The sequence below is a fragment of the Grampus griseus genome (genome assembly GCF_964374135.1).
Source record: "Grampus griseus genome assembly, chromosome: 20".
NCBI classification, from domain to species: Eukaryota; Metazoa; Chordata; class Mammalia; order Artiodactyla; family Delphinidae; genus Grampus; species Grampus griseus.
Genome location: NC_139014.1, coordinates 39,113,270 through 39,251,787, shown reverse-complemented (window position 1 = coordinate 39,251,787; position 138,518 = coordinate 39,113,270). Strand labels below are relative to the sequence as shown.

The 138,518-nt window shown below is 58.2% G+C and overlaps 5 protein-coding genes and 1 pseudogene across 8 annotated transcripts; 3 read left to right on the top strand and 3 right to left on the bottom strand.

Moving 5' to 3' along the window:
• Window positions 1-11,869: 11,869 nt before the first annotated feature.
• Window positions 11,870-17,319, bottom strand: RNF112 (ring finger protein 112). Its single transcript, XM_082678962.1, has 14 exons — window positions 17,143-17,319; window positions 16,953-16,993; window positions 16,167-16,449; window positions 15,839-16,045; window positions 15,599-15,727; window positions 15,339-15,443; window positions 14,865-14,915; window positions 14,542-14,598; window positions 14,389-14,463; window positions 14,181-14,298; window positions 13,681-13,847; window positions 13,552-13,605; window positions 13,357-13,431; window positions 11,870-13,228 (listed from the first exon to the last, which is right to left on the bottom strand). The coding sequence occupies exons 1-14, from the start codon at window positions 17,194-17,196 to the stop codon at window positions 12,758-12,760; spliced, it is 1,887 nt and encodes a 628-aa protein (XP_082535088.1). The 5' UTR covers window positions 17,197-17,319; the 3' UTR covers window positions 11,870-12,757.
• A 15,790-nt stretch (window positions 17,320-33,109) lies between these two features.
• On the top strand, window positions 33,110-35,745 carry MFAP4 (microfibril associated protein 4). 2 transcript variants are annotated; one of them, XM_082678504.1, is made up of 6 exons: window positions 33,110-33,194; window positions 33,423-33,501; window positions 33,714-33,868; window positions 34,288-34,384; window positions 34,462-34,644; window positions 34,812-35,745. In XM_082678504.1, exons 1-6 carry the CDS (start codon window positions 33,189-33,191, stop codon window positions 35,018-35,020), a joined length of 729 nt encoding a protein of 242 aa, XP_082534630.1. In that variant the 5' UTR covers window positions 33,110-33,188; the 3' UTR covers window positions 35,021-35,745. The 2 variants fall into 2 exon arrangements, with proteins under 2 accessions (XP_082534630.1, XP_082534629.1); XM_082678503.1 differs by having other exon boundaries at window positions 34,790-35,745.
• Window positions 35,746-36,097: 352 nt separating this feature from the next.
• On the bottom strand, window positions 36,098-40,385 carry MAPK7 (mitogen-activated protein kinase 7). The gene is made up of 6 exons (XM_082678499.1): window positions 40,086-40,385; window positions 39,277-39,442; window positions 37,555-38,633; window positions 36,899-37,458; window positions 36,420-36,553; window positions 36,098-36,324 (listed from the first exon to the last, which is right to left on the bottom strand). Exons 1-6 carry the CDS (start codon window positions 40,315-40,317, stop codon window positions 36,171-36,173), a joined length of 2,325 nt encoding a protein of 774 aa, XP_082534625.1. The 5' UTR covers window positions 40,318-40,385; the 3' UTR covers window positions 36,098-36,170.
• A 17,720-nt stretch (window positions 40,386-58,105) lies between these two features.
• Window positions 58,106-68,130, top strand: B9D1 (B9 domain containing 1). 2 transcript variants are annotated; one of them, XM_082678909.1, is made up of 7 exons: window positions 58,106-58,193; window positions 59,636-59,704; window positions 61,073-61,184; window positions 64,968-65,064; window positions 65,845-65,907; window positions 67,613-67,680; window positions 67,892-68,130. In XM_082678909.1, the coding sequence occupies exons 1-7, from the start codon at window positions 58,131-58,133 to the stop codon at window positions 68,032-68,034; spliced, it is 615 nt and encodes a 204-aa protein (XP_082535035.1). In that variant the 5' UTR covers window positions 58,106-58,130; the 3' UTR covers window positions 68,035-68,130. The 2 variants fall into 2 exon arrangements, with proteins under 2 accessions (XP_082535035.1, XP_082535036.1); XM_082678910.1 differs by having other exon boundaries at window positions 58,112-58,193; window positions 64,976-65,064.
• A 570-nt stretch (window positions 68,131-68,700) lies between these two features.
• Window positions 68,701-138,077, bottom strand: EPN2 (epsin 2). The gene is made up of 9 exons (XM_082679534.1): window positions 137,953-138,077; window positions 104,539-105,302; window positions 88,575-88,687; window positions 87,079-87,171; window positions 86,127-86,301; window positions 76,287-76,460; window positions 75,933-76,019; window positions 73,729-73,941; window positions 68,701-71,764 (listed from the first exon to the last, which is right to left on the bottom strand). The coding sequence occupies exons 2-9, from the start codon at window positions 105,131-105,133 to the stop codon at window positions 71,466-71,468; spliced, it is 1,749 nt and encodes a 582-aa protein (XP_082535660.1). The 5' UTR covers window positions 105,134-105,302; window positions 137,953-138,077; the 3' UTR covers window positions 68,701-71,465.
• Window positions 108,529-111,485, top strand: LOC309838374 (peroxiredoxin-1-like; annotated as a pseudogene). The gene is made up of 2 exons: window positions 108,529-108,699; window positions 110,272-111,485. The product of its transcript is annotated as a peroxiredoxin-1-like (transcript).
• Window positions 138,078-138,518: the final 441 nt, after the last annotated feature.

The window sequence follows — 138,518 nt, the reverse complement described above, 5'->3', positions numbered from 1 at the left end:
TATATATACATACATACATACACACACACACACATACACAATGGAATACTACTCATAAAAAAGAATGAAATATTTTCATTTGCAGCAACATGGATGGACCTAGAGAATATTATACTTAGTGAAGTCAGAGAAAGACAAAAGCTATTTGATATCACTTACATATGGAATCTAAAAAATAATACAAATGAATCTATATACAAAACAGAAACTGACTCACAGACGTAGAAAACAAACTTACGATTACCCAAGGTGGGGGGAGGGATAAATTAGGATTATGAGAATAACAAACTACTATACATAAAATCAATAAGCAACAGGGATTTACTGTATAGCACAGGGAACTCTATTTAATATCTTGTAATAACCTATAATTGAAAATAATCTGAAAAAAATATACTTAACTGAATCACTTTGCTATAAACCTGAAACTAACACAATATTATAAATCAACTATACTTCAGTTGAAAACAGATCTCTGGACATGTAAACCAACAGTAAAATAGGCAATTAACACAAACAATATGACTTTTAATGCTTCCTATAGGTCTCAAAGCCAAAAGGGCCCAGAATTTAGCTGGGTCTGCTTTAGACAGTCAGGTCCATTTCCTTCCAGGTTCGTCACACACCGTTCTGTCTGCCCTGTTGTACTTATGTAGGCATCACAAGCAGTATTTGCTACAGCAGGCTAAGGGCAAATCAAACGCTATCCCATCATCCGTGACTGCTTTAGCGAAAGCATTTAGATTAGTCTGTTGGTTCTTCAGAACACATGTGGCATCATTTATGACTTTCGGGAAGGCTAGAGAAAAGTCTGAACCACTTTTTTCTAGTTGTTTTATTCCCTTGTGGGAATTGGATTCTGTGGAGTATGCAGGAAAAGGGAATCAATTAGCCCTTCTGGAAGTTTTTAAAAAATGACTTGTATAAATTTTGTTTTAGAAGCTTCCAGATATTCTTTTTAGGACATATTATTGACTGGAGGGGTGGTTGTTTTAAGGGTCTGGATACCTCTAACAATTACTCAGAATACACAGGATAAGTTAGAACATCCACGTGAGACATGACATCCCAGCAGAGCCTGGATTATATTGGGAGTATAAACAGCATTTATTATAATAGGAGTGAGTCCATTGGACTTGCGTGTTTTTAGATTTACGGTTTTCAGGCTTCACTGATACCAATATGGTAGTTCAAATTGATCTTTTGCTTAGTGCCTCTGAGATTTTTCACCCAGCAATCTGATCTGGAACTCGTAGACTAAACAGTTATTGGCACTCACACAGGGTGAGAAGAATTCCAGCACGGAAAATCCTTGTAATATAGGAGGCTGAGTACTGTCTTTCCTGAAAGACTGTTGCATTTTTTCTGGAACACAGTTAAGCTACTAGGGATCAGTTTGATCCTTTTAAACTATTTGTTCCCAGAAAACTCCACACTCTTTAAAGGAATTAAACAACATCTTGGACCCAAAGACATAAAAGTTACAGTGTCAGGCGTCCAGCTAAAAATCAATAGGCATGACTAAAAAAGGAAGGGAATTCGGAAATGTGCTACAACATGGATGAACCTTGAAAACATGATGCCCCATGAAATAAGCCAGTCACAAAAGGACAAGGCCTGGGCTTCCCTGGTGGCGCAGTGGTTAAGAATCCACCTGCCAATGCAGGGGACATGGGTTTGAGCCCCGCTCCGGGAAGATCCCACATGCCGCGGAGCAACTAAGCCAGTGAGTCACAACTACTGAGCCTGCGCTCTAGAGCCCGGGAACCACAACTACTGAGCCCACGTGCTGCAACTGCTGGGCCCGCGCGCCTAGAGCCCGTGCTCCACAACAAGAGAAGCCACCGCAATGAGAAGTCTGCGCACCACAACAAAGAGTAGCCCCTGGTAAATAAATAAATAAAATTTAAAAATAAAAAATTGTCCCTTGTTTCTCTGAACTTTTTTTTTTATAATTTCATTTATTTATTTTTGGCTGCATCGGGTCTTCATTGCCGTGCGCAGGCTTTCTCTAGCTGTGGCGAGCAGGGGCTACTCTTTGTTGCGGAGCACGGGCTTCTCATCGTGGTGGCTTCTCTTGTTGCGGAGCATGGGCTCTAGGCGCGCGGGCCCAGCAGTTGTAGCCCATAGGCTCTAGAGCGCAGGCTCAGTAGTTGTGGCACATGGGCTTAGTTGCTCCGCGGCATGTGGGAATCTTCCCGGACCAGGGCTCGAACCCGTGTCCCCTGCATTAGCAGGCGGACTCTTAACCACTGTGCCACCAGGGAAGTCCCAAGGGACAATTTTTAAAAGGATCCTCATGCTGTCACACTCCCACACTTCCATAGTCAGCAGGGGAGGTAAATTTGAGAGCGAGGTTTGGCTCTCCCGGTGGAGATTTGCACCAGGCCTTAGCGAGGCAAGTGAATTCGCTATACTGCTCACCCCTGTTGCCCATCCCTAACTCTGCAATATTTATTTATTTATTCATTCATGCATGCATGCATGTGTACATACATGCATGCTGGGTCTTAGTTGTGGCACGCGGGATTGAGTTCCCCAACAAGGGATCGAACCTGGGCCCCCTGCATTGGGAGCACAGAGTCTTAACCACTGGACCACCAGGGAAGTCCCTCTGCAACTTTTCTGACTTGATTCTGTCGTCTGCAAACTTTTTCTTTGCTGCAGTGGACCTGTGTTTTTCTTTTTTCTTTTTTTCCTGTCCCTCTGAGTCCAAATTTTCATTTGCTTTTACCTGTGAAGGAGTCCCGTGTTTATAGCAAAACACTGGACTCAAGAGTTTTTCAGGACTCCTACTATTTTGTCTCACCTTTTACAACAAATCTTAGGGAAATCTGTCCTGCCGGAGGGATCTAAAATTATTCAAGTGTAGATTATTTGCTGGCAGCCTCAGAAGCTAAAGAGTAATGAAAATACTTTGGTTTGCTACATTCCCTCCCCCGGCAGAGAGAGAAGGATTCTCAGACTGAGATCAAATACTCAGGGCAGTCACCGTGGAAGGCCACAGAGGGTTAGCATCTAGGAGTTGGCCAACTTTGCAGATGAAATGACCTATGACAGAAAACGCAACTTAGATAATTTGGGGACTAGTAGGACATTTTCCATGGTGGATTCCAGCTTTTACAAGAATAGGTGAAAAGCTCGGATGGAGCACCTGACCGATAACAGTCTAGACCCTCTGATTCCATTCCTAGAATCTGAAGAAGCTTCTGAACGACTGAGGGTGGCTGGAGTCTCTCGCCAGCTGTGAGTGTTCCCAATTTTGAAAAAATACTCTGCGTGATCTGCCATGAAGACGAACGCAGCACTCTAGCAGAATTTGACTCCGAAATCGGCATCAGACTCCAGGCCCTCAGCCTGCTTCCCGGTGCTTCTGGGTTTATCCTCAGAGCTGTGGTGGCAGGAGACACATGGGTTGAAAGGGCTCAAGCCCTCTTTGGGTCGTTGGACTTGTCTGCATGTCCCACGTGCCCCGACAGCCCTCTTTCAAGTGCATGACACCCAGCACTGCAGGCGTGCCATCCACTAGCTGTGGACGAGTATCGTTATCCAGCCCCGATGCTCTCTAACCAGACCCTGGTCAGCAGCCCGGCAGGCAACACAGCGGCAACCGAGGAAGACGATAGGCCTCGTCTGACTCACCTGACGATGCTGTTCCAAGTTCACACTTGATCACGTCCCCAGCTGGGTCAGGTATCGGGGTGAAAATGGCTGAGTTAAGAATTCTGTGAGGTGGTGGGTGGCCAGGAACTCTCAGAAGCTTATGTTTTGCCTGGAATTAAATCAGCAGAAGCCGAGTTAACTATTAGCAGTCACTGGGGCCACCATTCTCAATTCAAGACTTAAAGCAGGGGGGCTTCCCTGGTGGCACAGTGGGTAAGACTCTGTGCTCCCAATGCAGGGGACCCGGGTTCGATCCCTGGTCAGGGAACTAGATCCCACCTGCATGCCGCAACTAAGAGTTCTCATGCCACAACTAAGGAGCCCTGGAGCCGCAACTAAGGAGGCCACGTGCTGCAACTAAGGAGCAGGCAAGCCACAACTAAGGAGCCAGCCTGCTGCAACTAAGACCCGGTGCAACCAAATAAATAAATAAATAATAAAGATAAATATTAAAAAAAAGACTTAAAGCAAATCTACGGACAGTAAATATCTGTAAACATCTGTTTAGGGCCTGTTTTGCAACAGGGAAAATTTGGGAAAACAGGGCATTCTCGACCGTGGTGGAAACTAAAATATCTCACAGGAAACTAAGCACTGAGTTGTTTGGGGCTTCACAGCTCATGTATCAGCAGGTGTGGCAGCATCCACGTGAGGCTGACGATGGTTTCTAGGGGAAGCTGTTCTGCTGACGCAGTTGCAGAAGCCCCTGCTGAATCGTGGACATTCCCCCTTGTAATTCAAGAGGTAACTGCTGTTCGTTTTCAAAAATACGCTTCACGAAAGGGAATGGACGAATGCGTTGAGAAAGGGGCCAAAATAAAAGTGACCAAACTCTGGTTATCAGCCAACAAAACAACTGCTGTGCCACACCTCCCATCTGCCTGGTGAGATGTGTCATAACACAGTCACGTGAGTCCATCGTCCGAGAGGGACTTGACAGTCCCCACGCTCTTACCAAACAGATGACAGTGTCCGCCACGTACCAGAGACGTGCTGCTTGCCAGGCTGCTACCGGGAAAGCACAGGACGTTTCCTGGACCGGCTTCGTCAGGCAGTGGATTCCGCAGAGTCAAGGCCTGTGGAAGGTGAGAGGTTTCATCGCGCGGTTTGCAGGAGGTCCAGCTGGCTTGATGTCCGCCGTTGCTCATGAATCATGCTGCATACGCCCTGTCCCCTTGGCCCTCCAAGGTGGAGCAGATGAGCCCAACTCTGGAAGCTTCGTCCTGCCATCTCCCGGGTGGGACCGGCCTGGAGCGTCCTTCCCAGCAGCACCACTGCCCCCTCTGAACGTACAAACTGGAGTTTGGCGGGCCTGTGACCTTGGATCTGAGACCATATCCCGTGGGCACAGGACGCTTGTGCCGGCTCCTCTCATAACCAGGTCCAATGCCAAAAAGGGCTGCTCTCCCTGAAAACCCTGAGACCTCAGGTCGCAGGACCTGGAGGGACCGTCCAGAGGAAGTTTCACATGCACTCGGGCGCTGTCATCCCTGGGAGGGACCCTTTCACGTGCCCTGACCTGGCTCCCCACAGGAGAGGAAAACCCAGCTGGATCCGTGCTTCCGAGGCGAAGGAGGTTCCCACAAGGACTGGACTCAAGTTTCCTCCAACGACTGACATTGTTCTGAACTCAACAGAGAAGAGCTTTTCCAGGGGACTTCTCACTGCAGGGAGCCCCACCGTCCTGTTCACAGCAGCGCTGCCTCAGCTGCTCCAAGACTCTCAATTCACTGGCCACAAACGTGTTGTCACACTGCCGTTTCTCTCGGTCCCAGTGATGGTCTCCTCAGTTTTCCCAAATAGACATGGTCTGGGCGCAGAAGTCCAACAATCCAATTATCCACAAAGCTGGAGGACATCGAGGTAGGGCTAGGAAGCTTGCAGTGGAGGTGAGGTTGGGCTCAACCCCAAACACAGCAAGGAAAAGTGGGAGCAGGGTGGAGGCGGTCAGTGGACAGAAAATGATTAAGAGGAAACACCAGGGAACAGGGGGGATCCTGGCTGAACCAAGCTCACTGGGTTCTTGCTGAAGGTTGGCCGGGGTGATGGGACATCGCCTGGGGGGTGGGGGGAGGAACATCCCCCCAGACATCCGGGGTGATCAGATACCAACAGAGGGGCTAAACTGACTTATGCTAAAACTGGACAACGCAGAGAGGAACACGGAAGCCGAAAAGTCGGGGCCTGGCTGAGAAGAGTTCAGAAGATGCTGGGTGTGGTCAAGGAGAGGATCCTTGTCAACACTCAAACCCCAAATGTGATGCCCAATGTCTGAGGCTAAGAGCCTTTATAAGTGGAATCGTGTCCCCCCTGGGCCTGCCCTCTATGGAATCTGTTTATTAAGGGGTCTGTTTGGGGCCGATCCTTGGAGGAATAGGACAGGCAAGTTCTAGCTGATGCTTTTTGTTCTTTTTTTTTTTTTTGGCCACACCATGCTGACCAGGGATTGAACCTGCACCCTCGGCAGTGAGAGCACCAGGTCCTAACCACTGGACCGCCAGGGAATTCCCTAGTTGATGCTTTTTTTGTGTTTTTTTTTGCGGTACGCGGGCCTCTCACTGCTGTGGCCTCTCCTGTTGCAGAGCACAGGCTCCGGACACGCAGGCTCAGTGGCCATGGCTCATGGGCCCAGCTGCTCCGCGCCACGTGGGATCTTCCCAGACCGGGGCACGAACCCGTGTCCCCTGCATCGGCAGGCGGACTCCCAACCACTGCGCCACCAGGGAAACCCTCACAAGGTGCTTTGATACTAGACAACAGCCATGGGTGCCTTTGCGTTTGGGGTCTGGGAAATATTATGTAGGATGGTAGAACAATTACTGAAGGGCCTAAGTTATCACATGTGAGGCTACTCGTGTGAGTGGAGGGAACTCAGGACCGATGCGTTGGGTCTTACAAGAAAAACTCTTAGAACATTTGATTATTGGGCCCTGGAGATACTCTATCCGTTGGGCTAAGACGGGGTGAGTCTTTCTGGGCAACAAAATGATACTCCAATAGTTCACCATGTGAAAGTGCAAGCGACAAAGTGAACACAGTTTGTAAAATTAATGTGTGGCAGAAGGGGAATTTTTGCACGTTGCTTGTCAGTGGGGTTTGGGACACACTGCCCCAAAATCTGATCCCTTGGCATGCTAATTTTTTTTTTTTTTTTTGGCTGTGCTGTGTGGCTTATGGGAACTTAGTTCCCCAGCCGAGGATCGAACCTGCTCCCCCTGCAGTGGCAGCTCGGAGTCCTAACCACTGGACCACCAGGGAAGTCCCTGAATATTTTAAGCTGAAGGAATTTGAGACATGGGAGGTTCAGGAAGAACTTTCTGACCTTCCCCTGAAACCAGTCATAAGACTGTCATGTGAGAGGTGACCCCCTCCCATACCCGGAGGAAAGAAGCATCTCTATCTCCAAGGATGGAGGGAAGAGGGGAGAAAACTGCATGGACAGGCCTTGCCAAGTTTCCCCGTTCACTCCACGTAGCTCATACGCTTCCTGTTCTAGAACATTTCCCCACGACTTCCCACTTGTTATCAAGCCCAGCATGAAAACGCGCAGGTGAGACCACCTCTGCAGGCCTTCATTTCCTTACCAAAGCTCCCATGTCACAGACAACTTACATTAAATAAATCTGTGTGCTTTTCTCTTGTTAATCTGGCTTTTGTTACATGGGCCCCAGCTGAGAATTTAGAAGAGCACGTTAAAAAACAAAATTCAGCTGAGTAAATTTCAAAGATCTTATTGGCTCTGTTCAGTGATTCATGGATCGGACAGCATCCCATCTAGCACACAGAGAGGAGCTCCGAGGAACTGGACAAAGCCAAAGACTTTTACAGGCAGAAGGAGCGGGAACACGAAGTTATACTCGGCCAAAAAAGTGGGTTGATTACTGCAAGGTCACTTCCCTTTAGGGGATGCAGGGGTCCACCCGGCAGGTGACCTCACTGGTGCTGACCAGGGGATCCTGATTCCCTGGTTTAAGATCCTGTTTCTGGGAGAGGCTGAAACTGTAATTAAGTGAAGTTTGGTGACGTGGAGCTCAGCGTCAGTGACTCCATTTTGGGGACCGCTGTCTTTGACATTGGTATGCATTTAAAGATTTCTCCCCACATCACGACTGTACTGAATTTTCTAATTCATCCCATCGTATTCTGATAATTCTTTACTATAGAATCACTGAATATTTCAATGGCTGCAAAATACTAAGAGAAAGGTAGAAACAGCAATGGAGATCATTAGAAATTGTAGTGTTACTGTTACCGACCCAGGTCCTTGGACTCTTTTTAATCAGTAGGTTAATTTTTTAAAGTCCTACTAAGTGTCCCAAGGCTGGAGTCTCAGGCAACGTGGACTGTGTTTGTATTTCAAGGCTTAAGTGCTTGACCTGTGCCCGGCAGAGATTCGCAGAAGCGGCTGCACAGACAAAACCACATAAAACATAGAGCCTTTAAAACTCACTTTAAAGTTCAGCATGTACCAACGACAGAAACTTAAAAGACTCAGACAAGAAACAAAGAAATGGTGTCACCACGAGGTGGCCTCCTGCCAGCTGGAGTTGGGAACAGAGAACAGAAAAGTACTGGGGGGAGGGGGGAGCTGTGGAAAAGGTGACCTAACAGGAAGTCTCCAAGATGAAACGGACGGGAGTGTAGGTATGAGGACCAAGGGAGAGGGAAAGAGAGGAGGGACAGAAAACGCTGAAAAAGAGAAAGAGAGACAGACAGAGGTTGCCTTTTCAACTCGCCCCTGCGGGTGTCTATTCAGGCACCAGTCAACCTGCACCCAGAAACCACCAAGCACCCTGTCCACGGCCCCCTGGGGTGCCCCAGCCCCGAAACCAGCCAGTTGTACATCTCCCACCTGTGTGTCACCCGTCAAGGTGACTGCTGCCAGCCAGAGGGAGCAGGTCTCACAGCTGAGAGGAGGGATGCTGGAGCTGCCCAACATCCACTCCCTCGGAAGGAGAGGACAGAAGTAGGAGACGGCAGAGAGAAGTAGAGAGCTCAGGAGAGGGAAAGGACCAAGGGGAGGGGGAAGCGATGCCTGAGTGAGGGCGCCGAGACCCTCGGGGTGACAACGGCAGACTTACCAGACGCGGAGAAGCTGAAGAGGTCTAGGCCGCTGCATCGCCCGCAGGGAAGCTGCGTTTGGTGGTCCCAGAGGGGCCTACATCCTCTCCTGGGGGTGCTGTAAAAGGCCCCAAGGACTTCCCGCCAGAGTCATCACAAAGTGTAATACTGACCCGGGTCCTTGGACTCTTTAATCAGTAGAAATTGATAAGCGGCCAGACGGGGAACTCAGACAAGGCTTTACCGAGTCTTGTGCTGCAGCAGGAGGGACCGAGAACAAGTAACAGGTGCTGCTCCCTAGGTGGGCGGGCGGGTCCCTTAAATGGGGTGGGGGCGGGGGCGGGCTGGTGGGAGGGGCTGAGAGGCGGCTCAGGTGGTCTGCCCACCCCCTCGCTGGTGCCGTGCGCAGGGGGCAGGCGCAGTTCCCTGCTTTTGCTCCCGGCGCCTCAGCCCTGGCAGTCGGTTTGTGGCCTTTTTGTATCTTATTGCTCAGAATTGCCCCCAGCTGAGCATGCACACGGTTATTTTTAGTCAGGCGTAGATCCTCTGTATCTGCTGCTCGAGGAGCCGTTATCCAGGTGCAAGCTCTCCAGTAGAGTCCCAGGTCTCAGCCTATCACACTACTATAAAACAGCAACGAGGGCTTCCCTGGTGGCGCAGTGGTCAGGAATCAACCTGCCAATGCAGGGGACACGGGTTCAAGTCCTGGTCCAGGAAGACCCCACATGCTGCGGAGCAACTAAGCCCGTGCGTCACAACTACTGAGCCTGCACTCTAGAGCCCATGAGCCACAACTACTGAGCCTGCACTCTAGAGCCCGTGAGCCACAACTACTGAGCCTGCGCTCTAGAGCCCGTGAGCCACAACTACTGAAGCCCGTGCGCCTAGAGCCCGTGCTCCACAAGAGAAGCCACCACAATGAGAAGCCCGTGCACCGCAAGGAAGAGTAGCCGCTGCTCGATGCAACTAGAGAAAGCCTGCATGCAGCAACGAAGACCCAACACAGCCCAAAACAAACAAACAAATAAATAAGTAAATAAATAAATTTATAAAATAAAATAGCAACAAAAGGGAAAATTGTGAGGGTAAATAAAAATAAGATTGAATTTTCCCTTGTTATTAAAAGGAAAGAGGTCTTTTCTCCCCCCTCCTTTTTCTTAGGACTTTTCCTAGAGAAAACTATTTGTAAATTCTCCCTCTGTCAGGGGCTGTTGTAACAAAATCCACAGATGGGGCAGCTTGTAAACAACAACATTTATTTCTCATGGTTCAAGAGGTTGGACGTCCAAGATTATGGGGCCAGCAGATGCGTTGTAGTGGCTGGTGAGGGCCCACTTTCTGGTGCATAGCCGGCTGGGTCCTCACATGTGGAAGAGGGTAGTGGGCTCTGCGGGGGTCTCTAATCTCTAACAAGGGCACTAATCCCATACACAAGGGCTGCACCCTCAAGACCTAATTACCTCCCAAAGGTCCCACCCCCTAGTCCCATCACATTGGGCACTAGGATTTCGACATATGAACTGGGGCATGGGGTGCAGGGGGAAGGGGGCAGGGGTGATACGCTTCAGCCCACGGCGGGGCTAAGGATGCAGCTTCCCGTGCATCGTGTCACTGCCATTTTCAGTGTCACGGAGGCCTCAGAAGTAGGAACCGCAGGCTAAGTCACCAGATCTCTAACCCGGACCTTGGAGTTGGTGACCTTCGCCAGAGAGGAGAGCCACCAGCCGGGCTGCAAGGCCTCGGCACAGTCACCTGGGCTCTTGTGAACTACAGAACCAGTGTTGGAAGCATCAGGTTTGGGACCCAGAGGCCTGTTCTCGGGATCTGGGAGGCTGTGGGGTGAAGGCTCACCTGAGCAAGGAATTTGGCATCAGAGACCGTATGTTCGAGTCCTGGCTCACCCCTGACTAGTTTTTTCCAACAGAGACACATCATTTCTCTGAGCTTCTGTTAAAAACAGACACTCGATGTACTGCACGGGGTGGTTTCCAGGCTTCAGGGAGATGCTGTTTGGGAAGATGCTTTGAGAGCTATAAGGCACAAGACAAGTGCTACTTAGTATGACTCATCTGGCCTCTGCGGCGCACTCGCCCGCCGGGCCAGTCTCCCCTTCTGCCCAAAGAGCGGGGGAAGCAGCGCACTGCGGTCCCTCCCAGTGCTGGCAGTGGGGCGGGCTGCGGGCTCTAGCTAGACAGCACCCTCCCTCCCTGACTCCGCTGAGCCTCCGCCACATTCCTGAGCCTGCCAGCCCCAAAGTCTGGGAGCTTCTATAGCTCATGTGTCTGCCAGATGGCAAGGGAACAACGCAGAGAGATGCTTCCAGAAAACCTTTCTTGACAAACGCACAAAGTCTGGGCCCTGTCCCCACCTCTAGCCCCAACCCCAGAAGTTCAACAGTCGCCCTCAGTCCTCCGTCTCTGCCCCACCTGTCCCCAGCCTGGCTCCGGGGTTTCTCTGCATCGTTATTTTGTCCCCAGCTTGCGGGCTGCAGCCTCTACTGTTGACCCGTGTGTCCCAGACCACGTCCTTCTGCCTCTGTCTCCCAACACTGCTTCCCAGAGCTGGACCTGGAGGGGAGCGTCTCGATTTCAGCACAACTGACCCTGCGGGGGACACCACCTGGGGGATCAGGAGTTCGAGGCTCCCCTTCTGCCATCGGCCAGCTGGGGAACATCAGCTGAGACTTCCCCTCCCTGGGTTTGCATCTGTAACGCTGAGACGGCGACCTGGGGTGCTTGCCCGCTGCTAGCCCGTGGGAGTGATCCGGGCTCCTCCTGCTTTCAGCTCCCCAGCCACTCCCCATCAACCTCCACCCTCTCCTTCTGCTGGGACAGATGCCAGGTGGCAACCTCTCACAGGGTCAGCTGAGGCAGGAGAGACCAGGGGAGCAGGACCCCAACTCCTAGTGGACAAGCCTGAGCAGATGGCCATGCCCTCAGCCTCTGGCCTGAGCCCTCCTGCCCTCGGATCCCACATCTCTGGAATTTCGGTCTCTCCTCCCATCCACAGGCCCCCGTCATGGAGCACCTTGGCTCCCCGCCCCTGTCCCCAAAGCCCCACGTAGGCTGATTCAGGAGATGTTTCAATAATTTACTGGGAAGCTGACACTCAAGCACACACATTTTATTTTGCGTATGACGCGCCCATTAATCCTTTGCAGTTGAATAGCCTAGAAGCCCTCCTTGTGGGGCTTTGCTGTCCTCCTGGGGGCTGCATCCAGGTCTCCTGCTAACATGGACGGAGGTGTCTCCCCTAGGCTGAGGGGGGCAGGCATGTTCCATGGATGTGTCCCCCCAGGACTTTCATAGAATCTGCTATGAGGGCTGTCGATGGAGCTCAGAATGCAACTACAGGTGTTTTCTTTGGCTTTTGACCCGTTGCTGGGATGGCATTCCACAAAGAACATGGGCACTGACCAGGCTGGACAAAGGGCATGACCACGAGGGACACGTAAGGGAACCCCATTCCCGGTGCACATGTGGGCTCCCCGGGGCTGCGGGAGAAGGGGGTGGCCCCCGTTCTGCTGGGGTAGCTTTGGAAAGAGTCTCCACTCAGGGGGGCAGGCCACCGTGCACCACCCGGACTCTTTGGCTTTGCCCGGGGGCCCCTCCTGCTCCTTCCCCAGCCTCTTATCAGGGCTCCCAATCTTGAACACCTAGGTCACCCATCCTGGGGCTGCTCCCGCCTCTGAAGGGGAGACTTCCAGAATGGCGCCCGCTTAGCCCCCCTACCATCTCGGGAAATAAGCCAGGGCGGGGAGGGTGGGCCACGATCTTGGCGGGAGACCCTGGGGTCCAGTCTATCTGGGAAGAGAGACAGGTTAGCAGTCGTCTGCAATGGAAACAGCCCCAGACTCTGTCCAGGCTCACACTCTGCCGCCGGCCCTGAGGTCTCCTCGATTCTCGGTCACCAGTCACCACCCAGATGGGGCGTTCAACCAGGGTGGTGTGGCACACAGGGGCCCTTGGAACAGCGGCCCCCATCCCTCCCCTCCCCCCGGCAGCTCTCCTTCCCTGGAGCATCTGGCGGGCGGTCACTCCTCCTGCAGCAGGGGCGCCCGGTCCCCCTCCTGCACTCTCTCGTCCTCCTCCCTCTCCATGCAGCCCACCGTGGCCGCCAACCCGGCACCCACGCCTCCCCCGACCACGGCTGCCCCCGTGGCCCCCACTGCAGCTCCCGCGGCCACCATCCCAGCTTCTGCGGCCAGCGCCGCGGCGGCCATGCCGGCACCCACCACGCCCCCCGCCAGGCCCATGAGCCCCGCGCCCACGGCGCCGCCCACAGCGGCCAGGTGGCCGCAGAAACGCACGGTGTAGGAGTCCATGAAGGCCTTGGCCTCGGCCTGCAGCTCGGCCTCCAGGGCCTCTAAGGTCTGCTCCCTCCCCGTGCATAGCAAGGCCGCCCCGTGCCGAGCCAGGAGCGCGTCCTTCTGGGTCGACAGGAGGTTCCGCATGGTGTCTGGCAGCACCCGGAGCGCAGAGAATATGCGCTTGGTGGCCACGTCCTGTGATGGACGAGAAAGAAGGGGCCCTGACCTGGAGCCCCGGTGCCTCCCAGCGGACGCCGGCCCCCCCGCCCAAAGACTGGTCCCTCTCCCACAGGACGCCTGGCCTCCCGGGGCCCGAGGCTCACCTGTTGCCGCAAGTACTCCTCAAACTCCTTCTTGGCAGCCTCCACCGTCCGAAGGTCGTGCAGCTGGGCAGCCATCTGTCCACGGCAAAACCCGGCTGCCTCCCTCCTTTCCCCCGCTGGGCGCTGCCGGGCCCCCCGCTCCATCTCGGGGAGCCCGGCTCGCCTCCCACCCGCGTCCTCCCTGTAGCCCCATACCTCATCCGGAGAGGCGCACCCAGGCCCCGTCCTGCCCATCCAGCCCGAGAGGTTCTGCGGAGACAGCGTCGGGAGGTCAGGGGGGGCGGGGGCCAGCGGGTCTCCTGGGGCTCTGGGGAGCTTTCACACCTTGATTTCCTGAGCCAGCTGCTGCCCCGTGAGCAGGCGTCTGTCCCCCCGGGCCGCGGGGCGCCCCTCGCTCCAGTAGCCCTGGCAGCGGCTCTTGGCATGCAGGGGGGCCGCGCTCAGCACATCGGCCACGTAGGCGCGGAGGTGGCCAGCATCATCATCTGTGTCTGAGGAAGAGAGTCCTCATGCAGAGGTGCCTGGTAAGCAGGACCGGCTTCAGGAAGAGAAAGGGGTGTCGGGAGAGGAGGAGGAGGAGGAGGGGAAGGAGGAGGGGGAGGAGAGGAATAGGGGGAGGAGGAAGGGGAGGGGGAGGAGGAGGGGGAGGGGAGGAGAGGAATAGGGGGAGGAGGAGGGGAGGGGAGGAGGAGGAGAAGGGGGAGGGGAGGAGGAGGGGAGGGGAGGGGGAGGGGAGGAGGAGGGGGGAGGGGAGGAGGAGAGGAGGAGGGGAGGGGGAGGAGAAGGAGGGCAGGCCGGGGAGGCTTTGCTCCTGGGACACTCACCTCCCGGGCTTCCGTGGCCTTTGCTCGCCCACCGCCTCCTGGGAGCCGGCAGGAGGCAGCAGCGGGCTCGCCTTCCTTGAAGCAGCCCCTGAACCTTGGGGTATTTGCCGGACGACTTCTAGAGAGGAGTGGGGATGCGCTCTGAGCGCGCTCCCCGGCTAACTGACCTTCTGCCCCGTCTACACCTCCGCCCCATCCCCTCCCTCACCTTGATGATGTCGCCTACATGCCCCTGCCCCGCCTTGCTGGGGTGGGATGAGTCACGAACTAAGAGGTCCAGGTGCTGGAAGAGAAGGGGTGCTGATAGCAGCAGCCGGGGTGTCGGAGTCTGGGGTGACAAGTCCAGAAACGGGTATCTCACCTGGATTGGCACCATCCCATAATGCCTGCCCATCACCTCGGCCACGTGGACAAACATCTGGGGATGGGGCACAGGGGTCATGGCTGGGCCACTCCAAGGGCTGTGCCTCCCCTCCCCCTGGGCCACTGGAGGACATCCTCCCGGCTCCTGGCCCCAGGACCCTCCTACCTCTCCCCAACCAGGCACCTCCTGGTTTACCCTCTGCCCCCAACCCCGCAATCCTGCTCCAGGTCACAAAATCCTGGGCCAGAGCTGAAAGGCACCCCTGGCCTCACGGGCAGGGCAGGGACAGGGTTCAGCCCCAAGAGCAGCTGTGTCCTCACCTCCAGATACTCCAGGTCTGTATCCTTCAGCTCCTGGAAGGCCGTGAGGATCTGGAACCAAGGAGAACAAGGTGGAAGGGGGTCTGTGAAGGCAAAGAGACACTGGGAAGACCCCGGTGAGGCAGGACCCCCAAGCAGACCGTGGGGCTCAGGAGGTGCGAGGGACCAGCCCCGGGGACCCCCGCAGCCTGCAGGGCAGGGCTGGCCCGGCCCGAGGGGTGGAGGGCAGGCAGGGGGACGGTCCACAGACCTTCAGCTGCCCCAGGGGCCTCCGACCCGCCTTTAGGACCTTCACACTGACTCGAGGCGCCCCCTCGCAGGGGCGCCCCAAGAACCTGCGGGGATCCCAGACACAGGGGCCTCCGGGGTAAAGGTCCCGGTCCCCGGGGCTTGGAGGGCCAGACCTGGCTGGGATGGCCCTAGTGTGGGTGGCGAGAGCGGAGCAGGGCAGGCAGAGGGGCTGGGGGGCCTCACCTGGTAGGAGCTCAGCATGGAGGTGAGGGCGCAGAGCCGGGTCCTCGTTTCCCTGCTCAGTTCAGGGCTCATGGCGTCCCCCGTGTCCACCAGGAACACGGCCACCTGTGTGGAGGCAGGGGTGCACACTGAGGGGTCAGCCTGCCGCGCCCCCCAGGTGCCTCTGCCCGCCCCATCTTCTCATCCCAGCCCCCAGAGATTTCCTGCCCGATTCCCCTCTCCATGAGCCGGTCTGGACTCCTCTGCCCCTCCCCGCTCACCTTCCTCCCCTCCTTCCCCAGCAGGAAGGGATGACTCCACATCCAGAGGCCCCTGGTGAGGCTGTTGGCTCCCCACCGGAAGCCCTGCCCGGAGCACCCTTCCCTCGGCCAGCCGCCCTCGCCGGGCTCCTGTGGGGCAGAGAAGCAGAGCATCCGTTGGCCCATCTGGCCCCCTCCCCTCCCCAAGCCAGGCTGGGTCCCTGCCCCTGCCCCCAGCCCCCGGCCCAGCCCCGCCCTCACCAGGCCGGGCAGGCCCTGAAGCAGGTGGTTTAGGAGGAAGGTCTTCCCTGAGTGCCGCTCTCCCAGGACGGCAAGGAGGCAGACGGGGGTGTCCCTGGCCAGCGGGTGCTTCAGGCAGCGGTTGACGGCCCCCATCCTCAGGATGAGGCCACCGGAGGCGTTGACACGCACCAGCAGCAGCGGCTGGGCCCTCACCGCGCAGGTCTCCTGGGCCCGGAGACAGGGCTCCCTGAGCTCCCAGGCTGGGGAGCGTCCCCCCGAACTCCACCTCCCTCCGTGACATCCCAGTGTGAGGTCAAAGCCCCCGGCCGGGAGGAGGCCTGCGCACCTGCAGCGCGGTGGGCAGCGGCCTCCGTGGCAGGAGCCTCATCCTCTCCCCCAGGCCCCGGAGGCCCTTCTGCTTGCAGGTCTTGCGGCACTCGGGGCAGCAGGGCGGCCCGCAGCCGGGGACACGGTGGGTGCTGAAGCACCGCGGGCAGAAGTCGTGGCCACAGTCCAGAGAGATGGGCTCGCGCGGCCTCTCCAGGCAGATGGAGCAGGCGGGCGGCTCCCGGGGCGCCACAGGTCGGGACCCCAGCCCCAGGTCCAACTTGGGGAATGGTGCGTGGGACCTGGGGGTGGTGTGCAGGGCGCGGGGACCCCAGGGCAGCAGTCAGAGGGAGCCTGAGATGGGGAAGCCTGGAGGGAGCCGTCTTGGGCAAGTTCCCGCCCAGGTCTGCCCCATTTCTAACGGTCCAGGAGGGAAGGATGGGGTGAAGAGACAAGATGGTGCACCCTGCCCGGAGCCTGGCACAGACGCCCACGGAAATCCTCCCCCATGGCCTCCTGCTGCGAGGGGAGGGGGGGGGTCCCTCCAGGGGTCAATGACCTCTACATACCCCAAGAGGATCCTTTCTACTACCTCCCTCGGGCAGCGGGGACCATAAGGAGAGGCCTCCCGGGGGGCAGCAGGCGGCTCTTGGAAGATTCCAGCTCTGAGCTGGCATCTGCCTCGCTGCAGCACCCACCTGGTTTTCCCATCCCTCCCTCCACAGCCTGGCGGACCCAGCCTCGTGCTCCCTCCCCTGGGACAGGCATCCAGGCCCCAGTCCTGCCGCCAGGCCCTGCCACTTACCAACTGTTGCTGCTGTTGCCCATGAAGCTCTGTTTTCTCTCCTTGGAGAGAAAATTGGGGAGAAAAACAATCCCAAAAATGTTATTTAGAAGGGAATCCAGACTTCTATCTTCATCCTGGATTCCAGGTGCCCCCATCCTCCCTCTGCAGACCCAGTCCCCACCCCCAGGTCTCAGGACCAAAGACTCGCCTGTTTGCCAAGCCGGTGACAAAAGGAAATGACTGACAAGGCAGACCTCGGCATGGGAGGCTGGCGTGGGGAGAGGGTCCGGGAGAGGGTCCGAGAGAGGGTCCGGGAGCAGGCAGGACACCCAGGAGACCTTTGGCGGCGCTGAGGCTGGCTTCCCTCCCGGAAGGGCTGGCGGAGCTGTGGCCAGTGGAGGCTGGGGGGGTCTCCCCAGAGGACACAAGTCGGCAGGGCTGGAAAATGGATGTGACAGTCGGGAAAGAGGAGGCTGCCTCTGGACTCACCCCAGGGGGAGGAGACAGGACTGCAGGAACCAGGGCTCCGGAGGGAGGGACAGAGCCGGGCCCAGAATCCCTGGCAGAGGCTGGGATGCAGGCAAGCCGGGGTGGTGAGTCGCCATGGAGACGGGAGGGAAAGATAAGGACAGGGAGGGGGAGGGTGGATGGAGAGGAAGCCATATGGGTGCGCGGTAGACACGGGACTAGGCTGGCACTGCCCCTGCTGGCCCAGCGGGGTTCTTCCGGGGCCACCGGGCAGGGGGTGTAGAAGGCAGAGCTGGGGGAACGGGGAGAAAGCATGACCTATGCTGACCTAGAGCCACGATGGCCTCCTTCCTCCCATGGATGGTCTCTGTACTGGGCGCCTGCCAGGTGCGGGGCCCGTGATGCCACCCCACGGCCTGTGCGTGATGCCACCCCGCTGCCTGCGCGCCCCTCCCTCCAGGCTGTCCCAGCTGCAGCTCTCCTCAGCGCCCTGGGCTGTTCTGACGTCGGCTGCGTGTCCCCTGGTGTCTTCCGCCTCCAGTGACTTTCACCCTCATTCAAGCTTGTGACAGTTACCCCTGGCCCTTCTAACTGCCTCTCCCCTGGGCTCCTCCCATCCACCCCCCAGTTCGCGGCCAGCCCAGAGCCCTGAGCACAGCCGACCCCTCGCTGCGCAAACACCTGCCACGGCTCCCTAGTCCCATCGGATCGAAAGCCAAAGTTCCTGGTCTGCCTGAGCCTTCCTCGGCAGCCCCCTCCCCCGCCTCCACACCTTTGCCCAGTGTTCCCTGTGCCTGCGGTGGGGCCCCCATCCCTCCTGAGACCCTCGCAGGCCCAGCTCAGGGGCCGCCCCTCCCGCCTGGACGTGATCTTGCCCTCAGGTGGCCTGTGGCTTGTGGACCTGACCCGTGATGGGCTCTGGAGCCGGGCTGATCCGGCTCAACTCCCAGCTGACCCCTGCGAGCCGGGCCCCAGGTGCTGCCTTTCACTTCTCTGAGCTCTGGGGTGTCACGATTACATACGGAAAGCCACTTGCCCGGGGCTAAGAGTTATTCTTAAACCAGGATGCAGGGGGGTGGGATGGGACTCCTACCCTGCAGGCGGTCAGGTGAGACCACCGTCAGCAGGCAGGGATGCCCCTGCAGCCCGGGCTGGGTCTTGCTTCCGGGGACGGAGGGCCTCTTAATCAAAGCAGAGACTCGAGCCCTCAAGGGGTTGAGAGCAAAGCCTCACTGGGCGGGGGCGGGGGGCGGGGTTCAGGGCCGTGTCCACTGCTCTCCTTCGAGGCCAAGTAGGTTTTCTCGGTCACGCGGCCTCACATCCCTGGCAGACAGATGCGGGGAGAGAGCCTGGGCGCCTGACTCACGTGCACTCCAACCCCTGCCCTGTCCCAGCGTGAGACCCGGGAAGGGACTGACCTCTGGGAGCCTCCGTTTTCTCATCGCCAGGCAGAGATGTGGTAAAGCAGATGGGCACCCAGCCTTCCCCCAGCAACACTCCCTGGGCACCCGGGCTTCAGGGCACGTGTCCCACTGTGGGACAGGCCCCTGGTGGCCTGGCTCCAGCCCCTGACCTCCTGACCTCTGTTCCAGCTTCTGGGCTGGGAGGAGGGGGCTGGGGTGGGGCCAAAAATCCAGTCTCCAGACGGGGACCCTGTTTGGGGTGACTCTGGTTCCCCGGATGCAGGCAGGAGCTGCTTCACCAACCCCGGTGCACACGCACGCACACATATACGTGCACGCACACACACATGTGCACACACACACACACACGTGCCCTTTACATCAATTCACACACACGCACACGGTCGGCACACTCCTCCTCACCCGCACTGTGCACACGTGCCTTCACTGCCCTCCCTCGCCTGTGGACCCCAAACAATCATGCACACACGTGAACACGCCACACTTAGACTCACAACTGCACACGAACCTCCGCACACACGCATATGCTCACTCATGAATGCTCACGCAAACACATTCACGTGTGCACCAAGGCCTTCACGCCCGTGCACACTTACACTCGAGCTCACAGTCCCACAGGGACACACACACGCTCGTACCCACAGGCACACGAGCTCACCCTCAACCTCACAACCTATGAGGAGGTACTGTTTCACTCTCATTTCACAGATGACAAAACTGAGGCCAGAGAGGTTAAGTCTCTCTCCAAGGTCACACAGCTGTGAGTGACGGTGCTGGAATCCCGACCCAGGCCGTCAGTCCGCCCACCTAGCCACCCAGCCACCCCTGTATCCGTCCATCTTCTCATCCATCAGCCTCCAGCGTGTCTGCCCATCCAGTCATCCGTCCTTACACTTCTCCGTCCAGAGGACAGGTATTTACTGAGCACATCACACCCGGCAGGACGCAGGCCCTGAGTACAGGCTGGTGGACACTTGGGGTGCCTCCAGTCGAGCAGGGGAGGAAGAAGGGTCCCTAGACGAGTCCTGAGGGACACGCTCTCTGCCGAGGGCTGTGGGGAGAGGCGGCTGTGAGCACGGAGCGAAGGCAGGGCACTGGGGTCTGGACACGTGGGGAGGTCGGGCCTGAAGGATGAACAGCAGTGGCAGGCAAAGGTGCGGCGGGTGGGAGGGCAACGGCACGGAGACGGAGACGGAGAGGCGAAGGAGGGGAGGCTTGGGGGCGGGGCACGCGTGCCCCGCCCTGTGGAGCCACAGGCCTCTGGGTGCTGTCAGGTGTGCTGAGCCCCGGACTTGGCTGCCTTCACGCCCAGGACTCTCCGCCCCTGCCCTCACCCAGGCCTCACCCAGGCGCGTCCGTGCCAGGCCGCCTCGTGTGAGCACCGGAGACCCGGTCGGGCCACTGTCGGGGGAGGAGGACAGGGTCCTGGAGCCGTGGGATGACAGAGCTGGAGGGAGGTGCCCTGTTCGGCTGCCACCTTCTAGCTTCGAATAAAGACCAAGGTGAAGCCAAGCATGGTGTGGAATTCCTGCTTTTGTGGAGAGAAAACAAGGTTTCTACTTCCTGGATGGTCCCTCCCAGGGCCACCAGTCCCCTCCCATCAAGGTGGCCCCCGCCCTGCCCTGAGACAGCCTCTGGTATTGAAAGGCCCCCTCCACGCCCCCCCACCATCACCGCTGGCCATCGTTACACGTGGTGTGTAGTTTCCACCTCTGTGTTCGGAGCTGGTGGGGGGCAGTCAGCAGAGGGGCGCCCAGGCCAGCCCTGAACCCTATGCTGGGCAGGACACAGTCCAGGCGCTGGCGAGGCCAGGCCCACTGTGGCTGCCCAGGACCCTGACCCTGACCCTGGCTCCGCTCCCTCTCCTGCCAGCTGCCAGGGACTTCCCATCGCAGCAGGAAAGTCCCGAGTCCCTAGCCTCCCGTTCGGAGCCCCCCGCACCAGCTCATCCCCGGCTTCCTGAAATAATTTTCAGGATAGAACCACCATCGGACACCTGCTTAGCAATTTAGGGTCACGATGTCTTGCCAAGAGCTGCCTTCACTGATTCCCACAGCACAGAGACAGCCCGGCGTCTCGAGCTGGGAAACAGGCTTGAGCGCGGGGCGACCGTCCAACTGGGTGAGGCCCCAAGTCTGGGCTTCACTCAGACTTGGGGCCGCTGAGGCTCAGTCTTGCAGGATGGGTGGGAGTTAACCCCCCTTCGTGAAAGGTGCTGGGTGAGGATGGGTGTTCCAGGCATGGGGAGCAGCCTGTGCAGAGGCCAGGCTGGGGTCAGTGCTGGGGAGTAGGGCAGGGTCCGGGGACCGAGGTGGCGGTCCGCAGAGCACAGACATCGGAGGGACATGGGGCAGATTTCAGACTTTCCTCGCATGACAATGGGACCCGTAAACGATTCTAAGCAGGAGGTGTGTTCTGGAACCATCGCTTTGCCCACACAGACACACTGCAGGAGACCTGGCTGCTCTGGGTGGCATCTAACTGGGCCTGAAACCCATCCCCGAGGCACAGCCGTCCAGAGCATCGCTAAGTTTCGCTGTAACAGACAGCAGTCAGAGTCACACAGAAGCTTCCACGGCCTGGGGCGGCCCAGTGACATGTGCTGAATGTCAGGAAAGGAGTAGAGAAGCCACAGTTCCAACACGGGGGACAGGAAGGTGGGCTGCAGGGGCAGCACACACAAGACGGGGGCACTCATTGATGTGGTGACAGCAAGCGACAGCAGTGAAGCTGGAAGCCCCCCCAGCGCCTTTCTGAGGTTCGCACCAGTGGGTGGGCGGTCCTTGGCGGCTGGCGGCCAACCAGCCCTCACACACCATCTCCCCCCGAACCCGAGCCCAGACCTGGCTCCCGGCCCCTCCCCCCGCGCCACCCCATTCAGACTCCCAGCCGCCCACCAGGTCTGGAACATCCAGGCAGTGGGCCAGGACGCTGAGGGACAAGGCCGCCTGGGCCCTGAGGAGCAGACTCCCCAGCAGACTCCGCCCAGCTGGACCCAGGCCCCCAGACCCCTCCAAGGTGAGAGGCAGCGCCTTGCAGCTGGACAGCCAGCCAGACTGAACGGGGCCGGGGGCCCCTGCGGTCCAGGCCTCTATATCCAGACCTCTACTGGCCAGGTGGCCTAGACGAAGGCCACCCCCCAGATGGGCCGGACCAGCTGGAGGGCCCTGGACAGCACCCAGGCCTTGGCTCAAACACCAACCCTGCCCAGCTCACCGGGCCCGGTCACTCCCCTCACTCAAGCTCAGTGTCCCAGCAGTAAAACTAAAGATAATCACTGCCGTGCGGGGTTATTGCGGAGAGCCCAGCATGCAGCTGCTGCTTAATACACGTCAGCTGCTCATGAGCCGTGGCGGCGAGCCTGGGCTCACCTCACTGTGCCCGCGTCTCCCCAGGCGCCTGCCCCCTGCCTGGGCTCTCAGGCCTCCCTCCTGGGGCCTGTGAAATTCCTACAGAGGCAGAACCTTCCGAGGTACTTAGGTCATGAGGACGAGGCCCCACAGATAAAGTACTGTTTCAGCAGTTTACTGCTGCTAAGAATGGTCGCACATATTCACTGGGCTCCTAAAATACGCTGAGTCCTTTAAACAACAGGCTCTCCAGTTCTCCCCGATTTCCTCTAAAGGTGGAGACGTTGCTCCACTTTACAGATGAGGAAACTGAGGCTACCCAGGTGCTCATAGCCACGCCCGCCTTCCGCTGGCCTCCCTCCCTGACTCTTTCTCTCTCACACACACAACGTTCCCCCTTCCTCTCTCAACCCCTCCCTGGGCAGAAGCTGCAGCCAGGAGCTCAGCTAGCCACCACGTAGCCTGTCTGCTGACAAAAGGAGTGTGGAGTGAGATTAGGTTAACAGGAAATGACCAGCTGACCCTGAGGTCAGGAAGGAGGGTGTCCAAAGGCTGGAGTTTGCTTCTGCTTTCCGACACTGAGTCTGGCAGCAGAAAGAGCAGGAGTCCCCACCCAGATCGGAGCAGCCGGTCCAGACTGCTCGGTCCCAGTGGCCCTCCTGCTGCCAGAGGCGCGGAGGTGGGCAGCTGAGAGGCCTGAGCAGGCTTGGGAGCTGCCCACGGGGCTCGGGCCAGCCCTGCCCATCCACAGTGGCCACCAGGGACAGACCAGGGCCTGAGAGCCTCAGCCACCCCTCCCTCCGCCACCTCTCACACACCTACCCTCCACCCCCAGCCAGGCCGGTTTTGGGGTTTTTTTAATCTATCTATCTATTTATTTATTTTTGGCTGCGTTGGGTCTTCGTTGCTGCACGTGGGCTTTAGCTGGGGGGAACATAAAACGGTGTAGCCACTCTGAAGAACACTCCGGCAGAGTGGTCAGAACCACCTTACGACCCAGCCATTGCACTCCTGGGCCTTTTCCCCAGAGAAATGCTCCCACAGAATGTTCGCACAAAAACGTGTACGTGAATGTTTACAACAGCTTTATAAACAAAGCTTATGGCAAAACACTGGAAACCACCCAGCTATCCTTCAACAGGTAAATGATTAAACAAAGCAGCAGGTCCAAATGGAGAGCACAGCTCGGCAATAAAGGGGAAGGAACTAGTGACACACACAGTGACCTGGACGCATCTCCAGAGAATTATGTTGGATGAAAAAAGCCAAGCCCGACAGGTTAGATGTTGTATGATTCCATTCATATGACATTCTTGAAGTGACAAATTACAGAAATGGAGACCAACTGGTGGTTGCTGGGAGGGCCAAGGAGCGGGTCGGGGTGCAGGGAAGTGAGCGTGCGCATCGTGGGGCCGCAGGACGGACCCTGCTGTCCTGGAAACGTCCTGCATCTGACTGAATCCATGTCGTTATCCGGGTTGTGATACTGAAGGACAGTTTTACAAGATGTTCCCATTGGAGGAAACTGGGTACAAGATACCTGGGCTCTCTCTGTATCAGTTTGTACAACTGTGTGCAAATCTACCATTATCTCAGAATTAAAAGTCTAAGTTAAAAACAAAAGTAAATAACAATCTAAAGGAAGGGTGTCCCTTCCTGCTTAAAATTGGACACCGCCTTTCTGTGGCCGGTAGGGTAGTCTAATGCTCCCTCCCCACGTGGCCTGCTCACCACCTCGAGTCCCCCCCCCACAGCCCTCCCCTCCTCCAGCCCCTCGCTCACTCCTCCCAAGCTCAGAGCCACCTTGCCCGAATCTCAACCACCGCGAGCGGCCCAGAGAGGCCCCTCAGCTGACCACGCTCCCTCCGCCGTCCAGCCACTCCTTCTCATCCTCAGGACTCTGCTGAGACTCCCAGCCCCCTGCGTGGCCCTCCCGGGGCAGCGGTCCCCTTGCTTGCCCAGCACACAGCCCCTCAGGGGCCACACGCTGGGCCTGCACGGAAGGCTGCCGCTGCATGTGTTGGTGGGACCCCAGGACGATCCCGCGAAAGAGCCCCTGTCTGCTGAGGTGCCCTGACTCAGTGCGGTCAACAAGCCCAGAGGGCCACCAGCCCAGCCCCCGGGCAGAAGCACAAAGCTAGGGGGAGTGGGGCTTTGTCCATGAGCGTCCACAATGAGCCAGGCTGGAAATGACGCAAATGCCCACCACGGGACGGTGGTAAGCAAAGGCGGGGGGGTGGGGGGAGGCCTGCATGCAGTGAGGCCCCAGGGAGCATAGCTCAGACGTGAGGGTCCCCATGGTCTCCAAGGAGCACATGGAGCTTCACCTCTGCGGTCACATCCACTGACTCTGACCAAGTGAGAAAGGAAAACTGACATCCAAAAATGTGTATCTGGGGGCTTTCCTGGTGGCGCAGTGCTTGGGAGTCCGCCTGCCGATGCAGGGGACGCGGGTTCGTGCCCCGGTCCAGGAGGGTCCCGCGTGCCGTGGAGCGGCTGGGCCCGTGGGCCATGGCCGCTGGGCCTGTGCGTCTGGAGCCTGTGCTCCGCGGCGGGGAGGCCACAGCAGTGAGAGGCCCGTGTACCGCAAAAAAAAAAAAAGTGTGTTTGGGACTTCCCTGGTGGCGTAGTGGTTAAGACTCCGCACTCCCAACACAAGGGGCCCGGGTTCAATCCCTGGTCCGAGAACTAGATCCCACACGCATGCCACAACTAAGGAGCCCGCCTGCCGCAACTAAGATTCGACACAACCAAATAAATAAAATAAATAAATAAATAAAATAAAATAGTATCCCTACTACAAGACAAAAATTTTTAAAAAAACACAAAAACGTGTATTCATCAATTCGCTTAAAATAACAATAATAAATCATCATGTGCTTACATAAATAACATATTTCCATAAAAATAACCATATTTCCCGACACAGAAAAACAGTGAGAAGGACGGTGCCAGCTCGCCTGACCGTGAGTCTCTGTGCCCTGGCTGCATGGGAGCAGCCGGGCTCTCGCGTCTTGTTCTTCGTTCAGTCTCGAGAAGCCTCATGTCGCAGGCTCTGCAAACTCTACCCCACTCCCCGGAAAACCAGGGCAGAGAGTGCAGACAACACACTGGCATTTTCACTGCAAAACTCCTTCCGATCTCTCAGACACCCTGAAGGGGCCTGGGAGACCCTCAGGGACCCCAGATGACACTCTTGAGAACCACGACATAGAACTAGAAAACAACAACACGCTATTGTGTTGAGCGAAAAACCAGACGCCCGAAGAATATGTGCTGAATGATGCCATTCATAGGAGGTTTGGGAACAAGCAAAACCACTGCAAGATGAGAGCAGTCAGAAGAGTGTCTCCCTCGGGCTGGGGAGGGGGACGCACACACGGGACCTTCTGGGGGCTGGAAACCTTCTGCCTCCCGACCTAGGGGCGGTGACACAGCAGTTCACCCAGGTAAGGCTTGGTGGAGCTGCACCCCTGCCCACGTGGTCACTAACCTCAATGAAAAGGAAAACTGTGACAGCAGGCTGATACACCTTGGACTCGGCTTCAGCTTCGTCAGAAATGCCAGGACGTGCCCACCCTTCAGTTTGTAAGGATTAGAGGCCATGTGGGGGTCCCAGCCCCCAAGGGCATGCCCGCTCCCCATTAGAGCCAAGATCACCCTGGTGCAGCCAGGGCAGACCTGGGAGGTCACGGGACACCCACTGGCAAGGCCACCGCTGGACCAGGGAGACCGGGGGCCCTTCCCCACCCCTCCTGGTCCCGCTCTGCTGGGTGCTGGGCAGGGCACCTGCCCTGCGCTCTCACCGGGTCTGCATCAGGCAGGGGCATGACAACCAGCTGGGGATTTTCTTACCCCAGTGAGTCTGTCTCTTGACTCAAGACCAGCTCTCTTTGTAGGAAAAGAGAAGAATGGGCTCTTATTTCTGCCTCAGGCAAGAAGCAGACTTGGTGTAACCACAGAAAGACAATTAGGAACTGGGCCTTGGAATTCTCCACAGCCCTCCCTTCCCAATGTTTACTATTACACAAGCCAAAGTCTGTCCTGCATCAACACTCCTCTGACCCTCTCCTGCGTCCCCACTTGTCCTCTCTGCCCGGCCAGCCAGCTGGCGCCCGTCCCTCAAATGCAGCTGCACACTCCCACCCCAGGGCCTTTGCACGTGCTGCCTCTTTAACTCAGACTGCTCTTCACTCGAATATCCTCACAGTTCCCTCCCTCTGCCCCCCGCCCCCACCCCGCGGGTCTTCATTCCAGGGGTCGGCGCTCCAGTTGGCCCCTCTCCCCAGCATCTGTCAGTGAGTCTCTATCAGGGCCCACCCATCTCGTGTCTATAGACAGCCTCGGGGGCAGAGGTGAAGACTCACGTCTGAGCCCACATGGTTCCCAAAGCCTGAAATGTTTCGTGTCTGGTCGTTTACAGCACAAAGCTGCTGACCCTGCCTTAGTTCCTCCTGGCCTCTCACTGAGCCTTCCCGGTCCCAACTTCCCTAACTTCAATCACCTTCAATCACCAGCTCAAGCGTGTCTTGTTTTCCCTCATTACGTTCGTCCCCACCCAGCAGGCTGCCAGCCGACCCCTGCGTCCTGCTTGTCATCTTGTGCGTCCCCTCCCCGACGTGGGCAGGTGGTCCACCGGGTCTACTCCTGCGTGCATCCCGGTCACCCCGGGGCAGAAGCGCGCCAGGCCCTGGAGACGGATGCTGAGAGTGCGGGTGTCCATTTCCCTCCCCCTAAACTTCCCACATCGTGAGCGCCGGGAAGGGGCACACTGTTCCACGTGGTGACTGGCGTGGAGCAGGCGCCCCATAAACACTGAGGGATGCAGGGGTGCACATGCGTGAGGACGTGCGTGTGCGTGTGTGTGTGTCTGTGCTTGGTCAGAACCGACAGTGGTGACGAAGACCCTTGCTAGACAGAATTCTGTGCCCGTCGGTCCTTCCCATCGGGAGGAATGACACATGGGACGAGAGTCCGGGATTCCAACCCCACGCTCCTCCACTCTGTGGTTTTTACTAAATCACCTCCAGGAAGGAGTGTGAAGTGCAGGGTGCTTCCAGAAAGCAACACCACCCTTGTTCCAGCCTGCCGGCCTCCCCGTGCTGTGTGCAGACCCCCTGCACCTGCCCTGCCTCTCCCCTCGCCATCGCCCCCCAGCGGCACCCTCTCCGGGGTGCTGGGCCCCAGAACCCAGGCTTCTTCTCTCCAGCGGGGGCCGGCGCCTGGGCAGACAGCTGCTCCCGCCCCAGCAACGGCACCTCAAGGTGGGGGCGGGGGACGAATCAGTGGAGCGTGGAGGAACTCTAGGGCAGGAAAACTATTCTAGACGATGCTTCGATGGTGGATACGTGTCATTATACGTTCATCTAAGCCCACAGAGTGTACAGCACCAGGAGTGAACCCTCACGTCAACTATGGACTCTGGGTGAGGATGACGAGGTGTGGGTGCAGGTCCCGTCTGGTGGGATCGTTGCTGGGGAGCCGTGTGCGCGTCGGGGCGGGGGGTACACGGGAAACCCCTGTGCCTTCCTCTTGGTTTTGCTGTGACCCTAAAAGTACTCTAAAAAACAAAGTCTGGTATTTTTAAAGGAGCAACTGTTGAACTGTGTGGTTACAGCGCATGGATTTTACGACCTGTAAGTTATACTCCTGCAACCGAGCAGCAAGGACCCTATGGGGCCTTCCCAGGAAAGGCCGTCCGAGACCATGACCTCTGCCTGCCTCTTGTTGGTAGAAAAACTTCAGCCTCCTGGGCTTTCCCTGAATTCCAAAGAATAAATTTAATCAGAGAAATGAGAAAATGCAGAAACAAAGGAAAAAAGTCAAGTAAGACGAAATAATAATAGTTTAGCCATAAAACAAGTCAAGGACCTTTAGTTCCTCCTCAAGGGCTGTAGATAACATCCTGAGCCGTATCCTTGAGCTGTTTTGCAGATACCGAAACCCCCCCACCAGGTGGAAGAAGTTAACTGCATGCTGACCACCAGCACGTAGACCCCAGACAGGTTGGAACCAGAAGGTTGACTGAGATTCCGGAAACATCACCCTTTTATCTCACCACCAACCAATCAGAATAATGTCCAAGAGCTGGTCACACACCCCTCGACCCCCTCCTTCACTCTGTCTTTATAACCCCCCCCTGAAAGCCCTGAGGGAGTTCGGGTTCTCCTTGTGGCCCTGAAGTTAACGCTGCACTTTCCTTCACCGCAACCTGGTGTCAGCAGGTCGGCTTTAACACTCGTGGGCGAGCACACCTGAGTTTGGTTCAGTACCACCCCCATAAATCATTTTTAGAATTAAAAACGGAGATGGAAAATGCCAGAGAAAAGATAAGAACAAGTAAGGATCCATTCGGGAGGCCCAGTATCAACTAATAAAGTAATTGGGAAGAGAACAGAGAAAACGGAGGGGAAGGAAACAGGAATGAAAAGGTGACAGAGAAAAACTTACCCAGGAGGAGGACACAAGCCTCCCCGTGTGGAAGGGCCACCAAGTGGCCACACGGCGAAACAGGAGGAGCCACCGGACTCCTCTGACACCAGGGTGGACGCTGCTGCTCTCCAAAAAGGGCCTTCAAGCACCCTTTTACCCCGAAGATGTGCACCCATTCATTGATTACATTAAAACCAAATCCCCAAACCTCCATCTGTGTTTCCTTCCCAGCACACAGCATCCACACAATTCACACATCGAAATGAAGCCACGCTCCTAAGTTACATGAGCCCCAGACACCCCAACCCCAAAGGCCTCCGGGTCCACCTCGAAGGTCTGAGCCCAGCACCAATCCACCCCCCCCCCGTCCCCCATGCGTCTTCTCTCGGCCACATTCTGAGCTCCGCCACTGAACTTGCCCCAAACCAGAACAAGGTGGGGGAGGGATGACACCAAATCCCTCCTAATTTCCTCCCTTTCAAGAAGGAAAACACGGGAGGGAAGGAGCCCACACCCCGGACGGCCCCCATCAGTCGGGACCCATGCTGGTGACACCTCTCCCGCGTGGCCCCCTTCCCGCCCCCCTGCCCACCACACACCTGTCATCACGGCACCTTCTCAAGTTCTCCCCTCTGGCTCCAGGACGGCTGAGGTTGTGTCTGTTCACGGCTGCCTGCACGGGGGTTATGGGCTGGCCTGTGTCCCCCGAAAGCCACCTGCTAAAGCCGACCCCAGGGCAGGCCTGACGCAGTCTGACTTCACACCCCAAGGGACACCACACCCTCGTCCTGCGGTAAACCACCAGGGCCCTGCCCCTTCCCGCGGCCTCTGGGGAGGGGCCCGGGCCGGCAGCTCGGCCAGACCCCTCCTTCCTTCCGACAGGCAGCCCAGTCTCCCTCGGAGCTGCTCATTCCGCCTGGGTTGGAGGACGTACCCTCTGCTGCAGGAGACGTGGGGGTCTCGTCCTTAGCTGTGGTCTGAGACACTCCACAGGCTGCTGGGCTTTCAGGACAAAACCAAAGACCTTTGTCAATCAGAGTCCTGGCTGGAAACTAAGGCAGACTCAGCTGTTTTATAGAGCATTCCATGAAGGGATGGTCACCTGGATGTGGGCCTTAAGGAAACCAGCATGGGGGGCGTCAAGGCACCCGGGGCCCTCCTGGGCTGCAGGGATAAGGGGAGGAGATGGGTTGTCAGGGCCAGTGAAGGGGTTATGGGGGGAGCCGTCCCTGGGGGTGCGGAGGGAGCACAGCCATGAGCAGACTGCGGTCCTGGGCGGGACAGGGCCTGGGGGGAACACCCGAACCTCTCTCCCCACTTGTCCTGCCAGTGCCTCCCACTGGCCGAATCCTGCTGGAAGCTGGGGCCACAGGAACAGTGATGCCCTGGGGACAGAGCAGGACAGAGAAAGGTGGAGTGGAGAGGCGAACGCCAAGGAGGTGGGCAAGAGACCCATGCAAGGCCCATGGGATGGGAGCCCTCACCTCCTTGAACCAGCTCTGCAGCCGACAGGCCTGCCCAGCGGGCAGCAGCGTCCTGACAGACCGTCCCCTCCATGCCCACCACTCTGCAGCCTCGGAGCCCCTCACTGCCACCCACCCCCACTCAGGCAGCCACCTGCCCTGACAACGCCGGTCAGAGAAGCCCCTCACCTACCGCAGGGGCGTCTTCCTCAGACCCCTAACAATGGGCAGAGCGAACCAGGCGCCAGGAGGGCCGAGACCCAAGCTCAGGGCTTGCGGCCCAAGCGGAGCCAACGTGACTCAGCACCTCGCCTGCAAGGTCACCACCGCCAACCAGCCTGGGACCCGGGACCAGACTCCTCCAGGTGACCAGCACCCCAAGAACGGAATGCCCCTGCCCCTGCTCGAGTTAGCCCCTCCCTAAGTGGAGCCCAGGGCCGTGCATTACGTTAGCTAAACCAACCAACTGCACCCTCATTCCAGGCAGGGGGACCCCCAGACACGGGAAGAAATTTCCATGCTGGGCAGCCAATAAACGTGCCCACTGATACGGGTCCCTTTCAGTGCGTCCAAGGGTTTCCCTCAGACACTGTCTTCAGAGGGAGGACTGACTCACGGTACCTGTGGCCAAATTTCTTTCCCTGAAGAGTTAAACCAAGCCTCAACCACACCCAGCAAGCACAGTGCCTGCTTTGCACACCCACATATATTAAGTTTTTAAGAAAAAACTAATAGGCAAACTATGGCTGATACGACATCATTGCTTAATTCTTTCTCTTGCCTTTTTGTTTTTGGTTTGTGTTCTTTTGGTTTTGGCGGGGGAGGGGTTCCTATGTTTATTAGTTGTACTCAGCAGAAGTCTTTGATACTTGACTTAGGACATGTTTTATTATTTGTTTTGATGACTGATTTTTCATTATTTTCTTTTCTGTAGCCTGTGCTAAAATTAGCTGGCATTTGCTGAAAAGAGAGATGTTTTGGAATTAGATTCAGCTGTGTGTAACAGGAAACAACCAAAGAGGCTTAAACTAGATAGAAGTTTCTTTCTCTGCCATGTAAAAGAGGGCTGGAGAAGGGCAGTCCAGAGCTGGCTTTGGACCTGCTCCACGATCCCCCCTGATCACCTCCCACCACCCCCTGAAGGGGCCTCCTCCTCACTGTCCAAGGTGGCAGCCAGAGCGCCAGCCATCATGCCCAGGAACAGGACAGAGGACCGGAAGAAGAGGGAATAGCTGCTGCCTTTGCACCACATCTGTTTGCATTTTCTTGGCCAAAATTCAGACATGTGGCTTCACCAAGGGAAGCTGGACAATCAGGCCAGCTAAGAATCAGGACCTCACTACTCAGGACTAAGGGAAGAATGGCTATCGAGAGGAAGGCTACCATCTCCTCCACAGACAAGGATAAAAATCACATTTAAGGCAATCCGTTCACGGAAGAACAACTACTACATTTATGATGACGACAGCACATATTTACTGAATAGTTAGCAATTGTGGGCCCTGTGCTAGGCGCCTCATATCTGTTACCCAATCCTCACACAGGCCTCTGAAGGACAGACCATGACCACACTTGCTCTACAGACGAGCAGACCGAGGCACAGAGAGGCTAGGTGACTTGTCCAAGGTCACCCAGCTAACAGGTGGCACAACGTGGATCTGAATGCAGGCAGCTGGCTCCAGGTCCCCCAGGACAACTCTCACCAGCACTTACAGAACCGGGGCCAGCTGGGCGCACCCAAGGGGCCACAGACTCAGGAGTGAGGAGGGGGCCCGGGGCCAGAGCTGCTCTCTTACTCTGAGCCTCTGCACATCTCACCCACTCTACAAATGCTCGTCCCCGACACGCGTGACGTGTGCAATGAACTGCCTGGTGCCTGTGTTTGTGGCTCCGTGGGCAGCCAGTACACGGCAGGTGCTCCGAGGACACCTGACCTGAGTGGACGCAGGCTCCACGCGGGGTCGAGACGCAGCCCCTGCCCTCCAGCGCTCAAGGCCAAGTAAGGAGATGGGCGGCCGCGGGGAAACAGAGCCGGCTCAGGCGGGGCCTCCATGCGACAAGCCTGGTGAGGCCGAGCTGTGCTTTGTGAGTCACAAGCGGCCAGGCTGTCAGGCCCTCGAGGCAGGCCTCAGCCACACTTCGCATTCCTCTCAAATCCAAGGTGAGAAGTGTAGGCTCCGCCCTGAGGCCACAGGGAGGCTCGAAGCAGGGGGTGGCAGGGCGGCCCCCAGGGGGGACCATCCTGGCAGCCTGTGCCGAGGACTCTGCCGGACTCTGCCGGACTGGGGCAGGGAAAGGGTGGCTGGAGGCTGAGGGGCCCGGACAGGAGGAGGCGGCCTTTCAGGGCTGAGGAAACTGGCGGAGAGGGGCCGAGGGGAGTCTGAGGTGGGACGGGAGCCGAGTGAAGGCATTTGGAAGAAGGGGCTGCGGCTAGGGGAAGAAAAGCACAGGAGGCCTCTGGGGGAGGGGGAAGGAGGGGGCCTGAGGGGTGCTGGAAGGGGCTGGAAGGGGCCCCGGCTCAAGCTGGCCGAGAGCACTTGGATGCCTACAGGCTGTGCTCACGGCTCAGCAATGTCCCGGGCCTGCCAGGATACGCCTGGCTGCTGCCCCTGCCCCCCAGCCCCAGCCCCCGGTCCCACATCAGGAGCTCTGGAGCTGCCCCCCACCCCACCTTCCGCTCCCCAGAACCCAGACATACCCCCCCAACCTCAGCCTTTCCCCAGCAACGACGGCTAATGAAACCCAGGCCAGGGAAGGAGAGGGAGAAAACAAACAGACGTGGGCAGGGGGGCCGTCAGGAGGCGGGGCAGGGGCTGGGGGTGCCAGTCGGGGGGAGTCCGGGCCGGTCTGAGCCCTGGGGCGTGGACTTCCGCCCACTCTGCCCCGCAGGGCTAATGAGGCCCAGGTGGTCCCTTGGCTGGGGCCCACTTCCCGGCGCCACTGACAGTGTAAGTGGATGCCGGTTCCGTGCCGGGGGAGGGGGAGAGGGGGCTCTGCAGCCACAGGGGCGGGGCTGGAGCGGCTGGCCGGGGGCCCAGCACATAACTCTGGGCCGGCTCAGTCTGGGGCGCAGTCTGGGGCAGCAGACACCCAGCCGCTTGGAGCCCAGCTGGCAGCATGAAGGTACCGGGCTGGGGCGGGGGCCTCAGGGCCACAGGGGACTGAACCCACCCTGCAGAGAGGACCCTTGCCAGGCAGGGGGCTGTGAAGGGACGGGGCTCAGTCCAGGGGAGGTGTGGAGGCAGAAGCGCAGACCAGGGGCTCCTGGCAGGGCTGGTTCGTCTGAGGGGCAAATGCAGAGGGGGCGGGGGCTCTGGGGCTGGGCGGGTGACCCTGTTCTCCTGTCGTCAGGCCCTTCTGGCTCTGCCGCTGCTGCTGCTTCTCTGCACTGGCCCCTGCGTCCCCCAACTCTTGGGGATCCGGGGAGATGGTAAGCTGCCACACTCGCACAGCCCACAGGCTGGGCGAGGGGGCTGTCCTGAGCATCGCAGCTGGGAGTCGGGCCCCAGGGCTGAGCCTGTAAGAGGGAGCAAGTGGGCCAGACAGTACGCACCCCCAGCTCGGGGAGGGAGGTGAAGGGGGGGCCGGGGGGGCGGAGGTGGCTGGTGTGCCTCAGGCCCCTTCTCCTCACCCCACCCCCAGCTCTGGAGAGGTCATGCCTACAGCAGCCCCTGGACTGCGACGACATCTACGCCCAGGGCTACCAGGCGGACGGCGTGTACCTCATCTACCCCTCGGGCCCCAGCGTGCCTGTGCCCGTCTTCTGTGACATGACCACCGAGGGTGGAAAGTGGACGGTGAGTGGAGGGGGTGGGCACGGAGGCCAAGCCGCACGGCTGTGAGCCTGCGACTTCGTCTCTAAAGCAGGGACGATACAGCACAGTTTGTGCGCCTCTGCCACCACAGACTCCTAGATGCTTAAGGTAGGTTAGTGCCTGTAATCCTCACAATAATCCCGGGAGCAAGGTTACAAATGAGGAACCAAAACCCAGAGAGGTGCAGTAACTTGCCCAAGGGCACACAGCCGGCGCCGGACTCAACCCCAGGCGCCTCAATTCTAGAACGCCCCCTTCACCGCTTCCTGCTCTCGGCAGCCGCTCCCCGAGGGGCCTGGTGCCGGCACGCGCCTCACCTCGGCCCCCAGCGTGGTCCTCGCCCGGGTGAGGCCCCAGCCCCCCGGCCCCTCGAGCGTCCAGGCCCATCCTCTCTGCTCCAGGTTTTCCAGAAGAGATTCAACGGCTCAGTGAGCTTCTTCCGGGGCTGGAACGACTACAAGCTGGGCTTTGGCCGCGCCGATGGGGAGTACTGGCTGGGTAAGGCGGGGCCCGGCAGGCTGGGGGCCCCCAGAGCCAGGTCCCCGCTGACCGGCACGCCCCCCGCCCCCTCCCAGGGCTGCAGAACCTGCACCTCCTGACACTGAAGCAGAAGTATGAGCTGCGGGTGGACCTGGAGGACTTCGAGAACAACACGGCCTTCGCCAAGTACGGCGAATTCTCCATCTCGCCCAACGCAGTCAGCGCCGAGGAGGACGGCTACAGCCTCCACGTGGCGGGCTTCGAGGACGGCGGGGCAGGTACCCACTCTCGCCAGCCGCGGAGGGGCTGGGGGGAGGCCGGGCTGCCCCGCGCCCAGGCGGCCCCGCGGGCTGCGGACGCACAGCTGCCCAGCGTCTGGCTCGGGAGAGGCCCCGTCCCCAGGCTGCCCCTCCCCTCCGCCAGGCGACTCCCTGTCCTACCACAGCGGCCAGAAGTTCTCCACCTTCGACCGGGACCAGGACCTCTTCGTGCAGAACTGCGCGGCCCTCTCGTCGGGCGCCTTCTGGTTCCGCAGCTGCCACTTCGCCAACCTCAACGGGTTCTACCTCGGCGGCTCCCACCTCTCCTACGCCAACGGCATCAACTGGGCCCAGTGGAAGGGCTTCTACTACTCCCTCAAGCGCACCGAGATGAAGATCCGCCGGGCCTGAGGCGCCGGCCCCGCCTCGCGGCCCCGCCCCCGCCCTGCCGCCCCGCCCCAGCCCCGCCCCGCTGCCCTCAGCGCCCGCGTCTCCCGGGGGCCCTGTGGCTCCAGCCCAACCGCTCCCCTCACACCCACGACGCCCAGCTCTCGCCCGGGCCTCCGCTCCCCTCCACCCGGCTACACGTCGGCGGCCTCCCAGACCTCCGGAAGGCACCGCCACCCGGCCTGGACTCGGACACCGTCCGGAAGGCTGCGGGCCGGTGTCCCACCTTAGCCGGCGTCCCGACTGCGGCCTCCACCAGGGCCCCGCGCCGGGAGACCGGAGGCGCAGTCCGACCCACTCCCGGCACACGCCAGGCCACCTGCGTGTGGCCGCCACCGCCACGCCCTAGCAGTCCCGCCAGCCAGCAGAGAACCTCCCATCCTTCACCTCCCTCCCAGCGGCGAGCACCACGGGCCCCCAGCCCCGTCTCACTCTCACGCTCAGCTTCCCCCGCCTGCCCGTCCCAGGCACCCAAAGCTCGACACCCAAACCGTATCTCACCCCAGCTACCGCAAGCCACACTAGAACAGCCACAGCCAAGGTAGGCACAGATTGTGAGGTCCCCCCACCCGCCCCGGGGGGGAGTCTGACCATGCGAGGTGGCAGAGGGCAACCTCTGTGGGGCTGGGAGCAAGTGGGGAGTGGAGGTCTTAATAAACCTCAGGACCTGAATGAACTGGCCTTGGCTGTTGTGCACGCAGATGCGTTTGCTTGGCCCCCAAGCTCTGGTTCCCCCACTGACGGCACCCTGCCCTTAACTCCAGAAACACGCCCTGGAGACAGGCACTAAAGGGAACCTTATATTTCACAGGCTTCGTTTTGATGGCAAAAAAAATTGTGTAATAATAATAATGTAATAATAATAAAAAAAATACAATACTGAAAAGTATCGCTCGGGGGGGTAGGGGTTGCCCCTCCTGCCGTGGCTCGTGCTGGCTCAGGTGGCCGCTTAAGGCCGCAGGGTGGGTCTGAGATGAACCTGCAGAATAATCCGAGCTGAGCTTCCCCTGTCAGGCCCGGGGCTCCAGCCCTCGGGAATGGTCCTGCGGATCTTGGAGCTGGGTCTGCCCCTGGCAGCAAGGCACAGACTGCGGGCCTCAGGGCTCCTGGAGGTCAGGCAGGTCAGCCAGCAGCATGGGGGAGTCCATCTGGATCTCACGCTGCAGGGACTCGATGTCAGCAGGGTTTATGCCGTGGCCCTCGAGCCAGTCGGCGAGCAGGGAGGCTGAGAGCGAGGCTGAGTCGGCCTGGCTGAGGGCGGCAAGGGGGAGAGTGGGGTGAGGGGCTCCTCCTGTGCTGGGAGCCCCTAGCCATAGCCCATTCTGGAGTCCCGGCCCAGCTCTTACCCGTCCTGTGGCCCGTCAGCCACGCCCATGTCGAAAGACTGGTTTAGGAATTCCTCCAGGTCAAAGCCAACGCCATAGCCCGCTCCACTGCCCTTTGGGGTGCCGGAGAACACGGGGGGCAAGGGGTCCTCCACCTGCAGGGGATGATGGCAGCTTACAACGCGGGAACCACCCAGCGCCAACTGAGGTCTGCAGGGCGCCCCACCCTGACACTGCCCTCAAGTGGGCCTGGACACCTGTGGTGACAGCCCCAGCCTCAACAAACACTGAGTGCGGGCTGGGGTCTCCAACGACCGGCTCATCAGCGCTACGCTCCTTCTGCGAGCGAGCAGGCAGGCTAGGAGAGCTCGAGCCCGGTCTGCCGCTCCGCTCCACGGGACCAGGACACACAACAGCCTCTCCTGCACCCAGCGACCTCCCAAGCCCACCTCCCCTGGATTCAGATCCAGGCATCCCCACGGCCAGGCCTCTCCCCTCACCTGCGACTTGGACAGCTGCTGGGTCACCAGGGTGACGTCGGGTGATTCGGAGGTGGAGGGCTGAGGGGCCCCCCCGGGGTCTGGAGGGGGTGGGCCAGAGGGGAAGTAAGGCAGAACGCTCTGGGCGCTGGCGCCAGGCAGCCCAGGGGGGGCCCCCAGCGGCCGGGGGGCCAGGAGGCCGGAGGAGGCGGTGGTCTGGGGTGGAGCGGCCGCAGGCCCAGCGGGCGGGCAGGCAGGCTGTGGCGGGGGTGCCGCAGGCGGGCTGCGGGGCCGGGCGGGGGGCGGCGTGGGAGCGGGGGCCGGGGGCCGGGCCATGCGAGTCCAGCGCTCCAGCAGGCTGCGGTCGTTGTCGCTGAGCACCAGGCCGGCCAGGGGGTCGGCGGAGGGGCCCCCGGAGGCCCCAGCGCCCCGCTCCTTGCGCTCCCGCTCCTGCCGCCGCTTCTCCCGCTCCTTGGCCCGCTCCTGCCGTCGCCGCCGCTTCTCCTCCCGCTCCCGCTGGCGCTCCTGGGCTGTCACCGGCTTCCGAGGCTCGGGAGCTTCCAGGGGGGCGCTGGGGCCATCTGCGGAGAAGACGGGAGGGTGACGATAAGAGCCTGTCCAGGCCTGGGGCCCCTCTGCCTCTCGCTCCCCAGCCAGCCGCGGCCTCTGCCAGGCACCTCGGAGCCGGCTCCGCAAGGACTTGAGCAGGGCGGCCTTGAGGGCAGCCTTGGTGTTGTCTGAGATGGCTCCCTCCCTCTTTGGAGGGGCTGGTTCACTGGCCGGCGGGGGCGGCTGCAGGGTCAGATCGATGGTGTCGGGCGCAGGGCCAGGGCATGGCAGTGGGGCCGGCGGAGGGGACTCCATGGCACAGTCCCCACTGGGAGCCCAGGGACTGGGCATCTCAACATCGGGGCAGCCGGGCTCACTGGCCACAGGCTGTAGGGAAGGCTGGAAGCGGATCTGCTGGCGGATGCCCTCGCGCCGTGCGTGGAAGTCTTCGATCTCGGCCACGATAGCCTCCTTAATGCGTTCCCGTGTGAGGGCTTCGCGGTCAAAGGCAAAGTCAAAGGGCGGGGCGCAGTCAGGCTCGTCATCGGGGTCGTGGTACTTGGCCAGGAAGGGGTGGCGAAGGGCGGCAGCTGCTGAGATGCGGGCACTGGGCTCAAAACGCAGCATGCGCCCCAGCAGGGAGAGGGCCTGGCGGTCGGCACCCGGGTACACCGTCTCCCAGGGCACAGGCTGGCGTGGCGGCAGGCTCTGGATGTAGGCCCGCACCCTCTCAGCCCCAACGGCCTGAATCACGGCCGGCGACGGGGTACCCAGCACCATCATGATCAGCTGCAGCTGGTGCACATAGTTTTTGCCTGGGAAGAGCTGGCGGCGGGCCAGCATCTCCCCAAAGATGCAGCCCACGGACCACAGGTCGATAGCCTGCGTGTACTCGTGCAGCGAGAGCATGAGTTCGGGGGCACGGTACCAGCGCGTGGCCACATACTCAGTCATGAAGTACTGGTGCTCGGCGGGCGAGGTGCACAAGCCTCGGGCCATGCCAAAGTCCCCGATCTTGAGCTCGCAGTTCTCGTTCACCAGCAGGTTGGAGGGCTTGAGGTCGCGATGGATGACCTGAGCCGAGTGCATGTACTTGAGGCCCCGCAGCAGCTGGTACAGGAAGTAGCGCACATGCTCCAGTGTCAATGGCTGCGAGGAGTGGATGATCTGGTGCAGGTCACTCTCCATCAGGTCCAGAACCACATAGCTGAGGGGCAGGGGAGACAGGCAGGGGCTGTCTTGCCCACCCTCCAGCCCCAGCCTCACCACGCCCTCCCGCTCCAGACAGCTCATGGCCTTACTCTCAGACTCTGCAGGGGCCACCCACTGGGTATGAAAATTCTAGATTCTCTACAACTCTTCCATTAACTTAAGTGAAATGAAATTGCTTTTCTCTCCAGATCTAGTTTCACCATCAGAGTAAAGGTCGGGTTGGACTAAACCAGGCTGGCCAACATGTTCTGTTCGGGAGCCCTCTCCATTGTTTGGTAGTGGCTGCTTGAAAGACTACGATGAAAACTGTAAAGTCGTCTCCATTTTCTGTAGGACAGTGTTCTGTGATTGACTAGTGATGTCTGCTACGGGAATAAAAAGGTACAGATATAGAATGAACGTCCTACGTTTGCCAAGCTACATACTGAGGTCCTATAAAACTGTTACTTCTGCATTCTTCTTGAGGAATCACATGTATCCCTGGCAAAGCCCTAAGGGAGCACTGATCCTAGAATCGCAGGAATTTTCCCAGCCTGCCCTACATTAGGTTCAGCTACCCTTCTAGAACTTCAGCAATATGGCCCCAGCGTTCAGAAAAGGTCCCTGCTCGGTCTCCCTCTTCCATCCCCGCTCCTTACACAGATTTGAACTCGCCATAGGGCACAGTGGGCCTCAGGATGTCCTTGATGGCAATGATGTTGTCGTGCTTGAAGTGTTTGAGGATCTTCAGCTCCCTGAGGGTCCGCTTGGCATTGGTCACCACGTCAAAAGCGTTAGGGATCTTCTTAATGGCCACCTGCTGACCTGGGGAACAGGGGAAAAGCAGATGCCACAAGGTACCCTGGTTAGCTGCAGAGTAGCACAAGGCCCCTTTCAATACCTCCCTTTGCGGACGCAAGTGACAACAGCTACCACTTACAGGGTACCTACTTTGTGCCAGGCTCTGTGCTAAGCATAGTACATACGTTATCAGATTTTCCCTTCACCTCCTTCCTGAGGCGGGTACTCATAGCTGAAAGTTAGAGATATGGAGACCTGGGCTCAGTAGCTTGCTGGGCATTGCACAGCTAGTTAGTGGTAGACTCTAGACTCTCACACCTGTGCTCACTCTACCTCCCTACACTCTGCATCTCAGACCTCATCCATCCCACCACCAACCCCGAGCGCCAGTCTCTGGCTCCAGAACACACTCTGGAGAACCTCCATTCGGGTCTAACGCCGACTGTCACCTAAGGAGGAAGTAGGCTGATGCGCTGGCAAAGCCACCAGAGTTTCAGAGACCCGAGCCCAATACAGAGGCCGGCCCCCAGACGCACCCAACCCATGCTTGCTGACTTGACCCAGAATTCACATCCCAGCGTCCCCTATGGCTGCTTGGGACGGGGCGGGTCTCAGCCCCCGGGAACCGGTTTCCACACGTGCGAGCAAGGCCGGGCGGGTCGCTCACCGGTGAGGCGGCGGCGCGCGGAGGACACCACCCCATAGGCCCCGTTGCCGATGGTCTCGATGATCTCGTACTCGTCCCCCACGTCGAAGGTCACGTCGAAGGAGCGCGCCTTCAGCAGGGCCAGGTTCTTGGCCGCCACGGAGGCGGCGGGGCCGGTGGGTTCCGCCTTCCCCGGCCCGGGGGGCTCTCCGGAGCCATCCTCGCCGTCGTCCTCCTTCAGGGGCTCAGCCATGGCGTCTGCGTGGGGACGCGGGCGAGCAGGGGCCCGGCCCCGGACTCAGGGGGCCCCCCGGAGCCTCCAGGCCCGCAGGCCGAGCGGCGCACGCACCCCGTGTCCCGCACCCGCGGGAGCCCGGAGCTCAGGCCCGCGCGGGACGCGGGGTCGGCGGTGGGGGAGGCGCAGCGAGGCGCGGTCCAGGAAGAAAGCGAGGGGCGGGGCGCCCGCTCTCCTCGGTCAGCACTCGGCGGATGGCGCTTCACCCCGATGCCGCCCAGGCCCTCGGAGGTCCCGGCTCCCCGGCTCCCCGGCGTCGCCGGCTTTCAGTCCCCGGGTCGGGGTGATGGGTGGGACCCGAAGACCCACTCGCTCACTGGGTCGGGCCGCCGCCACCACCACCACCACCTCAGCAGCGCGCGGTCTCCCGTCCCGCCCCCCAAGACCACGCCTCCGCAGGCTCTGGCCAATCCGTGGACGGTCTCCGCGGAGGTGCCCACCCCTTCCACTTGCTGCGTCCAATCAGCCCCCACCGGCCAAGGAAGCCGCGCCTCCACCCGCGCCCGCGCCGCTGTCCAGTCCCCCGGCGGGAGCCGCCCAACCCGCGCTCGGCTTTCGCAGCGGCTCTGCGGCCTGGTGCCCTCCTCGGACGCATGCGCGCTGGCAGCCCCGGGCGCCGCGAGACTGGAAAGCACCGCCCCCGCGTGCGCGGGCACGCGCATCCACTCCGATCCGCCAGGTGTCGTCTGGTCAGTTGCTGCTGGTCCTGGGAGCTTGGAGGGTTGAGGTGACTAGATGTTACCTTGGCGGCCGCATCACTCAGTCCCCCTTCTTCAGCCCCCTCTTCCCTTATCAATCCCTATCGCCCCGGGGATTGCGCCCCCCATTTTCCCGATGGGCCCCGGGAGCCCGGTGCTGGGAAAGCGTCGTCCCAGGTAGAAGGTGATCCGTCACATCCAACCACGGAGATCCCGGTCCTCCGGGTTATAGAGCGTCGGCCCGAAGCCTCCACTGACTTCCGGTGGCTGGTCCTCTCCTCTCAGCTTCCGGCGTCGCCGGGCCTCGGCTCGCGGTTTCCCGGTCTCGGGCGTGACGCCTCCGTGGGGCGGCTCCGTCTAGCGACTCCCGCGCCTTGCCTGCGGGGCAGCGGGCGGGGCCGCGGGGTCAACTACGCCCGCTCGCTGGAGGCCGCGTGTCCACCAGTGTCTCGGGAGGAAGCGTCCGGGCTCGGGAGCCCAGGAGTTAGGCCTGAGCGCCTCGGCGAGGGTCCATCCCTTCCGCCCCAACTGGTGGCTGAAGAGTAGATCCAGACCAGAAAGGAATTTTGTTTACATTCCCCACTGTTGTGGTTGTTTTATTTTTTACTAAAACATACATAAAGTTCCACATAAGTGTATCAATCAGTTTTCACAAACCTAACACCTCAGCGTATAGAATTCGAATGGAGAAAACCAAAAATACAGAACGTTGCCAGCCCTTCAGAAGCCCCTTCTCTTTTCTTGTGGTGACAGTTTCTTTCTGTTAACTCTTCCATACTTTGTGGGGGGTTTTGCACTGAAATTTAAGAGGTTCACTAGGACCCATACATTAGGATGGAAAAGTAGAGACTGCGTTCTTAAAAACACGACATAAGGAAACACGTCTAGGAGTATAAGGTCAGCCCCAGAACAAATAGATACCTCGTATTTCGACATGGAAAAATCACATGGGCCTCCTGAGTTAGCTGAACTATACATTTGTTTCTGATTTTCCTGACAGCACAGCAAAAAGCCAAATTCTCTCTTACGTGATTAGCCTTGAACATTAATAAACCACATTCATGGGAAGTGGACCTTTTCTGCCCTGATTTCTGAAAATATTTCCGTGATGGCCTTTCCTTAGGTGACAGTAGACAGCCTTCCCTAACTCTGAAATATGTGCGGGATAAGTTCTGCGGTGCCCGTCAGTGAAAAGAGAGGGCGTAAAGCAGCAGGGCCCATAAACGTGTCTTCTCAGGGAACCTGGTGGCCAGCTCTGTGATGGTCCCGTCTGCTGTGGGAATAAAGCATAAAGTAGCAGAAGAGACCCATAAATTGCGAATCCTTTAAATACTTCTCTATAAATATTCCAGCTAGGATCGGTATACAAGTTACAGACATTTCAACTTCCTTGGCAAAAACTCCCTGATTCTCATTGACTTTTGAGATTGATACACAATGAGCTGCTTTACTCCTGCCCCTACCAGGCCCTGACTCCGTCCTGGAATAGTCATCAATTATCTAACATTCTCAGCCTTGCCTTAAGACCTTCCTGCATTTGACACAACTGACTACTTCAAGAAAAAGTTGTTTCATATGGCTCAAAACTCAAATCTTAATTAAAAAGTTCAAGTGAAAAATCTTGGTCTCACGCCAGGTGGCCGATTTTATAGTTTTCTACTCAAGGTAAGAAGAAACAATATAAATTCAACACAAGCAAATACTAATACACACTCTTACCCACCTCCCCTTTACTCTACAAAAAGGTAACAAATTCTTTACAATTTTCCTGCAGATCATGCAGTATCAAAAACCAGACGGATCTCCCATTCTTTTTTTGTTATAACAGCGTTTTTGAGATATAATTTACATACCATAAAACATTTACAGTGTACAATTCAGTACATGAATTTAGTTCGTTCACAGAGTTGTGCAACCATCACCACTGCCTAACTTTGGAACATTTTCATCACCCCAAAAAGTAAGCCATTAGTCACTCCTCATTTCCCCTCACCAGCCCCTGGCAACCACTAATCTGTATGGAGTTGCCTATTGTGGACGTTTCAGATCAATGTAATTATACACCGTGTGAACTTTTGTGCCTGACTTCCTTCACTCAGCATAATGTTTTCCAGGTTCATCCTTGTGGCATGTGTCAGAACTTCATTCTTTCTTAAGGCTGAATATATTACACTGTATAGACAGACCACATTTTGTTTATCCCATCATCAGTTGATGGACATTTGGGTTGTTTCTAGTTGCGGAGCACAGGCTCCGGACGCGCAGGCTCAGCGGCCATGGCTCACAGGCCCAGCCGCTCCGTGGCATGTGGGATCTTCCCGGACCAGGGCACGAACCCGCGTCCCCTGCATCGGCAGGCGGACTCTCAACCACTGCGCCACCAGGGAAGCCCAACTTTTAAAAATTTTTTGAGGAGCTGCCAGACTGTTTACTTCAGTGGCCGCACCACTTTACAATCTCACCAGTATATCTGAGGGTTCCAATTTCTCCACATCCTCACCAACACTTGTTATTTTCCTTTTTTTTTCTGTTTTAAATTGTAGTCATCCTGGTGGGTGTGAAGTGGTCTGTCATTGTGGCTTTGATCTGCATTACTCTCATGACTAATGATGTTGAGCATCTTTTCATGTGCTTATCGACCATGTTTCTTCTTTGGGGAAATGTCTGTTCAGTTCCTTTTCTGTTTTGAATTGTGTGATTTGCCTTTTTATTGTTGAGTTGCAGAGTTCTTTATATAGTCTGGATATAAGTTCCTTATTAGACGTATGATTTACATATTTATTCCCATTCTGTGGGTTGTCTTATCAGTTTCTTGGTGGTATCATTTGAAACACAAAAGTTTTTAATTGCAATTAACTCTGATTTATCTATTTTGCCTTTTGTCACTTGTGCTTTTGATGTCATGCCTAAGAAACCATCTCATTCTTTTTTATTTTTAAAGTTTTTTATTTTTACTTATTTATTTTTTTGGTGGTCACATCGTGCAGCTTGCGGTATCTTAGTTCTTGGACCCCGGACCAAACCCGGGCCCTCAGCAGTGAAAGCGCGGAGACCTAACCACTGGACCGCTAGGAAATTCCCATCTCATTCTTTTTTACAGCTGCATAGTACCACTTTTCAGATATAATCTATTTACCCAAGACCCTATATAGGTGGACACTTTTTGCTATTGCAAACGATGTAGTGCTAAAGTATCTTGAACACATCGTTTCGTGCGCTGTGAGTCTAAGCCACCCAGAAGCGGGCGTGTGCCAAGTTGAAGAGCGCTGCACTCGTGACTTTAACGGTGTCAAATCCCTGTCCTTACAGATTATATCACTTTAGGCTCCCACCAGCAGTGTGAGAGGAGGAGTCACACGGTGCTTTTTAAAAGCTTGGAGTTGTTTGCCTTTGTTGACAATGGGAGACGTCCCCTAAAAATCCCGGTTTCTGGTTTCTTTTGGAAAGCTGGAAGATCTGTCAGCATCAAAGCTGCATTTCCACAAAGCGTTAGTGGACTGTAACAGAGCGGTAGCCTCGCCATTGAAATGGGGGCTCTCCTGCTCACTGGTCCCCACCACTCCCTGACTGCGTCCCCAGCACAGGCCGCCTGTCACATGCCATTCATCACATGCTTGTACCAGCGTAGAAACACCTTAGTAAAAGCAGGGAAATGAAAGAGGCCCAGGGGACATGTCTCCAAAAGAAGGGGGAGGGGGAGGGCAGGGGGAGGAGGGGGAGGGGAGGGCAGGGCAGGGGGAGGAGGGGGAGAAGCAGCAACTAAGCTGTGGGAATGAAGAGGGTCTCCTGACACAGACCACTGCTCAGCCCTCCTGGCCGTGCCTCCTGCCTGGCCACATGCACGTCCAAGTTCACGATTTAGGCCACTGGGAGCCTCCGAAGAGGTTTGAGTAGAACGCCCTTCAGAATTGCCTTCCTGAGAAATATTTCTGGCAAATGGTGTGGAAGGCATGCTTGAGAAAAGGCTGGAGAAAAGGAGATTATTATGCTGTCCAGGTGACAGCCCTGACGGGGCTCTGGACCAAGCAGTGGCAGTGGATCCCTGAAGACGGATGTGGAGGGAGGTGAGAGCAGGAAGCGTGGGTTGTGTCAGAGCTTCTGTGGAGACAATGGGGGTGTCACCAAGATCCGGACACCTGAGCTGCGTGGTGGATGCGGGTGAGGCCGTTCAGCTACATCCAAGCACCTGGTGAGCCCCGTCTCTGATCCCAGCCCCGGAGGCCCTCCTGGGCTGCAGAGCCTTAACCATCGTCATGTTGGGGGTATCGGGGAGCCCCGGATGGCGGACTCCTTCCAACAACCTCCAGGGACCCCCCTTTGTCGATAGTCTCAGCAAAGGTTCGGGGTGGCCTCTCATTGGACAGGCTAGTGGGGGGCGTGGGAGGAAGCATGCTGATTGGCCAGACCTGAGTCACCTGTCCACCTCTGGAAGGGCGAGCGGCCGAGAGCCATTTTCCCAAAGGAAACCTGGGCTTTAAGGAAGGACGGACGGCTGCCAGTAGGAATGAGATGTGCCCCACACATCTGCACCCCTCTGCCGCCAGAGGAAGTGCAGGGGAAGTCTGAGGAGCAGAGAGCAGGGTCTCTGTCCGGGAAGCTGCTATTCCGACATGACTGCCTCCCCTCCAACCCCAAAGGCCCTTAGTTTCCGGAAGACACACTTTGGGATCAGGAACAGCTGAGTTTGAATCCTGCTCTGCCACGTCGCAGCCAGGGCATTCTTTACTGTGTATTTCTGTGTCATAACCAGGGACACGTGGTCCCCGCCCCTCTCTCACCAGGGAGACCAACCCTCGGCCGGCAGTGTCTGCCCCTGTGGCCGGCGCTGAGGAGGGGATGCTCAGGCCCCGGGGGTGAGGGGAGGACGCCTGCTCAGGCGAGGAAGTCACAGAGGGACATCCAGGTCAGGACCAGCCAGGTGAAAGGACCCGGAGGAGGGGGAGGGGAGGGTTAAGCAGAGGAAGCAGCAGGTGCAAAGGGCAGGTGTGAGTGAGCTCGGCGCACGTCTAGGGACACAGAGACCCGCGTGGAGGTGGCAGGGGGAGGGACACACAGAGACGGGCTGGAGAGGTGGGCAGACGACCACCGTGCAGGACCCCCAGGGCCCTGACCTCAGTGTCCCTGTCTGCAAAGTGGGGATGTTCAGACCTCTCTGGTTGGGCTGTTTTCTGGGTTTGAGAAATGACAGCCCAGCCAGGAGAGTCCCAGGCATGGGCCTGGCCCTCTGGAGGTGCTGGACCAGCCGTGGTCACTCAGGCGGACACCCCCAGGCCCAGGGGCATTCGAGCCGTGTCTTGGGTGTGTAAACAGTTCTACCCTCACCCTCTTCCAGAGGGAGTCACTGGCCCTGTTAACAGCTGAGAAATGGGTTCAGCAGGGGAGGGGGTGAGTGACCTAGGGCCACGTGCAGGGTGGGGGTGTGCAGGGAGGGGACTGCCTCCACCCCCGGGGTTCCCGGTACCCAGCTGCACTCTCCCCGCGCAGACACGCCTCTGTGGCTAAGGCCGCCAGCCTTGAGTCACCCAGTGAGTGGCTGGGGCCCCCGGGGGGAAGCCCGCGAAGCTCACACCCCGTCTGCAGAGGCCAAGGCAGCGGCACCAGGACCCACTGGTCAGCCTGCGGCCCCTCCCCCCTTCTCCTTCCCCACTTTCCTTAGCTGGCCCTCCTGCCCCTGCTCCTAGCAGAGAGGGTGGCCTGCGGGCCCTGTGGACAGAACGCACTCCCTGAGAAGGGGGCCAGCTTAATGGATGAACCTGCAAAGGTCGCTGCCTGCTCTCAGTGGGGCCCTCAGCACCAGTGGGACAGGGTGGTGAGGGGAGTCTGGGGGCCAGAACTCCTTCCGTGAGCCTGCAGGACCCACCACAGAGGTAATGACTGAGTTAAGAGCCCCTCGGCCGGTGACTTCAGAAAGCCTCAGTCTCCCCTTCTGCGTAGTGAGGGTCGTGATTAAAAGAACATGAAGAGCTGGTCTAAACTACAGCTGGTTCCCGGCCTGCTGTTAACCACGTAAACGGCAGAGGCTGGGGGCAGGCAGGACTCTGGGCAGGCTGGAGGGAGGGCCCCCAGTCGGGGGACAGGGCAAGCCAGGGCAGCTGGTTCTCCCAGCCTTCAATCTGAGACGATCAGGCTGCAAATAAAAGGAAACCACCAACCATGGCCTAAACACATGAAGATTTGTTTTTCTTTCATCACAAGAAACCCAAAGGACTTTGTTGACCTCAGTTTAGCGGCTCAGTAACGCTTGTCAGGGACTGAGGCTCCACCCTGATGATTGGCTGTCATCCTCGTGACATTTTGCCTCTTAGCTCATGGCTGCAAAATGGCTGCTGCACTCCAGCCATCACATTCATGCTCCAGGCAGGATAAAGGATGAAGGGAGAAGGACATGGCACTACCTCTGTCCCCTGTCATCACAAGAGCAAACACCTTCCTGGTAGCCCTCAGCAGATGTGCACTTACATCTCCTTAGACAGAGCTGCGTCACATGGCCAGCCCTACCTGCAAGGGAGGCCCAGAAATCAAGTGCTTAGATAGGCACCTTGCTGCCCCCCAAATCAGGATTGGTTAGAAGTGGAGAACAGATATTGAGTAGGTAGCTCACAGGTGGAAGGGGCAAAGCCACATCTACTCATCAAGAGGGCAGGTGGGAGGTGCCCTAGTGCCCAAGACCAAGACAAGACTCTTCTCAGAGACACTGGAGGCTGGGGGGCTGGATTCCCTCACTCAGGGTCCATGGCCTCCCAGTACAGACCACCCTCATCTCTCCCGGCCCTGGGGGCTCCACGTTCCTTCCCAAAGGTGGCGGGTGCCAAGGCCCCCCCTTGGCCCAGAGCCCATATCGCAGGTGATGAGCAGTGCGGCAGGGGTGGGTGTGAGGCAGGTGCTGGGCGGCAGCTTCAGCTGCCCCTGCCATCTCCTCCAGTGCTGCTGAGCCCTCCGGGCCGCACCATCACACTGTGACACACACACGCTGGCACAGTCACAGCAGTGCTCACGTGTACACGCGGTCCACTTAGGTTGCCGGATCACAGACACGCTCATGCCCACCCAGGACGCACAGAATACGGGGCATCACTGTGCACACACATTCACACGCAGGGACGCACACGCAACAGCGTTCACGTACACACAGATTTGCACACGCGGGCACACAGGGACACACACAGATACACGAACTACTGGGACGTACGCTCCCTCCGGGCGCAGCCAGGCCAGCTCCGTCCCCACAGGTTGTAGGGGAAAGAGGAGGGGACGTTTCTGCCTGAACGTGCCTGCCCCTTGGGAGAGCTGAGCCTCGGGGGCTGCCATGAGGGGAACCAGGACGGGCAGGGAGGGGGCTGCTGCGGGGACCTGCCCACGGGATGTGGAGCCGGGCAGCGGTCGGTGCCGCGGCTCAGTCCCCCGAGGCGGGGGATACTCCCCAAGGCCAGCCTGTGGGTGCGTGGAAGGGACAGCAGGAGGCCTGCGTGGGTGGGCTGACCTCAGGGTCCGGTGGCTCTGCCTTGGGCCGCTCATGGCTTCTCAGCACCCTCTCCTCAGCCCTGCTTCCACCACCATCACACCCAGGCCGACCAGGACCCTGGGGGCGGGTCCACGCTCTGTCCCAGCACCTGTGGCTGCGCCGTCAGGGTGCCGTCCTTGTGGTCCCGAGGGCCCAGTGGCTGGGCAAACGATGGACGACCTTGCCCCTCCCCGAGCATTCCCGAGGCCTGCGCTGGGCCTGCCTGGGTGTGAGGGTGGAGCCAGGTCTGTTCTCTGTCCTCCGTGAGCAGGGATGACTGTCACCAGGACGCCACCCTCACCGCTCACGCCTCTCCTGGCCCCTCCTCCTGGTGGCTTGGCCCGGGGCCCTCTCCTCAACCAGAACTCCTCCCCAAGCTCTGCACCGACCACTGTCAACCCTGCTCCAGCCTGGCCCGCCCTCCCTCCCTCCCCTGAGCGCCTATCCAACACCTGGTGCTCCCCAAACGTCTCCAGGGGACGCCCCACAAGCCCCCAGGACCTGTGACCACTACCACGCTCACCAACGCCCCACCCAGGCCCCTCATCTCACCCTCACGCTGATTGACCACTTGCACAGCAGCTCCGAGTCCAAAACCTCAGTCACTCACCCCACCTCACTGAGCACCTACTCTGTGCCAGACAGTATCCTGGGTGCTGGGGAGTTGGCAGTGAACACGACAGGTGCTAATCTCCCCACCTGAGGAACGTGGATTTGGGCTGGGAGAGAGCAGCAAAGCCACTCAATTACACAGCATCTCAGGTGGCAGCCCCAGGCGTGGACTCGAGAAGCGCTGATGGTGGGAGGAGGTGGTGATTTTACATGGATGGTCAGGGAAGGCCAGTGGAGATGGTGACATCGGAGCAAGGACTTGAAGGGAGAGAGGGAACGAGCCCTGTGGCGATCGGGCAGCGGGAACAGCATTCTGGGCAGAAGCAACAGCAAGTGCAAAGGCCCTGAGGCAGGGTGTGCCTGGCCTGTTTGAGAATCAGCGAGGAAGCTGCAGCTGGAGCAGCCTGAGTAGGGGCGACAGGGTAGGAGAAGCACCGTTTTCACTGCTAACTGCCTGGTCCCAGCCGCCATCATTTCTCGCCGGGACCCTTGCTGTCATCTCCGAGTCACCGTCCTCTTGGTCTCCTCTCGCTCCTGTAACCAATTCCCTGCACAGCGGCCAGAGTGATCTTTTGAAAAACACAGATAGGTTGTGTCCCACCGTCCCCATCTCGTGGGATAAGGCCCTGCTCACGGAGAGTGGGGGGCAGATGGAGGAGGTGGCCGACTCGAAGGGGCCAGCTGCCCTGAGGCCGAGTGCAGGGCGTGGCGGCAGCCCCAGCTGCCTGGTTCCTATGAGGTCATCCCCTGCATTCATCTGCCTGATTTCCTCTCTCAGATCTGCTGGAAAAGCCCCGCGGAAACAGCTGGCAGGTGTGTGCAGGCCCAGGGACGGCTGGGGTGTGGGCTGGTGGGGAGGGAGTGGTCAGGATCACCGCAGTAGGAAGGAATGGCCCCCGGCGAACCTCTCAGAAGCAGCTGTGGCCCTCCACCTCCTCTGGCCTGGCACCTATGGGTGGGCTGCAGATGAAACACAGGATGCCCAGCTGTGCTTGAATTTCAGATACACAACGAACGGGTCTTTAGTTGTGGATGTCCAGTATTTTCACTTGCTAAATCTGGCAGCACCGGCCTCCCAGCTTCCCTGGTCCCCAGCCTCAGCCCCACGTGGTGGCCAGAGAGCCCAGTTAAAACCCCAGTCGCTTCACATCCCCCCTCGCCTCGAAACCCTCCAGGACTCTAAGGCCCTGAGTGATCCAGGCCCGGGGCACTCTCAACCCATCTCCTACCCCAGCACTGTGCTGGGAAAGTGCTCTCTGAAAAAAAAAAGTCAATAAAATGTAAAGCACTGAAAGCCCTAATTTTAGCATTTGCCAATTTCTGTGGCTGATTTCAAGCCCCCAGCACGTCGCTGGGGGCAGAGTTGCCCAGGTGTCTCTGGTGTGTCGGCACGAGGCCGTGCAAGCAGGCGCCAGTCCGCCTCTCTGTTCCTCAAGCACGTTCTGCCCAGGGCCTGTGCACGTACTGTGCTCTCACTGTGCTGTGGAGATGCCCGCCCCACATCCGTGCAGGCTTCTTCCGGGACTTTGCTCAGAGATGCTTCCTTGTGCATCTACCACCTACCGTAACCCTCCCCCATCACTCTCCAGCCCTTTTCTCTACTTTATTTTTTTCTTCATAGCACTTACCACTGTCCCAAATTATCACAAACACGCTTCCTTGTGTCCCCACCAGAAAGTCAAGTGCATTAGGGCAAAGAGCTGTGCCTGTCTTGTCTTCCACTTTACTCCAAGCACCTAGCCCAGGGCCTGGTACACAGTACGTGCTCAATAAATACCTGCTGAGCGACCGGTAACTCTTGGCTCAGCGAGCTTGGTTCCCATGACCTTGGTGCTCATTCTGATGCTTGGTTGGAGCAATTCAATCCACCCCCAGCATCCCATCAGAGGTGTTCCTTCTTTCTGCCCCGACCCCCTCCTGGCCACGCCCCCCCCACAGGAGCCGGCTGGACGCAGACAGATCCCAGCCCAGGTCCACTCCCGCTCTTGAGCCTCCCTCAGGCTCGGTGAGGCTCTCTCCATCTCTGAGCCTCGTGGTTTTGTCCCCCGTGAGGGAGCATTTAACTTCCACCTCCTGAACTACTGTGGGGACCATAGTGGCTGAATGGATGGGAAAGCACTTTGCAACCTACAGCCCCTAAAATTCAGGAACCCCCATACACCCCACTATTTCTCAGCGTGGAAGAAATTTTGTAGTTATTAGAAACATCCCAGAACTATCACAAGTCCTTACAATCAGCTACACATGATACAAAAGCATAACTCACTCAGCAACAGCATTTAAAAAAATCACCCATTTTCATCAAGTAGAAAACTGAGGAAGTGACCTTAACAATGCCATCTCCACTTCTCGACCGCCACGTGGAGACACTTACGTGGCTCTGTCTCACCTGGGACGCTTTTTTAAAAAATCATCCTCCCGTGGTCCCTTTCTCACCCTTGGGGACTTCGATCCATTTAAAAATGATGTCATTCTAAATGCTCCTCGCTCTCAGCTGTTACTCTTCCTAGGGAGCTTCTTTTACCATCCCCCGGACCCCCTTCTCCCTTCCCTCAACCACCTGTCTCTCTCCTGGGCACCTGGGAAGGAGTGATGTCCCAGAGGAAAGAACCATCTGTCCAGGACCACAGAGAGTGGCCGGCACATGCCGCCCTGTCCCTCGAGCCTGTCGGGCCACGCCTCTGCCCCCACGAGACCCAAAGATGAGGGATCAGATACCAAGGCCACAAGCGGGCTTTCTTTGCCCTACATGACGTCATCTAAAAATTCACCCAACATGACAAAATTAGGAGATCTCGAGAAAACAGAGATTTCCCAGCTGTGGACGCCAACGCCTACAACAAGCGCTGGGACCTGCTGGTAGGTGTGGCTTCTGGCCCACCAGCAGGCATCCGTGAGCAGGGCTGGGCATCTGATCAGATCAGTGGAGGCCTGTGCCATGTGAGTTGTTCAGTATTGTGAACGCCACCTCACCCTCACCGACTGCCTGGGACTAAGAGTGCCTCATTATCCCCTGGATTATTCCCATGCCTGAACTCTTTCGGCACAGGAGGAAAACAAAAGCTAGATGTGGAGATGCGCCTGTGGAGATCAACAGAAGCCGGCACGGTTCTTCGTGGGAGTGAAGAACGGGCAGCTCAACGCCTATTCTAACTGCGTCTCCCCTTCCTACCTTACCCGAGCTCAAGTTCCCAGACTCCCTTGCGGCTAGAAGAGGCCCTGAGACCCAGTTCTCGCTACTGGGTTGTGTGGGAGGTCCCGTCCCACGCCAGGTCTTGCTGGGGATGCACGGCTTCTCCCCCTGCTCCACTTAGAACATAGCCCTGTACCTGGAGCTGAATCAGCGGTCTTGTTGTGAGGACAAAATCCACATGCTAAGCAGGTGGGGCGGGAAGATGGGGAGAACCCAGGTCCCTGGTGGTGTGGCCAAGCCAGCGTCAGTTCCGGGCTGTCTTGATGTTTGAGACAAACGAGCCTTATGTATTTGAGCCCTAATTGGCTTTTCCGTCACACACAGCCTGTCATGCCACGTGCCCAACATGTAAACTCCTGGCAAGCTTCACTTATCCGCCTGGCTTTGGCTGACATTGAGTTTATATCCAATGGATTGAAAATGAACGGTTTTTGTTTGTTTGTTTGTTTGTTTTGGGGTTTTTTTTTTGCCGTATGTGGGCCTCTCACTGTTGTGGCCTCTCCCGTTGCGGAGCACAGGCTCTGGACGCACAGGCTCAGCGGTCATGGCTCACGGGGCCAGGTGCTCCGCGGCATGTGGGATCTTCCCGGACCGGGGCACGAACCCGCGTCCCCTGCATCGGCAGGCGGACTCTCAACCACTGCGCCACCAGGGAAGCCCTGAAAATGAACGGTTTTGAAAGACCTACAGTACTTTCCAGAATTTGGCCAACGATTCAACTTGCCTGTCTCCAAGCAAGCTGGACTCCAACTGCATTACTGCCTTCGCCGTGGAGACCATTGCTCCCATTTGCTGAGCCCTGTGAGGTCGAGGTCTTATGATCCCCAGTTTCCTGTAAGCTGAGACGCAGAGAAGTTGAGCCATCAGCCCAAGGTCACACAGCTAGCGAGGGGCAGAGCTTAGATTGAAACCCAGCTCCCCCTGCTGGTTAAACCTTGGAAAAAGCTGCCCCTGGCACTTCTGCCTTGAACTTCAGGGTAAAGGGAGCAAGCCCGCTCCTGGGGCTGATTTGGAGACGTCAGGGATTCCCCCAGTCCTTCAAGTGACTCAGTGGGAAAAGGACAGTCCAGGCCATGCCCTCATCTTCCTAGTGAGACACTGGGGACCGGAGAGAGGCAATGACCTGCCTGGGACCACACTGCAAGTTGGGGACAGGCTGGAGACAGAGGCACCCTGCTTGGGCAGCTGCCCCGACCCAGACTGGGTGATTCTGTTGTGCTGCTAGAAGCTGGGGTCCCCTCCAGCCCGACTCTAGAGCCTCAGCCCTGGCCCACAAGGTCCCAGCGCCAGCACCCCCCAAAGTCCTCTGCTCACTTGTTCACTCACTCACACAGTCATTCGACAAGTGCTTACTGAATGGGCGCTCGGGGAGTTTGAGTGTGGTCCAGGAGACCCGGTCAGGCCACAGCCCCCCCATGGTGGAGAACACCCCTGCCCAACGAGGGCTTGTCTGGAGGACAGGATGGTCATCTGGAGCTCTAAGTTCAACAGGAAGGTCAGGCGGAAAGGGTGGAAGGAACAGCACGTGCAAAGACGCCGTGATACACTGAATTATGCCCTTAAAAGGGGTTGGTTTGAAGTTCTGTGAATTCTACCTCAATACAAAGGAGGCACTTGTAACTTTAAAGAAGTTGGGGACTTGCCTTGTGGCGCAGTGGTTAAGAATCTGCCTGCTAATGCAGGGCACACGTGTTCGAGCCCTGGTCTGGGAAGATCCCACATGCCGCGGAGCAACTAAGCCCGTGCGCCACAACTACTGAGCCCATGTGCCGCAACTACTGAAGCCTATGCGCCTAGAGCCCATGCTCCGCAACAAGAGAAGCCACCGCAATGGGAAGCCCGTGCACCGCAACCAAGAGTAGCCCCCGTTTGCTGCAACTAGAGAAAGCCCGCGCACAGCAACGCAGACCCAACACAGCCCAAAATAAATAAATTTATAGAAAAAGAAATAAAGAAAGAAGGTGGTGTATGTGTGCGGGCATCCAGTACCGCAAGGCTGAGGGGTGGGGGATGCAGGCAGCGGCGGGGGGGCCAGAGGTACCCGACAGGCCACAGAGCACCTGGACTTTGTCCCCGGTGACATTCAGCTGTGGGCCTGGCCTGTGCCCCCTTCTGCACCGAGCTCCACTGAGAGCTGTGAGGTGGGTTGGGAAGGAAGACCTAAGAGGTATGTGAGAGGAAGGGACCCCGGTTAGATCGCACAGCCCTGCCGCTACTCCCCGCGGCCCTGGGAAGCCCGGCCTCCCGCCTGCAGGACAAACAGCACTGCTGTCGCAGGGTTGCTATGACGTGGGTGCTGCAGAGCTCCCTGGGGTGTGCGGTGGCGGAGGGGAGGATGACCGTGGGTGCTGGCGGCGCCGCTGGCCTCTGCTTCTCACCTGAGATGGGGGGCAGGGCGGAGCTAGGGGATCCCCCGCGCCGCAGGGGCGCCACTTCCTCTTGCCCAGGCCAGCTCCCCTTTGCCCCAACCTGGGCCTCAGGGCGGTGGTGGGGAGGGGCTGCTGCAGAGGTTAAATGTCCTGGGCTGACAGGGAGCTGCGGGCAGGGGGGACACCCACCCCTCGAGGGCCGGGAGTCCAGGCTCTCCTAAGACTGGCAGTCCAGACTTGGGTTCAAGTAGCGGGCAGCTGTGCAGGGCAGAGATGGTGGCAGGTGGCAGGGGGCCTGCGCGAGGGTGGAACCAAGCTAACGGCAGCGTGCTAGGAGTCCAGCTGCCTTAGTCAGTAGCCAGCCAACCCTGTCTCAAGAGAAATGCAAACAGAGCTGGGCACACACCTATAATGAGTGTCTGGGCAGGAAAAGGGAGGAAACCTCCCCCGGGGCAGATTGGGATCAAGGGATCGAGGGATGGGGAGAGGAGATCACGATCAGTGGGGGACAGAGAGCAGACGTCAGCACTCTGGGACCAGAGCTCGGCTGTGACGCCTCATTCCCCAGGGTGCAGGGCCCAGGCCGGCAAACGCCCACCACAGGGAGGGCCCAGCCACGCGGCCTTGGCAGGCCGGCATCTCTCTGGACAGCTGGTACCCCTGCGAGGGGGCCCTCATCTCCCAAGAGTGGGTACTCACAGGTGCCAACTGCTTTGGCAGGTGGGTGCAGCGGCCAGGAAGGGTGATGGAGAGGGGCCCCAGGAGGGGGCGCCCAACCTCTTCACCCCCCGCTTTCCACAGCTGCCCCAGTCCCACTTCAGCGTGACCCTGGGCCCACACTGACTGGCGCTGGACGCTTGTGAGAGCAAGTCCAGCGTGGAGGAGCTGCTCCTGTCCCCAGGAGGGCCTGGGGGCCTGGTCCTGGCCCGGCTGGCAAGGCCACCACCTCTCAGCAGTGCTGTTCAGCCTGTCCCTCTGGCTACCCACCTGGTCCTGGCGTTTTTTCCAGGGGCAGCCCTGTTGGGCGCAGGGGTTTGATCCTGTCTTCGCTAAGGACGGGAGCGGACGCCTGAGATAGCTGAGGGTGGGCCGGGCAGACAGCTGGGATGGAGCTGGGGCCCTGCACAGCCGGAAATGCCCAGAGTCCCTGAGCCCCGAGCACAGCCCAGCTCTGGCCTGCTGCTGGCTGGCACATGGACACAGGCCTCGGGGCAGAAGGTGGCACTGGCGCCTGCTACTCCCGGGTCAGCTTCCAGACCCACCCAGCCTGGAAGGCAGCCCTGGGCCCTCTCCCCACCCCCTCCCTTGGGCCGCAATGTGTCCCCAGTTTCACTGGGTGTGGCCCTGGGGAGACTGTGAGAGTCCAACGGATGACACGACGGAGCTGCGCTGAGGGACTTGGGGGTCCACTAAGAGAGGACGGGGAGAACTGGATGCCCAGGAGGGCAGGAAGTTTTGCGGCTGGACTGGTGCCAACCTGCTGAGGGTCCCCTCCCGCCCCACCTCGCAGACCTCTATATCCCGCCCCCAGAGCTGTGCAGCATCGCGCTGAGGCTGCCGCACGCCAGCACCAGCCGAGACGCCTCCCGCCTCCAGGCTGACTGTCCTGACCCGAAGGCCAGCCTGCCCAAGGGCGCCCAGTGAGCCAGATCCCACGCCAGCCCACCCCACCTGGCGGTGCGGGTTCCAGCCTGGCCCTGCACAGGCCCCACCCGTCCCCACGGTCCCTCCTAAGGCCACTAGGCCTGGTCACCTCTCACACTCCCAGGGGGCCACTGATCCGCACCCTGATGGCCATCCCAGAGACCCCGCCCCCTGGGGAGACTCCCCCTTTAGGTTCTGTGCGGACGTGGGGCAGCCTTGGACATGGCCAGGTCTGCGGTTACAGGGAGCCCTGGTTATTTGATAATAGCAAGCGTTTTGTTGAAAACTGTCCTTTGTGTAATACTGAACCACAAGAAGGAAAGAGCTGGGCGAGAGTGGTAGCATCTGTGAAGACGCATTGTACCTGGGAGGGTGTGAGGGGTGGGGGACGGGATACGGCCAAGGCCTGGGGGAGGCCAACTCCCACCTCAGCCCCCGGCCCACCCACCCGGCCTCAGCCTCTCTTGTCAGAGGTGTGAACACTGGCTGCCCAAGCCCCCTCCCCTGTCAAGTATCTTTGCTCACCTGAGGCGGGTGGGGGGACGGTCGGTGGGCCCGGGCTGGCTGTGACTCCTCTTTCCCTCTCCCGCACAGGTGTCTCGTGGGACCCCCCTGGTCTGCTCCCAAGCTGGCAGCTGGTTGCTGCAGGGTGTGATGACCCGGGGGCCCTGCTGGGTGCGCAGCCTCCTTGAAGTCTTCACACCTGTCCACCCCTTCATTTTCTGGATCCGGGGTAAGGTCTCCAACGCCACCTTTGACACCCCAGCCAAGAGGCACCCTTGGCGCTGGGCCAGGACCAGGCAATGAAGCAGTGAGGGTCGCGAGCCCGCGGAGTCCTGGGTTTGAATCCCGGCTCAGCTCCTTACCAGCTGCTGTGACTGTGTCCCAGTCATCTCGCCTCTGAATCTGCTTCCTCTTTTGTGCAACAGAGACTTAACTCAATTATTCATCCACTCCACAGGCTGCCACCAGTGCTCACTTGTGCCAGGCAACCGGGACACGGGGTGGGCGCGGCCCCTGTCCTCACGGCGTCTGTGGGTCGGGAGCGACGAGCATTGGCCGGAGCTGTGACAGTAATAAATGTGCAAATGCGAACCGTGCTCAGAGCTACGAGCAGGCGGACGACCCGCTCCGGCGGCCAGGCAGTGACGTCCCGAGGCCAGTGTCCTGGCGGGGCCGCGCTCGGGCTCGCCCCTCAGCGACTGCGGGTGCTCGGGCGGCCGCGGGCGGCCCCTCCGCAGCCTGTTTCCCGCCCCACGCGGAGGAGCGCCGGCGCGTGTTTAAGGATGCTCCAGGTCCCTCCCAGGTTTGTCTAATAAACTTTTGGGAGGCGAGGGTCTCTGAAGGCCCGAGGGAGCATCCGTTGACCCCACGCAGGCAGCTGCTGGTCCCACGCGGACTCTCGGAACCGGGGCCGGACCCCGACTGTCGGGGGCCTCGCTCTTGAGCCCCACGCGCGGTGGTCGTCGCCTCCGGCTCAAGACCTCCCACGGGCCTGGTGGGGCCGGGTCTGAGTGGACACACACTTCCCGTGGGGTAACCTGAACCAGGGATGTGCTGGGTCCCGCACCAACAGACACAATACAGCCGCGGATTTCGCGCCGACGGTCCCCGCGAAGCCCCGCCTCCCGCCGCGCCGCCGCACGCATGCGCTCGCTTTTCCGAAGATCCCGCTTCCCAGAAACTTGTCCCGCGCGCCACGCCGTCCGTCTCCAGGGCAACCCGGCTCCTCCTAGCAACCGCGCAGCCCTGCTATGGCGGCCGCGGGTCCCAGCGTCTTCCTGCTCATGGTCAACGGGCAGGTGGAGAGCGCCCAGGTGAGCGGCCGTGGACCGCGCGGGGCCGCACGCGTCCCCCCAGGGCCGAGCCTCGCCGGAGGGAGCCAGCTTGTGAGAGGCTTGGTGCGAGGTCGCGCGAACCCTCCGCCCCATGTGCGGTGTGGAAACAGGCCTGGGGGGTTGAGCGAGGCCGAGGCCACAGTCGGCCGAGCCCGCGTGGAGTCACGGGCAGGGGCCTCCACCCCACGCAACCCGCGCGGGTCCGTGCGCAGCGAGGCCCCGCGCCCTCGACTCTCAGGTCCTCGGAAGCGGGTTGGAAGGGAGGTGATCTGCTTGATCTGATGCAGCGACGGTGGCGGCTGCCCCGGTCGGGGGGGGGGGGGCGGGGGCGGTGTCTGTTGGACGGAAGGGGACGCTACCCTCCAGTCCCCAGCACGTCCTACGAACCGTTTGTTATTTCTGTGTATAAGACATAGTATATGCCAGCCTCCATGCCCAGCCCCGCTCAGTCAATCCTCACAACCACCTGTGAAGTAGGTATGACTGGGACCCTCATTTTACAGATGGGAAAACTTGCCCAAAAGCAGTGGCGGAACTGGCATTTGAAACCTGGTCTGATGTCAGAGCTTTGCTGGACTTGCCCTTCCAGGCTGTTTTAAAAATATTATGAGTATATTGTGAGGACTAACTGAGATGGTTTAGGTAAAGCTCTGCTGGGGCCTCTTAGTGGGCATCTCCCGCCTTCCTGTTTCATCAGGGACGCTGCCCCAGTCTCCCACTCTGTCCACCTCCCCCTTGACCCAGTGCCCAAGACCCGCTTCCCCTCTTCTGCTCTGTCCCATCAGGGGCCTCAGCTGGGCTGGGTCACATGTGTCTGTGCTCTCAGCAGCCCCCTCAGCCCCACTTTTCCTCCCCCTCTGCTCGGGGCCCCTCCTCTAGCAGGCCAAGCATATGTTGCTCTGTGTGTCCTAACAGCACCCTGCCTTCTCAGACCTTTCACTTCAGCACCATTTCCTTAGAGCTGCTCCTGTGCCTGCCCCTGTGCCAGGTGCTGGGGACACAGCTCGCACACCTGTCCCTTGTTCACAGTCTAATGGGGTTGAGAGAAATAAACAGTCAGTGCTGTGATGGAGGGAAGCACCAGGGGCTGCGGGAGCTAGGAAGTGGCCCCCCAGACGGCCCGGAAGTGAGGGCAGGCTCCCTGAAGGATCAGTTTTGAAGGGTGAGCAGGAAAACTCCAGGTGAAGGAATGGGAAGGGTATGTCATACAGAAGGCAGAGCCTGAGCAAAGGCCCAGGGGCAGTAGCGGCCCCAGACCCTCCGCTGAACGCCACGTCCACACCCCCTGCTGTCTCTTGGCCCCCGCCCCCCCTCACCAGGTGCCTCACGTTCGGAGTTACTGGTGGCCGCACCTGCCTGGCCAGCAGTCGGTCTCAGCGTGAGTCCCTGTGAGCAGAAGCCGTGTATGCTTATCTCCACAGTTTCCTGAGTATGACGATCTCTACTGCAAGTACTGTTTCGTGTATGGCCAGGACTGGGCCCCCACGGCGGTAAGCTGGGCCCTTTGGCCTCCCAGACTCACGGCCTTCGTGACTGGGGGGGGGTCTCTGAAGGCTCCATCACACCCGTTACCCTCCCAGTTCAGAACCAGTTGAGAGGTGGACGCTGAGTTCAGGGGGGACCCGCATGCGAGTCTGCTCCTGGTGAAGCCGGGGCAGAGAACGCAGCGCCGCGGTGCTCCCTGACCCACCCCCGAGGCCGTGCTCGCTCGCGCGCCCTGTCCTGGGAGCTGGCGCGTGGCAGCAAGTAGGGATGTTTGGGCGGCGCGGGTGGGCAGGTCCTTTCACTGCACTGCCGGTCTCCTCAGCCTGTGGGGAGACTCTGGAACCCTCCTTCCAAGAGTCCCCGAGGAATGGTCTGTCTCCACCAGGAGAGGGACGATGGTGCCTCTTCAGCCCGCACCACGTTACTGCCTGCGCGGCACTGGGGCGACCCTCACAGCCGCTCGGAGCCCGGTCCCTCCCCTGTGCAGCTGAGACCATAGCGCTTGTCCTCCAGGCGCCCGCTAGGCGACAGGTGCCGAGTCTCTTGGTGATGGGGACGCAGTGGTGAACAGAGCCAGGGAAGCCCCGGTCTTGCTGGGTGCACGTCTTGAGGGGGAGACAGACACGGGGCAGTAAACACTCCAGGCTGTTGGCTGGTGACACGCTGGGGGAAAGCAGAGGCAAGAAAGGGAGGGATGAGAGGCCAGAAAAGGCCTCATGGAGACGGCAGCCGAGCACAGAGCTGAAGGAGGCGAGGGGACAAGCCGCGTGGAAGGCTGTGGAAAGAACTAGGCAGGCAGAAGGTGCGGAGTGTGCAAAGGCCCTGAGGCGGGGGTGTGCCTGGCATGTTTGACCTGGGAGGTGGGGGGCCAGTGAAATGGAGACAGAGAAGGGACCACATCACAGCCAGCCGAGCCACTGGTGACTTGACAGAAACACTTTGGTAGAGTGGGGGCCAGAGGTCAGATTGGGGTGGGTTCAGGGATGCAAAGTGAGAAGGAATTGGAGCTGGTGAGTGTCGACATGTCTTTTAAGAAGCTTGGCTGGGAACAAAGGGGTGGGGGGGCGTAGGGCCAAGGGACGTTGCTTTGTAACCAAGAAAGTGACACGCACACACGTGCCGATGGTGACAGGGGAGAGGGCGACACCGTCCCCTCAGTGAGGCTGAGGCACACTGGGCACCGGGGGAGGGCTGGGGCCTCGAGGTTCCAGGCCCTCATGGATGAAAACCCTCAAAGACCTGGGAGCCCCTCCATTACGTCTCAGGTCCCTTCGTTTGGCAGAAGGTGGTGAAGGAAACAGCTCTCCCAGCTGCTGCCCAGGGAGGGGAGGGGCGTGGAACTGGGACATTGGCCGTCACTGTCGTCCTCGCAGGGGCTGGAGGAGGGCATCTCACAGATCACATCCAAGAGCCAGGATGCGCGGCGCGCGCTGGTGTGGAACTTCCCCATCGACGTCACCTTTAAGAGCACCAACCCCTACGGCTGTGAGTCCACAGGCCTCGTCCTGCCCCCGTGTCCACACATGGACCTTCCCTGCCCATCCCCTGGGCCCTCGACCAGCCTTGTCACGTGCTCTCAGCCACCTGGCAGTTTCCCCCTCCTCCCCGCCCCCTTGCTGCTCATCTGTGTGCACTTGACCTTCCTGAGGTTCTGACAGAGCCGGTGAGGCCCGGCCTGAAGCCTTGGGTGGCGCTTGCCTGCAAAGGGCAGAGCCTGGCTCAGCAGTCTGGCCAGGAGGCCTGCCCTGACAGCTCTCCCCTGTCCGTCACAGCTGTGCTTCTACCAGACCCGAGCGCCCTGCTCCTCCTCCAAGTCCCTGCCCTTCTCTCTGCCCGGGGGCCCTGGCCCTCATCCTACCTCTGACCTTCCCAAAGCCCTCCTCACCTGCAGTGTTTGCAGTGTTTGCTTTCTACCTTACCTGGCAGTTACCAGTCACTCTCCCTTAATAAGCGCCAACTGTGTGCAAGCCTGGGGTTCGCTCCACAGGGGCTGTGAATACTCCCCCTACGTGGGCTTGGCCAGGCTTTGTAACCCTATCTGGTAGGTAGCTTCTTCTCCACGTCTAGGAAACTGAGACTCAAAAAGTGACATCATCTGCCTTCAGCTTTACCTTGAGCAGCTGAGCGTGGATTTGATTTCAGGTCCATCTGATTTCACGGTCCAGGCCTTATGCTGCGTGTGGCGGGGGCTCAGGCTTACCGGGCACGGAGGGTCTGGAGCAGAGGCTGCCTGGCTGTCCTCCTGGGCGGGGACTGCCATCCTATTGTCATCATCCATGAGAAACTTCCACAGGCTTCCTGGAACGGGGCACTAGGTAAAGGACCAATCTCCTCCTGCTGACGACGGCTAGGAAAGGTGAATAAAATATTAAAAAGCAAAACCAGAAAACAAACTACTTGAAGGCATCAGACAGGTAGCAAAGTCCTGGCGCTTTAGGAGGCCAAGACCCAGGAAAAAAGCAGAGCTCCAGAGACGCCCCCAGCCACAGCTCCCCTGGGAGTATTTGCTGATTCCAGCAGAGGTGATCGAGATGCTGATTCCAGCAGAGGTGATCGAGATGCTGACCGAGACTTTTGTCGGCCGCTCTGGGCTGGGGACCCAGGAGCCAGGAAGATCCTGCCACCTCAGAGCTCTGAGAGAACAGCCCGCCCTGGCCTGCGGCCCGGCTGCCCTCATCCCCGCCCTGGACATGGTGCCAAACATCCACAGACTGCACCTCACAGGACCCCAGAAGGGTGATCTGTCGTGAGCAAGGAGGGCTTAATCCAGAAATAAGAAGTTCGTGCAACATCTAAAGTCAACCGGTGAGACTCACTATGTTAAAAAGAAAGTCACCGTCACCCCCAGCGATGGAGAAGATGTGATAAAATTCAACGCATCCATGACAGACCTGTAGCCAGCCAGGAGTAGAGGGAAGCTTCCTTAATCTGATAAAGGCTATCCACAAAACTCAGAGCAGACGTCACTTATCTTAGTGAGATGTTGAAAGATCTCTCTGTCAGATCAGGATGCTTGTCATGACCACCAACGTTGTACAATTCAAAGGTATAAGAATTAGAATCATGTCACCTGTCATTATTCACAGGTGACATGATTATGTAGCATTTCCAAAATAACCTACAGTAAATTGTTAATAAGGGGGCATGACTACCAAATATAAGATCAGTATACAAAAATCAGCTGCAGGCTTCCCTGGTGGCGCAGTGGTTAAGAATCCGCCTGCCAACGCGGGGGACACAGGTTCAATCCCCGGTCTGAGAAGATCCCACAAGCCGCGAAGCAGCTAAGCCCATGCACCACTACTACTGAGCGTGCGCTCTAGAGCCAGCGAGCCACAACGACTGAGCCCATGTGCTGCAACTACTGAAGCCTGCACGCCTAGAGCCTGTGCTCCGCAACAAGGGAAGCCCGCATGCAACAACAAAGACCCAACGCAGCCAAAAATAAATAAGTAAATAAATTTATTTAAAAAATCAGTTGCTGGGCTCCCCTGGTGGCGCAGTGGTTGGGAATCTGCCTGCCAATGCAGGGGACATGGGTTTGAGCCCTGGTCTGGGAAGATCCCACATGCCGCGGAGCAACTGGGCCCGTGAGCCACAACTACTGAGCCTGCGCGCCTGGAGCCTGTGCTCCACAGAGAACAAGAGAGGCCGCGATAGTGAGAGGCCCGCACATGTGATGAAGAGTGGCCCCCGCTTGCCACAACTAGAGAAAGCCCTCGCACAGAAACAAGACCCAACACGGCCATAAAAAAAAAAAAAAAATCAGTTGCTTTCTGTATTAAAATAGAATGTGTTTTCTATTCTGTATAAAAAGTAGAAATTGATATTTTAAAAATAAATTCTTTCCAGTAATATCAAACATAACCTGTTCTACCAGCTATCAAGCTGTGATTCTAAAGCACAATCACGAGAGCAGTTTTGGCACCAGGACAGACAGATCCGTAGGGAGCCCAGGGCAGAACTGAACATGTGCAGCTGATTCATGACAAAGGGGCAGAGCAGGAGGGGAAGGGGTTCTTGAGAAGTGGTCCTGGGGCAGCTGGATACAAGCAGGAAGAAAAGTGCAGCCTGATCCCTGCTTTGTATCAGGCACACAGAGTCCGTCCCAGATGGACACACGCACGGAAACGTGAAGAGCACGACGATGCGGCTTAAGGAGGATTCCACGCAGGCGGGAGCCGTGGCACCAGAATGAGGACGCCTCACGGGAGCAGATCTGCGGGTTCCACTGTTAAACTTAGGGCTTCTAGTGACCCAAAGACATCATTACGGGTGAAAAGAGACCATCCGGTTGTAAACTGGGCAAGAGGCTCGAGCAAGGCACCGCCCAAAAGGACGTCCGAGTGACCAAGAAACAGGACGAGGTCTCAACTTCATTTTAGGAAGAACAGTTACAATTAGGAAAATGCAAATTAAAGCCAAAGTGAGCGGCCATGATTCAGGACCAGAACAGCCCAGTTAGGAAGCTTGAGGACGCCAAGCTCTGGTGCGGTGCCCCCAGGGAAGCAGCTCGAGTGAATGCACGGCCTGGGCAGACACGGGTGCGCGTGTGACGAGAGGTCGCGCTGTCCCAAGAAGGAGACACAGCCCGGGCGTCCATGGCCGCCAGACAGGACCGAGTTCTCCTGCCCTGGAGACGTGACTCGGTTTGCATGCGTCTCATAAACACCGAATCCAAGAAGCTGGATGCGGGAATCTACGTACCATACGATTCCACTCATACAAAGTTCACAACCTGGGCAGAACCAAAGGACCACGTGTGGGATGCATTCTTTGGCGGTGAAACCTTACGGAAGAGGAGTGATGACCTTTGAGGCGGTGACGGGGAGGGAACAGACGTCCCCCAGCACCGGGGAGCACTTCCTCTGCGTCAGGCCCGAGCCCGGGCGTCTGGAGGACGAGGAAACAGGCTGTCCGGTGGCCGCGGGTCCAAGCTGGGCAGGCCGGCCAGCTCTGGGCCTCCCTGCCTCCCGAGGATGTACCCCAATGGAGCTGCCAACAGGGAGCAGTGGGAACTGGCAGTGCTTGAGAGGAAGGGGGTGCGGGGCCTCCCTGAGCCACACGCAGACACCCCCGGGTCCCTGTGCACTCCCTGGGCCTGTCCAGTGGCAGGACCGGGGCAGCACGGGGCCCAGCCAGCAGGCTCTGCTCTCCCACCTCCCTGCAGGCCCACACCTGGGGGCTCCTGGGCCCGACGCCCTGCTCTCCACCCTGCACCTCCCCTGGGCTTGCCCGCAGGCTGACCCCTGCCTTGTCGTTCGCAAGGGCCGCAGATCGTGCTTAGCGTGTATGGGCCGGACATGTTCGGGAACGACGTGGTCCGAGGCTACGGGGCGGTGCACGTGCCCTTCTCACCCGGACGGTAGGTCCTCCTTCCGACCTGGTCCCTCGCCGGGCCACGCGAGGCTCACCCCGGGGCATGCTTCACCTTGAGGCGGGGAGTGCGAGGGTCCCTGGCGTGGGGGCGTGGCCCACACCTGGGAGGGGGTGTCCTGGGGCATCGAGAGGGGCGGGCCCAGCCAGAGTTCCAGGGCAGCTGGGGTCGGAGTTCAGACACTCATTCCCTCGCTGCTGGCCTGAGGACACACGTGTCAGACACGTGTGACCACGGACCTGCCCTCGCAGGCCCCCCCGAGTAGTGGGCACAGATGGAGAGACACAGCTCTCTCTTGTCAAGCATGGTGACAGGGTACAGGCACCGTGTTCCAGGCGCGGGGTGGGTGGCCAGGGTCAGCCGACCCTAAGGGGTGAGGACTCCATCAGAGCAGGTGGAGGGAGGAGGCTCAGCAGGCGAACCTGAGGGGTGTTGAGATGGGAAGTGCAGGGTGCGAGGGGAAGGGGGACGGGGGATGGGTGACCACAGCCGGGTGCGGCCCAGGGGACTGTCAGGGGCTTCCTGGAGGATGGCAGCGCGCTGGGATATTTGGAGAAGGACAAGGGCCCTGTGAGGGGCACAGTTGAGCCAGGGTTGGTTTGTAGCCCTCAGCATCCTCTCGACCCTTCAAAAGAAACAAGGCTCTCAGAGGACGCAGCCCTGGGGCGGGGCTCCGGCTCCGACTTGGCCACCCCTCGCTGGAGGCTCAGAAGGCTCCGCCACCTTTCCGTGGCTCAGCACAGCTGTCTGTGAAAACGTTTGTTTCAGGCACAAAAGGACCATCCCCATGTTTGTCCCAGAATCTGTGTCTAAACTGCAGAAGTTTACCAGGTGAGTCTCCTGCACACCCATCCCCCCAGCCACTCCTGGCCTCAGCGGTCGGGTGGAGGGCTGTCACATCCCCCGCTGCCATGTCGTGCTGGATGGCTTCACACAAGGGCCCTCTGCCAGGAGGTGACAGCTGAGCAGGGACTAGAGCAGAGGGCGGGGCCGGCGGGGCTCGGGGCGCAGGGAGCAGCCTGGTCTCGAGGAGGTAGTGACCTTGGTGGGGCAGCCAGTGGGGCCTGCACACGGGCCTGCAGGGAGACCAAGCCCGAGGCGTCTGGCCCCTTCCCTCATCCGAGTAGGAGCTGGAGGGCTGGCTGGGCCTGGCTGACCGACTCGGGTTGGGTCAGCTCAGCTCCCCGGTGGTGGGCCAGGCCCAGGGGAACGTGTAGCACCGCCTGGGCCCCCTGGCCGGCACCCTGCTCGGGGGAGGATGCTTCCTGGGCTCTGAGGCGCCTGCTGCCCTTGGGAGCCCTCCAGAAGCCACCGTGATGGGAAGGGCCAGCGTCGGCTGGAGGTGACAGCACCACCCCGGTGTCCACACTGCTCCACGCCCCACAGCTCCGAGGGAGGGCTGCGGGCCCCCGTGTGAGGCCTCCCTGGGGAGGGGGGGTCCTTGCTGGGAAAGCCCTCACTGCCGGCCAGGCGGCAGCAGGGGGTCGTCTCCCGCCCTTCGGAGGGGCTCTTGCCTGGGCTGGGCCGTGTGTGCTTGGGTTACGGAAATGGGGGAAGGCAGCTGGATGGACAGTCGTCCCAGATGAGGGGTCCGTGTTCCAGCAGCCCCTTCTCTCATCCCTTCTGCTGGGCCTCCGCCTCCGGCGTCCTTCCTCGGCCTGCTGGCTGCCTGCTTCCCTGCGGCCACTTCCTGTAGCCGCCGCAGCCAGTTACCACGGACTTGGTGGCTTAAAACCACAGAAATTAACTTTCTCACAGTGGGACCTAGTCTCTTTGGGGCCATCACGCAGATCCTCCAATCTGCTCTTCACACGGCAGAAAGGGTTCCCTGAGACACCGCTGCACGAGGTACTCAGGCACATCTCCACCTCAAGGCGCCCGCAGGGCCCCTGCAGCAGCGTCCAGGCTGGCGGGGCCCTTGGGGGCTGCTTCCCCGGGCTGGTCCTCAGCGCAGCCTGGGGGCAGGTGCCGCGTAGCCCTGCTCCTCCGATGGGGAAACCGAGGTGCAGGGAGGGGGCGAGGCTCCCCTCCATGACCCCCTGTGCCCCCCCTGCCCCCTCCCTGCTCCCCTCCCGCCCCCTGCCCTCCCCACTCCCCTGTGCCCCCTCCCGCCCCCTCCCTGCCCCCCCCCCCCCCCCGCCCCGAGCCCCTCACTGGCTCACTGCGTGTCCGCGGCCTGCTCTGAGGTGCGGAGAACCTTCTGCCTGGGTGGGAGGCTCAGATGTCAAGAGGTTAATGCTTTACGGCTGGAGCCCCATGGGGTAGGGGACCATTATCACGTCCCCATTAAGGTGAGAAGACCGGTGCTCAGAAATGGAAGTGACATCCTGGGTCCTGCTCTGTTCAGAGGACAGTGGAGAGCCCAGATCTGGCTCCTCTGCCCACCCCAGGGCTGGTTGTTGGGCTCTGGGTTGGGGCCCACCTTCCCCAGGAGGATGGGGAATCACACTGTCCCAGGGCCCCGCCTTCCCCACCTCGGCTGCTGTCACCTTTCTGGGATTTCTGTCTGGGTTCAGGCTGTCTCCTATCTTCCCAGCTGGTTCATGGGACGGCGGCCCGAGTACACAGACCCCAAGGTGGTGGCTCAAGGGGAAGGCCGGGAAGGTAAAACTTGACCCCCCATCCCCCGGGCAGGTGGGACCAGGTGGGCCCCCCGCAGTCAGATGGCTGGATGCCAGGGACCCGCCAGCACACAGATGCGGGGGCAGAGCCCAGCCCGGAGGGGTTGCCACGTCCGTCCGTCCCCCGTCCCCACCGCAGCCCCTTCTCCCGGTGAGGGGCGTGGGCCCAGCTAACGCTGCCCTTCTGTCCTCAGTGACCCGCGTCCGCTCCCAGGGCTTCGTCACTCTCCTCTTCAACGTGGTGACCAAGGACATGAGGAAGCTGGGCTATGACACCGGGCCTCCGGACACACAGGGGGTCTCAGGGCCCAGCACACCCCAGGGCCTCTCCCGGTGAAGGCATCGGCCCCCTGGGACGGCCCAGCGACCCACCTGCCTGACGTGCGTCGGGGGTGGCCGGTGTTTGTGTAATAAAGTGTTACCTTTTCACAGAGCCCAGGCTGGGGCAGCTCCTCTCCCCGCAGCAACTGCCCTGCGAGCAGGGCCCCGGGGCTGGCGCGGGCCTTGGGGGGCACGGCCCGGGGTGGAAGCTGCGCCAGGACGAAGCCAGCAGCCGAGCCTGGGCTCAGCCTGATCCCGGGCCCACGGCTGGGCGGCCCCCACACTTCGACACGCTCGTCCCTAAAACCAGCGTGTTGTCCACCAGACAGGCGAGCCGGGCAGCACCTCCCTTGGATGGAGAGGCCCGCGGCAGCCCAGAGGACGGGCTGCAAGCTTCCCCAAGGTGGGCAGCGCCACGGCGGGGGAGCCCCGCCTGCCCTCGGCCCCCCCCGGGCCACCTGACCCCCCCCGGGCCGCTTCCGGGGAGCCCTCTGGCCAGAACACCGGGCTTGCTCAGGGTTCTCCCCTCAGCAGGATTTGAGGGGAGCCCCGCAGCCTGAAGAGCCCACCTTAGCCACCACCCACTGCCCGGCTGTCACGGGGACCTGCCTTTGTCCCAGTTCCCCCATAAACTCAGGGCGCCCAGCTCACTGCGCGCTCTGGAACCGTCCGCCAATCCCCAGCATCCTGACCCTCTTTACGTGGAACCTTCCCGCCCCGCTCTGGCCCCGCTGCTCCGCAGAAGCATCTCCTGCGTCCCCGTCCCAGCTCCCTCGACGCCCCAGCCGTCAGACCACACCACGTCCACCACAGACTCCACCACCTGTCTGCTCGTCCAGTGGCCCCGGCACGTCACCAACCACACGGACAGCCCTTCCCGAGACGTGGCCTCTTCCTCAGCCCCCTCCCTCTCCCTTGTAATGATCTTGGCCTGTGCCCCCGGCAGCCCCCAGCCCCCTCCTTCCCCTACGCTCAGGCTCACACAGGCACCGAGACCGGGTCGGTGGCCTTGTGAACCGCAGGCCAAGCTGGACTCCAGGCAGGAACCAGCTCCCAAGCGCACCTCTCCCGATGCCTCCAGATTGATAAGGGTGGGGGCGGGGGAAGGACACAGCCAGAAACCGCGTGGTGATACAAATGATAAATTATATTTATACAGTAAATAAGTATCAACAGTCAACACAAGTTCCAAACCGGCCACCCGCCCCTGGGACTGAGAAAACGGCTGGGCAACACCCCTACCACGGTGCCCGGCAGGAGGGAGCTTGATGGCATGTGTCCCACACGCGTGGCAGCACCAGTGGCTTCATGATCAGTGCAACGGGCAACACGGACGAGGCGCCTGGGGGTGGGCCTGAGCCGGGAGCTGGGCGGGAGTCTGCCTGGGCCTGGGTGGGCCACTGGCTGTGACATCGGGGCCTTAAAGTCCCATCGGGAAGGGCCCCTCACTCTCACGAGGAATCATGACCCCAGTAGCGTGGTCCTGTGCCCCGTGAGGGGGTCGGCCCCTACCTCCCGGGGGAGCACCTTGCCCCGAGCCCCGCCCTGCCCCACCCTCCCCCAGGCTGCTGGGAGAGGCCGGAAGGGCGTTCGTGGATGACTCTGGAGCCCACGGTCCAGCCCCAGGTCTCGGGCTGGGCAGGAGCTCTGGGCCGGGGGTAGCCCCAGGGAGGAGCACAGGTGAGCTCTTCTACATGGCAACAGGAGTGGCCTGAGCAGGCAGTTCTGAGTCAGCCTCCCGTGCCCAGCGCCAAGGGTCAGAGCTCCTGGAACCAGAGAGGGGGGAGGGGCCCCATCCCCCCAGGAGAGAGACGCTCAGCTGTCAGCTGCCCTTGGTGCTGGAGGTGAGACGTCCGCCACGTAGAGTGAGACTGAGGTGCCCGCCAGGCCGGCTGACCAAACAGACAGGACTCGGGGGGAAATGGCCCTGCTCTGGGGAGAAGCAAGTCTCTTCTGGTCTTTCATTTGTGACTTACCTAATACTTTTTTATAGTGGTGGGCGGGGTGAGGAAAGCAGGGGAGAGGGAGGTAAGATTAGTGCACGTTCGCTAAAAATCTCTTCTGGGTGAGAATGATTTTTTTTCCTCTGCCAAGTAAGAGATGATTACTTCTACGTTGCAACGGGTGTCTGGAGGGCGGGTGCGTAGGTCGGGGCCAGCCCTGGGCCCTCCCCCTGTCAGCCTGGGCTGCCCCCGACATGCCGCCCCCGCCGCTGTCCCCACCTCTACCCTGAGTGTGGAGTAAGACAGAGGGGGTCACAGACACAGGGTTCCAGAAGCCTCTCCTTCCCACGTTCCCACTGTAAACGAAGTCTTGTTAACTGCATGCCTTCAGTCACAGAAAGGAGTTAGCTGATAAAACCTGGTGAGTCACATTCATATGTTAGATTTTTTTTGTCTTTAACTTTCTTCACGTTGCTTCATCAGTAAGAAAAATAGCCTCTCTCTTAGGATCTAGCCAAAAAGGCTGAAAGTCAACGGTTTGGTAATCCACCAGGAAAAGGAGTTAAAGGGAAAGGCAACTGGAGGCTACGATTTTGTTACTGTTGTAGTTTTCTTTTCCTTTTAAATAAACATCTTTTATGCATAATCAAATTCCCATATGTTTTCCTATACAGAATTTGCTTTAGTTTTTCCATAAGGCATTTTTTGTCTCTTCCTATTTAAACTTTCTTACAGAGTTAAAACCATAAATAAGAGGAGTTACACCACTAACGTGACGCGGCCAATATCTTAACCCAGCCAGACCTGGCAAATTCTATCAAAACTAGACAGTTAAATAAGAACGACGTTATAAAAATATTAGCCAAAAAGACTATTCGATAATTCTGCAAACAAATATGAAACTGTACTAAACAAAATCTGTGCAAACGTGTACAAGCATGGAGCACGTGGCAGGGTTACGCTCAGGTTAGTTTAAAGCTTGCTCTAGTGGGTTTAAGTCAAGGGTTGTTCCACGGTGGCGCCATTTACTTTGAACTCACACACGAGTCAAAGAGAAGTAAAATACGCACAACCGCGCCCCCCAAAGGTCAGTGTCTGAGGGAGCCCGCGCTCCACCCCGTCCACGCCCGGGGGGCGCCAGGGCTGAGGTGGGGGCCGGGTCCTGGGCAGGGGGGCTCCCAGAAGCCCGGGGCTGAGGCTGGGCCAGCACCGAGCACTGCCGCCTCCTCACCCAAGGCCCCCGAGGGCTGGCGGATCTCCACGGGGGCCGGGCCTGCGGCCAGGCTGGGTCAGGGGTCCTCCCGCCCGACACAGGCTCGGGGACCCACGTGCCGCGTGATGACGCCTCAATAAGCCCGCCACCTCTCGACCCTCAGGCTGAGGGCCAGGGCCGCAAAGACACCCTCTGCACACCCACCCCACTCTCAGACCCCATTCCACAGGCGAGAGCCCCTGCCTGGCGTCCTCGGCACGGATGCTCTGCGGCGTGTCCCGGGGGGGGACACTAGAGGAGGAACGGGTTGGTTGTGCCGGTGGCCTGAGCTGCTGACGGGGGGACGCCCAGGCTGCCCACCATGTTCACCGCAGCGGGGCCCAGCGGTGGCAGGGAGGAGCCGCCAGCCCCCAGGGCTGGGTGGGAGGCTGCGGACGTCACGGAGGCCACAGCCACGGGCTCCACAGCCGGGCCGGGCCCGAAGGACGTGCTGCTCCCCAGCACCGGGCTCCCCCGCAGCTGGTTCAGCGTCAGCGGCTGCGGCTGGTTCACCTGGAAGGGGTTGACCGGGGCTGAGGCCGCGGCGGCACCTGGAGAGAGAGCGGGCAGGGCGGCCACGGTCAGAGCTGCAGCGTGCCCGGGCCTGGACGACCCCGGCACAGCGGCCACCGGGGCAGCCCGCCCGCCCCTCTGGGCCTGGTGTTGGGACTGGGAGACTCAGGCCGTGAGGAGCCCAGCGAGGGGTCAGGCTCGCGGGGCCCAGCTCCTCCTCCGGGCTGGCACCCCGGGCGCCCTCCCTCGTTCTCTCAGCCAGCCAGCCAGCCAGCCTAGCTCTGCGACCAGAGGGAGAGGGGAGAGGAGAGAGGTGCGGGGAGAGAGGGGAGCCACGGGGGAGGCGGGAAGCGCAGGGCGGCCTGCACCTGGGGACCCTGGCATAATAAAAGCTCTGAGAAGTCCTGCAGTCTAGAAGCAGATGCAGCTCCGTCCTGCCCAGTGTTTCCCGAATTCCTCTCATACCAGAAACCCTTCCCCGCATTCAGCAGAAACATCTACTGATACCCTGGCCAAAAACCACGGGCGCTGCTGGCACTGAGTCTCCAACTCGGCCCAGCCCCTGCTCACAAAGGCTGCCAGGAAGGCAACCCCAGGTCACCAGAGGAGATGCCGCCTGCTCTTCACGAGGGCACCCCAACGCTCTTGCATCAGTCGCTCCTCGGAGCCCTGGGAAGAGGGCTGTGCAGATCAGATCACCTGGGCTAGAGATGAGCAGACTAGACTACAGAGTAGGACCAGAAAGGGGCAGAGCCAGGAGGATGGCCCTGGAGGGCCAGGGGGCTGCCAGAGCCTCCTGCATCTTGGCTGTAGCTCCAGGCCGTGACCGGCCCCCCACAGCCTGGCAGTGGAGCTCCTGCAGGGGCCCTCGGGGCAGACCCCTGGCTGTCGGCCAGCTCTGCCCTGGAGCCAGCCCCGCTGGTGGCAACCACGTTCCCTACCCACCTCAGGAGCGCACGGCCGGGCAGGACCCAGGCATCACACACACACCGCTTCTGCCAGAGGGTCCCCGACCTCAGCCTGCCAAGTCCTCAGGTCTGAGGACAAACACCTTGAAGGTGACCTGTTCCTGCCCTTGCGGAGCCCAAGGCCTTTCTGGGAAAACTCTGGGGAAGGGCGGGAGCTTCCTCAAGGAAGAGGGTTGCCCGGACTGAGAAGCGAAGGGGGGATCCGAATCCCCAGCCCCGGAGAAGAGGAGGGAGATGTCCCGGCAGAGGGAACAGGACGTGTAGCAGGGGGCAGAGAGCAGCCCACGCAGCTGAGGGGCTGAGCGCACAGGGGGCTGGCGTGGGCGGGAGGCAGAGAGCGGCCCACGCAGCTGAGGGGCTGAGCAGACAGGGGCCTGGCGTGGGCGGGGGGCAGAGAGCGGCCCATGCAGCTGAGGGGCTGAGCAGACAGGGGCCTGGCGTGGGCGGGGGCACGGGACACGGAGGCCCTGGCCACTCACTCGAGGGCTGGGGCTTGTCCTGCAGCCCACGTGGAGCTCCTGAGGGTGGAGAGCCCACCGGCAGGGAGGACGGGCTTGGGGGCAAGGGTGAGTTCCAGCCCCAGATAAGGCAGAATCCAGCAGCAGGGGCGAAGTGAGGGCTCTTGGGGTCCCTGGAGCATGGCCCAGCAGAGAGCCCAATTACCCTTAACCCGAAAACGGGGCTGCTGGGCAGCAAACCCAGGCTCCTCCCCTCAGCCCCAGCACTATGCGCCCCCAGCTGACCTAAAACTGGCGCTCGCTAAAGGGTCTCCCTGGCTGGGGCACCAAGTCAGGGGCAGCTTCTGCTCAGCCGTCTCAACTGAGGACAGAGAGGCGCGAGGGCTGGTCCAGGACGCCCGGCGCTACGCTACTGCTCAGCCGGGGCCAGCACGCCCCTGAGCCTGGTCCCCGCCTGTGGTCCCCGAGGGAAGAGTCCCCCGCAGAGGTGGAGGGGAGGTCAGCGCCCACAGGCCTGCCCCAGAGCCCCTCCCAGGAAGGGCAGACAGCCAGAGGAAGGCCGGGAAGCAAGCATACCTGGGGCCAGGAAGGGGTTGAGGGACTGCGCCGGTGGGGCTGGCCTGGCCACCAGCGAGTCCAGGTTCACCAAGGCTGCGTTGGGGCCCAGGAAGGACTCGGGGGTTTTCCGGGTGCCGCTGGGCTTGCTTGAGGCCACGGTCGCGGGCTGGGACTCAAAGGGGTCGGGGCTGGTAGTTCCACTGTTCTGGGCCGGCGGAGACGCCGCCTTGGCTGCAAGACAAGGACACACACGGGCTGGTGAGCCTGGAGGGCTCATCCAACCCCGAAGCGTCCACAGCAAACCCCGATGTCCCCGGACGCCGACTCGCTGGGGATGCGTGCGGCTGCCTAAGGAATGGGGCGTTCGCTGCAGTGCTATTTCCAACAGCCCCAACCTGGAGCCACGGTCAGCCACAGGGCAGGGCAAGTACAACCAGACCTGAGTCCAGGGACGGAAGGCGCGATGAGGAAGGAGCAGGGACAGAACAGTGCAGCACAATCTCCACAAATATTAAGATGGCATTTTGGGTTGGTGGCCACACATGAGTAGTTCACATTTTTTTAAATGTTTTCATTTTCTAAATTTTCTACAGTGAACATGAATTGCTTGACAGTAAGAAGAAAGCAAATGACTTTTAAAAATTCAGCCAACAGAGGGTGTGCTGAGGCAGGCCGGCAGGAACGTGGCTGCTCTGCTAGGCTGCTCTGCTCTGTGAGATGGTGATGGGGACACGGGTCCCGAAGAACCATCGATTCTGCACTCAGCAGCCCCACGTCCAGGAACCCAGACTCAGGAGATAATGCAAAGTGTGAGCAGGAGGTTAAGCACAGAGATGTTCACTACAGCATTATTTACTTTAGCACAACTTGAAATCAACTTAAAATGCCCACCCCAAAATTAACGATTAAATATTGGGTTGGCCAAAAAGTTCGGGTTTTTCCGTAGTATCTTACGGAACCCAGTAACTTGTCGCTGAGCCCTACGAAGAGATACTGCAAAGCTCTTTCTAGAGAATTCGTAATGTTGAAAGAAAACGTTCTCAATCCGCTTTTCCATAAAAGTGGTGGGAAAAAAAAAAAAGTGGTGGGGGCAGCATTCGACTCCCTCCATCCGTAAGAGCTCAGAAAAAGTGCTGGGAGGGAGCACAGTGGCCACGTGTAGACGGAAGAATTACACGTGATTTTCATTGTCTTCCATAAACTTTCCCACACTTTCTACAATGGGAACACCTCCAGAATTGGGGTAAATACTTCACAGGCCCAGGGAAGGGTGCTTAGGCTTCTCCCTGAGGGGTGGGGAGCGAGCAAGGACAGTTAGGTTGTACTTTGGCCTGTGGAAGAGACACACGGAATCTTGTTGCTTTTTTAATGCGGCAAAAGAAACCCGGGGAAGCGGCAGCTCTAAGTTGCTTCTGGGCCCCTGGAGCTGAGAGGGCCCGGGGGCGGGGGGGGGGGGTGGGTGGGCGGTGCGGTGAGGGGTGCCAGGCTGCTCCTACCTTAGGCCAGCCCAGCCCTGCCTGCTGGGGGAGGTAGGGGAGGGGCAGTGGGAAACGGGAAGCGGGGAAGCCAGGAGAGGAGAGAGAAAGGAGAAAAGTTGCTCGGTGCAGCTGGGAGGGGTGGCCCTGAGGAAGGCAGGCGCCACCTGGCTCTGTCCCCAGCCCCACAGGGCTGTGTGAAGAGGGCATCCAGCCCCCTCCCTCTGCCCCTCGGGGCCCAGTCTCTCTCCCCGCTCCGACCCTGACCCCTCCCAGCCCAGGGGCGCTCGGGGAGGAGCAGGGTCTTCTGCAGAGCGCGCATGTGCATGCATGCGTGCGTGCACGTGTGTGCGTCACAGATGCCTGCCCACACAGAGAGCCGGGTGGTCTGGAAAAGGGGGCGCCTTTGGGGAGCTGGGAAGAGGAAGGCTGGTGGAGACGGCAGGGCTGCGCTGGGCCAGCCGGGGAGCCAGGGCAGTGGGCTTCCGCCAGCGGCCACAGGGCCCAGGGCGCGAGGCCGAGGAACAGAGGTGGCTGGAGGAGAGGAGAGGGTGACAGAAAGCTCAAGGGCATTCCTGCCGCCGCTGCCCCATGAATGTGAATCCCTGAGTCAGACCCCCGGCTCCCAGGTCAGACACGTGCACACGCGTGGAGTCGCCAGGTTCCTGACTGTGATGCCTGCAGCAACGGGGCTGGTCAGGGGCACAGGACGGCACAGAAACCACCACCACCACCGCCGTTACGTACCTGCTTTTTTTGAAGTTCGGAGGTTGTCAAATTCAGAAAAGTCATCTTTAATTGTACCATTCAAATTACTGAAGAGATCAAAAGCCCCTGGGGAGAGAGCGGCAGTGGCTGTGCGGTGTCTCCACTTCTCTGCCATGTGCTTCCCCATCGTGGGGGACCAGAGGTAGGCCGGCGTCTGTAGCCCTCACGGGGGAGAACCCGGAGAGTCGGGGGGCAGCGGGGGTGTGGGGTCCCTGGGTGGGCAAGGTGGGCACCGGGAGGGGCCTCCCCACGCAGAGCAGGGCTCTTGGCTGCCCCCGCCCCACCTCCCCCTCCCCAAACTGAAGCCGAGGGGCCAGGGGGCGGGGGGCTCACCAGAGGGGGACGCGGGCTTGGCGGCTGACGCTGCAGCCCAGGGGTCAGCGGCTTTCCCGGCACTGGGGGCTGGCTGCTGCGGGGCGGCCCAGGGGTCGGAGCCCTTGGGGACGGAGCGTGCGCCGGCTCCGGTGGGCACCCCCCATGGGTCGACGGAGGTGGCTGGCTTGGCACCTGTGGGAAGGCGGGGTTGGTTCAGAGATGCTCCCAGAAAGGGCTGGGCAGCCGGGGTGAGAGGGAGAGGACCTGGGGCCACAGGAGCACCCTGGGGGGAGCGCCCGGGGAAGGGAGCACGGAGCCCCCGCGGCCTCCGCCACAGCAGAGCTTGCCCGGCAGCGTCCTCCCTGCCTGCACGCAGCAGACACACGGTACGGCACGGAGAGGCATCAAACAAACAGCTGTGCGCTAACACATCCACTCCCTGAAGGATGGGACAGACTCCAACGCCCGGGCCTGTGCAGGGTGGGGAGTGGGTCGTGCATGCACGCGTGCATCCGTCCACCTGCACAGAGCACCCACACACCTGCTCTCCCCGCGGAGCATCTCAGACGACCACTGCGTGGCCCCCGCGCCCCGCCCCAGTCGTCCACACCTCCCTCCACGAGCTCCGGTTTCGCCACGGAGGGGACCGAGGGGGCGAGCGGTGCCGGGCCCCTGAGCCGTGTGCTACCAGACACACCGTCGGGGTGCTCTCGGGGGCGGCTGTGTTCACGCAGAGGTTTATCCGGGAGACTGAGCTGCGTTGGTGTGCAGCTGAGACGTGTTGTTTACTGCTGTCTAATACTTCATCCTGTGACAGAAGGCATGGCTGGTGTAGCTGTCGCTGTGCTGCACACGCGGCCCTTCACCACAGACACGGGCATCAGCTCGCTCCTTCCCAGGCCCCTCACGCCTCCTCTCCCACCAGGGGCCTGGTCCCGTCTCTACCCGCCTCCCTTGGGTTTTTTGTTTTCATTGATTTGACGGGTTCCTTCCACGTCTGGGTGCTGATTCTCTTCCTTGAGTTCCAAACACCTTCTCCTAACTTGTGGCCTTTCCCTTCACTCTCCTCATGGAATCTTTTGATGAACAGAGAAGTTCTCACTTGGATGGAGTAGAACGCAGCAGGATTTTCCTCTAATTTGTGCTTTTCGGGACACGCAGGAACTCCACCTCCACACGCCCTCGCACATGGACTGGATCATACTTTTTACTTTATCCTTTATTTCCATGAGGGATTTATACAACTTTAGAGACTGGCATATTTTTAAAACTTCATTTTCTAGTTACTTATTACTATGCAGAGAAACAATTTAATTCGTATACTAATTTTTGTATTCAGCAATCTTGCTAAACTCTTAATTCTAATCATTGAAATACATCCTATTCTTTTTTTCTTCTTTAAATCTTTATTGGATGTTAAAGCAGCAATGCATAATTGCTTTACGTTGTTGTGTTAGTTGCGTTCTATTTATTCTTTCAGTAATTCTAATAACTCTTAATTCCAATCACCTCGTTTGCAGAAACTCTTTGGGAGTCTATGTACACGGTCACATCCCTTGAAAGCGATGATAGCTTAGTTCTTCCAAGTCCCTCAGTTTCCCGCCTCGCTTTGTTGGCCAGGACCACCCGCCCCAACGCAGAGCAGGGGAACGGACTGTGTCCACGTTTTGCTCTTAAACGTATACCGTTAAACGGCACCATTCACCATAATAGGCGTTTTTCCTTTCAGAAGCTCTTTATCAGGTTACGGAAGTTCCCCCTTATTCCAAGTTTGCTAAGACTTCTGCGATAAAGAGCTGGTGAATTTTGTCAGCCTGTTTCTGCCTCTAATAGGATGATCACGTGATTTTCCTCTTTGGGCCTGTTCATATGGTACATTAATACATTTCCTAGTGATTTGCTCCTTGCAAACAATGTTCTTCACGATGTACTGTATCATTTTTATATTCTTCTCGTTCCGGTTTTACAGTTGCTTCTTTGCTTAGGGTTTTTGCACCTGTATTCCTAAGTGGGCCTGGCCTGACCTGTTTGCTCTCACACTGTGCATCTTCTGTCTGGTTTTGGTGTTAAGGTTATGCTAGCCCATAAAATGAGTAGGAATACTCGGTTTTCCCAGCCCCTGAAGGAGTTGGTATCAAGTGGAGTTGTTTCTTTCTTGTTTTTAATATTTATTTATTTATTTTGGCTGCGCCGGGTCTTAGTTACGGCACGTGGGATCTTCGTTGCGGCACGCCGGATCTTTTAGTTGCGGCACGAGGGATCTAGTTCCCTGACCAGGGATCAAAGCCGGGCCCCCTGCATTGGAGTCTTAACCGCTTGGACCACCTGGGAAGTCCCTGGAGTTGTTTCTTGAATGGCTTGAGAACTTCCAGCAAAGCCCTCTGGGTGATTTAGGGAACGAGAGGGAGGTGAGTGACTTACTCGGTTCCTTTAACGATTATAGGACTTTCCCTATTTACAGGTGTCCTACTGTTCTTCCACCAGCTTTGCCAAGTCTTCTTTTTTAATTTACCCATTTTATCTAAGTCCTCAGGTCTGTCAGCACAGAGCTGATCAAACACCTCTTACTGTGTGGAATCTCGGCAGGACCTGCACCTACACTGTTTGGCCTTTTCCTCTTTACTTTTCAGAACTACTCTTGCCAGAGATTTCTCTATTTTATTACTCTTTCCAATGACCAACTTCTGGGTTTCTGGATATTATTCTGTCTGTGTTCTAATTTGTTAGCTTCTGTTCTCCTCACTGTTTCGTTCCTTCCACTTGACTTGGGCGTGACACCATCCAAGCCTCAACACCTCATCAATCTTGTGCCTTTCTTCGGGACTAATGCAAACACTAAAAGCTCTAATTTTCCTCTTACTATCACTTCCATTGTCCTATGTATTCTGATATGAAAATATTTACGTTATTATTTGGTTCTAAATATTTCTGCCACTATAATTTCTCATTTGACTCGAGAATGTAGAAGTGCTTTTAAAATGTCAGGCGTATGCAGTCTTCTACTTGTCTTTTTGCTACCGACTTTACACTTGAGTGCACTGTGGTCAGCAGGTGCGTTCTATGTGATCCACTTTTTGCTACCGACTTTACACTTGAGTGCGCTGTGGTCAGCAGGTGCGTTCTATGTGATCCACTTTTTGCTACCGACTTTACACTTGAGTGCGCTGTGGTCAGCAGGTGCGTTCTATGTGATCCACTTTTCTGACGTGGCAGAGGCTTTTTGCCTAGCACGCAGCTGATGCTTTGCATCTCGCGTGTGACTGGAAAGAACGCGTGCTCTCCAGTTCTGAGACGACACCGTCACAGGCTTATGAATCACGCTGCTCCGACTTCCTCATATTCTTATTTAAACATCTTCTCCTGCTTAGTTCTGTATTCCTGATAGTCTCCATTCCTTCCCGAGATCTGAGCTTCCGTCTGGTTGTCTTCCATGTCAGCTGGAACAACTCCCCTTGGCAGTTTTTGTGGGGCTGGAAATGGTACCCTTCCACCCTCATTCCTGAAGGATACCTTTACCGGACGCAGGATTCTGGTGGGTGAGGTTTTCGGTGGTTTCTCTATGTCACCGTTGCTCTCAGGAGAAGGATGTTCTCCCGGTGGGCACTGAGGACGTTCTCACCACTGCTGGGACTCGGCCGCCGGCCTGACTGCCGTTCTTCTCTGCTCCCGGGGGGTCATCTCTGATGTCCTCTCCCTTTGCTGTCCTCCAGTCTCCTGACTGCACGTCTGGGTGTGGGTTTCTCTGACTACCCTGTGTAGGGCTCACTAGGCTCCCCAGCTCTGAGAGGAAGCCCCTCGCCACAATTCTTGAAAGCCCTCTGTCGCTATCTTTTCAAACATTACTTTCCTGGAGCTCCAAAAAGCCACGTCCCCATTCTGCCTGCACGCGCCCCCAACTCCTCCGGAGCACTCTCCAGAAAGCTCCGTGGCTACTCGTTTACCAGGAGTCTCCCTGGACAGTGAGCTCCTGGGGGCACCAGGCGGGGTGAAAAGACCGGGCACTGCTCCCTGACGCCCGTGGACTCAGCGCCCGGGGCCCGTCCCCAGGCAGGGCATTGCACGGGGCCCGGCCGTGAAAGGGGCTCCTTGGCTTTGAAGAAGACGCACCGCCGCCGGCCGGCCTCCCCCAGGCTTGCCACGGCGACCAGGACGGACGAGCCAGGGCAGCCTCACGCCTGTCACCCACTGGCGGCCGGCCAGCTCTGGTGTGGACTTGGGGCTTCTCCAGCCGCTGCCCCCAAGCCCACAACCCTCCTGAGGCTTCCAGAAGCTCCTCCGACCTTTCACTCCCGTCCGCCCAGTGTCTCACACAGAACAACCTCCCCTGGGATGGACCCCACTCTCCCGGGCCCACTTCGGCCAGCGGGATACCTGGTCCCAGCTGGAGTCACACAGCCGGGGTGCGCCCTCGCTCTGCCCTCAACACAGCACCTCGGGGGCCTTGGTTTCCTGTCTCAACTGGAGGAAGCTGCCAGGGTGGAAACTGCGTCAGGGAGGGAGCTGGACTGCAGGTTAGAAGAGCTGGGACGTGTCTTCAGAGCTGCCGAGACGCAACGGAGAGGACGCAGGACGGGGAGGTCGCAGAGGATCCGGACCTGGTGCCAGGCTGCTTCTGGCTCCCGTGGGGCCTCGACCTCCGCCGCTCAGCAGCACCCGCGAGAACCGCGGGCTCACAGTTCACATCCCAGCGCGTCTGTGCCCAAGGACCCGGACTGGGAGCCCTGCACTCCTCCCCTGAGCCTGACCGCTGGGCAGACGCGCCCCCATCGGGAGACGACCCCTGGTCACCTTCCAGCACCCGCCTCCTCTTTTCTGGAGGGATCCCCTGATCTTCCTCGGGAGAACTGTCCCCTCACCACTCCCTAGTCCCGGTCAGAGCGGGCGGACCCTGCGCTGCAACAGGGGAGGGTCTTCACCAGCCCACCCCCAGTCCCAGCTCCCCACTCCTGCACCCCAGAGAGGTCCATGAGGTCCAGGGAGATCCTCTCCATCCCCGGGCTGTGAGCACCCAGAGCCGTCACCCAGGCCTTGAGCTTCTGAGGCCAAAGGGAGAGGGGAGGGGCCCAGTGGGTGGGGGCAGAGCAGGGGGCCTGGGTCTTGGTGACACCGGCTCAGCCACTGGGTCGAGCTGGCCTGAGGGCAGAGCTACCCATCCCCACTGGGTACAACATGGCGTCCTGCCCATCAGACGGCCTCCCCGGCCCGCTTGGGGGCACGGTCCCCACCCTGCAGCCCCCTCACGGGCACCTGCTCACGGGGGCCGAGCTCACGCCGCTCTCCCGGGCCTCAGAGAGGACCTGACACACCAAGGTGCTGGCAACTGGTGGGGCCTGAGGGACCCACAGAGTCTCAGGGCTCCACCATGGGCACCGTCGACGCTGGAGAGCACTTCTGGAAGGTTCCGGGTAAATGTCTGACTCGGGTGTAGACACACAGCTAGAGCTGCCCCGACTCTGCACAGCCCACGCAGAGAGTCCGCAAACGCCTCTGATTCAGAGGGATTCACTCACCACGCAGCTCAGGGGGCACCAGGCCAGCGGTTCTCAGCTGTGGCCCTTGGGAATCCCCTGGGGGTGTGAGTAGAATACTGACCCCCACACACACAGATGCCAAGGAGGGCCTGGGCATGTGCATTTTTAGAGGCTCCCCGAGCAGCTAGGATGGGCAGCTGGTGCGGGAGAACCACCCAGCTCCTGGGCCGCTCGGATCGCAGGCTGGACGGACAGACGGACGTCTGGTGGGGCCGGACGCTGCCATAGACAGGCGGCCCTCAGCACCACCTCGCTCCTCTGAGCATCGTTTGGCCCTCACGGCCCAGGCCCAGGCCCTGCCCTGCAAGAGGAACACGGCCCCGGCGACTGTACCTAGCACGCGGGTCACGGGCAGCTGGCGACCACGGGGAAGGAGGGGTCCTGAGGACAGGGTGACCCTGTCTCCCCGAGCAGGACACCCAAGCCATGTTTTCAAGCACAGCCAGGCGCCCACTAGCCAAACAGCAGGGCACAGCATCACGTGAGGAGCCGGCATGTAAGGGGGGCCAGGCTGCCCTGCCAGGCAGAGGCCGTCTTGGAACTCCTTGGCCTCCCACCGCCCCGGGCCTCGGGCACTGCCCTCTTGACCGCACGTGGGACACGATGGACCCCGCTGTGCTCCGCCCACCACAGCCCCGGCAGGGCCACACACCCGACAAATGGGCGCTTGTTGAGTGACTGAGAGGAGGGGAGGCTAGGACCGAGGGCCCATTCACAGGGAGCGTGCCCGGCTCCCCCTGAGCCCCTGTCCCACGACGAGCCTCATGGGACAGGGAAGCAGTCACATGGCGGGTCATGGAGTGAGCGGGGGCGGGGGCTGAGCCGGCCAAGGCTGTCGGAATCACAGGCCTGAGCCCTGCTGTCCCAGGCGGCTGCTTTGTGTCTGCCAGGTGCAGGAAGTGCCCTGCTGACCTGGCAGGCGCCGCTCTCCCTCCTCCCGGCCCCCAGCATTTCCTCCCGGGGCCCCTTGGCACAAGCTGGTAAAGGCAGGGCTCGCTACCGAGGGCGGCTTTCACAACAGCGCTTCTTTCATCCAGAGGGCGCATCCCACAGTGCTGGGGAAGAGACTCTGATCTTTCTAGCTGTTTCGGGGTGGTGGGGTGTTCCCCAAACACACACTGGCAGATTCTACCACAGACTAAGCAGTAAGCCCGACACTGTGTCTCGCTCCAGAGCGGCGTCTCAGAAGAAGGAAGCAAGTTCACGGTCACCACGGTCCAGTGAGCTTGGGAGCGGGGCTGAGGCCGCGTCCTGCAGCGCTGCTGAGGGCAGAGCGCTAGCACTGCCCACGGGAGCCGACGTTTAGAGCTTCGACTGATGCCTGGAAAGGCTCCCTGTGTACGGAAGAAAATGTCTACACGTACCCACGATGTGACCCCAACCACGTGAAAACACACAGGCCCAGGGGACGCAGGAAGCAGGCAAGCTAACATTTTAACACCGGTTCTCGCTCCCTGTTGCAGTCTGAGGGGACCTTTCCCGGACATGAGCAACCACAGAAGGCCTTAGCGGCAGTCCAGGATGGCGTGATGACTCCAGGACTGGGGGCCATGAGCACTGAGCCTGCCTCTCGCTTGCTGTGTGACCTCAGAGGAATGAACAGCCTCTCTGGGCTTTGATGCTCTGTTTTCCCCAAGTCACTGGTAAAAATGCCAAGTGCATCAGAACCGAGGAGACGGCCCTGGGTTGGGCAAGTAGCAAAAGACGGCAAAGTGGCAGTCCATGAACCAACCACACATGGCCACTGCAGGTGCATTTTGATTAGCTCCAACCATGTTCTTAATTTTTAAAATTCATTGTCAACATTTAAAAATTTGATTTCACAATCTCGGGTTTCAACCTTCTCTTACTGCTCAATGGTTATACAAAATGTGGTATGTCTATAAAATGGAATATTATTCAGCCATTAAAAAGGAATGAAGGAGGGATGTGTGCTATCATGTGGGCGAACTCTGAAAACATGCTAATTGGGAGTCACAAGGGCCATGTGTTGTGTGATCCCATGACAGACGAAACACCTGGACAGGCAACTCCAGAGACAGGAAGCAGACTGGTGGTGCGGGAGGGGCAACAGGGAGTGACTGCCTAATGGGAAGGGGTTTCCTTCTGGGGCAATGGAAAATCCTGGGATCAGTACTGATAACCGCGCGCTATCATGAAGGGCTAGGAACCACTGAACTGTCTACTTGAAAATGGGTAAGATGGTGAATTTTATGTCGTGTAAGTTTTATCTTGATTAAAAAAAATTTAGAAGAGCAGAACCACATGGGCAGGATTCCCATGTGATGTTCAGCTGCCTCTGGGCACCAGCTGCCTCTCCCCGGCTGCTGGCTTCCGCTGCCTGCAGGTGTGAGAACCCCAACCACTGGAGGTGGTCCTGCCCCACCCGCAGGAGACCCCCCCAGCTCCCCACGAGGGTCAGGTGCCTGGTCAGTCAGGACACCCAGCTCTAGAGCCCAGCCCTGTCCACCAGCCAATGGGAGGGCTGGGCAAACTAGCTGGTTGAAAAAATATGTATTCCCTCTCTCCTGACCAGGTGATACTTACCCCCTGGTAAATAAGTCAAACAGTTAAACAAAAAAAAAAGGTAGAGAGGGAAAAGTCTGTCTCTCTCCCACCACTGCGACCCCCAAACCCCTCCCAAAAGCAGCCGCTGACTGGACTCAGCGCTCCTCAAGCCCGCTGGCTTCACCAGCTCCTGGAGGGACCACGCTCTCGCCCCGGCACTGAGGAGACCCCCTGTCTGCTTACTGACCCCATACGACTTTGAAAGGGATTGAGAGTCTCTCCTGAAGAACTCCCCACCCGTAACTTGTCACAAGAACTGTTTGCAGATTTAAAGAAAAGTCCGAGCCGCTGCCTGGAAGGGCCCGTGTCCCCATAGGCAGAGCCGAGGGGCGTTTCCAGCAGACCTGCCTCGTGTGGCCACGTGTGCTCCCAGAGGGGTGCGGGGGGCACAGCACACAAGCGGGGCTGCTGTGGCCTCCGGTGAGCGACAGTTCTAGGGCACTGGCCTGGGTCTGCCCCAAGGCACAGAGGGCTCCCACCAAAGCGGGTGTGGGGCTCTGCCCAGCCCTGAGGCCAACAGCATCCCCCAAGGACAAGGGCAGGGACGCCTGCCTGGCCCTCCCCTTCCCCACCCCCACCCCTACCCCTGCCGCCCATTTCACACCAGCAGGGCCCAAGCCCTGGGCCCTCTACAGCACCGCACGGCCTCACACCTGTAATAAGCCGAGCCTTCTGCGGGAACACCCACGCCTCCTCGGGGCCCGGCCACGCCTGCTCCTCCCTGAAGACTCCTCCAAGACGCACGCCTCACGCCCGCCGGACTGCTGCCCCAGGATGGACGCAAAGACGGCCCCCGGTGCCCTGCCCACATAGCACTGCTACTAGGCTGGCGGCCTGACTCACCCACACCTGCCAGGGCCTGGAGGGCAGGGCCATTACCTGCTCCTGTCTGGGTCCCCGCACGGCAGGACAGAGCCTGGTATTCTATTCGGTGCACTTTGGCAAACTTCCAGGGAACCGAGCCGGATACAAAAGATGGTTCTGGTTTGGGGAAACAGAGGCCCCAAGAAACACGAGCAAACTGGCGCAAAATATACATTCGAGGTTGCAAGACAGGAAGCCCACGGATCAGCCATGGGCAGCAGGGTTGATGGAGCACCCGGGGGGCCTCCCAGAGCAGCAGGCTGGGTGGGAAACCAGCCCAAAGCCTGGAGGCCAAGCCCCGTGCCCAGCGATCCGGAAGCCCACGTGCCCAAGATCTCGGCCCCAATTAAACAGAGGGCGCCACACTCCTGTCCGAACCTCCTATCACAAGTTCACCTTACGTTTGGCATTAAGCAGAACTTTAAAGTATCCATTTAGCCTCGTAAACTGATTTGCTGTTGCTTAAATGACAGGTAAGAAGAATTACAGTAAGCGTGTCCCCTTTTCATTAGCGATCACTTGAGCACGCCGTAATTTCTGGCTAATTACAGCACGATGATTTAGACATTGCACGCTGTGTATTACGGTTTCTTAACCTGGGGCGCAATTCCGAGGCTGAGAGAGTTGGCGCATGTCCGGGAGGAGGGACAAGCCCTCTCCGGGGCGTGAGGGCAGCGGAGAAGCAATCTCCCAAAGCAGAAAACCACTCACAACAGGACGAAGCAGAGCTCCGACCGCAGTCCCCGGGGGCGCCCCGGGTCCCGCGGAGGCCTGGACACCCACCCCCGCCGCCCAGACCCACTCAGACCGCTGCCAGGCGAGGGGGGCTGCGCGCCCTGCGGCCACTCCCCCGTCCAGCAGGCGGGCAGGGGAGGCGTACGAGGGAGGTCTTTACCGAATGACGGCCAGGGGTCCGAAGTGCTGCCGGGGGCTGCCGGAGCACCCCAGGGGTTGGTGTGGCTGGCTGAAGCGGAAGGGCCCCAGGGCTCCGCCTTCGGGGCAGCAGGGCCCGCGCCGGGCAGAGCGTCCAGCAGGTCCAACAGCGTGGTCTGCTGCGGGTGGGAGCCATGCTGTTGAGACGAGGACCGAAGAAAGAGGACAGTTTACCCTGCTGCCCTTGCGGCCAGTGTCCGCCTGTGCCCCTCCCAGTGCAGAGGCCTTCTGGAGGGCCCAGAGGACCCGGGACTGCGCCGCCCCCCATCACCGCTTCTCAGTAAGGACCAGGCTCCACCCACACCGGCTATTTGCTGTGTGCCAAGCGCCCGCCGTCTGTCGACAGGTCCTTGGGGCTTCCCAGGAGAACAGGGGTTTTGCCTCCCTCCGAGACACGGCCCCCTGACCCGCCCGGCCCCCCAGCTGCCAGCGTCATCCAGGGCTCTCTCCCGGGGGCCGCCACACCCTCCTGCTCCCACAGCCAGCCTGGCTGCCCTCAGGGACCCCGCAGCACTGGAACAGGGAGGCCACTGGAGCCCTGGCCCTGCGGGAGGGTCTGTCTCCCGACAGGATGACGAGGTTGTCAGGGGCAGAGCCACGTCCAGTTCACCTTTAGGTCCCAGGTAGGAAGCCCGGCATAGAGTAAGGAGGACGCCGGCTTACCCTGGGCCAGGAAACTGTCCCAAAGCACTTGCCGCTTAGCGGCTTGTGGAGCAGCGGCTGGCGCTGCGCGGGGTGGGGGTCGGGGGGGACGGAACTGAGGTGGGGTCAGGGGAGGGCCCAGCCCCTCGGGCGGATGTGTGTGTCACCCGCCCTCTCCTCACTGCCGCTGGCTGTGACGGCCGCTGGGGGTCGGGCTCAGGAGGGTCTCACACACTGACCTGCCCCCCACGCCCAGCCCGTGAAGCACTCACCTCTTTCTTTTTTGGAAATTTAACTGTGTCTCTGCGGCTTTCTTCCAAGGCCATCTGCAACCTGAGGTCATCTCCCCGCCTGAGGCGCTCTTCCTGTAGAGGACAATGGACCCTGAAGCTGGTGCTCCCGGCAACAACATCCCCAGGAGCCAGGCCCTCCTGGCCAGAGCCGGAAACCAAAGCCGTATCGCACGTCACTTCAAAGGAGGGTCTGGGGACGACGTGGACATGAGCCTCTCCCACCCCAAGGTGTGCCCGGTTGGGGGGGGGTGCCCACCCAGATGGGGGAAGGGAAATACTTGGAAAATACTTTTTCTCAAAATGAAAATGACTTCAAAATTCTTTCTAATTGTAGAAGCAATATGTCTCCTTATAAAACACAAACAACCCAGAAAGGAATCAGAAAGAAGACAGAAATCACAGGTCATTCCACCCTGCCCCCACTGTGTGTGCTTCCAGAAAATGAGTGTGTGTTTATATTTTATGATTTCTAACAGAAATGATTCGTTATATTTAATTTATATTTATTCAAGGCACAGTCAGCATATATAAAAAGACTGGGCCGACCTAGCTTTTTTATACAATACAATGATTAAATATAAGTAAACACACTCACTGCGTCTTCACCATAAGACAGGAGCAAGGAACTACAACGGGCTGGCCCGTCCGTCTGCCCCATTTTCCCCATGAGAGTTCTGCACCTCCCGTCGACGGCAGGCCGCACGTCCTGAGTGGACAGAGGGGCCCTGCCGGGAGCTGGTCGCTACATGGACCTCTGGGATATTCCAGTCACCGCGGGACCCACACCTGCCTCTTCCATCCGACCCCCCGCTGTCTCTCAACAGCACTGCCAGGCGAGAGGGGCCGCAGGCCTCGCTGCACTCCTTCGCCTTTTTTAACCAAAGGGCAGCAAGTCCGGCCTGAAAGCGGCAGCCAAGGGCCGACCCCTTTGAAGGCTGCTCCTTTCCCTTATTCTCCATCTTTTTTGTAAAAACCTGTTTTTTTTTTAAATTTATTATTTATTTATTCATTCATTCATTTATTTGGCCTCTCCGTGCAGCATGCATGTGGGATCTACTTCCCTGACCAGGGATCAAACCCGGGCCCCCTGCACTGGGAGCACGGAGTCCTAACCACTGGACCATCAGGGAAGACCCTCTCCTTCTCCATCTTAATGTAACGTGTGCTTATAAAAGAAAAACTGCACACATGCCCACGTCTGAATGTCAGACTCTCATCTCCTGGGCATTTCCTCCCAGCCTCTGTCTCATCCTTTTCTGGGTCCAGATGCTCTCGACCCACCTTGCAGATTGTGGTCCGCACTCGGCGATGAGGGCTGTGGACACTTGGCTTGGAGCCCAGCCAAGCGCGCGGGAGCGCTTCCAGGAAGCACCTCTGACCGATGCGTCCCCAGGACCAACTAGCGAGAGCCCCTCGTCCGTGTGAGTGCGCCCGGGCCCCGCCCCACGGGGGCGCGCATCCCTGCTGGCACCCACCTGCTCGGCCACCTCTCTGCTCATGGCCAGCGCCAGCTGCAGCTGCAGCTCCTCTTCCCCGCTCGTTTGCGGTCGCGCCTGCTCCAGCTCTGAGGACACCCGTGGGGAGGTGGCTGCGGGGGAGGCAAAGTCAGCGTGAAGGACCAGCGCTCCCTGGCCTGCCGCCCGCTCCCATCTCACACCCACAGGGCCACCCTGGCTGGGAGACGGGGCTCTGCGAATACGCTGTGCGCACAGCCAAGGAATGTCACAACTACGCCAGCCACGCAGTGCTCGCCAGGACAAACGCCCTGGGCGGCCAGTTCAGGCCTCTCAGGGGTCAGAGCCTATCTCCACTGCACGGCTTCAAGGAGAGGGGCTGAGTTTTTACAACGTCTAGAGCACAGTTCTTGAAAAGCTGGGTCAAAGATCATTCAAAGAAGGACATGGCCTCTGTGGACTCGCTCCTCTCAAGAACCCCCCTCGCATGTGTAAGAATGTCACCGTATCTCCCGGTCCTAAGGACATGGAAAATGAAGACCAAATATTTCTGCAGTAACCCTGAAAATTTTTGTTTTTTAAGTAAAACTGCATGTTGACTTGAAAAAAAAAAAACATACGCAGCCATTGTTTGCTTAAGTACTTATCTAGCTTAAACATCTGAAGCAGCACCCGCCTTGATGAAGCAGTTCTGATGAAGGGATGAGATGTGAATTCCCAGCTGGTTCCCAAAGAAAGGGGTCTTCGCACAACCCCACTGTGGCCAGGCTGGGCCCCACATGTGGAGAACGCTGGGCTTACGCACCATCACGCTTCCTGCGCCAGGGAGCCTGGGCGCCCGCAGAAACCAGACATGAAGCTTCGGGAGCAGCAGCCCAAGAGTGCGCCACCCCTGCCCGCCGCCCCCCAGGACAGGAAATCTCAGCGCGAGCCCTGCCACCCGGAGAGCTGTGGAGCCACCGCCTCGGGTGCCCCTGCCCTGTCCTCCCTCTGGTCCTCCGGGGCCGGCCTCCCGCCAGGGCTGGGTCAGCACTCCCTCTCTCCCAGCACCCCTATTCTGCAGTTTGGTGGGTCATGTCAGAAGGTGCTCCTAGGGAAGGGCCCAGGCTCGTCTTCCCACCATCACGTCCATCCGCAAAGTCTGACAAAGCAGCTGGCAAACGCCCACTGCGTGGATAAATGGGCAGATGGAGGGACAGGCAGATGGAGGGTCCCACTGCGTGGCCGAGGGGCAGTTGTTAAAGACGCTCTGGCTGTATACTCGTCTGCCGCCCTCTTCCATTACATCCCTTCCAGCAGACCCAGCCCCCAGCACTCACGCAAATGCTACCTCTGCCCAGATCTCCAACCTACGCTTGCCCCTTAGGATCTGCCTCTTTGGGAGAGAGTAAACGGTGGGGAATGATGCCTGAGACTGAGGTTTCTAGACGGCTGGGCTCTGGCTACAGTGAGCAAAACGGGAGAAGAGGCGAGATGCAGTTAGGGTCCTGGAAAAACCCACAGGAGAACAGGCGCGGCTGCAGGGGCAGTGCAGGGCGGGGGCTGTAATCGGCACCACTCTGTCCTACAATTTAGGAAAGACACGTACAACACACGGCAGCGAGATTTCATCTGGGACAATCACATGGCCTGAAGCACAGTGTGTCCACTGTGATTTACTGTCAACCAAGAGAAACATTAAAAAAAAAGCCAGCAACCAATTGCCTCATGTCTACTCTAAGCTAGTGAGCAGGTCAAACAGCAAAATGCTGCAGTTATCCAAAAAACACCAACATATTTTTCTAAATAAAATCAAGTCAAATCCCAGCCTAGTGCATCGCCCCAATTAGATTTTCCAAAGCATTTCTTAAGAAATAAAGCTAGATGGTAACAGAATGTCCTCAAATCTACCTTAATAATTTTGTTTCTTAACAATATACCAAAACAAAAGCACATTTTTGGTTGGTTTGTTTCCAAACTTCATCTCTGCCCGTCACAGGCGGCAGCTCTGGCTTCCTCGTGCTCTAGAAGCAACATCACCACCCAGACTGGTGGGAACAAAGGAAGCTGGCCAGTCGTGGGGGACAGTGTGGGGGGACTCCTGTGGCGCACGTGGCTCTCCCGTCCAGGTCACAGCCACTCGGCCGCCCGTTCCCAGCCTCCTTCCTGGTAAGAGTCTCTGAGGCTGCTTCCCAAAAGCCTCAGCTTACAGCAAGCATGGCGCATCCGACGCCCTTCATTTACTCCCAGATGGAAACCAGGAGTGAAGACAGGAGAAGACCTCAGACCCCATTCCACACCCCGAAAAGCCCCCTGAACAGAGAGCCCCGTCTTGGCGGGGAAAGCCGAAACTGGCCTAACGGTGGGACCCGGATGAATGGGCCGGGCTCTGCGCAGGGCCTGCCAGAGACGTGAGGCCCCCCTGTCCCCCGAGCCTCTCGGCACAGCTGCGAGGCCAGCCCAGCTTCAAATGCAAACGTGCATGTCTGCACCCCACACAGCTGACGCTGCTGGAATAACGTGTGGCCGGCACACTCGGAAATAGCTCACCACATCAGTATGGAAATTAGACAAAGGGTATTCCCCTAAACGCTGTGGTTTTCATAAGAGGAGGCACGGCTCTCAGTCACGCAGTTGGAAGAATTCACAGCCACCAGCCCACAGCGTCAGCTGAGCTGCACACGGCGGTCTCAGCTGCGAGGGAGGCATCCGGCGGAGACGTTCCTGCCTTAGTGACAGCATCTCGTCTCCACAAAGGGCCTCTTGTGCCCGAGGACAGGACAGTGGACACAGAGGTGGTGGTGAGAGGGGCCTGAATGGGCCCTTCTGACCCCCGGAACCTGGCCCTCGCCCCACTCTGACGATCTGAGGGTCTGAGGGTCCACAACTCATGGGGACAGTGGAAGAAGCAGGGGTTCAAGGGGCTGGCCGCTCTCGGGTCTCAGGCTGCTTTCTGACCCAGCACCCTCTCGAGGGAAGACCGGCACCATGCGCACAAGCAAATCACTCCACGAGCAAGCGTGTCACCACCCTTCTCCTGCAGCTGAGACGGGCCCGTGGGGAGAAGCACGAAGCCTTCACCTGCTCAGTGGGCCCCCCGTTCACCCTGTCCAGTCTGCTACCCTGGCTGAGAAAGCTCGGCAGGGGAGGTTGAACAGGGAGCCTACACAAGCCCAACAGCTCCCGCAAAATACAGGCTAAGACGAGAACCAGAAACACTGCTGGCGTCTCCTGCAGGGCCTCCCGACCTCACCTTGCTCGCCTGCTCCAGGGACCGGCCGACCCACACGGGTCCCCAAACGCGCCCCTAAAACAAAGGCACTTCAGATGGGCAAGGTCGGGGAATTTCAAAAGAAGAAAGCAAAGCAGACAAGGTAATAGAAAAACAGGAAATTGCTGCTTCTCGCTGGCTACGTTTTGCAGTGTTCCTAGAAAGCACGTAAGCGGTGTCTGCAGTCACGGACGCCGAGTGCAGGGCACAGACTCTGCAGACCCAGCTGGCCCAGAGGCGGCTCTGCACGGGGACTTCTCGTAAAGCCCTAGCATGCAGGCTGTCGCCGGGGTACACGAGGCACGTCTGACAACCTAGCAAGAACGCAAGGTCGCCAGGCAGCGGGGCTCCAAGAAGACCCCATCTGGATCCAAGCACTGCCACCACCCTAACAACCCCGTGCCCGACAGCTGACGGGGATGCTGGGGCTCCCGTCCCGTCCCCACCCTATAGCAGCAGGGGGACCGCACACGAATGGCCACCTCTCTGGGCTTCTGCTTCCACGTCTATGAAGTGTGGGGGAGGGAGGGAGGGTCAGGAGGACCCAAGACACAGCAGCCCCCCAACCTGGGGGCCAGGCCTTGCCCAGGTCACTGCTCTCCACTCTGTTCACAGCCACCAGACGGCCCCCTCCATCTTGCACGGCAGAAACCAGGGACTGGTACGCGCTCTGGCCCCGGACCTCCATGGGCAGAGGACCGTGGCTCTGGCGGCCGGGGCCTCCACCCTCCTCTTTCTGCCGGTCTTTGAAGGAGGGGCTGGGGAGCCGGCACTGAGCCCAGGGGCAGCTTCTGCCCCCCAGTGACTAGCTCCCCGGTCCAGCTAGGTTCCTTCCTTGTTACTGAACTGCAGCGAAGTGCTTACTGGGTCTTCCTCAATGTGGCGACAACCTCCTGTGTTCCACCAGCCGTTTCCCGAGTCACCGATGACCCTCGGCCACCAAGGACACTCCCACACAGAGTGGAGGCTTTTGAGCCCGTTCCCCAGGGAGACGCTCCAGGGCCCTCCCTCTCCCAGCTCACAGGCAGAAGAGGAAAGACTGCTTTTAGTCAAGCGAGGCAAATTAGGAGAAAATAAGCTCAAATCACCCCAGGTTAACATTGAAAAAGAAAAAAACCATAAATACATTGTGGAAAAGCCAAAGAGCTGCAAGATGTGAAGCGCCTGAAGGACCACCACAGCCGGGTGACCTTCAGGACGAGGGGGGGACGTGAGACTTCATAGCGGAGGGGGGACGTGGCCAAGCCCTGCCCGTCGCCCACCACCTGACGGCCCTGGCAACCCCCCCCAACTGGATTTCAATGCAGACTCCACATCTGATTCCAGTTCACAGAAGAACAGGGCGAGGACTGAGGCAGCAGGTGGACAAATCCAGACCTCGGGCCACTCTGCAAGATGGCCGGCCCTGCGTCTCAGCACATCAGCGTCGTGAGCACAGTACGACTGCAGGGACAGGACCTCCGAGCGACCGTGCTGCTGGTGGTCTCGGTGTCGACAGTGGGCAGACAGGCACGCGGGCGGGGGTGAGACGGTCCTGACGGCTGCTGTGTACTCTGCCAGGTAGGATGACAGGCAGCCTGTCCTCACCGCCACGTTGATGGGGGAGGGGAGATGCCAGAGCCTGTTTTACAGACTTCAGCATAAAAGGAAGCGAGGGCCACCCCTCTTTTCCTGCCCCCACTCCTCTCCCCAGAGGAAACAGCTGTTGACATTTTCTTGCGATTCCACCCAGAAAACACAAACACGTGCTCTTCCCTGGCACTCACCCACGGGCGTCTACTCACTGCCGTGCATGGGCCCCACCCAGGGTGCTGTTTCGGCCCCGGGAGAGGGGGCGTCTGCGAGCATGGGCCCAGATCCAGGCCCTGCAGCTGCTCAATCCTCCACACCGCGGCTTCCTCACCCGCAGGACGGAAACAGAGTCCCCACCGCCTCGGGCTGTCCTGAGGATCAGACCAGCTCCTGTGGGAGTGCCTGGCACGTGACAGGTGTACCACACCTGGCGCCTCGCTGGACCCTCAGTCCGGGCGGGGTCCTGCCCCCAACCCCGAAGGCCAGGGCTGAGGCCCGGAAGTGAGGTGGCTCGCCAAGGCGCCCCAGCCACGAGGGTCGAGGCTGATCTGAGGCCTTGCTCTGCATCATCGCTCGCTCCCACAGAGGAGGGAACCGGGGCCCAGAGACGTCACAGCGCCACTCACAGCAGGAGGGGAACTCAGAGCCAGCCTCAGAGCCCTGAGGTGCCCTGTGCGCTCAGTCCTTGACACTCGCACACGCCACGCCTGGCGCGTCTCCAGGCCTGAGGCCAGTCCCTGCTCTCCTGGAGCTTGTGTCCCAGTGAGGGGGGACAAGACACACACACACAGAGGGGAGGTGGGTCAGGGTGAGGAGAGCCTGTCCTGTGCTCAGGTCTGACAGAGACACTGCAGAGGGGCCTGGGCGGCAGCAAGGACACCAAGCAGAGAGCGGGTGGGGGCTTCGCCTGGGTGCAGGGGGAGGGGCTGGCATGGGCAGAGCTCCCAGAGGGCCATGACGGAAGGGCCCTGGTGGCGCCGGGGGCTCTCGGAGGGCCTTCAGGAGGGTGCAAGCCGAGCAGCGACGCCACCTGGCCGGTCCAGGGAGGATGGTGGGAGCTTGGGCCAGGGTGGCGGCTGTGAAGGAGGTGAGACGCGTTGGTTTCTGGATGGCTTTCACTGAGATTCTGTTACACCTGGCAACGTTCCTGGACCATCCGGCCCGAGGTCACGAGAGAACATCTGGGGCCCGGCCTGGCCTGGATGGTGCCGACCCCCGGCAGCCCAAACTCACCCTCCCACCGCAAGTGGCCTGTGCTGCCGCCCAAGCGGAGACTCAGCCCACAGAGAGCCTCCCCCTGACCGGGGGCTGGGGCACAGCTGAGCCCCAAGGCTGTGAAGTCCTGACCCCTGGGTTCGGAATGAGCTTATTTGGAAACAGAGCTGCTGCAGATTCATTTGTTAACGGTTAAGCTGAGGTCACACTGGAGCCGGTGGGCCCCGACATCCAACATGACACGTGTCCTTACAAGCAGAGAAGAGACGCAGGGGTGGACACAAGGGGAGGGCAGCAGCGTAGGCCACGGGACACCAAGGACGGCCACCACCAGCAGAAGCAGGGAAGCCGCAGGCAGGACGCTCCCCTGCGGGTTTCAGAGGATACAGTCCTGCGGACACCCTGATTTGGGGCTTCCGACCCACCTCTGGCGCTGAAGCCCCGGTGGGCGGCTCCTCTCCCAGCGTCGTCTCAGGCCCCGCCTCCCCGCACACAGGCCTCCACTCCCCAGGGCAGCTCACCAGCCCCTCCCCCGCACCTGGCACCTGCTCCGCCAGCCACAGAGGGCCCTAGAGTCCTCCAGTTCCTTCCTGCTTTCAGACCACACTCCCACTCCCGCCCCCCCGCCCCTCCCTTAGGGAGGAAAGAGAGCCTGGGTCTCCCCGCTCGCCCTCCCCAGCAGGACGCTCTGTGGGCAGGGGTTCCTCTTGGACACCTAGAGCAGGGCAGGTGCTCTGCGGCCCGCAGAATGGGGACCTAGGCCTTCTACACCCCAGACCCGCCTGTGGCCAGGAACCTCCCCACCCTGGCTTGTTCCAGGCACAGAGCAGGAGCTCAGGCCCCTGTGTGTTCATTTTCTAGTTTAGTTTCCAGCGAGCACAAAGCTGTGACTCCCAAGGGCACAGCTCACACACGCGTCACCACCACCCTGAGACACGGGTGCTGCCACCGCAGCCCACGGACGCGGAAGCCAAAGCCCAGGGAGGAAGGAGCCAGCGCGGGAGACAGACAGTGGGGACGGGTGGGGCGGGCGCAGCAGAGACAAAAGGCTGCCCTGTCATCTGCTGGCAGGACTTAAGGCCCATCCTCTGCCTGAGAGAAAAGAGGGAGTCTGTGCTGCTCTCTCTGGGCTGCGGTGAGACCCTCCCCATTACGAGATCACCAGCTGGCGAGGTGGGGAAGGGAGGGCTTGTCCAAGACAGGAAGGGGTTGTTTCTCCTCACTCGTTTCCCGGGGGTCCCCATGGTTCCTGGTACTCTGTCTACACCCATGGGAAAGTCGACCTTCACGGGGAGCATTGGGGCGAGGGTCGCACCCACAACTCCCCAGGCAGGAGCTCGGGAGGGAGGAGAGGGCTTGGAACACCGCAACTTCAACAAAGACGTAATTTCTCTCCTTCTTAATTCAATCATAAACTTAGGTTAAATGCCTACATCAGTTTCTTAGGGTAATACTTACAGACAGGAAACTCACTTTTTTTTTTTTTTTTTTTTTGCGGTACGCAGGCCTCTCACTGCTGTGGCCTCTCCCGTTGCGGAGCACAGGGTCCGGACGCGCAGGCTCAGTGGCCATGGCTCACGGGCTCAGCCGCTCCACAGCATGTGGGATCTTCCCAGACCGGGGCACGAACCCGTGTCCCCTGCATCGGTAGGCGGACTCTTAACCACTGTGCCACCAGGGAAGCCTGGAAACTCACTTTTAAAATGAGTGTTTTACTCTTGCACTGCTGGTGGGAATGTAAATTGATACAGCCACTATGGAGAACAGTATGGAGTTTCCTTAAAAAACTACAAATAGAACTACCATACGACCCAGCAATCCCACTACTGGGCATATACCCTGAGAAAACCATAATTCAAAAATAGTCATGTACCAAAACGTTCATTGCAGCTCTATTTACAACAGCCCGGAGATGGAAACAACCTAAGTGTCCATCATTGGATGAATGGATAAAGAAGATGTGGCACACATATACAATGGAATATTATTCAGCCATAAAAAGAAACGAAATTGGGCTATTTGTAATGAGGTGGATAGACCTAGAGTCTGTCATACAGAGTGAAGTAAGTCAGAAAGAGAAAGACAAATACCGTACGCTAACACATTTATATGGAATTTAAGAAAAAAAAAATGTCATGAAGAACCTAGGGGCAAGATGGGAATAAAGACACAGATCTACTAGAGAATGGACTTGAGGATATGGGGAGGCGGAAGGGTAAGCTGGGACGAAGTGAGAGAGTGGCATGGACATATATACACTACCAAACGTAAAATAGATAGCTAGTGGGAAGCAGCCGCATAGCACAGGGAGATCAGCTCGGTGCTTTGTGACCACCTAGGGGGGTTTTGTGACCACCTAGAGGGGTGGGATAGGGAGGGTGGGAGGGAGGGAGATGCAAGAGATATGGGAACATGTGTATATGTATAACTGATTCACTTTGTTATAAAGCAGAAACTAACACACCACTGTAAAGCAATTATACTCCAATAAAGATGTAAAATAAAAATAAGATAAAATGAGTGTTTTGATGGAAATTTCCATCTATTAAACTAGAAATGATCTTTCAAAAAATTTCAGTACCCATTTTGGGCTCAGGGGCTATCAACTGAGCACAGTCGGCCCCCCGGCTGGCAGCACTGCACCTGGGCCTGGTCCGTTGGGGAAACATTTGCCAATTTCAAGAGACAGAATGACGTTCATACATTTTCCCCACTACTTTCACTTCTGGGAATTCTACATTGAAGACAATGAAGAATCTCAGAAAAGCAGGCTTTCTGCCCAAAGACGCTGACCACGTGGCTATTTACACTGTGAGAACCTGGAAACAGCTGTGACTGGGGTGGGAATGGTGAGCGACCCCTGTGAGGGGCAGCTCCCTCAGGCACGGCAGTGTGTGCAGCGCCCACATTAGCACAGGGGACACCCAGGAACCCAGACAGCACTGCCCCGTCCCCACCGTATGGACGTCTAACCTATCCAAACTTTAACCTATGAAGCCAAGTGTAGCTGTGTAGCAACACGGAAAATGCACGCAGGAAGTGAGGTGAAAAAAATCAGTGACTGTAGTATTTGTCCTGGGAATCTGGTGGTAAGGAGTCAGCTAAGGGGTGACCTCTGGGCCACTGCACCCCGTCCCACTGCACGCAGGGTTAGAACAGCCTTGGACCTGCCTGCCCGGCCCCCTCGGAGCACTACACGTGTCGCACCACGAAGGTGTCCGCCTCTCCCGAACTGGAAGCCCACGGAGCGCGAGGCCTCAGCTGCCGACCGTGAGCCCTCACTGCCCAGCGCCGGCCCCGGCACCCTTGGGCTTATGAAGTGAGCGAACGAATGCACTCACCTTCTGAGAAATGTGCTTTGAAAAGGTCACGTGGTTATGAACAACACAGGTGTAATACTTTTTTACTGTCTGCACGGCATGAAACATGAGATTCCTTCTGCTCTCGTGGAACACACTTCACACCTGTGATCCGGATCTGTCCATACAGCCGCTTCCGGGGATGCGGGTCTGATCTGGCCTTCGCTTCCTCTTCAGAGTAAGAACCCACTGGCTTTGCTCACAGACAGATGGCCGTGACAAAGCCGAACCACCACCCATTCCCACAGGCCAGGCAGCTGGGGGGTGACGACACCATGATACAGAAAGCAGGGACGCAGAGCTGCATCTACAACACATCTGCAACCCTAGAAAAGAAAACGCTTAGAAAAAATGTCCAGAAGGACATACACCCACATGGGAACAACAGCTGCCTGTGTGACAAGATTACGGAGTGTGTCCGTCTTCTTTTTGCATTTTCTACACCATCGGGAATGGACAGGCATTATCTTTATCATGAAAGATCTAGCAGAGTTCTTATTTGCCGCCCAAGCCGCGCTTACCAGTTAGACCTGGAGAGGCGGGCCACGGGGGCACTGGCCCGATGGGCTGGTCACCACACCGCCAGCTGCACCATGCTCCCCACCAGCAGGCCGCGGGAGGAGGCTCATCCCGCTGCAACACCCATTTTGAGCTGCTGAAAGTCGGTGAGTCGCCTGCTGACCGTGACTCTCTGAAACAGCGTGGCCGCCGGTGGTCAGCGGAAGCGACGGGAGGAAGGGCCCGCACTGACCAGGCCCGGAGCCTCCTGGGAGCGTCAGCGCCATGCTGCCCGCGCCCGCCCGAGGCTCCGACCTGTCAGATGTGTGCCGGGGCTCTGGGACACCTCGGGAGATTTAAAAGCTCCCGGGCAGTCAGCTGGAGCCAGTGGCTTAGGGAACAGAGAAAGGGCAGTTGGCAAAATCGGGAACCGCATTTTATCACCAAACAAAATCTAACAGCTAGGAATCACACTGTTCTAAACTCAAAGTCTCAAGATACGGTACAACATTTCCACATTTCTGGAAAAGCCCACAAAGTGTATTTGCAAAAGGCTAACAGAGGCAGACACCAATGGAGATGAGCACGTCACATCAAAACACCACCAAGAAAAAGAGAATTCAGGTCGATTTAGCATTCGTTCGTTCACTGCTTACTGAGCACCTCGTGGGTCAGGCACTCAGCCCTGAGCACAGGCTCCTGCTCTGTCAGTGCGAGGAGACAAAGATAAAAGAGAAACATACTCTGAAGACAAACACAGAATACGCGATATACAGAGATTATCCATAAATTATGGGATCTACTTTCCAACACAAAGAAAAATTAACCTTAGACCTTCCCTCTTATTTTTATTTATACTATAATTTTAAATGCCCCCTTCCTTCAAGCTGGCCATTGCAATCTGGCCACCACGCAGCCATGAATCAGACATGGCCCTGCTGTGTAACTCTTACTGAGCCTGACTCAACCCCCGCTTTGCTTTTTTCACATCCACTACTGACAGTCTATGAAACGACACTTTGTGTACCTACACTTTTACGAAGGATGCTTTAAAGACAAAGGGACAGGTGTAGCTATTGCAGCCACACCTTCCATCTTCCCTGGCACACGGCAACATCAACAGCCTAACTGACAACCGACCCCCATCAGCAGCTCTGACAGCTGTTTCAACCTCACCCTCTGACAATCACAGGGCCCCGTGGGGTAACCAGCATTACACGAGGTGGACCACACAACCGTAAAATTGCCAGGGCTCTGGGTTCAAATCCTGGCCTCACTGCTACGACTGAGTGGATCTAGGGGGGCGAGTCCATCTCAGTGTCCTTGCCAATGACCCCCGCCCCGCCGCCTCCTACAGGAAGTGAACGGGGACTGTCAGCCTCCGGCTGTTGCAGGCACTGCAGCCCCGAGCAGCCCAGACATGCGGAGGTCTCTCCATGGCACATTCAGACCCTGCTGGGGGCCCAAGCCCAAGAGGCAAGAACGAACACCTTTGACATCTGCCGCCTGGACAGACGTGTCACTACAACTGCCACCTCCGAGGGTCTGCTGGCGCTACCAAGCAGCCCCCTCTTGATTCGATTTCCCACCTGAAGACGTGACAGCCAGCGCCGGCCTCTGCCGGACACACGCTGCCACCGAAGATCCGGGCTCCCGCGACGTGCAGAACACACCGGCTCCGGCGAGACGGGCTCCCGAGTGAGTCCCATCTCCCGCCAAATTCCTCGCCCAACCCCTTTGGGAGCAATCAGCCGACATGGGGCCCAAAGCCGGGTGGAAGGCCCCGGAGGTCTGGGCACACTCCCCGCCAGCTGGCTGGCCCTGCCTTCCCGATACTGGGGACCACTGGCTGGCAGCCACCACCTCTCAGCCCTGGGCGCACCCACCCCGTTCCTTTAAAGTGTGCCCGGGCATCCTCAGCCCCATCAGGTCCAGCCCTGTCCTCTCCCACCTGGGGAAAGGCAGGGGTCTCCCACCAGCCTCCCATGGCCCACCTGGCCCCCCACACAGCCAGAGGGTCTTCGTGAACCTTCTCACCCTTCAGCAGGGTCCAATCCCTCCTCGGTTCCAAACCCTCCCCTGCTCCCAGCTAACTGAGTAAAAGGCAAAGGGCTTTCGATGACCCAGAGGCCCTCCACCCATCTACCAACGTGTGGCCGCTCCCCGTCCCTCAGGCCCAGCCTTGCCACTGCTCCAGCCCTCCGCCCTCCACCTGCCTAGGATGCCCTTCCAGACCTTGCACAGCCCAGCCCTCCTCCAGTCCAGGCTTGTTCTGGGCCTTCCCAGCACTCGGACCACCCTCCCCACTCCTCACACGCTGGGCTGTGCTGGGTTTGGGGTTTCCAGAGCATTCATGTGCAGCGTGCAGTACAGCGCTGACCACTCACCGTCTCTCTCCCCGTTAGTGGGAAGGGGGCACACGACAGAGGCACACGGTGGGAGCTCAAAACGCCCTTTGCTGAGGGAATGAGGGACTATGGGTGCCCCAAGGCCGGCAGCAGCATGGTTAAGCCGGCAGGGGGAGCTGTCTGGGCGTCCAGGGCTCTGGGCTGGACCCTACAGGGACCCCTGGGACGGAAGGGCGCTCTCCGCGAGCCGGGATCAGGGCATCGTTTCTAAGAGGTGGGTGGGTAAGCAAGAGGAGGCTAAGAGCAAGGAAAGCAATCTGAAAGCGGGCACTGAACTGCAGCCATGCGCTGCAGGGGAAGGTAAGAACTCTACAGCTGTGTGTGGGAGACCCGGAGAGGATCCGACGGGCACAACTCAGGACAGGAAGCCCTCCTCAAACACGATCACGGTGGGTACAGCAGCAGCTGAGGCCAGGAGTCGGCACCACGCCCAGCAGGCCTCCCCTGTGGGGCCTGGGGTCCGACCTGGGCCCCTCACGAAAGTCTGCCCTGAATCACAGCCCGCATTTCACGAGACCAGTTTCTGACAGCCAGGTCAGTGGGACTCTCCGTGCTGGATTCCAAGCCAGTGTGTTCAAAGCAGAGCCTCCGTGTGCCCACGTCAAGCCCCCACCTTATGCGTGGCACTCAGGTGAGGGCTCAGCAAGGAGTCACGGGACAGCCCCCGGCAGCCCCGCAACGGGGAGGGTGTGAGATACGTAGAGGAAAGCACTCAAAAGGGTGACACCACGTAGCACGCGTTTGCCTAAAACTCATTCAGGGTTTGAGAAACTGCCTAAAAACAAAGTCGCTCACCCATTTTACCCTTAATTTCTCAAGAGCTGAAGGAAAAGAGAACTCCGTGTGGGCTGCGGGCCGAGCAACTTGCCGATGTGCGTGTGCGCGGGTGCCGAGTGGGGGGACCCACGGGCCCAGGCGCGGGGCGGCCCGGGCCTGGGCTTCACGTGCAAGCGTCCCAGGAGAGCTGGGGGCCAGGGGGACACAAACAGACCCCCCCCCAGTTACTCAACGGGTAGGCCCCGGGGGCACTGGGAACCTGCAGGCGCATCAGCGAGCCTTCCGGGGAGCCTTTGAAACACGCCTGCCCATCTCCCAACAGTGCAAAGCCGGCTCTCCCTGCGGAGTCCAGTCCAGGCCATGAGGGGAGCACAGGCGCGAAGGAAACATCCCAGAGCTCAACAAGGCGATCACACGGGCAACTGGGGGCAGGGGTGGGGGGCGATGTGTGTGAGGCACGATGAGCGGAAACCGTTTCCAGGTCGTTGGGAAGCGGCACAGAAGCGCCTCGCTGGCGCCCCTTCCAGTAAGAGCAGAAGAGAATGGAAGACTTTCTTCTCTGAGGCGGGGCCCCTGGGGACTGAAGGCAGATCAGACCGAGAGCATTTCCTTGTGGGCAACGCTGAGAACTGTTTTCAGTTTAACCTGCACCAGCTGTAGACTGTCCGGGATACACCATTAATCAATCCAAAGAGAAGCCTCATTTTCGTTACCCATTGAGTTAGGGACCTTCAAACACCATGACCTAGAATCGCAGCAGAGCGAACTCTGTTCCCCACAGTCACGGGGATCTCAGGAAGGACGGCAGTTCGCCGAGAAGCAAAAACCATCCCATTTTGTCCTCCACCCGGCACGTGTCCCTGCACTGCAGAGATGGCTCCCGGCCACCGGCGCTGAGGCCCAGGAGTGCCTAGCGGGGCGAGGCTGGAACCACGCACTGCGGCCAGGCGGCCCGGTCTTTCCCACGCCCGGGTCTGCGGCCAGCATGACCCCCTCCAATTCCTCAGGGAGCGGGACGCAGGGAGAGCCCAGCGGTCCCCAGGCCTTAGGTGAACAGCACCCCCCACCCCAAGGCCCTGAGCGCACACAGCCGCAAGCCAGGCCACGGGCCCAAGTGAGGCAGGGCTGGGCCAGGACTCCAGTGAAGCAGGAGGGCAGCCCCGGGACGGCGGGCAGGGCAGGAAGGGCGGGCGCTGGTTCAGTAGCAGCGGCTCCTTGCTCTGACCCTGCGGGGCCTCTGTGCGGTGCTGGGGACACAGCAAGGCCTCCAGTGCTGTGGGTCACAGACACACACACACACAGTGACAGGCCGTTAGAGGGACAGGCAGCAGCAGAGGCCGGGCCCAGCGAATGGACCCGGAACATGCAGCTCGAGCTCAGGGTCTCAGGGGATGAGCCAGGACCACAGCAGCGCCGGGATGGGCCGGGGAGGCCAAGGCCGGTAGGACCGGACCCGAGGCCCCACCCACTCCTCCCTGCCCCGGAACACCCTCGGACTGATGGACGGGCCGCCGCCTCACCTAGACGACAATGACCGCAAAAGGCAGGCCAGAGGAGCAGCCCCCAGCGCCCATACAGCCCAAACGCGGCCACTTCCCCAAGAGGAGGCCTGGGGCCCGGGACCCAGCCCACCTGCAGGGGCCTTTCTCGGGTGGAGAGGGGCTCCCTGAGGGGAACACACAACTTCGCTTCTTAAGGGCAATCTTCCTTTTATGGTGCAACCTAGTGCAAGGGCAGCCCCTAGAGCCCCTGGGGTGCAGGTTCCATTTCTTTCAAGGGGTTTCACGAAGGTCACAGACTTTGCCTAAGCAGAGCCGTTCAAACTAAGTGGGAAAACGACAGGAACCAGAAGTGGGACAAGAAACGCTGACCTCTCTGAGCTTGACAATCACTGAAAATTCTTAGAGGCAGGGAGTCTGACCTTACTATGCAAATCTCCTATTTGACACTTCTCAAGACGCTACTGAAACCTGCTGAACTAAGCAAGGTCCACAGCGGTTTGTCAAACTGCAAACAACTGCCTTAAAAAAAAAAGTTTTACGCTGACAGTGTTACTTATTCCAAAAACAAAGGGTGTGGTGACCTGCACTTTTGTTTTCACAGCAGGAAGAGACAGTTTCTGCATCCCCCAGCCCGCAGGCCGCCCGGACCCCCGCCTCGCCACCACACTGCGAAAGCAGAGAGGCACCATTCCAGGGACACGTCGGCGAATGACAAGGATGCCAACGTGGCTCCCGGACCAGCTTCCGTCAGGCCCTGAACCCCACTTCTATTTTTTGAGGTCTCCTCCAAACGCTGGGCAAAGACCCAGAGTCATCGACATGCAAAGCGAGAAAACAGAGCAGCCCCTACCAGCACGGACCCAGCCGTGCGACCGAACGACTCTCGATCACAGGCAGGGAAGGCCTCGCCCACGCTGGCTACTGCAGAGGCTTCTGCCCTCTCCCTCTACAAGTGAGGCAGACACACGCCACCTCACCCCAAGATGCTCAAGCAGAACAGACACTGAGCCAGTCGGGAGCCCCACAGCCCAGTCATTAGGAAGACACTGAACATGAGGTTAAAGCAAGCAGGTGATCCAGGACAGCCAACCCCCGTTGCTAGGCAGCAGGAGCAGGCCAGGCCCTTCGCTGCAGACCTGCCCCAGGAGGAAGCAGGCGACTCGGCCTCCACGCCCGCCTCCCACCCACCACCCCGGGCCAGCCCTGCCCAGGCAAACAGAGTCAGAGCTCAGAGCAGCAGAGGCTCTCAGGACCCCCGAGCCAGAGCGGCCCAGGGGCCCAAAGCGCCTCTGGGACCGCAACTCCAGGCGGACTGAGGGCGCTGCCGTCGGCTGCCAGCAGCAAGAACGGAGGGGCCGCGAGCTCTGGCTCCGCCCCGGTGCCCAGCTCTCGGCCACTACTCACAGCCGTGGTAGGAGGCCGGCGACCCCCCGGCCTTGCCGTACTCCTGCTCCGAGTAGCTGGTGGACAGGTTGGGCTGGCTGGAGCCCCGGCCGAAGGTGAGCTGGCTGCTGCCCATGCCGGTGGCCACCTGGGCCATGCGTTCCTTGGTCTTGAGCGCCTGGGCCCGCTCGGCCTTCAGCCGCTCCTCGTCCTTCAGCAGGGCCACCAGCTGCTTGGCCTTCTCGCGCACGTTGACGCCCTGGTCCTTGCCATCGCGGTCGACGTACTGGAAGTCCTTCAGGGTCTGGATGGCGAAGATGTTCTCACGGCACTGCTGGGCCACGCGCTCCGAGCCCGTCTTGATGAGGTAGTCGAGCAGCGTCAGCGCCTTGTACACGTGCCGCCAGTTCTTGCCGTGGTCGTTGAGCCGCTTCCACACCATGCTCATGATCTCCGAGAAGGCCACCACGTTGTAGGTCAGGTCCGCGATCTCCGTCATCAGGGAGCTGGACGGGCCCCACGGGTCGTTGGAGGTGGCTTCCCGGACTTTTATTTCGGCTTCCGAGTAATTGTTCACGATGTTTTTCATCTGCCGTCTGATAGACGAAGTCGTCATCTTTACTTTCTCTGTGACAAATGTAAAGCCCTTCAAAGAGAGAAGCTTCCCTGTCCCAGGCAGGTTCGCACCCCGTGAAGGTTCAGTCTCCGTAATGGGTCTGGAGCAGGGTCCCTGATGGTCATTTCCTCTGTTGGAGCCTCAGGTCCGAGAAGCTGGAAGCCATGACCTAGAGAAAGAAGACAAACGTTACTGTGCACGAGCCCCCCACCCCCGGGACGGCAAGCATTTTGCAAACAGCAGGCACTGGTCAGCCAGGGCGGTGAGTGGACGTCCTCCAGCCCCCAAGGACAAAAGAGATGCCATCTTCCCTTCAAAACTAAGATGAGATCGATATTACAAGTTAAAAATGAATAAGGTTTGGGACCTCCCTGGTGGCACAGTGGTTAAGAACCCGCCTGCCAATGCAGGGGACATGGGTTCGAGCCCTGGTCCGGGAAGATCCACATGCTGTGCAGCAACTGAGCCCGTGCACCACAACCACTGAGCCTGCGCTCTAGAGCCCGCGAGCCACAACTACTGAGCCTTTGTGCCACAACTACTGAAGCCCGCGCGCCTCAATGAAGAGTAGCCCCTGCTCGCCGCAACTAGAGAAAGCCCACATGCAACGAAGACCCAACACAGCAAAAATAAATAAATTTAAAAAATGGTTAACTTTAAAAAAAAAAAAGGAATAAAGTTTAAACTCAAGTTTAAGCCTCTGGAAGGAAAGCAGTAACACCGTAACTACTGTTCTATTTTCAAAACACTTCCACTGGATCGGCTCTGCTGCGATTGTGTTTTTCTTATAAATTTATTTATTGATTTGATTTATTTTTGGCTGCGTTGGGTCTTCGTTGCCGCGTGCGGGCTTTCTCTAGTTGTGGAGAGGGTGGGCTACTCTTCGTTGCAGTGCGTGGGCTTCTCATTGCGGTGGCTTCTCAGGAAAGTCCCCGATTGTATTTTGATTGTATTTTTCTTCCACCGCCAGGCAAAAGCCAGCTAGAACAATCTAATGCCTGTCTACACTGGCTTGGGCACCACGCTTCTAACTGCGGGGGATTCTCCGTGACCACCTCTTCTGACTTCTTATAAAGGCTCCCAACTCCCCTTCTAGGGCAGGGCTCGGGCCCTCCACCGGGCTTTCAAAAGCCTCGGGCATCTGGCCCGAGCTGTGCAGTACAACCTTACAAATAATCTGGTTCTACCCCAATTTCCTCACTTCACAGAGGAGAAAACTGACGGCTACACATTCACAGGACACCCAGCCCTTTGCCACAAACACACCTCTCCAGGGAAGAAACATCTGCGGAGCTGGAGTGAGGGCCACACCTCTGGCCACGGGCTCTGGTCCAGAGTGTGGGGATCCCAGCTGGCTTGGTTGCCAGTGAGCGCCCAGCACTGTGCCTGACGTGAGTAATAAACACTGCTGATAGATTTGTGAAACAGATTAGAAACAGTGTCCCTTCCCTCAGGAAGGCACAGTCTGGCATGGGACAGAGGTGAGCACAAGGCATCTGAGGACGCAAATCCAGAACAGCTCAGCCGGCTGCTGGGGGCCGCAAAGGCGGGCACGGAGAGCACTTTCTGCACAAGTGACCTGCAGGGAGGTCTTCAAAGGGGGAGACTTCCGGGAGGCAGCAGGGGAGTGACTGCTGGGTGATTCCTCTCCTCCAGAAGGAGGAGCCAGGCCCAGAGCCCACAGGGGCCGCCAAGGACAGAGCAGTGCAGCCGGGCGGGGACAAAGCCAGCAGCTGCCCCACACTCCACCCCACCCCAGCCGCCTCTGGGCCTCTGGCCTGGGAAGGAGGCGGGTGGCCTCGGGCCCGGCTCTCCACAAAAAGCCTTCCAGGTAAGGATCGTTCCAGCCCTGGTGCAGACGGGGAGCCTGGGCCCCCAGGGAGGATCCGCTGCTTCGCCGCGACCCCTATGCTGGGCTGCTCCTGCCAGAGGGACGACGGACGGCCCCCACCGGCCCCATCCACAGCCTCAGAAGTGAGGGAACAGAAGTGCCGGGAGGGGAAGCTGCGGGAAATGCCCAGTCCGCACAGGGAGCCAGCCGACAGGGGGAGCACAGAAGCCCACCCTAGTGACAGTCGCACATGTGTCCCTCAGCAGGCCAGGAAGCCTGCTTCCTTCTGAAGCCACAGAGCGTACGGGCTTCCGCGTGGGTGGGCACAGCCTGCCCCCTCACTGACCAACCGGCTCTCACAAGCCCTCTACCGTGTGTCCCAGGACCAGGGCCAGGCGCTCTGATGGGGACCTGCGTGCGTGATGTGACCAGGCTGGCCGTCCACGCCGGCGAGAAGACGGGCCTCCAAGGGGAAGGGCTCTGACGTCCCAGAGCAAACGCTTGCCAACGTCACACCAGTCACCCGAAGTCCCCAGGGCCCGGGCCCACCTGGCACTTTATCTATCACCCACGGGGGGCTCGGCAGGCACGAGCGCCCTGCTCCTCGGAGAAGCAGGTGGGCTGGAGAGACCCCGGCCACCTTCCTCCAGGTCAGGAGGCACTCCGAGGAGGCACGAGAGCAACGGTCCTGGTAAACAGGCCTCAAATGGTTAAAGATGTAATGAAAAGAAACCACGTCCTGGGGGAGAGATACTGTGTCAGGCTCTGCTGCCCATCCTCTAGTCTGGTGCCCTCCCAGGGTAGGCTGCGAGGCCCAGCCAGGGCACCCCCTGAGCCTCCCAGGCCCTTGGTGGCAGAGAAAAGGCAGCCGTTCCCGCGAGCGAGGGCTGGGTGCCTCTGCCCTCCAGGACCCAGGCTGGGAAAGGAACCCGGACAGCTGAGAAAGAGGGGCTACGGCCCAGCTTGCAAGGACACCTGTTAGCAGTCTCTCTGAAATACTTCGGCTTTGAGAGGGGAAAAGCTAATGAAATACTTGTTACAGTCAGAGAAAGCATAGGAATGTACTGTGAACAGCTGCGTGCTGTTTTCCTAAAGCTACAGAAAGGGCGAGATGGGGGTAAGCAATTCCTGAAGGGGAAGGGGCCCCAAAGGCGCCTCCGAGGAACCATCCTCAGGGCCCACCTGCTCCGCGCCTGCCTCACCTGAGACTGCAGGTGAGTCTCTGACTCTGTGAGGGGCCTCCTGGGCCCTCAACGGAGGATGCGGGCACTGTGGGTCCATCCCACTCGCCCCGCAGACCTCAGACCTCGTTTTCCCATTTTGAAACCTCCCCCCTCCACCCCAGGATTGCCTGTAAACGCCCAGACATCTTCCTGCCAGCAGACACCCGCCGGGGCTGCCCTTAAAGCCCCGACACTCCCCAAGTGCACACCCAGCCCTGAGCTCTGTTCTCTTCTCGCTCTTTTCTGAACAGCTTGCAGGCCCCACTCTCCAAACCTTCCTCCTCGATTTGCCTTCCGCTCCCAGCTTGCTGAGCCTGCAGAGCAGCAGGCAGGAGCCAAGGATGGAGCCGGACAGGACAGGACACTGCCTGAACCTGCGGGCCCACCTGGGCCCGAAGCCCCGTACCCTGCACTTCACAGCTGCAGGAGTCCTCGCGGCCACGTGTAACCGGCAGCCTGTGCGCTCCGTCCTGGGCAACAGCCAAAGAGCACACTCGGAGCCTCCAGGACAGGTGCGGGGACTCCAACCAGGCCCCCAGGCACAGCTGACCCACAGCCCAGGCCGACCGAGGAGCTGCATCCCTTAGTCCTCGACATGCAGGCACCCCAGCCAAACTCTGGGATCATCACTCTTTTCCGAAAGCAGCTTATAATGGTGACCGTAAAGTAACCACTGGATCACATTTGCCGAGGACAGGCTAGGGCAGAAAAATTCTGGCATATCTGAAAACACGACCAGAATTCGACTGACAGTGGAGACTAGAAATAGACTGAATAAAACAGCAAATAGAACAAAACTAAAAAAAACAAACAAAAAATTCCAAGGCTAGAGTGATGCCCCTGGAGGCAGGAAGAATTCCACAAAAACATGCTCCGAGGGCCTGCAGAGCTGGGTGGGGAAATTCCTTCCAAATCTGGAGTCCCGGACCAACCGTGGGAGGGAGAAGCTCTCCGTGGTCCCGCAGCCCAGGTGGGTCCCTGCTCAAAGCCCACGTGTGCCTCGGCTATCGTGCTTCTGTGATGGGGCGTGGCTGGCCAGGCGCGGAGAAGATGCAGTCGGTCGGGGTTTCCACCAACCCCCACGGAGACTTCGGGGGCTTTTCAGGGATCAGGGATCATTATCAGGGACCAGGACCAGCTATGAAGGAAAGGCAGCAAACGCCTCTCGCCTCCCCAAACCTAACAGTCACAGGCCAGGCCAGTCACGAGCAGTTGATCCCGCTGAATGAATGTACCCCAGACGGCAGCTCGCACCATCTGCATCTGGCAGCCTCCTGCGACTTCCTCAAGGCAGGTGACAGCCTTCACACCCACGGGGCTGGGGTGGGGGGAGCAGAGGGCCAGCCAGAAAAGGAAACGTCGCTGGGTAGAGAAATCAAATTTTATATCTCTATCCCAAAAGCGGGCTTAAAGAAAACTTTGCATTCATGTACTGAAAGAATTGCAAAAACGAACATGACACTTAACTTCCAGATGATAAAGCAGGTAGTGAAACCGCCCACACAGGAAGAGCCCCGGGGTGCCAGTGAACTGGCTGTAGTGGGGCCTGATGGCCCTGCCCCCATGCTGGATGACCCCTGCCCCCTCTAACTACCCCCCTAAAGAGCCCCTGGGGCTTCTCCCAAGACACGACAGTCGCGGAACAAGCAGAGGAAAATTCAATGTCAGACATCCTCCTGTGGACTTCACCTGTTCTCGATTTTTCTAAAAGTAGAAATCAGTACTGAAAACACACATGAGGAATTTCGTTTTTCTTTATCAACGTGGCCAATCATTCAGTCTCTGGGAAGAGCAGCCCTGGGCGCAGATTACACAGGTGTTGAAACGTGGTCATTTTAAAGGATGATGTGAAGCAAGGACCGGGGTTGGGAGACATGGTTCTGGCCGTCCGACAACGCAGTCACTTAGAAATGGGGATGTGACAAGCTGCACCGCCCTCACAGGGTCGAGGATCAAACACCCTGACGGCTGGACCACGTGGATGCACAAACGTGCCACAGAGGACAGAGTCCCACCTCTGCCACTCCTCAGAGTAGCTTTGCAAATGACCAACCACAGACAACATTCTTAAAAACTCCGGCCAGCGTGTCTCCTTCCTGACTGTCCTCTGTGGCTTGTCCGTGAGACCTGCTGATAGCAATAAGTCTTCAGGAAATGCCAAAATCGGGCACCGTGCCCCCCAGTTCGAAGATCTCAGCCCATCTGACTACAAAGGAAAATACGTTGTGTTCTGCTTTTGCCCTCTTGACCTCACCTGTGTGTGCCCCACGGCGATCACTGCTTTCAGTGACGGCCAGAGGAACTTGAGAAACTCAACTGCCAAGTGATTGGTGCTTCTGTGGATTCTCACTTCTGTCACCTGGCATGGATCATCACACCCAAGAAACAAGGAGGACTGGGACCCATGAACATTCCCTTGGTGTCAGACCCCAAGCGCACCACTGCTCAGGACCATGGGGTCTTAAAGGCCGATGGAGGCATCTCATTCAGGGGCCTTTTTATTATTGATGATAAAGGTATCCTTCGGCAGATGACCATAAATGACCTTCCTGTTGGCCGTTCTGTGGAGGAGACACTGAGACTAGTTCAGGCCTTCCAGTTTACTGACAAACATGGGGAAGTGTGCCCAGCTGGCTGGAAGCCTGGCAGCGATACCATCGAGCCTGATGTCCCGAAGAGCAAAGAATATTTCTCTAAGCAGAAGTGAGCGCTGGGCCATTTTAGGGCCAGGCTGCAGTAGGTGGCCATGAGAACAAAACCTCTTTTGTACTACTGTCATGCTTAAAACACAAGACCTTCCACTCAGCCCTGATGTGGTGTGGGACAGGACAGGCCTTTCCGGCAGGGGCTGGGGAGGCCAGCCTTTCTTCCTCTGGAGGGAATGGCCCGAGCAGTATTATGGGGCAGGCAGACTGATGTGTATAGTAGTAGGGTATCACTTTTGGTCTTTCGTAGTTTTATTAAACTTGAGCTGAGGAGAAAAAAAAAAAAAAATCCAGCCAGAAAGCGAACAGCGTGGAGCGGTAGAGCACACAGAACCAGGAGCCGGGAAAGCGGGGATCAGGCCAGGCCCAGCCTCCCGCCCCTAAAGTGACGGGGCAGACCAGACCAGCCAAGCTGCCCAACCCTCCCGTCCCCAGGCCCTCTTTCTGACAAGTGGCTCAATTCCCTGCCATCTCCGTGGTGTCACGCGCGGCCCCTGCCCCAGGTCAGCCACAGAGAGGCTAGAGTTCCGGCAAGAAGCCTAGCGGTGCATGTTTCTTTGGCCTGTGCGGCTTCCTGCGGACCGTGGAGTATGAAGGGCAGTCCTCACAACACAGCCCCCCTCCAAGGAAGGCAGCTTGCACACGTGTGACCCCCGGGCCAGAGTCTCCATTCTAACATGCTGTGACTCTGCTACCAGAAATACCCACTAATGGTAGGTGGCAATGCCACCCAGAGACTGGGGGGGGGGCAACCGACGGCTTCAGACCCACCCCACGGGGCAGGCCCAGCGATGGATTACAGTCCGATCAGTAGAATCTTCCAGCTTGAGCCATTTGGGAAAAAAGAAGAGCTACATGGGAAAATTTAGAATTCCCATGATTTCATGCTTAATTTAGACCTGGCCGGTCTCTGTGGTGGCGCTAAGTGCTGGGCTGTCGCCATGTCCTGAGGAGCCCGCGGGAGAGCGGAAGCCAAAGGGGGGGCTGTGGACCCCGCAGCCAGAATCCTGGTTTCAGGCTCAGCAGCGACCTGACAGTGTTCTCAAAAGGAGCTCAAGATGCTCGCCCAGAGGAAGCCCGCGCGGGTAAGGAACAGGTGCCTGCACGCTGTGTAAGTGCAAACCAAGGCCGTGAGAAGAAGGGGCAGTTGCTCACCTCGGCCCTTAAACCAGCAGGGCCGGGAGGTCACGTCCGGCTCTCCCCACGTGGCCGTGCAGGAACGGGGCTCCCACGGCTTCGGGGAGTGACGGCTGATGTCCACGGGTCCTCACAGGCCCAGCCCAGGCCGTGCGGGGGGTGAACCAGAGCCCCAGAGACCAGAAGACGGGCGCACTGGGACGGTGAGCTCTTCACGTGCCACCCACGTGCTGCGCCCTCTCCCCGTCACGTCGCTGGTCGCTGGAACGACCTGCCTCCACCTGCCGCCTCCCGGCACTGCCGCTACACCGGCTCTATCTTGTCAGCTTAGACCTCGCCTCCTCGGGACCACGCGTCACTCTCTCAAGTCACCACCTTCCACGTGTGGCGGAGCCCCCCTCTCTGTTGGACAGCTTCCTGCTTATGCCCCGTTTACCTGCTCCCCCCGCAAGCGCCGGGCCCTGCCCCTCTTCACCGCTGTGTCCTTGGCGCCGAGGACGGAGCCCAACCCCGGGAGCGCTCTGACGTGCGCTGAGTGAATGAACACAGAGGGAAAGAAAGGAAAACAGCACCCCCGCCCCCCTACACAGACACCGGGGTTCAGTCTCCCACTCAGTCTCCCTCGGGATCTCTGTCACTTGGGGCAGAACAGCTGCTCTGCTCACCAAACACGCAAAACCAAACTACGTGGTTAAAAGTTCACGATGCCGGACCCGAGGACAGGGACAGACAAGTGTGCAGCGAGCACACCCCGAGGGGATGGAGGCCCCGAAGCCCCGCCAGCCTGGGCTCAGGAGCAGCAGCCTGGGCAGCGTGCGAGGCGAGGACGGACGTCTCCTGTCTGGCCACAGGGACCTACAGCCTGCCTTTTCAGCGGTGACTGGAGGCCAGGGGACGCAGTGAGGACGGCCGCTACTCAGCGCTGCGTGACAGGGGTCCAGACACCTGCTTGCTCCCGGCTGTGCCAAGCTGAGTGTGTCTCTGAGGGTGCTTCTCAGCAGCCCCCCGAGGACAGCCAGGAGACAGCGTCCACAGCGGGAGAACAAGCCTACAGAAGCAACAAGGGCCCAGGGAGAACGCGCTGGGCAGGAGGTGCCTGACCACACGCACAACCTTTAAACACGGGCACCGGCTCCAGCTCCTCTCCTGTGTGGCTGGCATTTCCAAGCAAGGTCTCAGATGTGCTAACTCTCTGATACTAGCAGTCATCGTAAGAGAACAGGCTTAGAATAGAAACCGAAAATAGAAGAGGCTCTCTAAACAGAAACTGGAGAATCCTGACTGAGCCCTGGCTGTATGCCAGGCGTACCTACTCCCTGAACCTTGTAAGAATTCTACAGGGAGTAATTATTCTTCTTACCCTCATCTCATGGGTGAGGAAGTGGAGGCACAGAGAGGTTAAGTAACTGGCCTAAGCTACAGGCCAGCAACTGGTAGGACCAGGATCTGATCCCAGACCTCTGGCTTCTGGTCCCACCCTCTTAATCTCTATTCTTATTCTGTTTAGCTTCAGACAAATCCAATGCTCAAAGTCATGAGAACAATGAATTTTTACTCACTGAATCCGGAGGTCTAGAAGGGCCCCTCCTGTCTAGGTGCTGAAAAGGCCAAAAGATGGCAGAGAAGCAACTGTTTTCCTACCCCCTGTTCAGCTGGCCACAGGACATCCTGTCCAGCTCACCAAACGAAGAGGGCAGGAGCAAAGATGCTGGAACTGGAAGGGGCCCAGCCCCCGCCTGCGTGCGGACGCTAGTTCTGAGCGGTGTGGTGCTGTCCTGGGATCGGACCCTGGTGTTCCCAGCTCCTTCCAGTGCAGCCTACAAAGAAGGGGGCCTTTAACGCTCTCCAAGAAAGCTTCACCCTGGGACATGTCAGGTCCCACAGACGGCAACACGACAAAATCCGGCAGGGTAGGAGCCTCAGGTACCAGAGACTCCAAAACGATTTAAAAATTAGCCCTTCTGGAGGACTTCCCTGGTGGCACAGTGGTTAGGAATCCACCTGCCAATGCAGGAGTCATGGGTTCGAGTCCTAGTGTGGGAAGATCCCACATGCCGCGGAGCAGCTAAGCCCATGCGCCACAACTACTGAGCCTGCGTGCCACAACTACTGAAGCCCGTGTGCCACAACTACTGAAGCCCGCACGCCTAGAGCCTGTGCTCTGCAATGAGAAGCCTGCACACCTCAACAAAGAGTAGCCCCCGCTCAATGCAACTAGAGAAACCCCACGCGCAGCAACGAAGACCCAACACAGCCAAAAATAAATAAATTTATTAAAAAAAAATTAGCCCTTCAGAACTCACACCCTTAAGAAATGGTACCTCTTTGGCTACAACTGTGTCTTCTGCTAAATCAGCCACACGGGCTGTAACAACCTGAGAACGCGGATTATTCCTTTAAAACAGCCGCCATTTGAAACACCACCAGGAAAAACCGGGTCTCGGTGATGAAAGGTAAGCTTCCTCTTTTGGTTCAGAATAAAAGTGCAACTTCCCTCCTTCCCCTCTGCTGGAGACCTGCCCAGGGTGTTACTCTGCAACACTCACCGGGCTCTCAAATGTCACGGTCGGCCCAGAAAAGGCGCACCCGCCCGAAGCTCTTCCTGCCGCTCCTCTGTCCTCTTAAGTGTTTGTGACATGCTGTTGGGCATATACAAAAGCAGAAGCACCAACCACATGTGGGGCCCAGACGAGGCACTCCTGTCACCCAGGCCCCTTCCCGCTCCCCCACCCCAGCAAACAGCTCGGGTTCTGAGTTCCTCCGTCCCTTGCTTTTAAAAAAGAAAATGATCTTACCACACATGTACCACTGCCACAACCTGCTCCGGCGTCGACACTACGTGTCTGAGACTCGTCCACACGTGTGGCTGCGGGTCTGGGGCGGCTCATCCGCGTCCCTGCTGTATGGTAGCTGCCTGTGCTCATGTGTAACAGTCTCCCCACTCACGCTCCTGTCCGTGGACACCTAGACCGAGCTCACCTTTTCGCCATCGTGAACAGTGCTGGTGTGCGCATGTGTCCCCTGGGACTCGTGCACCCAGTGTTCTAGACCACGTTCCTGGGATCAGAACTACTCCACAGGGTGTACGAGTGTCCTCTGAACTGTGTTTTGAAAATGCTTTTGCTCTTGTAACATCATTTCATCATCACAGCACAAAGAGAGATGAACAGTTTAGCTGATACTAGATTCAACAAGCACTTTTCACACACTCGGTGCTTAAAGAATGGTGCTCACAGGGAAACACACACACGACGCGGCTCCTCGTCTGGGTTGGGACACCCACGCAACCAAGGCAGAGGCGCGGGAGGATGGGGGGACCGCAGGGCACGAGGGAGGCGGTGATGAGGCGTGGGGACGTCTGCGGGCCTCGCTCGGCGCGCTAAGGGATCCGGACCTGCCGACCTCGGTCACTCACCTTCCAGATTTCTGCCAAACCCTCCAAGTAACAGTAATAATGGTTAACACTCACAGGGCATCTCCAGTGTGCCAGGTGCTTGCTTAGGAATTCTCTCCAAGCTGCACCATTGTTTGCTTAATAGTTTTCTTCAAATCAATTTCCTTTTTTTTGGTCATGCCTTACAGCTTGTGGGATCTTAGCTCCCGGACCAGGGATCGAACCCAGGCCCTCGGCAGTGAAAGTGCTGGGTCCTAACCACTGGACTGCCAGGGAAGTCCCTAAATCAATTTACTTTTAAACTCAAATACCTGCATTAAGTAATAACGTACATGAAATCAGGTATCACTGTTACGGCATTTGGGGGAGGGGTTGTTTTTCTACTGTTTTGTTTTTATATTTCTATTTGTTTTTATAGATATAAAATTCACCATTTTAAAGTGTACAATTCACACTCAATTTAGCACCCTCACAGTGTTGGATAACCGCGGCCGTGGTGGGCGTTCTCATCCCTCCAAGGAGACCCTGCATGTCGGCAGTCACCACCCACTCCTCCTTCCACCCGGCCCCCGGCAGGCGACCAGCAGCCTGCTTTCTGTCTCTGTGGACTCACCTATTCTGGACACTTCACATACATGAAATCACACAGTATGTGGCCCTTTCACTTAGCGTATATATATATATATATATTTTTTTTTTTTCCCGATATGCGGGCCTCTCACTATTGTGGCCTCTCCCGTTGCGGAGCACAGGCTCCGGACGCGCAGGCTCAGCGGCCATGGCTCACGGGCCCAGCCGCTCCGCAGCATGTGGGATCTTCCCGGACCGGGGCATGAGCCCGTGTGCCCTGCATCGGCAGGCGGACTCCCAACCACTGCGCCACCAGGGAAGCCCCGTCACTTCGCATATTTTTAAGGTTCATTTACACTGCACTATCCATCAGTACTTCATCCTTTTTTATGGAGGAGTAATTTTCCATCGTATGGATAGACCACATTTTATTTACCCACTTGTCAGCTGGAGGACACCTGGGTTGTTTCCATTTCTTGGCCGTTATGCATAACGCTGCTGTGAACTTTGCGTACAAGTTTTTGTGTAGACGCGTGTGTTCAGTTCTCCCGGGCAGATACCAAGGAGCAGGGCTGCTGGGTCACGTGGTAGCTCTCTGTTTAACTTTCTGAGGAACCGCCAAAGGCACCATGGCATTTTATAGATTAAAAAACTATTAAGATGAGTAATGTTCAACTGCTACCACTTAAAATTATTTTAAGATACACTGCTGCAGTCAAAGCTACTGGAGTGGGTTTGTGTGTCCGGGGGCAGAGAGGTGGCGCCGCGGAGGCGGGGCTTCTGCAGTACTGATGGAGCCGCAGCAGGCGGTCGGCGGGGCGGGGGCAGCAGCACAGGACGCCCACAGCAGAGGCCGGCGGGAACGGCAGGGACACAGAGGCACCTTTAACAGGATGTCAAGGTGCAGAGGGTGAGCCGGTTTCAGGAGAAGGTAAGAGGCAGAGCAAGCAGTTTCATTTCAGAGGAACGTAGCTGGAGGTGCTGGCAGGACAGGCACGGAGGATGGAGACGGCCAAGGAGCAGCTAGTGCTGAGGGCTGGGCGGGGCGCTGGAGGAGCCCAGGAGAGCAGGGATGAGGGCGCAAGTCAGAGGAGGTGAGTGGCCATCAGTGAAGTCCAAGAAGGGCCAGGAGCGGGGCAGAGACACAGGAGAACCATCCAGTGCAGGGGAGGCGAGAGCTGAGGGTCTCAGGGAGCGGTGCTAACTGACAGGGACGCAGGGAGTCCAGAGGATGTGGCAAGAAGCCAGCCTCAGGCTGGGAGAGCTGCACGCGTCCTAGTTACGCCGACCAACAGCTCAGACACCCTTGTGTGGGAGCGCACGGCCCGCCCAGGCCTGCTGCGTGGAGGCCCAGGCCCCCGTGGCAGGACACTGAGCCCGGCACCACCACCTCCCCTTCCCTGAGCGCCCCCCGCCCGCGTGCGGCCGGCTTCCGGCCCTCCCCCGCCTCTCCCTCCTTCCTCCCCCAGACCTCTGGACTGCGGGCTCTCGGGGGACAGAGGCCCCGACTGTCTGCACACTTGGCTGCCTCACAGGGCCTGGCGCGGAGCCGGGCACACATCTGCTGCGGGAAGGAACGACTCGACCCCACCTGCTCACACGCCGCCCCCGATCTCGGCAGCTCTCCCCACCCTCACCTGATGCCCAAGTCCAGGACCCACAGACGTCTTGCGGAGCAGGACACACGTCCTACGATACTGCTGCGGTTTAAAAACAACAGCTGGTCGGAGCGGAAAGATGGGTGGCCCCAGCGTCACGGGTGGTCACCTCCTCCGGGAAGCGCAGTGGAGGCCTTCGAGGCCCCACAGATGACGACCTGAAAAAGCTGCGTGGACAGAGGTGGAACCCTCCGCCCCTCCTACGGGTCTGCAGCGCGCCCCTGCCGGACCCTCCTTGGCCCCGCGGTCCCCCGTCACACCCTCCAGGAAAGGCCAAGGTCAGGCAAGGCGGCACCGAGTCCGTTTCACACTAAGTGAACAAGCAGAAACAAACCGCGGTTTCCATACCGTATGATTTTTTCAAATTCTTAAAAGATGAGAAGTACACTGCTAAATGTCAAAACACAAAAGCCAAAAAGAAACTAAAGTTGTTATTTTCCTTTCGGTTTTATCTCCATTAGCCAAATGCTTTTGGTTCAAACAATGTTTACATTGCCTTTGTGCTACTTTGTTTAGAAAAATAATAATAAAGGAGTGCGCTTCCAGCACTGACGACGGCGCATACGCAGGTCTGTCCAGAAAACACTGCATTTTAGGGGAGAGCTGTCTACTTGCCCCAGAATACTCACTGGCCACCAGCCTCCTCCTCCCTCAGTCAGCCTGGGGTCACCAGGGGGAGGACAGGGCGGTCCTTCGGCACATCCGTGCTTCCCAGCGAGGATGGACCAAGACCCGGGGAGGCCGGGCCCATGCACTCAGTGACCACAGGCTCCACTGCTGCTGGCCAAACTCACCAAGGTGACAGCTGCCTTTCATAACAGCCCACTGTGTGCCACATCCCGCAAAGGAGGCATTTTACAGGCGAGAAGAGAGGGTGGGTGAGCTCTGCGCTGCCCCTGCTGAGCCCCAGCGCCTGTCGGGAAAGCTCAGGGAGCCCGGTCCTCAGCCCGGGAGCCTAACGTTCCTTCCATGAGGCTGCCCTTGTCCTCTCCAAGACCACCACACACTTTTAAGCTGCTCCTTGCAAGACTCAAGGTCTCTCCACCAACCAGCTTTCAAGGAGGACCCATCAGTGGTAGGTAACTTTCACCCTGGAGCTCCACCTTGCTAGTGACCCCTCCAGACAGGATCCTTCCCCTGGGCCCCCGGATGCCCGCTCCGCCTCTCTGCAGTCATTAGTTCTGTGCACCAAACATTTCTAGTCCACGGCTTCCAGGGCCTGGGACAGAACTGCATTCCCCACCCCCCTTCTGGGTCAGCCACGGCCCTGGCCAGTAAAATGTGGCAGAAGTGACGTGTGTCGCTTTGTGTCCAGCACTTTAGAGGCCAGTGTGCAGTTCTCCACGTTCCTTCCCCAGCGTGGGGGTGGTGCAGGCCTGTGTCTCTACCCAAGAGAAAGGACACGGTGCCCACGGAGCTCACAGCAGCATCGCTCGTAACAGCCAGAAAGTGGAAAAAGCTTCCCTTCAACAGATGAATGGGTAACTAGAATAATAAAACGTGGTATATCCATACAGCAGAACAGCATTCAGCCTGAACACGTAAGGAGGTGCAGGCACCTGCTTCCACACAGTGAACTGTGAAAACACGCCGAGGGAAGCACACACACAAGGCCACACACTGCTCCATTTCTACGAGTCGTCCAGAACAGGCAAGTCCAGAGACAGAAAGCAGACCGACAGCGGCCAGAGGCTGGGGGACGAGGGGGAAGGGGGTGACTGCTTAACGGGTACGGGGTTTCTTTCGGGGGTGATGAAATATTCTAAAGTAAGATTACACGGATGGCTGCACAACGCTAAATACACTAAAAGCTTTTGCACCATGTATTTCAAATGAGTGAACCTTATTGTGTGGTACTAAATCACCTATCCATAAGGCTGTGAATACCAACCAAAAAAACAATGGCCTTCCATCAGCCTGCTCCACGAATGATGACAGTGACCACACACCCTGGACACGCAGCCTCTGCACAGATGCAAACACATCCACACCACTGTATGCTCATGCTGAAAACCTGTCTGTGGCCAATTAACTTAAAGTCCTGGAAGGAAGCCAAGGTCACGGTTCTGTCCCCATAGGACCAGACTCCATCCCAAAGCCACAGTCTGAATCTTTAAGAGGAGATGGGGGGAGGGGTACTTAAAAGAATCTGGCTAGATTAGAATAATTCCTAGCCTGAAAAAATATTTACATGGACTTCCCTGGTGGTCCAGTGGTAAAGAACCCGCGCGCCACAACTACAGAGCCCACGTGCCCTGGAGCCTGTGTGCCACAACCAGAGAAGAGAAAAACCTGCACGCCACAGCTAGAGAGACGCCCAAGTGCCCCAACAAAGAGGCCGCGCGCCGCAATGAAAGACCCTGCATGCCGCAACTAAGACCCAACGCAGCCAAAAATAAATAATAAAATTAAAAAAAATATTTACAGCTCATTACACAACGAACCAACCTTCCAAAAATATAAAGAACTCACAGAAATTGAGAAGTAAGCAACCAATAACTCAAGAGAAAAATGGGACAAGAACTGTCCACAAAAAAATGTAAGTGGTCCCTAAGCATATGAAATGATCAGCTCACGTTTCAGAAAAATGCAAATTAAAGCTACCTCGAGGGCTTCCCTGGCGGCGCAGTGGTTAAGAATCCACCTGCCAATGCAGGGGACACAGGTTCGAGCCCTGGTCCGGGAAGATCCCACATGCTGCAGAGCAACTAAGCTCATGTCCCACAACTACTAAGCCTGTGCTCTAGAGCCCGCAAGCCACAACTACTGAGTCCACGGGCCACAACTACTGAAACCGGAGTGCCTAGAGCCTGTGCTCTGCAACAAGAGAAGCCACCGCAATGAGAAGCCCACGCACCACAACGAAGAGTAGCCCCCGCTCGCTGCAACTAGAGAAAGCCTGCGCACAGCAACAAAGACCCAACGCAGCCAAAAATAAATACATCAAAATAAATAAATCAAAGAAAAAAAAAAGAAAAGTACATTGAGATACTCTTTACATCCGTCAGGTTGGCAAAAATCCAAATGTTTGACTCTACCTTCTGCTCGTGAGGCCGAGGGGGAAACGGGCCGGTGGGAGGGCAGGGTGTGATAACCCCTGTGGACGGCTTTGGCAAAATCTATCAAAATGACAACTGTGTATTACCCTTGGCCCCAGCACTGTCCCTGGGGAATGCTACCTGCAGATCCACCTGCTTACGTGGGGAAGGACACGTAGGTAAGATCGATCCTCTCAGGAATGTTATGTAACAGCACGTGAGGAACAGCTGGAAGCTGCCGTACAGGGGATGGGATTTAAAACAGTACAGGAGGGCTTCCCTGGTGGCGCAGTGGTTGAGAGTCCACCTGCCAATGCAGGGGACACGGGTTTGTGCCCCGGTCCGGGAAGATCCCACATGCCGCGGAGCGGCTGGGCCCGTGAGCCATGGCCGCTGAGCCTGCGCGTCCGGAGCCTGTGCTCCGCAACGGGAGAGGCCACAGCAGTGAGAGGCCCACGTAACGCAAAAAAAACCCCAAAAAAACAGTACAGGAGGAGAGCATCACAGCACTACGCTCACAGAGAGGACATGGCTCTCCAAGAAGCGACACGGAAAGTCTCTAGGCTACGCTGCAAGCAAAAAAGCAAGGGGTAGAATGTGTACAGGGTGCTATCTTTGATTTAACACAAAGGGAGAAATAAGAATATAAATTTGCTTTTGCTTTATTTGCATAAAGAACACTGGAAGGCTATTCAGATACTAAAAGGGGTTGCTATTAGGGAGAAGGGGGTGGGGCGGGGGAGGTCAGAGGTAAAGGGTAGGATTGCTCAGAATGTACTTTAACACCTTCTCAGTTCAGAACTATGTGGATGTATCGCCTATTCAAAAGCTCATATATTTAAGAAAAATAAGCCCCATCCTCATTTGGCCAACAGGTCCCTTGGCCAGTGCTGGGACAGCACCAGCGCAGGCATCCGCCAGGGCTGCATCCTCCCCCGTGAGCTGTCAGCGCTCCACCGCCGGCCGGGGCAGCTGGAGGCCGCACGGGCTCGCGTCTCCCCCTTCGCACCCTCAGCATCCACAAGCCCACCTGACCCGCTCCCCCCGCCCCGTCTGGCTGGTTGGAGTGGCCCTTCTCCCCACCCTCCCCAGCGTGGCCCAGTCTGGCCTCACCCACCACCAGGTGCGGCACCTGTGTCCTCCGCGCCGCCAGATGCAGCCCCTGGCTGCAGAGTGCCCGCGTGGACACAGGTGGATGGCGCCCCGGGCAGGAGCCTCCGGGCCAGGCAGGGGCGGCGTGCGGGCGGAGCCCGCTCCCAGCAGGACAGCTGTGACCACAGCCCGCAAGCACAGAGAGGGGCACTCAGGGTCGGCCCTGGAGGCCAGCGACAGAACTGCACCCTCCCACGGGGCCCTCCCTCGGCCTCGGTGAAACTGAGAGAGACACAGAGCTGCGGGGAGAAGGAGGGCCCTCAGAGGATGACAGCACTGGTCTGGGAACTTCCCTCTGAAGCGACCTGATGCTCAGAAGACGCCAGATCAAGGGGTGCCGTGCTCCTTCCACATCACCTCCGGCGAGGAGAGACACCTCAGGGTGCCCAACGCCAGATTACATTCTATGAGCCTCGCGGGGCAGTTTCTTCTTTTAAATCTCATTTCTGAGAGCTTGATTCAGAAGCAGTGTGCTAAAGAAGTGGGGTTTTTTTAAAAGAAAACAGTATTTGCTTCCCTCTTCCTAGTGTGAAACCAATTTTCTTTTTCTTCCCTTGCAGAGGCCTTTAAATTTCTACTGCAAGGATTTCTTCACCATCCACCGGCTGGCAGAGCAACGCAGCACTCAAATCGACGCACACCTCCCTGTGACAAGCGCACCAGGCCTCCCCCCGCCCGGCGCTGCGCTGGCCCTCACGCAGCAGGCCCGCCGCCCTCCCGGGACGGGCGGCCTCGGGGGCAGGCTGACATCTCCTTCCTGTGGTGACTCTGTGACCAGCCAGGCGGGCAGGGAAGCGGGGACCTCTCCCCAGCGCGGCAGAGCTGCTCACAGGGCCTCTGGCTGGGCACCAGCTGCGTCCATGCCAAGGGCCCCAGAGGGAGCTCACTCAGCACTGACTTGTCCTGGGTCACCCTGAAGTGACCCGTGGACACACAGCCTGGGCTGGAGCAGGGGGAGCCCATGAGCCTCGGGCAAACACATTCCTGAGGAACTGGCTTGTTTTCTCCCCTGGAGACTCCCCAGAGGAGATGCATGAGCAGGTTCATTCAGAAACACCAGAACCACGGCGGCCCGGAAGTTGCTCTCAAAGACACAGCACCCTGGCACTCCGGGCCTGGGAGGCCCTGGAGGTCACACAGTCCCACTCCCTGGTCTACATCATAAAGGGGAACCTGGGCCCAGAGAGCAGCAGGTGACTGCCCAGGGGGCCACCGGCCTACACGCCCCATCCCTCCCTCCCTCCCCCCCATTAGGGTGCCCTCTTCCCCCCAACGTCCGACTGCTGAATAAGCCCCTCGTTCCCCACAGCCTCTCCTCCCGCCCTCCAGACCCCACCACCCACAGCAAGGGAGGAGGGGACAAACCACAGGGGGCAGCTGGCCTCTTCCCAGCATGGCCATTCGAGGGTAAGCTCTGTGCCACCCCGTGACGGTCACACAGGCCACAGAGACCCCTGGGCACTAAACAAACAGCGACTCAGAGAAAATAAACCAAAATATTAATAGCGATCACAGTGACAAGGCTAGTTCTAGTTTGGTCCTTCCTACTCATACGAACTTTCCAAATTTTCTTCCATGACCATTAAAACAGGCGTCCTAAACATTCCCCCTGAGACTTGGTACAGAAGAGACACCCCACTTGGAAATCCTACATTGGAAATCCTATATTGTATCATCTATTTCGGTAGAGCTCACTTTAGTCTTTGGAAACTACTGATAATCAGATGGTAAAGAGGAAAAAAAGTTACCAAGATTTTTGTTCAAAGTTAAAAGAACTAAATGAAAAAAACCTGGGATTTTTTTGGAGGGAGGGGGAAGAAATAATAAAAGGTTTGGTTTGGTTTGTTTAAAGAAACATTTGTTTCTCTTCCTTCAAATGTTAAAACTTACTAACATCTTGCAGTTAGGTTAGATGGTGATTTCTTGTACTACTTACTTTATTCTTTTCTTCTGCCAATAAAGTATATTTTTAAAATCAAGAACGAATGTATTTTCTTTCATAATTTCTTGTTTCTCTTTAAAGCAGGAACAGTGCCCCTCTAACGCACAGATGGGATCAGATTAGTTGCGAAGACCGTGTTCTAAATGCTCTCCTTATACACCGGGTCTTTTCTAGAACTACATTCTATAGCAAATGGTATTAAGCATGACTGGGTCCCATGCACGGGCTTGTGTCCTGAATGGCCCGTAGACGTTGTCACAAAGCCGTGCTCCCACCAGGCAGGCCCAAGGCCCTCAAAGCAAGATCTCCAGTCGCTCATCCCCAGCCTGTCTAGGAGTGGAGGCTTCTGCAGCGCTGGCCAAGGAGAGCTTCCCCCTGGTTCCACGGGCAAGAGAACGACATAATCCACTTGACTCGGCTTCTCTGAGCTCAGACCACCACCTCCGGGTCGGCTCTCCTCCCCGACTCCATCCTTTTTGTCTATTTATCCTGCCTTGTTGCTAAAAAGATGTGAAACGGACAACAGCGGTGGCCCCCAAGCCCAGCCACATGCTTGAATCTCTGGGGAGTTTTGGAAACACACTTATGCTCAGGCCCCATCCAGCACAGTTAAAACAGAAGGCGGTGCGGATCCAGCATTTGAGAATTACTGGCTGAGAGAAAGCCAGGGAACATAGTGAAAGTGAGTAAATGAAGAAACCCAGGCAATAGGGAAATAGAAAGGGAGGAAAAGAAAGCTGGGCCGGAAGGCAAGGTCAGAACCCAAAGTGCAGAGACCACACCAGAGCTGGGACAGATGACTGGCTCTGCACTGAGTTTCCTGGTGGACAGAGCAAAAGTGATTCACACTGCCCACAAGACAGAAAGAAACCAGATTCACAGGAGAAGCTTCTCCTTGTCCTGGGACCTGAGATGAACACCTCCCTCACGTCCTCCAAAAGCAGACACACAGCATGAAGGAGATGAAGGCGTGCTCCCAACACCAGGACTGGAACCACCTATGAAGCGGCCAAGGGTCCCTCTGCCCCCAACACAGCAGCCCTTGACCCACACTCAGCAGCTGGGCTGCCCACTGACTGCTCGCCGGAAATAACCTCCTACCAGGAATCAGCGCCCACATATACACCATGCTACCGAATCACTGCATTGTGCAGCCGACCGCCAGGTACGTAACCAGCCATCCTGAGCTCAGCACGTGGTCACGAAGACGCAAGGGCACCGACTCTGACCATCTCACTGAGGAACATGAGGAAAGGCGCCGACCCCCGTGCCAGTGGCTCTCGTGAGAACACCCAGTCTGTCCCCGTCACTCGGGGGGCAAGTCCCACGCCTGCCCAGCACTCCCCTCACCGCCGTGCTCAGAGAGGCCACCATCCACCCCCAGACCCGCGGCTGTGGCCACTCAGGTCAGGAGGGGCAGGGCCTGTCCTCGGACGGCAGCCTTCTGAGCGGGCCTCGAGGCCACCGGAAGCAGAAGACGGCCACGTGGGCCTGGGCGCCCCGAGCACGACGCTGTGTGCGGTGCGCTTCCCCGATCCGTGTGTCACGCTCAGCAGTGAGCTCCTTTAAACGTGTGTGTTAAAATCAATGGAGTCAAGAGTAAGTCACCCTCCTGCCCACTCATAGATGCCATTTTCTTTTTGATCCACACACCACATCACCACATTTCAAATTAAGTACTGACAAGCTAACTATTCACAACTGCCAAAGGTGGAAACAAACCAAGTGTCCATCGACAGATGAACAGATAAACAAATCGTGGTCTATCCACACGATGGAATATCATCCAGCCATAAAAAGGCAGGAAGCGGGCTTCCCTGGTGGCGCAGTGGTTGAGAGTCCGCCTGCCAATGCAGGGGACGTGGGTTCATGCCCTGGTCCGGGAAGATCCCACATGCCGCGGAGCGACTGGGCCCGTGAGCCATGGCCGCTGAGCCTGCGCGTCCGGAGCCTGTGCTCCGCAACGGGAGAGGCCACAACAGTGAGAGGCCCGCGTACCGCAAAAAAAAAAAAAAAAAGGCATGAAGCCACTGACACTTGACCACAGGGGTGACCCTGGAAGACACGATGCTGAGTGAAAAGAAGCCAGACGCAGAGGGCCACATGCTGCGTGGTTCCAAATATGTGAACTGTCCAGCACAGGCAAGTCCACGGGTGCCGGGTCGGGGAGGGGAGGGAGAGGGAATGACTGCTGATGGGCACAGGTTTCCTTGGGGTGACGGAAAACTCAGGAACTAGATGGTGGTGATGACTGCACAACACGGGGAATGTGCTTAATGCCACTGAGTTTTTACACTTTAAAATGGTTACCATAGTAAATTTTATGTTATATGTATTTTACAAAAAAAAAACTAAAATAGCAAAATTCTCATTGTTTTGCCTTAATAGAAGTGCTAATAAAATTCAACCCACATCGGGCTTCCCTGGTGGCGCAGTGGTTGAGAATCTGCCTGCTAATGCAGAGGACACGGGTTTGAGCCCTGGTCTGGGAGGATCCCACATGCCGCGGAGCAACTGGGCCCGTAAGCCACAACTACTGAGCCTGCGCGTCTGAAGCCTGTGCTCCGCAACAAGGGAGGCCACGATAGTGAGAGGCCCGCGCACAGCGATGAAGAGTGGCCCCCGCTCGACACAACTAGAGAAAGCCCTCGCACAGAAACCAAGACCCAACACAGCAAAAATAAATTAATTAATTAATAAACTCCTACCCCCAACATCTAAACAAAAGGAAAAGGGAAACCTCAAAAAAAAAAAAATTCAACCCACATCCAGATTTTGTATAAATATGATCGTTACTCTACAACCGAAAAAAACAGCTTCAAACTCACAGGGTATGAACATCAGACTTAGGACTGCTGGTGGTCAGTCCTCACATAAAAACAAGTTTCCAAAGAGTCCACATCTGTGAGCGATACACATTGAGGCACTTATCAATGAAGTCAAGTCTGGGATTTGCTTTGAAATAATCTGGGGGCGGCGGAGAGGGGGAAGAGCCTACTTACAACCGTCAAAGCTGAGTGATGGGGGTTCACTGAACTATTCTATTTTTGTAAGTTGGAAATCCTCCATAACAGTAAGTCTTGCTTTGTTTTCAAGCAAATTTCCAAAGATCTCTGACCTGCTGGATCATTTTCTGTGCAGACAAAAGAACTAGATGCCCCTAAGCTGTCAAACCCCAGAGGCTCAACCCGACACCCTCCACCTGGGCCCCACAGCACGGGGTCACCTGGGGGCAGCCCTGGCCACAAGAGGCCACACAAAGGGCTCCCCGAAAACAACCAGAGCCCCAGGTCAGACCACCGGGCAGCAGCACACAGAGGCGTCCGTTCTGGTCCTTCACACTGCCACCCAACATGCCATCTGGGCCCCGAAATGCCTGCCCCAATTCAGCTGTCAGCTGGGGTCCAGGCGACGCCTGCAAACACGGGGAGCTTCCACTGAAATGCCTTTGCCAGAGCCCCAGCACCTCGCAGCACTGCGGACGGAGCTCGCCTCCAGGCCAGGGCCCGAGTAGCAGGATGCTGCCAGACCTCCCTCCCGAGACGCAGGAGGAGGCCGATACTTGTCTCTCTTTCTCCCTCTTCTAGAACTAGGTCTGCAGGGAGGCAAGGCAGGTATCTCCCTCCACCTCATCCCGCATCATATTCCCAGTGTCTAGGAAAGCACGTGGCACATGGCAGATATTCAACTAAATGCTGCTGTGTCGTCCTGACTCGATGGATATGGCTCTGAAGGTGCACTGGAAAGACCTGCTTTTCACAAATGCCGATGCAAGAGATAGGATGGAAGGCACCAGGATGTACCAGCGTTGGGCGCCAGAAAAGCAGGGGACAGGAGACGAGGAGTTATGGTACAAACAATACCACCTAAAATAGCACCAGAGATGCTCTGGAATGTAGAGCCTGGGGGTGGGGGGTGGGGTGGAGAGGACGGAGCGGGGTGTGCCGGGCAGAGGAGGGTGCGGGACAGGGTATGGAGGTGGGGGAGGGGAGTCTCGCAGGGACAAGGAAGAGGACACGGCAGAGGGAGGTAGGAAGCTCCACCACCCTGAGCACGGGCCTGCCATGACGGGACTGTGTGTGAGGCCTTGGGTCCCCAGAGCAGGGCCCAGGCAACGAAGGGAGACGAGTGGGCACGACGGGAGGGGTGAGGGCTGCAAAGAGCTGGCGCTCGCAACCCCATCCAGAGATGGCGCCGACCCTGGCACTGACCCAGTGTTGCCAGGCAACAGTGCAGGCCCTCGGCTGCCAAGTGTTCTGATTTGTCAGTGAAGCCGCAAGTCTGGACTGCTATGTAAGATCTCCTGATTTTCATGTTAGCATCGGGGTAGACAGAATAATGGCCTCCCAAGATGCCCAATCTTGATCCCAGTTACATGGCAAACGGGAGTTACAGGAGCAGATGCGATTAAGGTTTCTAATCAGCTGACCTTAAAACAGGGGGAGGATCCTGGATGATTCGGGGGCACAGTGTAACCACAAGGGACCTTAAAGTACAAGTGGGAGGCAGAAGAGCCCGTGTCAGAGGGACGTGGTGCGAGAGGGACAGGACTGGCTGCCGCTGGCTTTGCAGAGAGAAGGGACCACGAGGCACAGACGGCCTCGGGAGCTGGAAAAGGCGGGGGGAACAGGGCTCCCCTAGAGCCTCCAGAAGCAGCTAGCCCTGCCTACACCGTGACTTTAGCTCCCTAAGAGCCGTGTGGACTTCTGACGCATACAACCGTGTTGCCTTAAGCCACTGCGTGTGTGGTAGTTTGTTACAGCAGCCATAGGAAACCAATACAGCAACCACGTTAATTTTTAGCAAGAGGCACAGTACGACCCAGACGGAAAGCATCGGTGGGCTGCATGGAGCCCAGGGCACACGGGGAGGGCTGAGGGCCGGGCCGTCCCTGGGAACCCAGCACCAAGCCTGACACACAGCAGCCTCTCACGTGCACCCCAAGGTACGGCCGGGGTCCCTCACCTTGACAATCTGGTCACAAAGGTGTCCAGGGGTTTCTGGAAAACAGAGCTGCTTGGCTGTCAGGAGGCCTTTGCCCAGGGGACCTGCTCACCACGCGTGAGGGCGCTGCCTCGGCCGTCCCCCCGCCCCCCGCCCTGGGACCTGAGGAACCAGCCTCCAGTACAGGTGGGGTGGCTGAGAACCCTCTCCAACCCCACCTGCTGCGGCAAAAGAAAGGAGTGTGGACGTTTCGGGTACCCGGCCAGCGCCGGCACCACAGCAATGACATCACCTTCGCTTGTCTCAAACCACAGAGGACCTCCTCTCATAGGAGCCTTTTCAGCTCCCCAGGCGCGGACAGAGCAGGGCTGCTCTGAGCACCCACGGCCCGGCCGCTCACTGCCAAGACTGTGTGAGAAGCACGGCGGGCTCCCAGCCCACTCCCGCTGCCGGGGGCCCCCTGTCCCCCAGAACGCCCGCTCTTCTTTCAGGACTCTACTTATGTACCATTTCCTCTCTGACACCCAGGTGCATTCTCAGTGTCTGCACCACTTTCTAAGCGTCTCTCTCGGGGCTGACACTACTTGTCCCATGTCAGGAGCCACTCTCTGCGGACCATCAGCTACGTGAAGGCAGGAACTTACTTTGTTTTTAATTGAAGTATAGTTGATTTACAATATCATGTTAGTTTCAGGTGGACAGCACAGTGATTCAGTTGTGTGTGTGTGTGTGTGTGTGTACTTTTTCAGATTATTTTCCCTTATAGGTTATTACAATATATTGAGTATAGTTCCCTGTGCTACAGAGTAGGTCCTTGTTGGTTATTTATTTTATATATAGTCGTGTGTATATGTTAATCCCAAACTCCTAATTTATCCCTCCCAGGTACTTACATCTTGTATGTATTCCCAACGTATAGTGCATAACATACATGTGTTCAATAAACATTGAATAAAGACTGAATGAACTGGACTGTAAACTAATCTTTTCTGGAAATACCATAAATGATGATACTGTGGTATGTGTCAAATACACCAGGTAAAACCTCACTTCTGATCTTTAATCAATAAAGTGAATCTACCTGAATTAGGAGCCTTAAATTACAACTATCTTTACTGTAGTTACTTTAAAGAAACGTAGTCTTACATTTTACAAGTAGTGTCTGTTGCAGTCATTACAGTCAGGGGTGCAGGAAGGAACCTGGCCCCCAGGCTGGACGGGCAGCTAAGGACCGGTGGCGCCTGCTCCACAGACGTGGCTAAGAGCCGGGCTCAAGGAGGCCACCAGACTGGTGGGCCACCGTCTCTTCTGCCCTCGCCTTGCTGGCACTCTGCTAACCCAGCCCCGCCTTCCCAAGGCGGCTCAAAGGCAAACCTGGTCATCCTGCCCCTCCTCCTCTGGCACGTTCCACCTAAGCTGCCCCCTGCCCTCCGCGGCAGCGCAACAGTAGCTCAGGGCCCCAGCACCCCACACACGCCTCACGACTACAAAGGCCCCCTGCTCCCTCTGGCTCCAGCCCCCTGCCACCTCCTCATCCCCGGCGCCCCCAGGAGCTCCCCGAGCGCACAGTCCAGCCTCTCAGCCCGCAGCATCGGGATCAGCTGAAGCTCTTCTAACAGACCGCCGGCCCCCACTCCGCGGTCCGGGGCGGGCCGCGCACAGGCACTCTGAGAACGCTTTCCAGGCCACCTGCGGCTGCGGCCAAGGGTACGAACCGCAGGCGTCCGAGGCGTCGCAGCCACCTTCCCGGCCGGCAGGAAGGCCCCGAGGTCCTCGCCTGCCCCACTCGCTCTGACACACACCCTGGGGCTGGCTCCGGGGCTGGGGCCCATGCAGCCCCAGGAAGCCAGCCTGGCCAGGCCCTCACCCACGGGAGCTACGCCACGCGGCAGGCCCCGCCAGAGGCCCCCTCGCTCGGGTCCCTACTGCCGCACCCCCCAGTCCCAAGGCCGTGGCCTCATCACAGCCAGTGGCCGCCTGGCCACCTCGGTGCTCGCTGCTCTCCGCAGGCATCGGCCCAGCAGAGCTGCTTCCGGAGCCTGCGCCGCCCCCCCCCCGCCCCCCCGAGGCACCCACCCACGCCCGCGTCCTCTGCCGCCTTCTCCTGGACGCAGCTCCCTGTCCTGCCAGGTCCAGCTTCAATCCTACCTTCTCCCTGACTCTTCCAGACTTTTCTCCATTCCTGACTTCCTGACCAAGAATCAAAATCACAACTCAACAAACCACCAGCTTCTGTGTCACTGACGTTAACTGTCTTCTCAGTTAGACCGAGCTCCTGCTGGCGAGAGCCATGGCGCCTCTCGGACACCCAGCACTCTGACCCTAGAGACTACGTGCCGCATAACCCCAAGGCTGACGCTGACCTCAAATGTCAGCCCTACTGTCAAGGAACTACCCTTGATTTGATGCTCATACTTCTACATCAACCAACTGCCTCTCATAAAGTGGCCCAAAAATTATTTCTCTGACCATCCATTTCCCAAATTTTTGGATCCAAAGTACACTCGTTATACCCCATGACAGCTCTGGGTATCAAACGGGCACTCAGGGCTTCCCAGGTGGTGCAGTGGTTGAGAGTCTGCCTGCCAATGCAGGGGACACGGGTCCGTGCCCTTGTTCGGGAGGATCCCGCGTGCCGCGGAGCGGCTGGGCCCATGAGCCATGGCCTCTGAGCCTGCGCGTCCGGAGCCTGTGCTCCGCAACGGGAGAGGCCACAATAGTGAGAGGCCCGCGTACCGCAAAAAAAAAAAAAAAAAAAAAAAAAAAAACGGGTACTCAGGGAGGACGTACTTTCAAATAAAAATGTGACTTCTCAGCCTGTCAGTATTCCTTTATTGCCATGACTTTGGGGGAGGGGGACACAGAGAAGCGGACAGACTCTGGATAGCAACTTTTCAGTCTCATGATTTAGTCACCTCAGAGTCTTAAAGAGGTTACAGAACAACAAATTCGAGTCCAAACCTCCCGGGCCTCCCAAGAGGGCAGGGCACGTACTGACACATAGCTGTCTATCACCCCTTGCTTGGGAGCTGCAGGCAATCTTCAAACCTTGGGAAAGTGAGCACAGCCCAGCCTCCTCACCCTTGGTACGACCAGAAAAATGACCCATTTGCTAGAAGTCACGCATGAACTGCCTGCTGAGGAAGGAGATGCTCCACGTTTTTACTTACACGTGACGTTTTAAAACTACCGAGTTCTTCAGCATGAATCTGATCACATATTACCAGACCATTCTTTAGTCCTAAATTCCCACGTGTCATGTTTACAGAACAAATGTGCAGAGCTTCACGATTACAGAGCAAAAAGAAAGAGCCCCTTCTCTCAAAGAGCAATTTGGGCAATGATTTTAACACAGCTTTGCAAACACAGAAACCCTTACCAGCCACAGACTTCCTCCCGCAAGCCCAGCTGGGGCTCCCCCAGGGCCGTGCTCTACACACCCAGGCAGCTTCGGGTCTTAGAACTGACTTCTGCGGCCCTGGGCAGGGAGGGGAGGTGTTGCCATAGAAACAGCTTCCTGCGCTCCAAACTCAGGCACGCATGGGACTGAATTCAGGTCCTGCCGGGCACTGGGTGGGTGCATGTGAACAAGTCCGACCCCTCCGAGCCCCAGCTCTGCTCTCCTGCGAAATGCCTGCGGGTTTGCCATGAGCGTACAGTGAGGTAGTGGGAGCACCTAACACGGCTGCGGGCCGAGGCCATGGAAATAGTGTGGTTTTCAATCTGACGCTGGCGGCAGCAAATACCAGCTGGGGCGCTGACTGGCTGTGTGGCCTGAGGCAGGCTGCTGAACCTCTCTGAGACTTAGTTTTTGCACAGGCAAAAAGAGCAGTGGTGACAGGTCTTGGAGGATCACAATGAAAATTAACTACTGGGCATAAAAGGAGTCACACAGGGCCTGGCACAAAGGAGACACTCAAAGACCATCAGGGCTCACACACACCCACGTGTTTGGTTTTGATGGACAAGCTGATAATTACCTACTGGAGGAAAATAATTTTTTTTCCAAACTCTAAACACCAAAGAATATGAAATCACTCGGAATTGTTGGAGGGAGGAGTGACTTCCATTAACACCAGTGGCCGCCCCAGTGGCCCCGTGGGAGTCTGCTCCGTGACCAATGCCACACCCCCTGCCCTTTCCCAGCTGCATTTCTAAAGGGCCTTGACAGTGAACATCTCGCTTGATGTGTGGGAATGAAGAACCAGCTTCTCAAACAGGATCCTGGATTTACTGCCTCTTTGAAGGGCACTGACATCTTACGTTCCCTTCATGAAGGAAAACATCCCAACTAACCCACAGGGTCACGACGCCTGTGACCACAGCCCAATTACAATCACGTAAGAACAAGTGAAAACATCGCTTTGAGAAAACCAAATTCCCTTCGCAAGGGTCATGCCATCATCTGAGCGATATACAGTAGCACCTGAGGGGCGGAACAAGTGAAAACATCGTTTTGAGAAACCAAATTCCCTTCGCAAGGGTCATGCCATCATCTGAGCGATACACAGAAGCACCTGGGGGGCAGAACAAGTGAAAACATCGCTTTGAGAAACCAAATTCCCTTCGCAAGGGTCATGCCGTCAGCTGAGCGACATACAGAAGCACCTGGGGGGCAGAAGGGAGCCGCTGTTGGTGAGCCTCCGGCACAGCTGGCCCTCACAGGCTCCCCACACGCCTTTTCACTCTGTCCTCTGGGCCACGGTTCCCAAATCTGGCCCCAGAACCAGCAGCATCAGTAACACCCAGTAACTGGCTGAAGATGCCCATTTTCAGGCCTCACTCCAGACCCACTGAATCAGAAACTCTGGGGGAGGGGCCAGCGCTCTGAGCAATGCCGATGTGCACCAGCGTCTGACAAAGACCACTAGTCTATCTGCAAAGTGGTTATTATTGGCCCTCTTTAGAAGCAAGGAAACCAAAGCTCAGTGATTAAAGTGCCCGAAGCCGTCCAGCCAGGAGGCCAATTTGTGCCCACATCTGATTCCAAAGCTACTTGTCACACGGCCTTAGTAGCCAAACTATCTGTACCATTTGGTGTCCTCAGCTACAGAGCCACCGAGATGTGATGATGACACTTCCTTAAGAGGGAGGGTGGGAGTGAGAGGCGGGACGAAGCCTGCGCTCAGAAGTGATGAATTATAGATGCTTTTAAACCCACATCATGCATCAGCCCTGGATGGTCAGCCGCCCCGCAGGGCGAGCCTGCTTCTCCCTGCTCCGCTTGTTAGCTGGGTGCCATGAAGAGGACACAGGGGTCCCTCCACTGACCTCTGTGCCCCAATTTCTACCACTGCTTTGACCAGAAAGAGTAAGAAGCTACCCTCCCTGTCTCTAGAGGGCTGGCGCATTCGGCCCAGACCAGGACTAACAGGAAGGCACAAAGCGGCCCCAGCACCCGGGTGGGCCGGGGCTGAGTCACCAGAAGGAATCCGGCGCATGCAGGGGGTATTATAACAGTGCCACAGATCTGCTTCAAAGGCGCCAGGCCAATTTTTAAAACCAAACCCTAAATTTCGCCTCGATCAAGCGGTCCACGAGACTCTTGATATTCGAACCTCAGCACCTTCACAGATCCTAAAGTTGGGAAAAAGACAGACATCTCCTCGTTCACAGCTCCCAACCTTCTAAATAAACTTGACGACTTTCAGATCACAAGCTTATCCTTCAGCTTAAGTGAGTACTCATCATCACTGCTTTCTGCAGTGGCTGGTGGAGCAGCAGGGACCCAGGTTTGGTAATCACACAGGCCTGAGTTTGACTCCTGGCTGGGTCAGTTCCTCAAAGGTTACCGAACCTCTCTGGGCCTCAGTTTTTCCATTCATGGATGGGTGACAATCCCTGTGTTACACATGGATGTAAAGACAAAATGAAATTATGTTCAACAGCAGCAACAAAGTCTGCTCAAACAGCCTTGTATTTTAAGACATCAAAAACCTGGAAGATAGGTGTGGCCAAACAGCCCGTGGACAGATGCTACTCAACACACCCTCTCCGCTTCACAGACACTTACTTCACTGTGTTTGTTTTTCTAAGTTTCTATTTTTAGACACCTTGAACAAGCTAACTAAGACCAAAGAAAATTCCGTTGACAAACTTATCAGAAAGCTTGTCAATTTTCAAAAACTCAACAGATGGGGATAAATGGTCATTTCACAATGCATCTGACAAAAGCAAAACCTGCTCTCTCCCACCTCAGCAATCTTAATCAGGTCACCCCACAGTACTCCGTCCTCCTCCAACTCACAGCTGGGCTTAGAGTGCGTCTCTTCACCCCAGTACTCAGTTTCTCAGATGAGGTAACAGGTATCATAATATTTGGGGATCCAACAGCCAATAGGTGAATCCCAGCCCCATCACCTACTGGCTGTGTGACCTTGAGCACAGGACTGATGCTCCTGGGCCTCAGTTTCCTCACCTGTAGAAAGGAGATAATACCCACGTGACTGACATAGGACTGCTGGGCCACCAGCAGCAGTTTTTGCAAGAGCAAGACAGAACAATGGAGCCTACAGCAGGGATGGGTAAGTGTGTTCCCTGCCCGTCCCCAGGACTCCTTGCACACCTCACATCTTCAGCAAGTACCTGCCACACACCAGAGACTGAGCTGGTGCTGGGGAAGCAAAGGCAGGGTGATCACCAGCCTCAAAGATGTCACAGTGTCACAAGAGCCCCAGATACACAGACAGCGTGCTAAGTGCTCCAAAAGAATGCCTGGGGTGGTGAGGCTCAGGGAGCAGAGCTGGAGGGGCCCAGACGCTGGGGTAGCTGGCTGGCGAAGGCTGGACAGAAGATCTGTTTAAACAGAATGCTTGAGTGGAAAGCCCAGCAGACAAATGGGGGAGTAGGACTAGATAATTCCTCATATCCTCCCAGACTTTACTCCCCCAAATCCAAGCCCTTTGATTTCTCCAAGGCTCAGGGTCAACAGGTCCTCATGCCATAAAATGCCAACAACCACATTCATCCACACCCCACCAATCCAACAGGAAGATTCTGGGGAACAGTGAGAACAGCTCTCAGAAAGCTTTGAAAACTTTAACACGCTCCACAAGAGTATGACAATGGGGACTTCCCTGGTGGCGCAGTGGTTAAGAATCCGCCTGCCAATGCAGGGGACACGGGTTTGAGCCCTGGTCCGGGCAGATCCCACATGCCACGGAGCGGCTAAGCCCGTGTGCCACAACTACTGAGCCTGCGCTCTAAGGCTCACGAGCCACAACTACCGAAGCCCGTGCACCTAGAGCCCGTGCTCTGCAACAAGAGAAGCCACCGCCATGAGAAGCCTGCGCGCCACAACGAAGAGTAGCCCCCGCTCGCCGCAACTACAGAAAGCCCGTGCGCAGCAACGAACACCCAATGCAGCCAAAAATAAATTAATTAATTTTAAAAAAAAACCTCAAGAAGCAAATAAGCTTTAAAAATATAAAATAAAAATACAGATATTGGGCTTCCCTGGTGGCACAGTGGTTGAGAGTCCGCCTGCCGATGCAGGGGACACGGGTTCGTGCCCCGGTCCGGGAAGATCCCACAGCCAGCGGAGTGGCTAGGCCTGTGAGCCATGGCCGCTGAGCCTGCGCATCCGTCCGGAGCCTGTGCTCTGTAGCGGGAGAGGCCACAACAGTGAGAGGCCCGCGTACCACAAAATAAATAAATAAATAAATAAATAAAAATACAGATATTAAAAAATATATACAGATAAATATGAAAAGATCTTGGCAACTTCTCTGACACAATTACCTGTCCCAAAGATAACTGCTGGAACAAGTACCATTCAGAAACCTGCAGGCCCTTTGGATGTTCATTTAAATACAGATGAAAACTTAATTATCAGTGCAAATTCAATCACTGCTGTGAGGGACTGGGTATATGATTGGTCAGCACCTACCATCCATATCTAGAGCTACAAGAGACACAAGTTTTCTGCCAAATCTTCATTATCCTACATAACTGGGGGAGCGCATGGACAGTTAAAAACTAAAATTCACCTTTTCAATCATTTTAACCTCCTGTTCCAATCCCTTCTTTCACAGGGCATTTCCTGAGGTGGAAAGGAAGAACTCACACTTCTCATCTTTTCCTGTCCATTTTCTTACGTGAACGTTGAAAAGTGGAAGGGGATAACCCTCAACATCTCTCTAAAAAAAATTCTGAAACATCCTGGAGAGTGCCCTGGAACCCAAGCATCGAGTTCTGGCACTGACACTGTATTGCTGCATGACCTTGGGCCAATCTCTCTGGGCCTCAGTTTCCCCCATCTGAACCCTCACGATGGTTAAGCCCCATCCTCCTTGCAGCACAGACTCAGATGCGTCCGCAGGGCAGCAAAACAGTGAAGGGCCCCAGACGGAGCCCCTGGGCGGAGGAATGGGTTTCCACAGGCCCCTACCGGGGTTTCTGGGGGAGCAAGTTGCACCCACCCCCCCACCCCACCCCCGCCAAGCCACCGGACCAACTCCGATCGCAAACAAAAACCTGTTGGCACGGACTCCTCTAGGAAGGGCCGGCCTCTCCCAAGGCGCTGGGCTGCTGGGGAGCCGCCCCACGGGGAGAGAGAGGAAGGGTCTCCTGGAAGACGCGGCCCCGCGTACCCAGTCACCCACCCGACCAGGCCGGCAGAATCGCCGGGCGGGGTCTCTGCCATCCCACGCGGAACAAAAGGCAGCTGGAGCCTGGCTCTGCCGCCCCCGATCCCGCTGGGCTGTGGGGCGGGGGCGGGGAGGGAGAACCAGGTCCCTGGGGAAGGGAGGGGACCCGCGGCAGCCCAGAGAGGGACGGCCGGCATCCTGGACGGGGGATCCCTCCCCCGACTCCCGGAGGGAAGGGCCGCCTGGCCCGGGGAGGGGAGCAAAGTGCCCCGGGGAGGAGGCGCGGGGTTGTTCTAGGCTTAAAGGTAAACGGTGAGGCCTGGAGGGGCTCCCGGATCTCGGGTGGGAGGAGGGGGAGCCCCAGGCTCCGAGGATACGAAAGGAAAAGCTCCCCGAGGGGAAATGGGGGGGGTCTCTGCAGCGGAACGAGGGACCCAGATGGGGAGGGGGCCGTTCTCCACCTCGTGGGGCGGGTAAGAAGGGGTCCCGCCTGAGGTGGAGACCCGGCTGGGACTGCGGGGGTGCATGCTGTGGAGGACGGCTGCGGGGGCAGCGCTCTGGGGGCGTCCGCCCGTGAAGGGGCAGGGTCCGCGACCTGGGCCCGCTCCGGCCCCCGAGCCCCGTGGCCCCAGCTCACCTGCGCTCCTCCGGGCCGACCCGGATGCGCGGCTGCGGCCGCCAGTAGCGTTGGGGAGGCGGGAGCGAGGGGAGCCACCGGAGACGCCGGCGCTTCCAGCTCCGTTTGACACCCACACACCCGCCAACATGGCGGCCGGGAGGGGGCGCGCCGACTGCGTGCGCGCGCCCGCCGGCCCCGCCCCTCCGCCAGTCCAGGCCCCGCCCCGTGTCCCCGAGGCCCCGCCCCTCCGTCCAGCCCAGGCCACGCAAGGCCCCGCCAGGTGCCCTCTGGCCCCGCCCCGCGCCTGCTGGCATCCCACCCCGGCCCAGCCAGCCCAGACCCCTCGTTCCCCGACCCCAGGGCCTCCACCCGGATACCCACGACCCCACGCAGACTACCCAGCCCTCCCACCGCGCCCCACAGCCTACGCCCCAATACTCTACAAATAACCCCCAAACCCCACACACGCGTCCCAACGACCCCAAACCACCACACAAACCCTGGCAAATTCATACCTGAACCCTCGCACACGGCAAACTTCACTCAGACCCCACAAATCTCCCCATGCCTCAGGCACATCTCAC

Coding starts and splice junctions, on each gene's coding strand:
- RNF112 (XM_082678962.1), bottom strand. CDS start 17,196: ATGCCGAGGTCTGCCTTGTCAGTCATTTCCTTTTGTCACCGGCTTGGC. Junction 16,994..17,142: donor GTCACCGGCTTGGCAAACAG/GCGAGTCTTTGG, acceptor TTTCTCTCCAAG/GAGAGAAAACAGAGCTTCAT. Junction 13,606..13,680: donor AGCTGGCTCAGGAAATCAAG/GTGTGAAAGCTC, acceptor CTGTCTCCGCAG/AACCTCTCGGGCTGGATGGG.
- MFAP4 (XM_082678503.1), top strand. Junction 33,502..33,713: donor CTTGGGGATCCGGGGAGATG/GTAAGCTGCCAC, acceptor CCCCACCCCCAG/CTCTGGAGAGGTCATGCCTA. Junction 34,645..34,789: donor CTTCGAGGACGGCGGGGCAG/GTACCCACTCTC, acceptor CCCCTCCGCCAG/GCGACTCCCTGTCCTACCAC.
- MAPK7 (XM_082678499.1), bottom strand. CDS start 40,317: ATGGCTGAGCCCCTGAAGGAGGACGACGGCGAGGATGGCTCCGGAGAG. Junction 39,443..40,085: donor CGCGCGCCGCCGCCTCACCG/GTGAGCGACCCG, acceptor CCTGTTCCCCAG/GTCAGCAGGTGGCCATTAAG. Junction 36,554..36,898: donor AGCAGCTGTCCAAGTCGCAG/GTGAGGGGAGAG, acceptor CATCCCCTGCAG/GTGGAGGACCCCTTGCCCCC.
- B9D1 (XM_082678909.1), top strand. CDS start 58,131: ATGGCGGCCGCGGGTCCCAGCGTCTTCCTGCTCATGGTCAACGGGCAG. Junction 58,194..59,635: donor GGCAGGTGGAGAGCGCCCAG/GTGAGCGGCCGT, acceptor TTATCTCCACAG/TTTCCTGAGTATGACGATCT. Junction 59,705..61,072: donor AGGACTGGGCCCCCACGGCG/GTAAGCTGGGCC, acceptor TCGTCCTCGCAG/GGGCTGGAGGAGGGCATCTC.
- EPN2 (XM_082679534.1), bottom strand. CDS start 105,133: ATGACGACTTCGTCTATCAGACGGCAGATGAAAAACATCGTGAACAAT. Junction 87,172..88,574: donor GCAGAGAGGTGGCCGAGCAG/GTGGGTGCCAGC, acceptor TGTCCTCTACAG/GAAGAGCGCCTCAGGCGGGG. Junction 76,461..86,126: donor GGACCCCTGGCCGTCATTCG/GTAAAGACCTCC, acceptor GCCTTCCCACAG/GTGCCAAGCCAGCCACCTCC.